Below are 131,775 nucleotides of genomic sequence, written 5' to 3' on the forward strand. Positions count from 1 at the left end.
TCTAAGCAATAAAAAAAACATAAATGCGTTGAATTTCACAATAAGTATTTGTCTCACAAAATAATGCATGCGGGTTCCACGCGTGTAAAACACGACTAAAGACTTCTTTAAGTCTGTTACACATACAAAGGGACCTTCATCACGATCTGACATTTATACAAAGCGATGGCCGCCTACCTCGCAATTACCTCTAATACACGGACAAACTGACCACGACTCGTGACCGTTTAATAAATGACTACAGCAATATAATAACACATTTACGCGACGCACTGCTTGCTATTTACCAGTATAATTATGTCGGTCTTGTTAACAAATTAGGGAGTTTATCAGAGCTGCGCTATTAGGTACGCGCCCAGTACGCTTTTGATTCGCTTCATTTGACCTTTTTGTCACAATGGCAAACCGACCGCAGTTAGACGGTAATATAAAATTGCACATTTCGAACAATTTTATTTATTTATAGCTTAGATGTGTGGACGACCTCACAGCCCACCTGTGTTAAGTAATTACTGGAGCCCATAGACCTCTACAGCGTAAATGGACCACCCATCTTCAGATATGAGGTCTAAGGTCTCAGTATCGTTACAACGGTTGCCCCACCCTTCAAACCGAAACGCACGCTGCTTCACGGCAGAAATAGGCAGGGCGGTGGTACCTACCCGTGCAGACTCACAAGAGGTCCTACTACCAGTAAAGTTCTTAAATCGAATTAATATAATTAATTTGAAATTTAAAATTGATTAATTTTAAAATGGAACATTTAAAAAACCTAATATACTAATTGTTGTAAGAAAATAATTTATCAAAACCAAAAAATTAAATATTCAACTAATTACTAGAACATCGTGGAAATCATGCACATCCGACCTTAAACCTCTAATATCAAGACTTGTTGTATACAAGAGTAGATGACATAATTGACTCTAATTATTGTTATTATTTTTAGTTTTTCATCTGCAATTCATTTCAAAGACCCGATAAAATATACATACCGATATTCTGATGCACACGATATTAAATGAGGATAGCTTTGTAATGCGAGCTTGGCTCTTTTTGTTTTAACATTGCATATCTGCGTATGTTTAGGTAAATGTTTGATCATCAACCCCCATACAAACCTTACCAACCGAAACCTTACAACAAAACTACTTAGCGAAACGAGTTTATCTGTGAGTCAAAACACAAGTATTGACCCCTAATGCAGTAATACAGAAATGGAATTTAATATCGTTTAAAATGACGCAAACAAAATACTTGGATATATATATATACTTATTATATTCATTTATTGTGAAATTAATCGTAAGAGGTGGACTGTGAATGTGTGCGTCAGCTCAGTGTATGCACAATGATACCAACTTTGGAAAATATAATTGATTTTAAAGATTCACGTAGAGTTTAGAAAATTTTAAATCTTGAATGAATAATAAAAGAAATGATATTAGAGTTAAAAAAGTTCGCAATTTAGAAATATCTTTTTACTGGTGGTAGGACCTCTTGTGAGTCCGCGCGGGTAGCTACCACCATCCTGCCTATTTCTGCCGTGAAGCAGTAATGCGTTTCGGTTTGAAGGGTAGGGCAGCCGTTGTAACTATACTTGAACCTATATCTCAAGGTGGGTGGCGCATTTACGTTGTAGATGTCTATGGGCTCCAGTAACCACTTAACACCAGGTGGGCTGTGAGCTGGTCCACCCATATAAGATATAAAAAAAAAATTTTTACTTTTTAAAGTATAGTAGAACTTGCGATCCACCAGCTATTGAACATTTACTATAGGTGATACAGCGAGAGTGCGGTGTCAATTTGGAGATATTAGGCCTGTCTCAGTTGGAGGCGTTGTATTGGAGATATAGCTCTTCCGCCCTTACAAAGATACAAGTTACAAAGTACGGTAATCTCGAAGCATAATAATACACGACGATTGTATCCAATGGCAGAAAATCATAATACGCTCTACCAGTGCAGGTCTTCAAGATAGGAATTTGACGTAGAAGAAATCAGTTGAGAAATTACTGCGATGATAATGTAGCGTAAGCGAAATAGCTTAAAGGACAAAGGTTTTTTATTTGTATTTTTTATTGCATAGTTTTGTTGAACGAGCTCACAGCTGGGCGACTTTATAAGGTCATCGGAGTTCATCCGCAATAGAATATCAACGCCCCACTCACCTCAAACATAAGGTCGAAATTTTAATATAATTGTTTAACCGCTCTCGCACCCATCAAACCAGATGTATCATTACTTCACGGCATAAAGGTGGCAATGTGAAGAAAGTATAATAATAACTACACATGCAGACTTACAATATGCTCTACCTCTATGACTATTTTTTATAAAAGAACTTACAAAAATCTTGTAAAATTCGATTTCGATAAAGGCAACACCACCACTTAAAACCGGACGGTCCGCTACGCGCTCATTGCCTAAGCGAGTTCGCGAGCGGGTACCACACATGATCCACGCACTGTTCGTCATAATGTATTAAGAGCAGTACCGTTAAACTAATGTGAACACAAACAGAGGGCAGGTGAAATATTGTGAATTGGTTAGTCGGTGAGTAGAGAAGTCTTTTCATTATTACATAATACATACATAAATAGATAACATATATTTTTTTTAGCTTTTGATTAATTTATATAATCAGAATCATCTTTAGGTTATTATTATGTTATATGTTTTATAAAAGAAGTTGCCTGATGTACAATCGCAAACCATCATCAAATTTGCGGGTGTCACCAACCAACTAACTCGTTGCTCGCAAATGCAGAGTGTAAATGTATAGACGTATTCTGAAGATGAGTCGTTTCCTATTATTCAGGGGACCAGATTATTCAATAATTACAAAGGTTGCTTATCAAGTATTCTTGACTGAATATCAAAGTGATACAAATGAGTATTTCTGGACGCGGGCAACTCAGCGTAGGTCGTTGTGACGAGTCTTAGGAGAGACCTGTCCAGCAGTGAACATCGCTCTGCAGACGATGATTCATATAACTGTAATTTTTAAATCGGTTATAATTTCTTTTGAACATTTGTTACCCAATAATTTAAATTATCCCTTACATAAAATTGCTTTCAAAATCAATAATATCGATTTTCCAAAATACGCCAATTCATTGACGACAAATATGACGACAGAAAAAAGAAACTTATTAGATTAGATTTTTTAAAAATCTTATCACTCAACGGATATAGATCTACACAATAATCATCGTAGGTACTGTAAAATTTCGAAAATCAAATCATTGTCGTGAATGGTGAAAATAAATTTTAAATCATAATTAAATTTTACTGTTCTAAGTAATTATTTCATAAATAGTTTCCATCAATTGTTATTCCTCAATCTACTTCAGTCGCCCTCCCTATCACCCATCCATAAGGACAACAACCTCACCAAGTACATTTTCTTATATTGTCTGATATAGAGGACATTTAAAGTATCAAAGGTAAAGTATCTAAAGTAAGGCTTTTATGTCGCTATTTCTACGAGCCTGGTGAGACGTTAGGTCTTCTGTTAATATTATTATAATAAAAAAGAATCAAAACTTCTGGCGGTATGGAGTCAGTCTAGAATAACACCACTCCATCTCTTCCCATGGGTGTCGTAAAAGACAGCAAACAGGTTCATACGAGAATGAGCAACAGCGTTCTCTAAGTATAATATTAGATACTAATATTATTAGCGTACCGCGGTCTGCCATGACCTGATACTGTAAGGCACGCAACTGCCTATTTCTGTCGCGATGTTCCAATTTAAAGGGGTTACTGGGGAAGGGAGGACCTACTACTACATAATTGAAACATTGGTCTCATGTCTCAAGGCAGGTAGCGTTATTCACATTGTGAATTTATAACCTCAATAATTCATACCAGATGAGTCGTGATTTCGTTCACCTATCTGAAGAATAAATAAATAAATAAAATAAGACTAGTTGATTCATTTTATTTAAATTCATTTTTCTTTTGCCTTCGTACCTACATCCAGTAGAAATTACGACTTTATGTTTGTAGTATTAAGAAGTTTAATTTTGTTTATTGTATTTACAGAAGCTAACCCTGGCACCCAAAACCAAGCAAGTCGGTCCCACTGGAAAGAGTGGGACCGGGCTGGGGAAAAATTCTGGAGGAAAATCGAGTATTCTGGACACGAGCGGCAAATCCTCAGGAGCCGGATATTCAAGAAAGAGCTCTACGTTGAGTTCCAAGCCACAAAGCAGTAACACCAGCTCGTACACAAAACCTAGTCTACCATCCACTTCGTTTGGAAAGAGCTACGTTCCAGCTTCGTTCAACAAGCCGAAGACCAAGCCCTCAACCTCCTTTAGTGTACTATGGATTCCAACAAAAAAACGCAACAAGAAAAAAGATATCGTTTGGAATTCACACTCTTACGAAAGAACTCCAACAATGTATAATTTGTAAGTATAATTTACAATACAGCTGTTACGTTATTTAGATTCGGTTAGTCAAAACTTCAAAAGAGAAAATTTACACCGAACCTTATTAAGTGAAATGGCGCTGTTTCTTCTCATAATATTAGTTTCTCTGTAAATTGTATACATTTCGTTTAAGAAATAATTAAAAGAGTGTATCTTTTAACTAAGTGTATCTGTAATTTACGAGCATTTCGATTTGATTTGTTTGTAAGCTCGTTCCAGAGCCATTTCTACCTCGCTCATACTTATTTATCTTCCACAAAGTAAGATTAGTATACAAAGCGCGACTATATTTTTATTCTTCTAAATAAAATAGCCGCTTATTAAATAAATCAAGTATCAACTTCTTTATTTTCAATGAAAAGCAAAAATATACTGACATTTTGTAGTAATTATCGTGCGAACTCGCCACGAACGTTGGTAAAACGATATTCAACCAAAAAAATGATTAAAATAAGAAAAAAATGATTAAAACTCGCTTCAACACAAGGGCGGATCCAGCTTTGGCGCCAGGAGGGGGTCACATAGTCAAATTTAGATGCGTTCGTTCCCAAACGTTTGCTATTATACAAAGTTATTATATTATATTAAATTAATTAAATATTGAAGGTATGTAGTTACATAAAAACTGTATGGTGACAAAATATATAAATAAAATCATTATATTCAATTAGTGGTCCACCTAAGTCCTGGACCCAGCGCAGGGGGAGGGTCATGGGAGTCATGGATCCGCCATTGCTTCAACAGCAAGCTGAATAAATTATTAAGATCCTGCCGTACATTAGGAAACAATGATACAATTATTGTAATTTCCACGATCCTTGATACGTGTGCAAATTTTCAAGTAAATCTGCCTTCTTGCATTAGGTGAAAATTACATTCAAATGTTGCATAGTTAAACAGATATCAGGTGCAGATAGGTAAAACTAATGTTAGCAAATTCTCTCAGCCCGTGAGCTCACCTACCCGCTCGTACGAGCTGGAATAGCCTCTTAGGCTACAAGCGATTAGGTAAGGCACAAAAAAGCCTATTTTAATAAAAGTCAGTTAGAACATTGTTTTTTTTTCTCTATTTCATTTGTTTTTATTTATTGCTATGCATTCTTTCAAACAGCAAAATCTTTTATCTATACTAATATATAAATCTACAGTGGTTTTTACGGATGCTCCGTTATAACCACTGAACCATGCATCCGATTGATTTGAAACTTGGTATCCATGTAGAAAATACATGTACTTAATGGACAAGCTAATATTTATATGAGTGTTGGACTTCCTAGTCAACTATAAAATTTTAATTTACATTTAGATTTTTGTCTTGACTATTTTGTTTGTGTGGTATTCAGTGTGTGTTACTGGCAATAAACTGACAATCTAAACTGTTTGGACTGCTACCATAATTTTAAACTGACAGACAACTCGGCAGATAAACAAATCAGTCAGTATACAAGAGCTTCAGGAGAGATGTGGATAGAACAATGTGGCCAGAGATGACCGGTTCATCCTTATTAGTGCTCTAAGAAACGGCACGGCAACGGAAAACTTTATCGCGCTTTAACTTTTTCGAAGGTCAAATGGACGAAACTTCGAGAATTATGAGAGGATATATTAAACACAAAAACTGTAAGAAAAATATTGAAATTAGCCAGAGTAAACTTGTTCAAAGGTTGTGAAAACTGTCAGAGATCCCCTTCTTGCCAATTGCTATCGAGTAACTCGGATTAATTTTGCTCGCAATCACGAAAACTAGAAAAACGACATTTCGAGTCATGCTTTATTCTTAGGCAAGGCCAGATTTTTCCAGAAGTCAAATGATGGAAGGATTAAATTTTGGAGACACCCTGAAAGAAATTACCCTCAATAAAATAAGGTTTGAAAAGAAGCATATGGTGGAGAGTAAGTGGTATCGACACTTTTAGAACTCCACTTAATTGATAATAGATTAACTGAAATTTTGAAAGAAATTTAATGACATTTGTCACTTTTAGTTCATTGCAATTTGCCCCCATGGATTTGTTTTCATGCTTGATAATTTACGCCACTTTATTGGGGTGGATGTCGAATATTCGTGCCTTCATAACGTTATAATAATTGTTTTGGGGTAGCCAGTGTTCTCGCCCAACATAAGCCTTATAGAGCAAAAATGCTTGGAAGAGAAAATAAGGTAAAATATCCCGCCCCATCAATTGGTGATGACTTAAATAAACATCCAGAAAGAATGAAACGTAATTTCACAAGAATACACCTTTTGTTTGTGGGCTGAGGGGCTAAACCGAAAAAAGTACATATAAAAACCAAAATAAATACAGATCTTTTTGCTGTGATTTTTGAGGCATTTCCCGATAACCTAGGAAACTGAAACTTTTTCTATCGATTCAGCTTGCTGTGAATTTTAAGAATAAGAAAAAATATGTTATATATTTATTTGTTATATATAAATTCCAATAACAAAATAGTGTTAATGTATCGTTAATATTCCAGAAATTTATCTGCAATAACAACTTTATTCTCATTTAATTATTCACTTAATTATTTTATACAGGCTTTTCGTTTTTTCTTTCATAATTACAGTATAAACACCAAAAAGAAGTTTATAAAAGAACTCCGTTCCAACCTAGTCCATATTATGATGAAACGTCGCTCTCTTTTTGGCAATTTTATTCCCGTGATTGATATGTCAAGTAGTAATTCGAAAAGCTATAGGAGATAACAATTATTACTTTGCCACATTCCGAATAATTTATGAGTAAAAAATCTTTATTTCCTTTAATTAGTAATTTGTTATTTTACAATTTGGTTTTTTTTTGTCATTCAACTGTGTTATTTTTGACGTTTCTAATTTTAAATTAGAGAGTAATAAGACTAAACCTAAATGTCCGGCTAAATATGTCTATGACTGTACTTTACATTACGTTTATTTAATTAACATTTTAATCGTTTTTCTTCAGTAGTATAATTAGGCTTCAACTAACGTTAGGTACTGTTCAAGTTTACTGTTCATAATGAAGTATTTAGTTGTGTGCTGTTCTGGTTTTTACCGTAAATTTATTTTTTTGACAATTGGCTTAAATTTTATTTCCTTTTTAATACATAAAACATATTAATGCATAAAGATACAATTGTGAGCGAAACGAACACCTGTTTGCGTTCTAAGAACTTTATCGGACGCAGGAGGAATATTAAGAAGAGACATTTATTGTATGACTAGGTTGAAATGTATTCACCAGCGATATGACTACTCCAAAGCAACAAATATTTTTAATTTTCTCATTGTATGACAGAGCAACACGATTTATACTTAAGCCAGTAGATAAATTCAGTAAGCAACAATTTTAGGATTGTTTTGGGTATCACGGCATTAGGTGTAAAGGGAAGTTTTCTAGTATAATCACATCGAACAGAGAATTTTAAAACCTGCCTGTTCTCGACTAACTGAGAAACATAACAGTAGAAAAGAGTATCACTCCGTATCTTGAGGCGAGGTCGAAGTCAGGAAATGTGTGGCTATAAATTGATAGTGACATGTGGCTATAAATTTTCCAAGAGTTCATTGCAATATCGAAAGGTATAATATGCCAAAATAAGTACCTACCTACCAACGCATGTACGCTAGAGCTGTCCATAAAACGGTACAATATAGACTAAAGAAAACGGAATGGTCGTTACGACATACGGTTTATTGAAAACAATGGCTATGCTGATGAGTGCGACAAGCTATGGCATTATCCAATGCTGCAAATTATTCTTTTATTTTGAAATCATTTGCAAAGAGGGCCATCAAACAAGTTTAGAAAAAAAACTGTAAAGTTGTTCTAAATTTCACGCACGCAATTTAAACTACGTTACAAAGACGGCTGTTGGCACTGGCAATATGATATTATCAAAACGGACTTTCACGGAGCAAATCCAAAAAGCCCCTTGAAGTCTCGCTGAACAACCACCATTTTACTGTGACATTATCTCATTTCGTTTGATACGCTGTTTTTTCCTCCAAAGACTGTACAATAGAGATGTAATATAGAGCATCTACGCAGGTATTTACTCTGAATCGAAGACAAACTTTCATCTGAAAGTAAATGTCATAAAAAGTACATTAAAAGCAAATTGTTAAAAGACACTAAGCATTTCTATTACGGATCTAATCTATGAAATGCACTGAAGTAAAGGTCTATGATAAAATGTCAATGAACGACAGTTTTAAAATCAAAAGTAGTGACTTGATTTGTGTACCTACCAAAAGAATAAAGAATAGCTATTTAGAATAGAGACCCGGAGAATTTAAAAAAATTATAATATTTGAAGTGAAACTTCCTTATCGGCGTTGGAAAAAAATTTACCGTCACATTTTTCGGTTACGCGTCACTTTTTTCCGTTACGCGCCATCTGTTTTGTATTCATGTCTATGATAATAAAATCCTTTTGTTTAAACTTTATCTAATTTAACTTTTTTGTATTCATGTCTATGATAATAAAATCCTTTTGTTTAAACTTTATCTAATTTAACTTTATTTAACCAATTTCTAGAAAGTTGCATGTAGATCATTTTTCGAAAAATAAGGCCATAAACAAGTTTCACTTCTTACGTGTGTACACTAGTACACGCACACATTTTTTTCTATAATGTTTAACCAAAATATTTCGTCTATATGGTAAGTTTTAGAACATAACTTGTACATGTGTAGTTTTTAGCTAGTAATATTATGGTCATAGATTATACACTTATGATTATGGTATCATTAAAATGAAAAGAGCATGCCACAGAGTAGATATTTTCTCAAAATATATGGTGAACTGGCAAGTGGCAAGCGAGGACAAATGCATAGATTATACAATAACCATAGAGTTACTATTCTAACTGGAGTGCTTACTTCGTTTGACATAAAAACTAAAAATATACTTTATGTCTATGGCTTAAAGTTTATTTTTAAATAGCAAAAGATGTAAGGAAAAACGGTCTGAAAAGAGAATGATTATTAAGTGGTGGTGTCCCTCTCGCACATTTTACAAACAAAAAGCAGTGTTGCTAGCTTAGCGGATTTTCCATAAAATCTCGGAATTTGGACCCCCGTCTTAGTTATCAAAAATGGCTTTTAGTGGTTAGTGGATTTTTTAGTAGCTTGGGCGTTGTTGAAAATTATCGAAAAGGTTAAAATCAATCCACTTTACAGGATTTTAAACATTTTATGACAATAATATATCTAAATACATATTATTTAAACGATGTGACTTAAACTTAACTAGAAAATGTTGCGAGAATTTAGAATTTCCATCAACGTCAAAAATTAAATTGGTTCAAAATAAACGTACAAAGTTATGGTGAAATTAGTTTCGGATGATGACAATTTATTAAAATAAATTATATAAGAAGTATTGATTATATGATATATATTGATTTTTAATAGAACATCATATATTAATAAAACTTATTAACAAAAAAATTATTGTTCTATATTAATAAGAACTCTGTTTAATGGAAAATTTAATGGTAGGTACGTAGATTTCTGATGGTTTTCATGTTGAATTTGGTGGGAAGCCAGATTAATTGTTGGCATCACCGAAAAAGAGCTATGAATGGATTAAAAGAAAAATGGCGTCTATTTACGTTTGTAGTGCGAAGTTAAAATGGCACTGATACAGCTTGTGGCTTGTTTTTTTTCGAAAATCGTGAAAGTTTCCGTGTAATCATGGTGAACACTTTTAATGTAAGTGGTTTTAAGCGAGAATCCTCTCCAGTTTGTGGAATATCCTTCCATATGTCAGATTCATTGATAAATTTTTACTAGTGTGAGCATATATTTTTAAAATGTGAGATATTTTGTCTCATTATAATATTTAATACCATTTGTCTTGTAAATTGTACTTAATCTATGTCATATACTAAATTTGAAAAAACAATCGTGAAAACTATAATTTTGCAATGTATTTTTCATATTATAAGAGCCATCACGTGGTATTTTTTGAACTTTTTTTATTGTATTGAATAGCGTCGCACGCAAGCATGTATATCATTTGCCTGACGTTAAGCGAACGAGGAGGATCTTCTAGTAAATATGACGTTGGAATTTCTGGAAAATGTCCTATATAAAGGTCAAACAAGAAGAATCAAGTACTCAAACGCAAGAAATAAAAAATACCCCGAGAAAAGCAAAATTACGACAAGATGTTAAGGTATTGAAACAAAAACTTAAAAGTCGCGAAATAGTGATTGTAAATATAAAGTCGATTTTAGATTTATTAGAGAAAAATGGCGATTTTTAATTGAATTGAAATTTAAATTGCGAAATTTTAATGATACTGATGGTCCACTTAGATATTGATTAAAATAAATTATGTATTTCGTTGAAAAAAAAGAATTTACTTAAAATAGAGGAAATGTTATATTATAAGACTACAGAAAATTAACTGAACTTAATAATAATAATATGTATAACCAATATTTTGTAAATAGAGATCAAGTACTATGTGTATCGTGTTATGTGTATTGACTTGTCATTTAAGAGTTATTTAATTGTCTACATATAACAAATAAATGAATTTCAGTTCATTTCATTTTATTACCCATTGTGTTTTATTTCCTAAAATGTAACTAGTAGACCTAATATACACGTGTCATGAAAATAGCACAGAAGTAAAAATACAAGCAATTTTAAATCAATTAAAGATGTGAATGTAGGAAAAGAGCACCCGATATGCGCAGACCATGTCTGTTCAGTGTCTCACTCAGTGTGTCAAATATTAATTTGCACGGCCCACTTAGCCAGTACATTAAAGTAGGAATTGCGTAATTAAGTTCAACATAATATATTATTTAAGTCGCGGTTGAGTATTCGGACGTTAAACATGAGTTTGTGGAAGTTTAAGTAATAGAACTGAGGTAATGATGTTTATAATAAAACTCAGTGCTAGATTTTCGACAACGCAGCAATTTCCAAAAAAAACCGTCGAAAAAAATCACCATGACGACGAAGCAATGTTTAGAATTGAATTTACATAAATAAAAGGTTGCAAGCACGTGTTTTGTATTTACATAGGGTTACACAGAATTACTTAAGGTAAATTCAAAACTGATGCATGTGTATAATTTTGTCCTATAATTAAATTATATATGGTCACCACATTAGACAAGGACACCGCGACCAAAAAGTATTCTCTTTCGAGACCGATTTCTCGGCATTAGACAGCACTCCAGTTGTAGGTACATATTAACTCCATGACAATAACAAAATGGTCTTGAATGTAAACAACGTTCAGAGGTGTCATGGTCGTTTTTTTTCTCCCAATTTATCTTGTAATTGTTGTTATGCTACTTTATACTTTACGATACCTTTCACTATAATAAACTTATGTTCATTGGGAAATACAAGTACAAAAAATAAAATAATACGAAAGTTTTCATTCAACAAAACAAAACAATAAAGCCGATTTCGTTCTATTTTACAAAATGCAAGAAAATAACAATTTCGAAACAATTATAACTACATGGCGTCGTTTATCTGGCGAACAAGTGGAAACAGCGAGCGTAAGGTGAATTTTAGTCGATCCTCCTTGTATAAAACCAATTTAAATGTCATTAAAACAAACATTATTTAGGCTATGTAGACACTGCAGATTCGGCTAATAAATTTTCACATAGTACTTGTGAAATCAGTTACCATTTTAAATAATGTAGGTAACAATTTAAATAGTATGTTTTAAATCCAATATTTTACTTGTTTTACATAGCATGTCTGGAGATTCGGAACCTTACAAAAAAAGGGAGCAAGAGGTGGGTTTATTGTTACCAGAGCGTTCAAAGGGACCTGCACCTGTGACATCTAGTACAAGTGTTGCTGTAGCTGATGCCGCTTTAGATACCAAGGATCTTGAGAACATTGATGAGAATCAGGAATTTATCAAATCTGATAAAGATGCTAAAGTAAGTTTTTTGTTCTTGTTTAACTTACACTAACATTGATCATTCTACAATATTATCGAGTTTATAAATAATTTTCATATATGTATTTATCATTGACATTGCTCTTTGAAAATATTGGATAAAACAGTAAGACAGAGGAGTGAAATAATCCTAATTTTTTTTATCTTAGGCTTAATTTTATTGGAAAAAATTTAAATGAGGAAGTCGTTTACTGCAACTCATTTAATAGTGTTGTGAACAGAATAAGAAATAATTGATCATCAGAACTGGTAACTGTTCATAGTGAATTCTGTTGCCACATCTTGAGGCTTTGGCTAGTCAGAGAGAATTTTTACCCTATGAATCAAAATAAATGAATATAAATAGACTTCTGCCAAATAGTAAATAGACTTCTTCTGTAAATAGACTTCTACAAAATACAATTTTTCACCCATAATCCAATTTCATATTTTTATTGCCTCAAAAGTATGAGGTCATAGTTTAAAAAGTAGTAACTTGTATTATTATAATTTCTGGGTTGATTTAGCAAAGAATCATGAACTTTGTATTAAAAAAATTGCTTTAAAATATAATGTAATGATAAATTGTTAATTAATATTATTAACTATGCATTTTTTATAAGGATGGCAGAGGAGATGCAAACGAAAAATACTCTGAAAACAGTGATGATTACCTTGAAAACAAAGAATTACACAATAAATCTCCAGAAGCCAAGTATGAAAAAGAATCAGGTGATAAAGTCGATAGTGTTTATCTTCGACCATCACAACAAAAAACTCTATCACCACCAATAGAAGAAGAAGAAGATTGCGGAATCAAATGTCTTTATTACACTCTACAATGCTGTGACTGTGTTTTGATGTGATCAATAAAATATTTACATCCAAGCATTGAAATCCAATCTGCATTTACCTTTTTGTCATATTTATTATATTATAGTGTAATGATAATCTTACACAATACTCATTATTATAATGTTACTTATATTGGCAGTTAAATTTCATTGTATTGTTTAAATTCAGTAGCAAAGTGTTAATAAAATCAACCTGGTTAGTCTTTCAACCACCATTTCATAATTAAATTTGTAATGAAATTTGACATTGAATTAAACTAAAATGTTTGTTATTGAACCCTGGTGGAATTCTCTGGTATGTATTATGTTATGCTTTGAATGTTATTTCAGCTGATACTTTAAGGACAAACATATACACAATGTATATTTCTTGGAATATATTTATAACCATTTTGTGCCAAAATTAATGTAAAGTAACAGAGCCTTTAAACTGTTATTATATGCTATAATTTACAATACGAATTTAAGAGACATTAACAATACTATATTTTTTGAAAAACATATACAAAATATATTTTTGCATTCCATGACGATGAGTCAATCCATGTGATAATGAGATATTATATTTTTGTATAACTTTACTTACAATATTAGATATTAGAAGATAGCTATGGATTAGACTTAGATTAAGAAATATTATAGCTTGATCTGAATTGTATTAAACAGTGAATAGTGAGAAGCTTTTTATGAAGTTCTCAAGTTTAGATTAGCATGTTTGGAGTATGAGGGACGAAATTTTTTCTCAACAGTATTGAAATGATTTTTTGTTTAGTTCACTATACTTAGTATAACGCATGAATGCAAAGTTTTTTTAAAAGTATATACATATTTTTAAATGTTGAATACATGTTATACCTAATGTTAAGTTCACCTGTTAACATTCATACTAGTTTATATAATATTTTACTACATTTGTGTAAACCTCATTAGCTTTATTTTCTTTAATATTCAAATTAGTATTTTTCTTTTTGTTAGTAGTCTGTATTATTAAGACAAAGGACTATACTACGTGTTTTGTAGAATGTAGTTTAAATATTTCTATTTTTACATTTAAGGACTGAAATTAAAGAAGTCAGATAACCATATGCTTGTTTTCTTTATTTTCCATTTAAATCCATAGTCGAAATATTTTATAACTAAACTACTTAATAAATGAAGTGGTAGTTTATATTAGAGATAAAAGCGATTATATAAAAAACCAAACAATGAAATAGTATACTAAGTTATAGTTACAACTAATAGTTTGTGATAATATTATTGCTATTATGGTTACAGTATTAAATCTTCTAAGAAATACTGGAAGGAGCGTAGAATGCTTTTAACATAATAAATAAAAATATAAACAATCCAACAAAAAATTATTTAAACTTACGAACAACAAATAAATGCGAATTTTAATGATCGACTAAAATTTAATTACAAAGTATACGATTTGCGTATGTAAGTTAATAGTCATTAATAAAATTAAAAAAGTCTACAAACGCTCTTCGTATTTTCACTATGTTTAATTTTTATTGCAAAATAAAGTTTAATGGTTTTAGATTATTGTCCTATAAATAAATTCACTCAATATATTCTAATAAAAATACAACAGGCATCTAAGTCATTTGATAAACATTTACAATGCAAATACAATAATATGCGGTATAAATTGAAGAAACAAACTTGAGAAAATGTAAAGGTCAATTTTGGATTGACTTAAAATTATAATACAGACAAATAACAACTAAAATTAAAATAATACTCTACATATATTGAATCTTTACTAAATACAAATGTATACGAAATTAATTATATTAAAATATATATATTATGTTAAACTATCAACGAATTGCGTAAATGCACCGCATTTAACACAAGCGCACACTAGTTCATGGTAACTAATAAATTTTCTAATAACCATTACAATAAAATCTACACTACTTAACTCGCACACAATAATATATTCCCAATTAGTGCTCATAATAAATATATTTTTGTGACACTACCGACCAATTAATGAATTTGATAAATTTTTTGGTATACGTTATAATATATTACATACAAATTGTGTAAATGTTCACTGTGAATATTAAATACTTAATATCTAAAGGAGACTTAGTAGTTACTACGTTACAAGAAAAATGACTAAGAGATGAAAATATAATATCATTACTTTAAAATATTTATTTACATTTATAATCAAGGGTTGTTTTGCAGTAACCTTTTCAGATTAATGTTTTTATACGCAGTAATGATAATTGCAAATAATTCCATCAAAAATTATTAAAGTAGATATTAGTCATGTAAAAATACTTTTTTCTGTTACATCTACCTACAGTATAAATGCTAACATGTGTCTTTGTATCTTTAAATTTGCAACAAGTGATATAAAATTGTATTATCAAATTGCTACTGTGTGCGTTGTATGCTACATTACTTGAATTTCTAGCGAATCTTATTCTGTTTAATTACAATAGAAAAAATATAACAATTTTCATAATCATCAAAAGTGCACTACGCGATACTATTTTCAAAGAATTTGCACAATTCATTCAGTCGATTATATTCTGCGAATTTAATTTTAAACACTCATAATATTATGTACTTGTAAGGCAACCAGTTTGAAATACTTAACTTGATTATATCTCACTTAATGCAAATAAACATATACTGTTTCTTTTATCTGCATAAGAAACTTAAGTTTTGCATTTTAACTCCTAACTAATATTTCAGCATTTCATGAAATAGGCATTATTTGTGTTTATAAACACATCAGTCTGTTTATTCTAATTTTTAATATTTTGGGCTACTCTTGTAACAATAAAAGTAGTGAGCTGCTGAAAAGGCAAAAGTTTAAATATAAATCACTTGAACAAGTTTTATTTAATTATTTTTTTAAATACTCGAATGGTTCTCGATTGTACAATGACTTATTTTGCTGAACAAATCCAAAATTCCGCAATAGGAATTCGCCAAACTTGCAACTGCAATTGCAAAACTCGCACGTTCTACATTAAGAAAAACTACTTTAACGTTTTCAGCATATAACTACATAAATGCAATGTATGAGATAATCATACTCGAATACATTCCAGTCCAAGTCCCGCTTTTATTGGGATCCATCGTGTTATCAAGCTATTACATATTTTTCAATCGCCTCTATAATTCGTCAACAATGTAATAGAGAAATAAATTTATTATTATGATTATTATTATTGAATTGATACAATACTTTTATTCAACAAGTCAATAAAATCGAACATCTATAATGTGTAAAGCTAAATGTAAATATTAATAGAAAAGTCTCACTATCAACAATGCTAGCACTTATTTGTGCAGAGAGATCGTTCATTTGATGTGTAAATAATTATACATGTTACCACTACACGATGAGTCTTCTAATGGACTTGGCCTTCATTTGAGTGATACTAAATTTAAATTTTACAGGCCGGATCATTCAGAATAACCGTGTTCAGTTAAATTTTTAAATATTTATTCATCTCTATGTCTCTATAATTTTGTATCTTATTAAGTAAATCTTTATATAATTTAAAAGTTGAATTTTTATACACAACAAATGAACGTCTATTTTAAGTATAGGTAAATTTCTTAATACCTAAATAAATTACTAGCACGAATAACACTAAACATTTAAATTATTTTATTAAAGTACAATATAATTCGCTTATGTGTTTGAAAAGTTTTATGGATGGAATTTGAATAAATTGTGAAAGAATATAATTTCAACGACACAGACTAAAGCACCTCATTCTGATGATGTATGTGGAACCCATGGACAATATTAAAAATTATTCAAAACGTATATTTAAAAAGAACGAGTCTCCCCATAAAATACTGTAATACTTTTGTGCATTGCTGTACTCTGTAAATAAAATTGTTCCAATTTATGTAATGTGATATATGTTATTCAGTTACAGCAACTGTGGCACAAATTCGATTTGACGAATAAAACGGTACGTCCTATTTTTCATCTAGTGGCATTCGCTAGCAAACTAGCTTAAATTTAATTAGAAAAATCTCACTGGTTTTATATCACGAAAAACAGCATGTTTTTTCTAGCTTTCTTAATATTTTTACGAAATTTTTTGGCGCGTAACCATGGACTTTTCGACTTAATCTTTACGATATTGCTTGAAATTATCATGTATCGGTTTTCTTATAATATAATTACAAACAACATATGCATATGCAACAAATACATTCACGAATCGAGTCAAAATAAGTACTATACTTACGTATTTCATTTAATTTCATTATTACATAATAAATAATATTCTTTAATATAATATTAAATCTAATAAGTACATAATAAATTGCTTTTAGAAGAGAATTCAATGAACACAAACATTCGTGATACGGATGTGCAATCACGAAGCTTTTTTAAACTACCGCCACACAAACCCTAAACAATACAATTAAATATATAATAATTTGACGGTAAAACTGTTTATTGAAAAATCAGAAGTATGTTTTTAAGGAGAAATCGAAGGGAGTTAGTTCGTTGTGCGTAAAACTGTTTAACTGTCAAATTTTATGGAAAGACAATTTTAATATGTCAAAATTGTAAATTGTACCTACTGTTAAAATAAAACATTAACGCACCCGTCACGCATTAATAATAATTTGACTAATTCCGCTCAAACTAACATCCAGTGATAACTTTAGCTCGCTCTCCCTCCCTTAACGTATAAGGCATTTAAGTAACAGGCACGTCAGAATATAAATACTGATTGTAATTCGCGTATGATCACAGCTTTAAATTCTAAATGTTTAGTGAGGAGTCCGTCAACAAATTCAACTTTACTGAAAACTACTGAATCCTGCAGTTATTACTCGAATGACGAATGAATTTTAAGTATGATAGTGCTCATTTTAAAATAAATATACTGACATATTAGTTGAGAAAAAAAAGTGCGGCATATTTAGCTAATTGCGACTTATTCTACTAAATCATGCGAATACGTCTTATGTTAAATAAACATTAACGTATTATTATTACTTTAAATCTCACTAATTTTTATGTATAGGTAAAGGGTGCGCTTCCGAATTGACGACATACTTATTCAAATCGATGAGAAAGCGATCGTCACTCAATAATAAGTACAAGTACTTAAGTGTTTCTGACAAAAAGAAAGATTCCATCATGTCACGTGGTATTGGATTTTCAGATTTCACGTTTGTTAGAGACGAATAGCCGTTTGGCACTTTGGCATATTTTTCGAAGCCCTGAAAATTTATTAGACATCATTAATTTTATTTTATTTTATTGCTTAAATGCATGGACGAGCTCACAGTCCACCTGATTTTAAGTGGTTACTGGAGCCCATAGACATCTACAACGTAAATGCGCCACCCATCTTGAGATATAAGTTCTAAGGTCTCAGTATAGTTACAACGGCTACCCCACCCTTCGAACCGAAACGCATTACTGCTTCACGGCGGAAATAGGCGGGGTGATGGTACCTACCCGTGCGGACTCCCAAGAGGTCCTACCACCAGTGATTACGCAAATTATAATTTTGTGGGTTTGATTTTTATTACACGATGTTATTCCTTCACCGTGGAAAACAATCGTGAACATTTGTTGAGTACGTATTTCATTAGAAAAATTAGTAGCCGCCTGCGGGATTCGAACACCGGTGCATCACTACATACGAATGCACCGGACGTTTTATTTATCCTTTATGCCACGACGACTTAAAAGCACTTTGACGACCATAAAATAAGCACTCAAATTTTAATGTTAATATAATTATAATCGGTGTTATAAATGATGATTAAATATAAATTAATTTAAAAAACTCAGTTTATGAATACAATTATGCCCTGATTTGATTTTCGGTGAAGTTTCCAGTACATACTACAACAAACCTACTTTAATTGTTTGTGTGACCATTTAAAAAAGTGAACTATGGTTATCTGCTAGTGTAGGTTTATAAAATAAATTACCTGGAATATCTGCCAGCCCCATTCTTGATAGGTAGTATTGCCAGTTATTTGATACATATACCATAAACTCTCAATAAATTCCGGTCGCAATAAGCTGTGAGCATCGGCCGATTTCGTATACATATCATCTGTTGTGCTCGCCTGTAATGAGAAAAAGAAACATCGTTATTTAAGGCCTCAGAAAGATAAGAAATGTATTAAAATTAAACAAAAATACTAACGAGATTGAAATGTGTTATTTCTGGAGCTAAAAACGTTGGATGTGCAGCATAAGTTAAATAGCAAGTGTAGAGAAGTTCCTCGGCCATTGTCATGTGCCAGTCGGGGAGGCCATTCAAATGACCTAAGGCCAATGTTCCAGGCAAGAAACAGGTCAAATGATCCATTTTCGGATTGAAAGCCTGTAAAATAATCACAAAGTAAATTTAATACCAAGATAACATAGACCTTATAAATAAAAACTTTACCTTTAAAGACGTTATTTAATATAATAAATTTACATTTACCTCTGAACCAGCAGACAACTCTCCGATGAACAATCGTTTATTAGGTGATGAACGTTTTGCCAAAAATTCACGTACACCTTCTATGCCGGTTAAATAATCATCCAGTAAACTAGGTAAAAAGAAACAATACTTTTATCAAATAACAAATCCTTCCAATACATTTTGAATATTTTAATGTTCCGAAATATTAATTGCACTGAATGACATCGTCCGTATTTAGCAAAGTTTGTCAAGTTGTCATTTTAGCACCTACTTAAGAACCTTGATTCAAATCCATTATTTTGGAAACATAATATTTTTTCTTGGTGCTTAAAAATATTAATTTTAAGTGCTTTTTGAAAATAGGTCCCGTTTTCTATAACTATGATAATAAAATTAAGATTTAGTTTAATGTTAAAAAATCCCAAGACATTCAGTAAATTTGAAAATAAACATATTTCATTACCTCGCATTGACCAGAATACGTAAATTCATAAAAGATGTATATACGAAATAACAATAACAGCATAAAAAATGTTATCCCAAACTAAATTATACATTATTTCGAATACATAGCTATTAATATTTATATCGGCTATTAATTTACAATGAAAAATGAAATACGTGTTGTAGTCCTTGAACGATGCTCACATAAATAATATTTTTATCATGGCTTAGAATGTGACAATTAACCTTACTGCCATTTAAATTGAAACAATTAGAGGAATCAACTGATGTATTCATAGCTTGAGTTTTAGATTTATTTGACATCTGTAGCACTTAACTTTTATTTTATTTAATACGATGTTTATTTCAGTGTTATTAAGTTTTGAAATTTTTACAAACCTTCTAATCACTGTACAATTCAAGTATTGTGAATTTATTTTTGTTAGCTAGAAGATTTTAATGATTTTCATACGAAAAACTTTGAAACAGGTAATGGTTATATACATCAAAATTAAAAACATCGCCTTTGTCCGCTATTGCAAGTCACGCAATTTGTTAAGTCCTAATCGCATTAGCTTAATATGAAAATGGACTTACTAGTTGATTGTTTTCCCAGTCTGGAGCCATTGTTTTAGCAGGTATTCATAATAACTATCCCCTCTTGCTCCGAGAGTGATGGTGGCGTGAGGCAGAAAATGTCCTGTATTCGGATTAATAAATATTGGAACAAGTCCATGTTTTTTTGGTAGCTGATGAATCTTCTCGGAAACGGCTGCTGCTGCCTCCTGTAATGTTCAATATTATAAGCTATATAAATTAATTTAGCTTATCTCACAGTAATGATGATTTTAAGATAAAACAAATTTCTTTTTAATATCAAGGAATTGTCACCTCGAATATAGGGTTGCCACTAGCTCTGGACAGTTGCCTAAACTCCAACTGCACAGTAGTAACTTCAGCTGTGGTGCTGTAGTGTGACCATTCAGGAGCATGAGCAGTTCTAGCTCCCAAGTTCACATCAGAGTATGGGATGCCAGATGGTGACGAAAATGCTGCCATGAGACGGTCTCCGAGGTCAATCTGAAATAAGTTTAAAATTTAGCCCAATATATAAAGCTACTCTGCCTGAAACAATCATTGGGTCATTTTACAAATTTTTTATTTTAGGTCCTTAATATCAATCTACCATTACTGTCATTATACAAAAACTTTTACTTACAGCTTTATCAAGAAATAGCTGGTCTTGAGTGAAATAATGATTTGTTAACAAGCCACCTAGTATTCTAATGGTGACTTCAAAGAAATTAACATCTTTATTTTTTGTGAATATTAGTTCTTCTTTGATCCATTGCTTGCCTTCCTCAAATACTACATGAAAAATCAAAATACAAATTAAATGGAATATGTAAAATATAATATAATAAATAATATCTTAAAAGTTCTACTATTTTTTTAAGACAGTACCATCAGTTAGTCCCATTATGTAAGCTGTATCCAAACTGTCAACAATTGTAAGTCCAAGAGAGAACCAGTCAGAAGCCATACCAGAGACTGGTTTTAGATTGTCATGGCCCCAAGCATGCTCTTTATACCCTCTCCATGCATGTCTAAAACTTTCCACCAATGCCCGTTGCCGATCATTTTTTGGTCCTAAAATAATGTTTAAAAATTTAATTTCATACCATAAGTTTGAGTAAATAAATGTTATATAGACAATTATTGAAATACATCCAAATCCAAAAGCTCACCTGTAAAAACAGGCCTCTCATACACTGTAGGATCATATTTTATTTGAACTGTGTTGTCCAATGCAGGTTTGGCATTTAGAGATGTGTTTCTTAATTTTTCCTGAGAAAAGGTATGGGTTAAGCAAGCAAACAAGCAAGAAATTCCACATCATTACTTTAAAAAAATTTTTTTAAGAAAATTAAATCTATTTCATGAGTGCTGACAATAATTATTAACAAATATTTTTTATTTATTAAATCCTAGATCAATATTTAATTGTGTTCAGATATGTATCATTATTCACTATAAAATAATGCATAGAAAAGTAAATAGGCAAATTTAATACAGATACAGAATATTAGATACCATTAATTAATTATTATTTTATACCATTATCTTTGTTAATTTGATCAGCAGCAGTAGTAGTCCTACCAATAGATCCCGTTTCATTAATCATAATCAGAAGCTTATCTGTTCGTAATCAATACTTTCAACCATTCCAGCCAGTGATTTCAGAAAATAATTAATTACGTTATCATATTTTTTGGGTCTGGTTACATTATTCTGTTTCCACATTAATTTCAATGTGTGGTAATAAAATTAGTAAGTATCATGTAAATCAAATAAGCCTAACATACTCAATATAAAACTAAACTTTTATAATGACAAAAGTAAAACATTCTCAAGACTGTACTATTATTTGGTCTTCGTTAATATAAGAATGACCTTAAATTAATATATTACTACCATCTTCACTTTAAATGATTAATTATTTAAGTTATACCTGAACTGAATCTTCATTGCCTCGCTCAATGATGACAATACCAGTTTTAGAAAAATACAGCAACAAAAGAGCTGTTGCAGTCACAACTAGCACAGCATACACTATGGATCTCTGAAGACGTGATAGACGATTCCATTTCTAGAATACAAAAATTTTGATTTTTTTTAAATACTATGACTTCATTTTTAACATAAGAGTAAAATGTGCACGCTATTGTGTTGCAAATAATAAAGATAATAAGTAGAAAGTTGAGTAGTAAGTAATAGGAAATTTTCTTAAAGATAATTTCCAGCATAGCTAATTTAATTTTTTTGATGTTTTAGCCATTTATAGAATATTTAACTGTAGGTTTCTTACCCTTATAATTTTAGTATGTGATATTGCTGGATCATTAAGTAATATTGCTGTCTCTCCATTGGTGACCCATTTTCTATCATTAACATTATTTGTATGATTATTTATATTAAAATTTAGATGTGTCTCTAAGTTTTGCTGTCTCATATTGAAAGTTCAGTTATTTAAGGTTTCAGTATATTCACCATCATTTTGATCTGTGAGTTAAAAAATAGAGCTGTTACTTTGTTTTCAATAGACTTTAAAATTAATGGACCTTCATTTCTCTAGGTCAAATATGTTAACTAAATGTATCTACTGGAATTATATTCATTCATCATCAGCCCAGAGATGGCATAGGCCTTCTTCAAAGTACAGGTCGCTGTATCTAGCTTCTTCTGAATTGAGACATTTGTAGTTTACATACAGGATGAAAACTATTTGTAGTATTTAGATCTTAAACACATTTGTAAAATTGAATATGCCTAATCAAGGAATGGCAGAATTTGTTTTTTATGACATTTTGCTGTGGATTTGCATGCATGTATTTTCCTCACAAAGTCTATTTTTAACTTTTTAGTGATGGAGCTATATTGAGGATTGATTATGACATCGCTAGTGTTAAATAGTTACTAGACCCCTTATACATCACACTGAACATATCAACCCACCATGAAAAAAGTTCCGAGTCTCGATTATATTGGTGGGAGTCCCACCATTGAAATTGGAACCAGTGAATTATGTGAATATATACCTATACATTCATAAACATATTCATTAGCAAATGATTTAAAAAATTCAAAATGATTTACCCAGATTTGGTACTTTAAAAAATGCACAAAAGTGATGAAGAACTGAGCTTTACTTTTTATTAATTATACGCTTATGATGTTGAAATGTAAACGTACTAAAGCAAACAGATGATTAGTTTCAAAAAATGTCATCCGCCTTAGTTCTGTATAAGTTCCACGTCCGCAGAAATGTAGTGGCATATACATTGATCGGCCAAATTTGTCTCAGAAAATCGACATGTCGACAATAATAAACTGCTATACTCACCCAGAAATGTATTTTTGGATTTTTAATTAGAGCTATAAATGTATTTATGTATATAGGTATACATCTAATATATTTAAATATTTTTAATATATCCCTATAAATGTATTCATATATAAAAATAAAATTTAATACAATTATGTTTAGGAAAGAAATACCAAAGTGCCAAACGCGTGAATTAGAAGTAGATTTAGGTAGGTATGTCTTGCAGTCAGTGACACTGACAGTAGCCTCGACAGCCGTACCTATGTCAAAATGGGGATTCTGAAGAGTGCACTAAAAAATTCGCACAAAAATTTCGTTGCACACAGATTTCTTTTGAAGTCGGTAGGTAACCGATAATGTACCTACTAAAAATTGAATTTCAATTTTACAATGTAAGCTTTATGCTCTTTAATTCTAACTTCACTTTACTTCAGTCTATGCTTTTATTCACGTTAAAACATGATCTGCAAGAGGAGTAACCTGTCAATTATTTTATCAGATTCTACAACTGTTGTTTGATAAATTTATTTGATTGTAATTAAAAAAAGTAGTTTTGGACGCGCTCAGGCTCGGCGGAGTGACGATCCATGCAGGGTAGCTGGCAAGAGCTGGATGAAAAAGGCCGAGGATCGTGCTGAGCAGCGTGCAATTGAAGAGGCCTATGTTCAACAACTGTGGACTGCTATCGGCCGATGATGGTGACGATGATGATGATGTTTATGATGATAATCTTAATGAAATTTATTTTGTTACGAAAACCTAACACAGTTTTAAAACATAATTTAATGAGTATGAGAAAGAAAACTTAGACAGAAATAAAAAGAAAAAGAGAGAAGAGTCATAAGGACATCCGGCTGTAACGCAGTTCCTTGTGCTATGTCGGTTTTATTTAATTTCTCTATGATTTTGTGATAATGATTAAAATTAACGAATTTTTTAAAGGAATTTTATGACCTCGTAACTAAGACTTTTAAGTCAAGTCATAATTGAATTTTTATTTTTATAAAAAATAATAATTTTAAATGAAATGAGATGAGATATATGGTATGAAATATAATGTCAGTAAAATAGTGGTCATTTACTGAGGCTTTTTCAGTGGATATTTTGGAGGATCCCGAGAAGTTACGTTCAGCGACGTTTGATTTTCCCGCATTTGTGCACTTTTACAGATACTAAACTGTCAATAAACCACCGTTATTACACATTTAAATCTGAAGAAACACTAAGTAGACAAAATAAAACAAATCACACAACTTCACTCCTCGCGTTCACGCCAAAAAGTCAATAAAAGAATCACATATAGTATGTCTGTAACATAGATATAACATTTATTTAGTATGCATTCAATTTGCATTACATGAACGTACTTAATGGATGCTTTGGTAGATTGGGTACATACATTGGTTCAATCAGGCTGTATAATGTGACATAAAATAAAATTTCCCTGTACTTACTTTAAATTATCTTTAACTTCTTTAAATTACTTTTGTAACTAATTTTTTATTGACATTAATTACAAATATTTTATTTGCTGAATAACTGCAAGCTGAATAACTAGAAAAAAGTGTTAGATTCTAATGTGAAAAAAATCACTGCAAAAAGATATCGGTTTTGGGTGTTGATTTCCATTGCTACACTTTTTTCGGTCTAGCCCCTCAGTCCGCAAACAAATCTCAACGATAACGTGTAATATGAACGTTGAGGAGGAGGAGGGGGGGGGGCATTTTTCTACGGAACTTTATCTTAGATCCGTGTGGCGCCTGTGTGCAGTTATTACCATAGCGCCCTCTAGTAAGCCCACGGTCAAAATGGAGTAGGTACTAATGCAATAGGTTAATTGAAAGTGCCGAGGCCGGCGCCCCCAACACTGCTACTCCCGTGTATAAAGTACACCCTGCACAAAGGGTAAAGCCGCCTCTGCATTTACCTTGTTCTTGTCTATGATAACACTAAGTAGGCCATGAGCTCCTACAAGCTTATAAGTAAAAAAAAATCCAAGGGTAGTTTTTGCTCACTCCCCCGGTGAAGGCCAAGGGGTGACCAGGGCGTCGAGGTCGCGCGCCGCTCTACCAGCACTCTAGTGCGCTGCCAAGGAGTATATCTTCGAGCTAAAAAAAAGCAGCCGGTTGGCGGTGTATCGCGTCCCGACCCGGCGGGTTAGTTTTGCAGGGTATTCTGGGACACCAGCGGCACCATCTGTGCTTCCCGATGGGCTACCGTACCAAGACGGCCGACGTTTCAGAGCCTTCGACTCGCCTCGAAGGCTCCGTCAGCTGGGCGTCCTTGGGGTGAACTGCGCCATCTGGTTTTAGTGTTGACCGCGGTAACCCCTCATCCGGGTTGTATCCTCGGAGGGGATCGGATGCTTGGGCGAAGAGTGCAGGGGCGTCGTTTAGTGGGTAGGGTCCTGAAAACATCTTTGGGCCCGTGGTTTCACTGTCGCAGATCAGTCCTACATAACCCACGCGCCCCTCAGGCGCGAGGACCTCGTAGGAGGTTCGGCCCCCAGGCCGAAAAAAAAAGTTTTCGCCCATTCTGCCCACATCCGTATAAACTCCCTCCAAATTTTATAATCTCCCTTGAGCTAGCCTTCGAGGAGATCGACGAGAGGATCTAAATCTGGCATCAGTCCGTAAGTATATGAAAATAGCGTTAGATCGCTGCGATGTAAAACCATAGTCCCATTATTGTGGCCGCTACTAACTTAATTCAGCTCACGCACCAACCAACCACCGTTCACGCCCTAGACACGTTCTAGTGGATCCTAGTCCTAGTGGTCATTAAGAGGGCAAAGCCAAGTTGGCGTCCAAAATGCTGGGAGTCCTCAACAGAGCGAAGCGATACTTCACGTCTGGAAAGACTTTTGTTTTATAAATTACAAGTCCGGTCTCGCTTGGAGTACTGCTCCCATCTCTGGGCTGGGGCTCCCAAATACCAGCTACCTCCATTTGACTCCATACAGAAGAGGGTCGTTCAGATTGTCGATCATCCCATTCTCGCGGATCGCTTGAAACCTTTGGGTCTGCGGAGGGATTCGCTTCTCTTCGGATTTTGTACCGTATATTTCATGGGGAGTGCTCTGTGGAATTGTTTGAGATGATGACATCATCTTGTTTTTACCATGGCACCACCCGCTAGAGTAGAGTTCATCTATACTACCTGGAGCCACTGCGTTCATCCACAGTACGTTTCCAAAGATCTTTTTTGTACGTACCATCCGGCTTAGGAATGAGCTCCCCTCCACGGTGTTTCCCGAGCGCTATGACATGTTCTTCTTCAAACGAGGCTTGTGGAGAGTATTAAGCGGTAGGCAGCGGCTTGGCTCTGCCCCTGGCATTGCTGAAGTTCATGGGCGACGGTAACCACTCACCATCAGGTGGGCCGTATGCTCGTGTGCATACAAGGGCAATAAAAAATATAAAAAAACTTGATGCACTCCCCGTGAAGCTGAACGCTACTAGTTCTAACGCAAGCAACAGTCAGAGCATAGATAACCGTATTCGTCAAACTCTTCGAAGAGTTTTAAATTACCCTTAACGCATAGTATCAGCCCGCCGAATTTCTCACAGAATCTTTCAGCGGGTTGCGAATCCGATCTTATAGCAGATGCATTCACCAAGCAGTTGCCCTTAAGCAGTTGTGTCCTTTAATGGAACACTTACAGTTGTTAGAAACAACCCTCTATATCCTCTCTTCGCCGGCTGACCCTCGAACCGCTTCGCCCACCAGACCTGTTGAAGGTAGAAAGTTTTCCGAGCTACAAATTCTAGGCTAATAATTCGTAAATAGATGTGATATAATAATAATATCTGGATAATCTACTTGAACATTTTAGACCGTACTAATAAAATTACGGTAATCTTTAAATTTTAGAAGATGAAGAATTTTAAAAGTCACTTCTTATCATAATTTACGATTAATTGTTTCGTTTGTACTTTTCATTCGGTATTTATCTAGCTCAACCATTACCTCTGAACTAGTCTGACTAGATTTTTTTACTAGCAAAACCTAATAGTCTTATTTTGTAGAAATATTTAAATTATCTTGATGCAAGAAGTTTAACGCCATTATAACATTGAAAAGAAGTTTTTTTTTAATTTATTTAAATGGAAAATAGAGTTGCGGCTATTTTAGTGTATTATCGTGGTTCAAACTTCTGTAATATTTGTATGTACTTGTTAGATCACAATAACAAAAGGCACAACCTGTTAAGCATTGTTTTCACTTCGTAATATTGTAAGCAAATTTTTTTAGAACCTTCTGAATTAACAACAAACATTTTACTAACACCAATTTCAACTTTATTAACTTTGACAATTTAGTTTATTAACAGATGACGTTATAGACCTTTCATATAATGCAGTCTTTCTCAAAGTGGGTGATAACGCTCCCTTGGGGGCATTTGAAAGCTAGAGGGAGGCGTTAAGGGGCCCAGAAAAAATGGGGGGCGTTGATGGGGTTTATGGGGGCGATGTATAATTTGTAATTTCATTTACTTTTTATAGTATTTTAAATTTCACTAAAATTAAAACCCACATACTACACAATACCGAATAGTTAGTTTATATTTCTACCCTGTACGATGTTATAAAAACTTAAAATACTTAATATAGATTTCGTAGGATAGCCCGCACACCGTACGCAATCAAGTTGTAACAAGTTTATGCGGATAAAGGAACATGATCGATGAAGTTAAAAAATTAGAGCAATTTTATCTAAATTACATTGCCCCCAGAAGTTATTTTAAGTATTAGGAAAAAATATTATACATACGTAAACTAATAAACTAAAATAAATTGAAGTTTTCTTTACTTTCTTTCTTGTTTTCAACATAAGGGCATTTTACAGCATTTTCCTAGCATTTTATAAGAAATTACTGATGTAAGAATCATAAATTTTATATTAAATGGAAATACGTATAAAATTATTGTTCAAAAAGTTGTGTTAGAATTTTTTTTACAATTAACCCATTACCGTCCAGTGTCAAATAGTATAATAAGCCTAAACAGTTCACTTATTGTAAACGTCGTTTACTATTTCTATATATTATAAATATTAAATATTACAAATAATAAAAACGCTGGCTTAGGCGGTGATTTTTATTTGAACCAGTTCTAAAATATGGACTAAAATTCTATGAAAAATTACCCATATTTATCTATAATGCAAAATGATACTAATTTATTTTCCGTAGTTAAATAAGTTATTATTGTTAGTAGTAGTATTTACTGGTCGAAATTTTAAAATTTTAATTATCCTATGATGAGAATCTTATCTTATATTATTGAGAAAGACATTCAACAAAAATAGTTTCGTTCTAATAAATTAATACAATAATAGTACAGTAAAATAGTAATGTATATTGGTAATTCTGAATTTAAACGAACATATTTATGAGATGAATTCATTTTTACTTTGCAAATTTGTAAATACACGCTCTGTAGCAATGTTCGTACATATATGAAGAAACAATAATAGCACCTACAAATACATTTTATGTACTATGCGGTACTACATTTACTAAAATGAATACAACATTTATTAATTAAATCAATACAATTGTAGTTTTTAAGTTTTAGGGGTGTATAAAAAAAATGGGGCGCGCTGAAAAATAATTGATTTTCAAAGGGGCGGTAAAAGAAATAAGTTTGATAATCACTGATATAATGTATCTAATAAAACGATGCATATTTAAATGGTGTCTTTTATTTTATATCTCAATAAGTTTTTGCACAAGTCTTTACTTAAAGTTTTTCTTCATCCTTCTTTTTGGCAATGTAATCTGTCATTCCTCCTTTTCTTTTTCGACTTCCTCTAAATGGGTCGAAGTCTTCCTACCTAGATGTTGTGTTGCCTTTTTAGTTCGTTCGCCACAACGTCCCAGATATCAATAGATAAAAAAAGTATATACTATTTGTTAAAACTTTACAAAACAATAACGCGCAGGCCTTTTTAAATTACTACTTATATAATATGAAAATTTCTGCTAAAGTAATTTAAAGAGATTTTTTAAGCGTTTTTATTTTCACTTAGCCGTTGAAAGAAATAAATAAATAAACATGGCTGGTTTTAGCTTAGACTGCGTCGTTGACAAACGCATTGCACCGTGTACAAATTAATAAGTTTTTTAAAATGGGCAACATTACTGCCTTCTATGAAATAACACGTATTCATGATTGAGCAATTCTGAAAATGATACGTAAGCATCTCTTCAACTTTCTGGAACCTTTGCCACGATAGCGTCTCAATTGCTCAGTGTCGTTCATCTACTCCTGACTGATTGTTATTTATTTTTGCCCTATTTTATGTAGATTAAAAGTAATATATACTTTGTTTTTTCAAGATAGTGAACTCCTACGAGACGTTGCGGCCAAATAAGCGGTGAGGGTAAGTAAAATTCTATCTAAGGACCCATTAAACGACTCCCTTGCACTATTCGTCCAAGCGTCCGACCCCGCCCAGGACAGAACCAGCGGAAGTACGACTGTCGTCAATAGCCTCTTCCTAGACAGAAGTCTGGATCACTGACGGTGGCCGCCTCTTACAGGCGCTAGAGCTGAACTTAGCCTCTCCTTATGACTCCAACTCAAAAGGGGTAGACCTATGCAGAGATAGAACAGGTTTTCTTTTCTTCCTCCACCGTGAATTTGCAGAACCCAAGAATCGCCTACCAGCACGTGTTGCTACCAACACGTGGTGCTACCAACACGTGGTGCTACCAACACGTGGTGCTACCAACACGTGGTGCTACCATTGTAACCATTACGGTCGATACTGACAAGTTTGATTCTATTTGAGTGACATAGGCACGCTGATCTCCTCCCTGGCAGAGTGAGCTTCAAGTGTAAGTTTCATCGTGTCCTCGTCGCTATCGGTAGCATCGAAGCAGCTAGACCCGTGACCATTAACATCAATCAGAAGGTGAGGCATCCTCTGCGAGAGCCGGGCGAACTACCCCGGCAAAAAATTATTGCAGATATGTAGGTACTTAGGCAGGTAGGATATTACGTAGACATTTTGAGAAAATATCAAAGGCGCTTTCTGTCGTTGCCGATTGTTCTGTAAAATGTACTAATAAATGCATGATTAAGCCGTAAAAGGGTTTTAGGTCACTTTATGAACCTCTTTACGTAAAACTTACCAACCTATTTGTTGTAAATAAATGAAAGTAGTTGTTGTTTGTTGCATATAAAAGAGAATTTAATCACGACCATTTCAATTATTTCATGACGCTGTCAAGCACTATATATGTTAATTTTATACTGAGATTATTTTCGATATAGAAATTTGTTACACGTGAAAGCATTGTTCACAACTCGGAAGTCTAAAACATTTCATTTTAATGACTCAAATTTGGCCATACTCAAGTATTCAATCTGAAGATGTCGAAATCACCGGAGGATCCATTTTATTGGTGAAGTTCTTCTAAGAATCTTGCAGTTGCATTAACGCTCGAGCTTCTCAGTATTCTATATTGTTTATGTTATCGAAAGTATCGATTACAGTAACACAATCTATTCGTTGTATTTTCTGAGTTATTAAATGCATCTATATTTGATTTTAAAACATTGTAATGGATAACATTAAAATAATGTGGTAATAACGCGTACTTTAGGAGACATCTGAATTTGTTATTTACCTAACTTATGATGTTAGCTGTTATAGACATTAAAAGAAACGACCTCATATTTAAATTGCACGAATCGCAGGATTTACTGGTGGTAGGACCTCTTGTGAGTCCGCACGGGTAGGTAGGTATCACCGCCCTGCCTATTTCTGCCGTGAAGAAGTAATGCGTTTCGGTTTGAAGGGTGGGGCAGCCGTTGTGACTATACTGAGACCTTAGTACTTATATCTCAAGGTGTGTGGCGCATTTACGTTGTAGATGTCTATGGGCTCCAGACACCACTTAACATCAGATGGGCTGTGAGCTCGTCCACACACCTAAGCAATAAAAAAGAAAAATATAATTAAGGGGGTATTAACTTTAAAATAATTATATTGCGAAACAAACGAATTCTTTCTTTAAGCAAAAACAATTGGGGGATATGGAAGGCGAAGTAAAAGAAATCCAGATGGAAATAGCCGCTATAAAACGTGACCGATTAGATGTGATGACGAAGAAACAGATGAATGTTTTTACGCCGGTACGTAAAATCGGGACAAGGTAATACATATAATTGCAGTAGTTTTCAACTTTATTATACCTCATACATCATTTATTATCCGAAAACGTTGTTTTTAAATCATGTTTTATCGTGTATCGCAATTTGGTTCTCGAGTTCCGCGACCACTTTAAATAGATAAGGATCTTAAATCTTAGAAAGCTTCGTAGACGGGCAGACAGGCTCACGATCATTCCAATAACTTAATTATCGCTGTCCATGTATAACGTGAACGCCACTACTCCTTTAAAGAAGGTAGTCTGTGAAAATTTCATATTGAAATAATGGGCATTCTACCCTTCCAAGTTTTGTAATATTTGAGTACTAATATAAATTAATTACTATATTCTTTTGTAATACACACGATTTGTCGTCACAGCTCCAGAAGTGAAAGCGTAAATTTTGTGTCCGCATATTTATTGGAGCTTTATTTTAAGGAATCGGAATATCTTGAAAGTACAGACAGTGGCTTTGGTGAATCTGTAAATAAAGCATCGGAAGAGAGGTCTTGTAATTTAACACAGGTACTTTGGTTTTATTGTCAGAAACAAGTTAAACGTAAAGTTTGTACGGTCGTTTATTTGTTGATTTAAGATAACGAAACTTCGAGAAGAATTAATTAGAGCCAAAACCCTGGCTGAAGAAGAAAGAACTCGGCGTGAAAAATATGAGACGAAGTTGAAAGATTTGGAATTGAAACTCAGCGAAATATGTCATAAAGAAATTCCTGGACATAAAGTACGTAGATACTATGTGTAAATCGTAGTTACAATTATTTTTAATTTTTTAATTCAACACGTACCTATCCTTATATGCATATGTGCCTAAGTATTTTATTATCATGTACCTAGTGTTAGTTATGGAAGCGCCACTACATGAATTTTTCGCATCAGAATATGTTTAGTTTTGATTAAATGAACTAGGCAAATCGTTCGAGTTTACTAATTTGGTAGGCTAAATAATACATCAAGTCGCACAAACTCGCCACCACGTTTAGAAAATAAAACCCATAAGTCTAAAAATAACAAAAAATGGAACCTTTATTTTTTAATACACTACAAGTAGGGTAGGCAGAGATAGAATCCATTTCCGGTTTGAACCTCAAGAGTTCACCTATACGCTAGGGTAAAGCTGAAATAGCCTCCCAAGGCTATCAGCATAGGTAGGAGAAAAAAAAATAGAAGCCACCTTGCTAGGGAATGTTTACTTGTCGCCTATGAATAGCATAACGTGAATGCCTCTACCCTACGACGTGACGTCAAAGTCGCAATTGTATTGTATACAACGAATTAAAAAAAGTTGAACGTTTATGAATTGATTCATTGAAAAAGCTATTGTTTAGTACTGAATGATTGCGTTTAATCATTGTAACAATAGGAATATCGGAAATATACCGAAAAAGAGGTGGCGGCTTTGAAAACGCAAATCAGAGAATTGAAAGAGGAATTGGAGGAAACGAAAATGACTCTGAGAGAGAAAAATGAACAACAACAAGAATACAGATTGAAGGTAAGTAATTTTATTGTATTTTCCGTTAAATCTTTGATTGTTGTAATGTAATTAGAAATTAGTCATTATGCACGATTGCTCTATCGCAGTATCTACAAGCACAGCAAGAAGTCGAAGAATTGAAAAGACAATTGGATGTTATAGAATTTGACAACAAGCAAGTTTCTGATCAAATTCAGATAGAGATTCAAAAAGTGAAGGTAAGCAAAATGCCGCATAGTATTGTCGTTATACTAACATCTGTATACAAATAAACAACACAATTAGTGGATTGCCCGTATGTCCAGAGATAAGTAGGGGCGAGCATTGACACACGCGTAGTAAAAAGTTCCAAGATAAATACCCAATATTTTTAATGTAATTAATACACGAAAAAAGAGGGATTATTCTATTTTATCATACGTTATAATTTTTAAAAATATGTAAATTAAATACACATTTTTAAAAAACGCAATTAATTGCTTCATTTTTATTCTTTCTGGTGAGTCCGCGCGGGTGGGTACCACCACCCTACCTATTTCTGCCGTGAAGCAGTAATGCGTTTCGTTTTGAAGGGTAGGGCAGCCGTTGTAACTATAATGGAGACCTTAGAACTTATCTCTCAAGGTGGGTGGCGCATTTACATTGTAGATGTCTATGGGCTCCAGTAACCACTTAACACCAGGTGGGCTGTGAGTTCGTCCACTCATCTAAGCAATAAAAAAAAATTAATAATAATAAAACATTTGAATATTCATCCTCGTTAATGTCGATATTAAAATTATAATACTTAAATTATCTTCAATATCAGTTTAACTGGCCGAATCAGAATCATCTCGTAAATTACATTAAAATGTATAAATTGCATTAAAAATATAACTTCATCGATAAAATCTTCGTATTTGACGTTAGAAATTTCAAATTAATTAAATTTGGCGCGCATTAGTTCCCTTGTAAACTCCTGTTCGCAAATACTCACTAAACTCGATACCGATTATAGATTGTATCGATGTTAAATATGAGTTATTTATTATTACTGATGGTAGGATATTTTGTGAGTCCGCACAGGTAGGTACCACCACCCCGCGTAATGCGTTTCGGTTTGAATGCTGGGGCAGCCGCTGTAACTATACTTTAGACCTTGGAACTTATATCTCAAGGTGGGTGGCGCATTTATGTCGTAGATGTCTGTGGACTCCAGTAACCACTTAACACCAGGTGGGCTGTGAGGTCGTCCACCCAACTAAGCAATAAAAAATAAAGATTTCTGTGGACACAACACTGACCTTCGCTGGCTGTAAATACATATTTCATGAACTTTATAATATTTTACCATGTAGCTATGGAAGAAAATTGCATGTCTGTGCAGCACGGGTCTAATTTTTTTATATTTCTTAGTTTCTTTATTTGTTTATTATTTACATTTGTAGTCGTATCATTTTAAACAGTACAATGCCGCATGCCCTGATATTCATAAGAAGAAGCAGTGATTTGTTTTCTTCAAACATTCAATATTATTTTAATACTTTAATTTTTATTATAGACTTACGTTTTAATAGTTTTACAGTATTAAAGGCTAACATTTAATGTTAGCCTGCTAGTTACAGTTCTTACTTTTTAGAAAACGTGCGCTCATTCTGTTGTTCAAATAAAATATAAAAATTTAAATTTTACCAAACTGATTGCAGCCTGAAATAGTTAATGAATGAATCGCTAGATGTCCTAAAACATTTTACGCAGAGGTAGCTAACAGATGGCGCTATTTCAATTGCCCATTGCGAGCTTGTATCAAAATTTCGTTTTTTCGTTTAAAAAATACTGATTCATCAAAGCTCAGACTAAAAAGCTCAACTTATTTCAAAAGCATAATATTCTCATAATTAAATATTCTAAAAATCGACTTCAATGGTTCGCTGATGAATGAGGTATTTATCGTTTTATTTGATTCGTTGACTGTCTGCCCGATGGAGGGCTGTACTGGGAGATCTCTAGAAGCTTCGATAATTGATCCGTCCGTCGGGATCTTACAAGTGTAAAAGGGTTAATAACGTTTGTATTGCGCAAATATTTGTTCATACACGGCAACAAGATTTTTGAACATGAAAAAAAAAATTGTAGTATTTGGATGCCACCCAGGCAGAGAGCAATGTACCTATTAGCAAATAAATGTATGTATGTTTCGTTGTTTTTAAGATTATAATCGCCGGCAACAGAAAATTAATATTTAATTCGTACTCAACGATCGTACACGGTATGGGATATCTAAAAGCGATTTTCAAGTGGCTGTTACTGAAAATGTAATCGAAACTTTCGTTAATGTCATACAGATGCAATTCCAAGAGAAACTTCAGGAGCTGGCTCCTTTGCCGGATCTCTTGAAAGGAGCGCAGATACAATTGCAAGAGGCCAAACAGTTGCAGAGACTGGCTGAAGATAATTCGAGACAAATCTCTGCAGAACTTCATAGAGTCAAAGAAAAAGTAACAACAATTCAATAATTTCGCTTTTAGCCTAAGTTCAACTAAACGAGCTCTTGCAGGAAGACAATTCACAATTTTGATAGTTTTTTATTTGGTCCATCGTATCTTACTTACGTGCATTTATTTCTTAACTCACTTAAATTTCAGAATAATAATGTCGATTCCTATTTAAAAAAAATCCCAATTAGACAAAAATTTACGATTCTATTCTATAGGAGAATAAACACATAAGTCATAACAATTTTTTTTAACTCAAAATTTTTCTTGTAAGCCCATTATTATGACTCAAAACAGTACTAAAAAGATAAAAATTTCAACTTTTCAGCTCATTATAACGGCCAACAGCCTTGAACAGGAAAAAGCGATTAGAAGTGATTTATCAGAAGAAAATAAACTTTTGAAAAATATGATTTCTGAAAAGGGAAAAGAAATTGATGAAATATCTAAATCTCTAGATGATCATAAGTAAGAGTATTTTAATGCCAGTTTAATTATTTTTTTTAAATTTTTGCTATATTCTCGTTGATTAAAATGTTTTCTGTACTTTTAATAAATAATGTTTCGTTTAATACATGATTACTTAAGGAGTGTTGTAAGCTCACACGGGTGGGTTCCGCTATCTGGACATTTTTTGCTACGAAGCAGTCAGGCGTTCCTGTAAGAAGGGTAGGATATGACTGTTTGAGATTTTCAAGTTCAAAGTTCGTGGCGGAATTTGTTGTTATGTATTTAAAGTTATGTCTAGGGGGTTTTAACTTAACAGCAGGTGAGCTGTGCGCTTTTCTGCCCACCTAGAGTAATAAAATACGATCATCCGATATGTAATAGATGAAAATGACCAACATAAAGTTTTTGTTGTTTATGTCTGTTGTATACGTTCACCTTTCGTTACTCAAGTTAAGTTGATGCTTTATATGTAAGTTAAAGTTGGCATGTTAGAGAGGAATTTTGGCTCAAGACTAAGAGAAGTAAAAGAGAGAGATAGCAAAGAGCCTACGAAAAACCAATAACGATTAAAGATAGTTAAAAATATATTATACTAGCGACCCGCCCGTGCTTCGCCTCGGGAACTGTCATTTATTATTGATTTTATTGAATTTTTTATCTTCATCTTTCATGATATCGCGCATTCGGTTGCTTATAATCTATTCAAAAATATTAGTCCAAATGATATATTGTAAAAGACAATGTTTGTATACTTTAATTACCAGATGCGATAAAAGTATTTATTTTCATATATAAGGTTCAATTTGTGACTACCGAATGTGCGTTTATAAATTATCAATTTTTATTGCATTCTTGGTTTACTATTTTGGCGATAATGGCTTACACTTTTAACAGAGATATATTCTGTCGCGGGCTTTTTTTTGTAGAACCATTTAAGATAAATATTTACACGATACATTAATTATATACGTCTAACTCCAACGGAGCTCGCAGTTGGTAGATTTATTTCCTACTTACTTGACACTTGGTTGGTTATGTTTTGGGTAATTCACACTATTTCTTTATAAATTATATGTGTTATTCTGATGTGTAAGCTATATTATTGTAAAGTTCAGTTAGTAGTTTAGTTTAAAGAAAGAGTAACCAGCATACAGATGTAGTGAGAAATTATTTTCCTTCCTTATAAATATAATTCCTTGGACTGGATTTTTTAACCGTTTTCGAGGTTTCGGCATGGCTATACAACCTTTTTATAAGTAATCTGAAAATATGATTAAAAATAATACGAACTTTACCGAAAAATTACGAAGGAAAGTCTTTTCTCACTATATCTGTACATCTATACATTCTTAGACACTTTCACATTTATAATATTAGTAGGATGAAAAATGCTATTTCTGTAATATCAAATGAGAGAAGAAAATGAAATTATTCAATTTATTGTCAATCTATGGGGCTTAATCGACTTCAACAAAAGAAAGATGTTCTCAATTCGAATGCCTTTTCTGTGTTGCCTCATAACTTTTCCGAGGTGAAACAATTTGGATGATTTTTTTTATTTTTAAGATTGTGCTTTTCATGTGGTTCTATTTTAAATTTGGTTAAAGTATTAAGATCTGACTAGTAGTTTTTATTTTATCCTTAATTATTTATATGTATTTAATTATTGACTACATCGATGATATTCTCAATTTTTATTGAAATTATTTATGTATCAAATATATGCATATAATTACCTATTTTACGGATATATGTATGTATTTATATGATTCCCTCGGTTGTGCAGTAATTAGCGCTCCTGAGTGTTGCGCCGAGGGTCGTGGGTTCCCACATCAGGTAAGCATTTGTGTGATGAATAGGTTTGTTTGCTCTTTATTTGGGTGTTTATGTATATATTTAAACATATATAAGTATGAATGTATATCTGATACCCATAACACAGAGAATCCTAATTTGGGCCGAATGACTGCGTGGTATGTTCCCAGTTCTGTCTTTACTTATTTATTATCTATATAACGAGTTTGGCCATAAATATGCTTACATAAAAACTTTTCTTTTTTTCATTTTTTTAATTGTTTTGAATTTGAAACACGTGTATTATTTTAAAAACTTCTTTCAATTCGAATTTTTGGCGCCAATTCACATTTTTTCATGTTCATTATCAAATTACGATGAAGAATGGGGTCTTAAATAGGATAGAATTGGGACTTTTTCATTTAATTTCATTTCATATCATCATTTTTCATAAAAATAAGAATATAAATTAAAATAAGACATGACTTAAAGGTCTTAGTTACCAGGTCATATAATCCCTTAAAAAAAAAGAATAGAATTGCAGTGATCGCCTTGCACACATTGGGTATGGAGCCATAGGCCATATTCCAAACACTCAAAAGCTTAGTATCAGCCGTATGTTCGTATATCGTACTATCAATACATACAACAATACTTCGTCTGTCGAAGATCAGAAAATTACGGGGCGGTCACAGAAATATCCTCTTTTCCGACGAAAAAATTTTCACGATTGAAGAACAACTACATCAAGCAAAATGATAAAGTGTACGCTCACAGTTCTAAAGAAGAAGTGGTTGGAAAAGTACAACGTGGTCATGATCCTGCGTCAGTGATGGTTTGGTGGGGCGTGTCTTATCAAGGAGTCACAAAGCTACATTTTTGTGAAAAAGGAGTGAAAACTAAAGCCAAAGTCTATCACGATACAGTCTTGGATCATGTTGTGAAAACTCTCAGCAATACACTTTTAAAAAAATACCGTGGAATTTCCAGCAAGTTTCTGCCCCTGGTCACACGGCACGAACTGCCCAAGCCTGGCTTGAAACCAACGTTCCGGACTTTATAAGAACTGAAGACTGGGCCTCATGTAGCCCAGACCTCAACCCTTTAGACTTCAAATTATAGTCTATTTTAGAGGACATGGCCTGCTCTAAACGACACGGCGAAATTGAGTCTCTTAAAAAATCTTTGAAGCAAACAGTGGTGAAATTTCCCTTGGAAACAGTGCGTAAATCCGTAGATTCGTGGCTAAAGAGATTAAAGGCCTGTATAAAAGCCAAAGGTCGCCATTATGAATGGGTTTTTTTTTGCTGAGATTTTAATAAATAATTATGTAGGTATACATTTTAATAATATTACATTGCTTCATTAAAACAATAATGCATTTTCATTTTTAACAGAACTTAGGCTGGACTAGGTATAGTTAAATTCAAAATTAATAATAATTTGCGGAGCTCATTTGCAGATCCAAAGTTTTACGTCTCGAAGAGAAACTGACACAGCAAGAAACGAGATTCACAGAAAAAGCTAATGAATGTTCGCAGCTACTTAAAGATTTGGATGATCTGCGACAGGAAAGTCAAAGGTCAACAAATCGAAATAAAGAACGCTCGGACTCGATGAGGAGATATATGCAAACGCAGATTACTGAACTCGAGAGGCAGTTGATACAGAGTCGGGCGCAGTGCAGAGCCTGTCAGAAGGAGCGGGATGAGGTATGAATTCGAGTGCAAATTGATAGAGTGACACAGCTATTTCGCTTAGCGTTTCTGTTAGTAACGAACAGCAATTTTAATTTAGACTGAGAGATCTCTTCATTCTAATACAGATATATAAGCGCCCATTATTTCTTTAGCAGTTTCGAAACTAATTTCTATATTTCATCGGCTCATTACTATTTTTCATCGGCGGCAAAATATGAAATGAAAAAACTCTTTTTGAATAATTAAGGTTTGAATGATTATAGTGTATTTTTCGGTTTTCGCTGTGACAACCCTGTGGGTGCTTACTTGTTTGGTGTCCTTGACTCACCGATTGTTTTGGCTCGATTATTGTTTTGCCAGTATTGTCAAAATGGGCGATATTGTCTGATTGGGTTTCGAAGAGCTTGCCGGTTAAGAGGAATGACGGTTGAAATGCCGGTGACAGATGCCCGGGCGTCACGTGAGGCGAGCTAGCGTAACGTCAAACTTGTATAGTAACGCGCTATCTCGTTCCATCCGTCCAGCACTAGAGATCTTATGCAGATTCGGGTTAATGACCATTTATTTCTTTATTTTCCTTAAATATTGTTGTGTGTATTCGACCGCGATGCATTTGCAGACAGTGGTCTCGTTGAGAATTGGAAGCGTAGTTGCGAGCAAGGAGGTTTTATTTCGAGTGCGCCTAAATTGTTATCCACTGTCTCCCGGCTGCCTCGTAGGTGTAAGGGTGACCTTCGGAAATTCTTGTCTCGCCTACTTGTACAGGAATAAAAACGTTTAATGTGTCTAAATGTAAAAAAACGCGTGTAGATACAATGGAAAGAAAAACACATTTCCAACAAACAAAGTTAAGTCATCCATTGTTTTTTTTTTCGAATACGATGGCAATTAGGTTATTTAACCTGTTCCACACAACTCGTTATAAGTCACACGATGTAGGTTAATTATGATTATTTTTAAGATTCAATTTTATGTTTTCCGTGATCGTTAGAAAAAAAAAAAAAACAATAGACCTACTCAAAGTACCATGTTAGTTTAATTGACTATGGCAAGTTTTTGTATGGAAATTTTAAATTTGGAGCCATTGATTTTAAATTACTTACAATAGCAGTACGAGATTACTTTAAAGTAAACAACGCTCAATACGCAGCCAAGAGTTATAAATCAATTGGTAATTTAAACTACTTCACGAGTCCTTTCACGAACCGAATGGAGTCTTGCAAGGATATTAAATGAACAAATGTTTTAGATCCGACAACGTATGCAGATTCAAATCAATAGCCTTCAAGAGAACTTCGAGCTAGTTGAGATCAGACTTCGTGCTCTTCAAAACCAGGTCACGTCACTAAAGAATAGTTACTCTGTCATTCTCGCCGACGAAGAGGATGGTAATGAATACAACAAAATCGCTACTGTTTAAAGTTTTTGATGTTTTTTTTTTTTCGTAATGTAAATGATTGTTTCTTTTAATGATTAAAAACGTTTTGAGCACAATTGCAGTGATGTTTTTCTTCTAGAACTTTTTTACCAATTGTAAAAACTGTTTAAAAGATTGTCTCAAAGTTCAGTGTCCTGTACTAACGATTGACCAAAAATCTTAAAACAAGAATACTAAGTAATCTAAGGGCTCAGTTTTTTACAGTACAACTGCTGTCCCGCCCTTCGAACCGAAATGCATTACTGCTTCACAGAAATAGGCAGGTTGGTGGTTCCTACCCGTATGAACTCACAAGACGTCCTACCACGAGCAATTACGCAAATTATAATTTTGGAGGTTTGATTTTTATTAACCGATATGGAAGTCGATCGTGAACATTTAATTTTGTTAAGTACGTATTTCATTAGAAAAATTGGTACTTGCTTGCGGAATTTAAACACTATTGCATCGCTAAATACGAATACACCGGCCGGCTTATCCTTTAGGCCACGACGACTTCAATGGTTTGTTTGGCCTCGGTTTGCTGCATAGTTGATCAGTCAACGTTTGACCCTAGTTTCTATCTATTTGATCAGGCCAGAGTTTGACCTTGGTTTGCTACGTATTTGATCAGGCCAGTGTTTGTTCCTGATTTGCTACAAATGTGATCAGGCCAGAGTTGGACCCTGGATTTCTACCTTTTGATCAGGCCATCGTTTGACCCTGGTTCGCTACCCATTTGATCAGGCCAGTGTTTATTTATGGATTCTCTTCCTCTTCGATTTTGTTGAAACATTAAATATAAGTAGTATAGTAAGTAGTAATAAGTCTTTCAATCTTAATTCCTATAATGTTGATAGTCTTTCGACGATATAGGCTAGAAATATCGGACTTAGGGATGACTTATGGATGATTAGTGTTCACCGTCGATCATGGAATGCAATGCTCGCATCATTAAAAAATACTGAATTCATAAAAGTCGTAATAATATTAATAACGTAAAAATACACGAACACAACAACATAATAAATCATTTAGAGCGTTCCACACAGAAAGCTCTTTAATTTTTACAAGTAAATAAAATATTAAAAAAATTGCCAAAGGACGCAGCTGATGCTCTATGTAATAATGTATGTTTGTAATGACAATAAATTCTAGAACAAAAAACCTGTATATTAAGTGTACGTAAACTAGTGCATTGAGTTGTGAGATACAACTCAGTACCTATTCCTTTGTATGTGCTTGTGTATTGTGCTCGTGATAATAACGTAATAACCGACAACGTCTAAATACGCCTTCGACCATTGGATTAAACATTACGTCTATAAATAGACAAAGATAATATAGCTCAGTACCTTTTGCTTTGTTTATCAGTAGATTTGTACCATAACTAATAATAAACTTTAATGTTGTCTATATTTTTGATTTTGGAAACGGCTTTTACCATTAACATAATTCTTGAGGTGCCAGTGATTATGTTCGGAGTTAAGCCATTGGGTGAACACAAGCTTTATGGAATTAGGACTTATCAATCTACTGTCTATCACAATGTGTCGCCAATCTGTGTAAAGCAATCTTATCCGTCGGTTTGAAGAAAAGGATCGCTGTTATTCTTGTGGAATGAGGGATTTGATTTTATACTCCAAGCTGGACCGTCATGTCACATTGTGTCAAATTTCCTCAAAGCAAAAATAGGCGGGGTAACATGTACGGGTTCATAAGGTGCCCTAAGTAATGACGCAAATATTTTTTGTTAGCTTTGATTGTTGACAAGAGTAGATCCCTCAGCATGATCAACAGAAATTCATCTGAAACTCCTATGTGGTTGATTTAAGTGTATTCTCAATATATGTACATGTGCTCTTTTTTATCAACACACTTTTTTTTTGTTCACAGTGTACAGCTTAATTAATGAATAAAATCTAAGTTAAACAAACTGGTGGTTTAATAACAACTAAAAAAAACTCGCATAAATAGCAAACCGAACTAACAATTAAATTTATATAATTTTCTTTAACCCCATTGATACCATTCAAGATATTAGAGCGATGTTATATGTAATAATAAAAACGTGCAACTACTACCGCGTGTCTTTTTCACACGGTGCAACAATGCGATGCAGGCCATGATGAGTTTCAACATTCTAAAGATAAGCGAAAACTTTTAACAAACTGTTTAATAAATAAAGCTATCGCTTAGAATCACGTGTTAGCTATTTAATACCAATTATTAAGTTGGGAATAAAATTTATTAGAGGCTTAGATTTCAGTACGCTTGCGGACAGAATCGCGTTGCAAGCGCGGCTCATTCGAATGGAGGCAGCGCCCTTGCGGCTTGCTCGACTTGAGGTCGTACCTCTCGACTGATCTTTTTTTTTTTTTATGATTGAAAGTTTACTGGTGGCCCGAAGGCCTTTCCAGTTTCACCAGGACAGGTGGGCGAGCAAAGGCTCAGCCAAGAGGGGAGGGATTTGCTAACAACTGCCCGAGCGCCTCCGAAGGAGACCTAACAACTCAAGAGCAATTGTTTCGCGAATGAATCTACTACCGGATCGGAATCGCGACCCGCTGAGAAGATCCGGCGAGAAACTCAGCGGGCTGATGCATGGGTTAGGTTGCACGTCGACCTCTTTGTCGAGTTCGACGAGTACGGTTACCGGGGTCCCTAAGCCTGCCCCTAGTATTAGAGCTGAAGGCATCTAATGCAAAGGTTATTGGATCTGATGGATCCGTAAGGACGTGTCTAGGGCGTCGACGGTGACTGGCTCCTGCATGATCAGGATTCGGGGAGTAGTCAGCGGCGGCAACGATAAGGCGATTATCATGACGCATAGCCTTATCGAAGTATCGTTCCGACGCTGACTTCATGTATTTCCGAATTGATTCGAGGCCCAGGTCGTCGTGTAGGTCAACGTTCCTCACGAACCACGGAGCCCCGACAGCTAACCTGCAAAAGCGGGATTGTAGGGATTGGAGGGTGTCTATGTGTGTGCGGGCCGCGTGAGCGAACACCACACTCGCGTAAGTCATGACGGGCCTTATGCAAGTTTTGTAAAGTGTCACCTTGTTCCGAAGGGACATTTTACTCCGCTTACAGATCATGGGGTAGAGTCTACCGAGAATAAACGCGGCACGGTCACGGACTGATTTTATATGCGGGCGGAATGTCATCGATGCATCCAGGGTAACGCCCAGGTACTTGACCTTCCTGGCCCAGGGTATGGGTTGTCTAAAGAGAGTAATCGGGGGTGTGAGATTCCTCCTCCTAATCCGGGAGGAAATCCGTGTGGAGTTTCCCCTTTGAAATAGCACCGCAGTACTTTTCGCTGGGTTGATGTCTATGCGCCATTTTCGGAACCACTGTCCTAGGGCTAGGGCTGCGCTCTGAAGCTTCTTCGCGATTAGGGACTTATTTCTACTAGAATAGTAAACAGTCGTGTCGTCGGCGAATAAAGCTAAATGGGTCGGCGGCGACCGGGGAATATCGTTGACGAATAAGCTAAATAGGAGGGGTGAGAGGACAGAGCCTTGCGGGACTCCAGCTGTGAGAGGTCGTGGGGAGGAGCGGTTCCCTCGACTCGATATCGAAAAGAGCGGTTCGACAAGAAGTCCCGTATGATGAGCACGAGACTATCCGGCACGCCCATGTTGAATAGTTTGAAAATCAAACCATTGTGCCAGACTTTGTCGAACGCTTTTGCGACGTCGAAGAAGAGAGCTCCCGTGTATAACGGTTTTGGTCGATTAAGCCCCACAAGAATGTGCTCCGTGAGGCGGTGCACCTGTTGAACGCATGAGTGATTTGTACGGAATCCGAATTGTTCATCGATAAGAATGCCCTTGGATGAGACGAAGTCTCTGAGGCGTTTGTAGAGCAGACGCTCATACAGTTTGCCTAGAGACATGAGGAGGCTAATCGGGCGGTAGCTCGTCGGATGATTTTTTGGTTTACCGGGTTTATGTATGCCGATAACGTCCGCTTCTTTCCACACCGCGGGAAAGATACAGTTCGCCATAGCGGCATTGAAAATAGATGCCAACATCACGATGAGTTGGACGGGAAGAAGTTTAATAACGCGGTTGGATATACCGTCGGAACCGGGAGCCTTGCGAGGACGTAGGTCTTTGATCAAGTCTTTAACTTCCATCGGGGTGACGGGTGGTAACGCATCAGAGGGTGGCAAGGAGGCTCTGCGTTCTACCTCACTGTCTACTAATTCTACATGAACAGGGTCCACGGATTGAGTGCTGGGCGTGCACTGGGTTTGCAATGTATCGGCCAGCAGCTCTGCTTTTTCGTCATCATCGAACGCCGCGAGTCGGCCTGAGGGGCCTACGAGGGGGGGCATAGTTACTACCGTATCCGATTTGAGAGTACGAGCTAAGCGGTAGTAAGACCTTTGAGAGGGCGCGAGTCCTTCTAAGAAATCAGACCATCTGGCATCTCGGACTTCGGTGATGCGAGACTTTACGTCGCGTTGTAGGGCACGCATTCGAATACGATTTTCCGCGGTAGGATACCTATCGTACGCACGGATCGAGGCGTTCTTAGCTCTAAGGAGTTCCCTAATATCGTCGGGCAATTTGAAGCGGTGAAGGAAGTCCTCCGCTACAACTTGCTTCGATGACCTATCTAATGTCGAGGTGATGTGTGACGTTACGATGTCTATGGCTTCAGCGGTATCCTGAGGAGACGGGATAGAGTCCGGACTAAACGGAAGCGATGGTGGATCAGATTCAGCCAGGCTGATGCCCAGCGTGTGCCAATCCACCACAGTCCTCGTGACGGGAACGGAATCGGGAGCGCGACCGAGCTTCATAACGACGGGACGGTGGTCTGAATCTAACTCTGAAACTACTTCGATCGAGTGTAAGCGCAGAGTTACGTTTTTTAATAACGCTATGTCGAGTATATCCGGGCGATGCGCGATATTTAGCGGGTAGTGAGTCGGGGTTAGCGGAGCGACGATATCGAAGGCGAGATCATCGACTAACGCGTCAAGCCGCCTGCCATTCGGGGTTGTGGTGTGTGAGTTCCACCTGATGTGTTTACAATTTAGGTCGCCCGCCAGAATGACAGAGCTCCCCATACCGAGCAGCGCCTCGATATCACTGCTTAGAACGATCTTATCCGGTGGAAGATAAACGGACGCGATAACGATCGGCGCGTGTCCCGTCAGTGAGATTCGGCACACTGATGCTTCGATATTAGCGAGCGCGGGAGGATCGAGCGGGACGCAATGCAGGGCTCTTCTATAGTAAATGACGGTACCACCACCACGGGCAGAGAGCCTGTCGTTCCTGACCATGTTATAGTTCGCGATTTTAGGGTCACGGCGCGCGGGCTTAAGTAGGGTCTCCTGCACTAAAAAGATATCAATTTGGTGGTCACGCAAAAAGTCAGAAACCTGATCACGTTGATTTGCGAGACCGTAAGCGTTAAAAAATCCTATCGTTACGGATAGGGGCTTTATTCTACTTATATACGCCATTGATTACCGGCGGAGTGAGGGGAGGACGTACGTATTTAATGACGCGTATACGTCGGCGTATTCCTGCACAACGGCGATAAAGTGTTGTGCAGTGGAGGCAGCGCGAATGGCGTCGCCCAAAGCGTTAACGCGCTCAAAGTTGATCGACTGAAAGAAGTCGATCGCTAAAGCGAGATTTTCGGACGCGGTCGGAGGGCAAGTCGCGGGAGAGGGACGAGTCGCGGGGGCGGGACGAATCGCGGAGGAGGGAGTTGTAGCCGTGTTCGTGTACGGCAGCGGTTTTGCCCAGGCCGAGACACTGGGCACCGCCGCCGGAACGAACGCTGGCTTAGCCTGCGACGCAGAGGGTGCCGAGGCTTTGATGTCTGGGCCGGAAGCTCGGAGGCGGTTTTGGCGGGCGACGCGGCGATTTATTTTAGGGGCTCGGGGGCAACCACGGTAATTCGCGGGGTGACCCTGTGTTCGACACAGGACGCAGCTAGGCGGTTCCGTCGCGGTTTTTTGGTCGCGAGCGCAGAGGGCCGTGGCGTGATCGCCCAAACACTTAACACATCGGGGGCGCGCGTGACAGTTACGGGAAGAGTGCCCGTACAATTGACAGTTATGGCACTGGCTAGGAGTGCCTTTTTTATGGGGGGCTTCGACAGCGATACCAGAGAGCCTACAGACGGTCTGTGTGTTAAAGATTTTCTTACCCTCGGGGGTAGGCTGGAGAGCGACTAGAACCATATTATATGGCTCCCTACCGCGACCGGTGTGCATACGGTGCACAGAATTCACTGGTAGGCCTTGTTCTAACAGGTCGGCTTTTACGAGCTCTACATCTAACTCTTTAGGGATTCCGCGTATTACAACGCGGAGTTCGCGCTCCTCCTGGAGCGTATACGTATGGAAACTTATACGCTCCTTACGGAGGTAAGAAGAGAGGGCCCTATGGTCGTCGGGTGTTTGAACCTTAATTTGAATGCCGTTCGCGAGGTTACGGGCATTCGTGAAATTTATATTTTTGGCCTTAAGGGCCAGGCAAACTCGATCCCAAGCTGCCTTCTCCTGAAGGATAACCGGGGGAGGGGTCTGGGTTTTATTAATGTCAACGCACAACGCCGACCTTTTAATTAAAAATAAAACGTTTTATTTTTATTCGTTTGCGCGTTTTCCTCGGCTTGCTACGGTTTCACTTTCGAACCCGGCGCGACAGGTTCTTCTTGTTTCATTTAGATATTGTGATCTTTGAAGAACAAATACTTGGCTTCGATAGCCACTATTCAGTTTGCTGTCCAACAATGCATTTTGTTTTGTTTTGTATTACTATACTTTGGATTTATTGGTCTTGTTTGTATACCCACTAAACGAGCGCTCAAATTGAACAACTGGCGATAAAATAATTCTTTTCATCTTCCTAAATATTGTCTTACTCCACACAGAAGCTGTTATATCCGTTTATATGATTTCAATATTAGATTAAATCCATCGGGAAAGATTTTACAAAAGTATAGTCCTGGTATTTCTTCTCTTGGAACTCGGATTTTTTTCTTATGTACGTTTTATTGTAGATTAATGTATGATATATAGAGCGTGTATGTTGCATACATAGCACTAGTAGAATTGATTAATCATAGAAAAAATAGGATCTAAAAGGCCTGTGCATAGGCACAGGCAAATTGTTCATGCGAACTGCCTCCTAGTAATTTATCATGGACCAGGTAGTTGATAACGTATAAAATCCGTTATGATCTTTTCAGCGGGTCGCGATTTCGATCCGGTAGTAGTTTCATTCGCGAAACAGCTACGCTTGAGTTGTTAGGTCTCCTTTTAAGGCGCTCGGGTAGCTGTTAGCAAATTCCTTCCTAAGTGAGCCCTTGCTCGCCCATCTGGCCTGATAAAACTGGAATGGCCTCGGGGGCCACCAGTAATCTCTCAAACATAATAAAAAAACATATAAAACCCAATTTTGCCTCACATAAAAAACGGTTGTAAGATATAAAACAGTTTGTCCTTTCTATTAGCTTGCTTTAATTGCTTATATTCATCATCATAGTCGGTTGCTCTTGACAGAGCAGTCGTGGTCATGTAGAGCTCTTGTTTATTAAAGCCTTGGCAGATGTTTTCCATAGTTTCCGAACTGAGGCTTGGCGCACGCACTCGTTAAGTGGGGTTTCAGTAAGGTCTTTCACCTGATCAGTCCCGCGCATGGGGATTCGTCCACGAGATCTCTTACTTATTATGATATGATAAGATACTATTATTATGATTTTGAGCTCATCCACCCATCTAAGTAATAAAAAAAAAGATACATAATAAGATACTCTTATATTATTAAGATAAAATAAAGCCTTGCTAGATATCATAAATATTAAAAAAGTTATGTATATAGATCAATTATGCAAATAAACACGATAATAACAAAATAGGAAATGTTTATTTAAGACTCATTAATACTATAACAATTTATACAAAAGGAAGTTGAACAGGTTCTGTGCAAAATTGCTGTAATTGCTTTGTTTCAATGTCGGCATTGTTGCTGTTTTTTTTTTTAAGTTTTGCTTAATTCCTACCCCGGTTTTGATAAATTGGAATATCCATGTTCAAGTTACCTATCACATAAGGTTAGAAGATAAGATGTATCTAAAGAACCCTCTTCGCTGGGACCCTCGCAAATTTTATTATCGGCACGGATTCAACGGGAGGTGACGAAGAAGACGGTCCACGTTTCTCGTTTAAATTCCACTTGTTTTTCATTTGTAAAGTAATTGAGTTTAAAAAACATCAAGAAATGATACTAATTGATATAATGTATGAATATCAATCAAGAATATTTTTTAATTTTTTTAATTTGAATCCATTGTTAATGGGTCATCTTCATATAAGAAGGAACAAAGAAAACAACAAAATCCACTCAAACTCATATATTCCGTTTGATTTTTTAACTTTTTGGTGCTCCATTTTTTATCTTTGTGTATTTAAGTTATAAATTAATACTAATATAATAGTAAAGGAGTCTCGCAATGTACACTTTCTCCGTAAATGGGCAATCGGAAAATCTGTGTACTTTCCGAGACCCAGGCAATGAGCTGGGCAAAATAAATACTACAATAAGGTACAAAAAAAGAATTCAACGAAGTACCATCGGATGGTTATCACACTTGTTCACACACGTTCCACGCACGCCAACAACAGTCTTACACCTATAATATCACTAGCTATACAGAATGCGGCAAGGCCGCGTGCACTGAACCACTGTTGTGTACTGTAAAGGTAAGGAGATCACTCGAAGTGTGAGCCCTTGAGCTTCTTAACGGCGTTGGTGAGATGCAACATCTCGGTGTTGAGCTGCCAGATGAGAGTTTCCAGCTTATCAACGGAGTCGAGCACCTCTACGCGCTCTGTGTGAGGGTTGAAGCGCACTTCGAACGGTCGCGACATGGTTGACACCCAGCGTCTAGAAACGGAAATTATATTAAAGACTATTCATAAAAGAAGCTGATATCTGTTGACTAGTGCCAGAGCAAACTGTACGCCACAATGGCATGGAATGCCTACTAAGAAAATGTAAGAAGACCTCAAAAATGTAACAGAAAAAGCTATCGATTATTTCACAAACTGTAAATCTAAATTATAACCACGCAGTGTAAACGAATGCCATACGATAAATAAGTAAAGTATTGACTGTTAGCTGCTTTTACCTGAATTTGTCTTTGGCATCTTCGAAGGTCTCAGCTACGTAATAGATGGGCTGGTACTCCTGGTCTTGGTAGGGTTGCACGGATGTGGATGCAGGCTCGAACGGTCTCAGCTCAGGCTTGTCACTAAGAGCATGAAGCAGTTCTCCGATCGAAGACAAAAGAGCTGCACCATAAGCTTTCAGTTGCTGGTTCTCTTTGCACAGTCCGAACTCAACCGTAAACCAGTAGACCTGTTAAACAGCAAGACGTTCAGAATACTTTAACACCAATTGGCTGCTTACTAATCACAAAATTCGCTAATGTTTGGGCCCAAAATCAGAATTAACGAAAGATGCGCAAGAGCATTACTGTCAAAGAAAAAATGTTAAACTTATTAAAATGTTAAACTTACAGTAGATAGTTTTTCGATTTCAGAATCCGAAGCGCCGAGGGATGCAAGGCCAATTTCTTGCGAAAATTGGGCGAAGCTGGGGTCAGCCAATAATGGTATATGACCAAGAAGCTCGTGAATACAGTCACTAAAAAAAAGATATCATTATAACACACGATTTATTAATCAATATAAGATTCAAATTGATCTATTTCCTAGTTTCTTTTTCCATATGATTTTAGAGATCTTGAATACAGTAGACTGTATGAAAACTAAAGAAATAAGAAAATATTTTAATGAACCAATTCGTTGGGTCTCATTTTTAGATAGCGCCAATGGAGAAAAGCTAAGCGAAAGTGTTAAATAATGAAATAACGAGATTCTCTGACTGTACTCAATTCACACAGTATCTAGTAATGACGGCAATGCAGAATATAACTTAATTTAAAGAGCTGCACTTGAACTATTATATTTTTATATTGTCATCTTTGATACGGCTTTCTCATCAAATTTCCTGTTATTAAGAAATAAATTAAATAATATAATTTCTTAGACAGCTTAAAATTAAATTTACTGGCACTAAATATTATAAGGTTCACTGTTCACATAAATATCTACATTGTAATTGGCCCAAATCTTTAATCTATTTACGGAACTGATTCTGTAGTAATAACGTCCACAAAAAAATTCAAGGTATTTCTTGTTTAATCTCGGAACTTAATTTTAATCAAGTTTGTCTTAGAAATTGATTGAATGGCAAGTTAGGATTCGGACAACAAATTGTTTTTTTTTTTAAATAAAATTAAATGTAAAACTCACGGTTCAGGTGTGTGGAAAGGCGAATTGTTGTGGCGTACGTATTGTGTCGATTGGAATACGCGGAAGGCAAGCGAGGCGAGGAAGTCACGTGCCGTCAGAAGACCAGCAGCCGGTCGCAGGGTAAAGCCAGTGTGCTTACGCAAGAAGCTACTGACATCTTCCAGTTGTGGAATACGATGAGGTACGAATATGTCTGCTGCCTGTAGTTTCTCGAACGCAGCCTTGTACTCTCTGCACGCGTGTTTGGGCATCAAATCAAGCACGGTGTTGAACACTCGTTGCCAAGTGCCATTCTCGATTTCAGTGTATGCGATAGACGGAATCGGGTCACCGTATTTGTAAGCGAAAGCGATTTCCGCAATCTGTTTTCTGCGTTCCCTGTAATCTTTGTCCGCGAAACCAGGATGGTTCATGTCTAATTCGGGTTCGTACTTGGTCATGAGATGGTTACAGTTATCGAGATCAGAAGCGTGGCGCGGGAACCAAGGTGTCTTGCTCGAGATGTTATTTTCGGTCAGAAGGTTAACACCAGCAAACGCGGTTGACTGACGCAAGGATCTAATTAGCTGGATAAGATTAATACGAGTCATGCTGACTTTAACTAGAGCATCGAATTGGACTCCAGTGACTTGGGAAGGGCGAGTCTCAAGGTGCTGAACGCATCCTTTATAATTGTCGATGGTTTTCAGAATGCGTGCGAGGGATCCCATTCCATCGCGCATATGCAATAAAAGGGCAGCTTGTTGGAGAGCTTGTTCCGCTTCAGAAGATTCACTAGCAGCATTTTGCAAGATCACTTCTTCTTCGGTCAGCGTATAATCTACAAATTGAAAAGTTATTTTAAAAAAAAACTGCTCCTATTAAACCCATAAAAAGTGCGAAAAGTCATTTATTAGAAATACTGACCCTCGTCACCCTTCGCATCGTCATCGCCTATATCAGCATCAGCTACAAATAATAAAAACAAAAACAAATGAAAAACCAAAACAAAAACAAATAAAAAACAAAATAATTAAATTGAATCTAATAGAAAACAAAATGAGAAATTAAATAAAGCATTTACCGAGGTGACCATTTTTCGTTTCATCTTGCTGGGTCCCATCTTCAACGGTTGGAGAATTATCACCGTTACCAATATGCACTCCATCTTGGATGAAATCAGATTCCAAGCCAGAGTCTAAGCGAAATAAAAAATAAAATAAAATAAAAACAAATAAAATAAATTAAATAAATAAAAGAATAAACTCCTTAAGATCGTTATAGATTGTATAATTTTTTTTAAATAAGTCTTCGATCGTATGGAAGCACGTATTTTTTCACGGAAAACATCCATTTGTCATAGATTATATAACATTGATTGTTAGTCAATGCCGATTGGTGGTGCCAAAGTCCTACTTATTTTTACAGTAAAATAACAATGCATTTCGATTTGTATTCCCTGTGCAGTATCTGTGACTTCAGATCTCCACTTCGGGTTTGAAGATGTACAATGCATTTATTATTTAATTTTAATCTCACCATTGGCTCGGGCGCGAGCCTCTTCAAGTACGCTCTGCTTGGTTTGTTTGACTACCAGTGTTTCGAAGCGGGCGTCATCAACCAAGGAACGACGGCGAGATGGGTAACCGTTCTGTAAAACATATTAAGTGTTAGATTGTATTTAAATAATACACTAATCTAAATTGTTAAATAACAGCATCTGTCATAATTGAGTTCAATATTTATTATTATTTATTTATTTATTTATGAAAGTCACCCAATTAAAGTAATGGAAACAATTAGTATTATTTTAATTTAAAAGTCTGATCAATTTCGGATTGAAATAAAGTAGGGTAATATTATTCGTACGTTTTGATTTTAAATTTATCATTACTGAATACACAATATGTATTTTTTGAACCGAAATTGTTATCTGTTGAAATTTTATGTAATATGACGGAGAACCCTTCTCTGATCTGTAATCAAACCATCTGTATGACGGTGACAAATACCGAGTTTTTTTTTTTAAATTAACTACTAGCATGAACGAGACCGCTGCAAGCTCTTAGGACACAAAAAGGTCCTCGCAAAAATAACGTTGATCCTTCACGTCCTTATAAATATGAAACAGTCACATTCCGTTATATTTCATGTGCGAGCAGGAATTGCTTTTACGAAGTTTCTAAGCTTATTTCCTGAGCGTGGCCGGGCGTAAAGTGCTTCCATTATATCCCTCACCCCATGCCGGATGCCGAGCTCCGCGACTGAGATCTTACAAAGAAGCTAGAGTTTCTAGATCATTGCTTCTGAATGAAGTGAAGTTATTTGTTACAATTGCGTTGAGACGACGCAACGTCGAGACAACTGTGCACGGATCGAACTTCGAGCCGCATTCGCGTTAAAGTCTTTACTTCTGCTGTTCTATTTCATTTAACATTTAAATATGTTTTTTTTTTTATATTTAGGATAAAAAGACTTAGGTCATAACAATGACAATGTTTTAATTGAGTGCTCTGATATATAGTATATATTTCTAGTGCATAAATGTCAAAATCCCTTTGTATTAAGTACACAAGGAATGAATGGTCGATAAGAACCGATTTCTCATCTTAACGATTCCTCAATCAATCAAGTGAAGACTCAGTTAATTTGATTTTCAATATTGACTGAAAGGGCAATTTTGCACTGGCCTATATTTTCGTGGTTACAATTCCGCGGTGAGACGTTTCTCTAATTTTATTGATGTGCATGATGCATCTCGTAAAACATCAGATGTAGTGCAAATAGAGAAGGTTTATTTAGGCATCGGATTGTAAAATTTGTAGTACAGTAAATAATTAGATCGAATTATTAGGGTTGTAACAGCTTCGCTTCCAGCTATTGCAGTTTTAATTACTCAGGATTTTAAAATGTGATCACGGAACGGAGTACCTGACGGTTTTTTATTATTTATCTTTAATCTGATTTTTTAAATTTTAATCACAGTACTCCGTAAGATAAATTTACGATAATGAATAGTTGTTGAACGACATACCAACGAGCACTAATCTGATCTAAATACTTTCAACTGTGTATATCAAGTATTCAAATTATCTTTCACTCGAGTTCTAATACTGGGAAACCCTATATGTAAACATGTAGGTTTTAACGCAATGAGGTTTCATCCATTTTTCCTCTTCGAGTTTATCCGCTAACTTTGACACAGAGATGTGAATGACAGCATAATTTCCGTCACGTAACGCAAAGAAGCAGGGGGCCGGTGCGCGGGCGGAGTAGTTTCCACTAGAGTGGCCCTGCACACCTATGTATGTCAAGGGTTGCGCTAATCACTCACTATTAAAACCCTACTCCTGAAATTGTCGAATACTAAATTGTAATTACAGATTTATCAAATCAGTTGTTCGCATAAATCGATATCACGGAAACGGTATTACTTATCGAAAAGGTCCGCGTAACTGGAGCAGGATTCGAAATCCGGTTGTTTTAGCCTTGGTACGCCACTTCACCATTCCAATCGGTCGGTGAGTAATTATGTCAAACTGGAGAGTTTGTCCCGACCTGCGTCCACCCCGAGGTTTGATTGATGGACTTTATTGTTTATATGTTGATTCGGGCTTTATTTTATTCTTCGGATGTCTCGAGTAAAACGCTCTATACGATCGATGTTTCATCTTCTAAAGTTTTATTAATATTTCTAGAGAAACTAGTTTTTTAAAGCAAAATTCTTATTCAGTCGGAGGACGTCAACAAGTTACTTTATATTCATATTAAAAGAGAAAAAAAAAACTTAAAATTGCTGTGAGCAAGCTAAAAATGATAAATAATGATCAAGTCGAACCTCAAATGGTCAAGGGCGGAACAGAGTGACCTCGAATTGATTATGAACAGCTATCTTACAATTGTTTGCGTGACTTTAATTAATAATTTTAATGTCAATAATTAAGGCTTTCTCAGAATAAAATCCTAAATAGGTCATCGATATTGAGTGAGTTAGATCGATGTAGCGTGTCTAACATCACAGTTGACCGACAGACGGCTAGCTCGTGACATGACTGAATTTAAAGATCGGTACCAGCTGCTTCGGACCGGTGAACGTTGCCTTGCATTCCGACCTTCGATGGTCAAGGAAATCCAATCGTTCAGACGCCAATTATAAAATACACGCTAATTATGACACGTTAGTTACAGACCTAGTTATCGCAAAGCGCATTATGACTAAGTAAACAAAAAAATAACAATGAAATAGTCGCATCGCTGTTGATTATTAGTATCTATTCTCTTTCATGATTTCGTTCAGATATTTGTGGTTGTGACTTGTGAAAAAATATTATTAGTGTGATCGGTAAGCAAATGATATTTCGCATGAGCCGTCTTGGTTGGTACAAACATGGGGAGTGCAAAGGAAAATGACTGCTTAGAACTTAGATCGTGCCGTAATTGCTACAAAATTGTTGACATGAAGTAACGATTAAAACTCAGTAGTACCTTGAATATTGACAATGGTAATTAATCTCGATGTAGACAATGATGAGACTCATTGCTGGCGGAATATTTTACTGCAACGGTAATGCGTTGAGCGAAATATCCGGCGCGTGTTCACGGACGACGTATTTACACTTGAGTTTTTACGCGGCCGTGTAACTTGCGAACAATGAAATATTTAATTTTAAGATTATTGTTTGGGGAATATTGCGCAATTTGTCACACGAAATTGTCGTGAAAGTGCATACTTCGACTTAATTACGCTTCGAAATAATAAGATTACGCGGTCTCGAGCCGCCTCGATGTCGCGTAATGACGCTCATTGAACTCGCGAGCTTTTGCACAATTAAACATATCTTTTCACGAGTGAAAACATAATGTATCGTTGTCAATACAACTGGATTCATCTCCTGCTTTCACACGATTTCTTTACTGACAATTGTTGATGTTTCTCGAATGTTTTGTCTTGCTGTTGTAAAACAAAGCGATATGAATGATACCTACCTAATTATAATAAAATTGTTTCTGTTCAGTGACTTGTTGATCTTCAGTTTACAAATTAGGTAATTTGTTTGTTTTGATTCTTTTTTACAAATATGATCCGACGAACGTTGATTTTAAATTGTTTTGTATGAAATTCTATGACAATTAATTATTTTTTATTTTATTTCTAACGTAGGAAATCTTTGAAGATATTTGTAACAGGCATTTTTATTTTTACTTTAAATTTTGCCTATCTACAAATGTCTTGTAAAATTGTACTATCACTTATTCTTATTTTAGAAATATAAATTTACGCAATATTTTATTTATTACACAATATACTAATAATAAAAAAAAACTCCTATACTTATTATGAATATCAATTTTTACATAAAAAGTTGTTTCCATTAACTTTAAGTGGGTAAATATTAAGTTTAGTATACTTAACGAAACTTTAAAAATGCAATTTTGAAACCGGTATTGTATGGTCACATAAAATATTACACAAAACTAAACAACATTATAAAAGCTAATTTTCTTATAAAAAGACAGGACGAGGATCCAAAATACCGATCACAAAATAGTGCATTTGATGATTTTATTTTGTTAATAGACAGGCAACGGGAAGGACCAAGCTAACGGCCAGGTTAGCCGGAGACGAGCTGCTCACCTCGATACTGTAGGATTTCTTGATGGCGAACATTTCGCGGTTCTTCTGGGCTGCTGCGACTGCCATTGTACTCTTTATCTTCTTCTAAGGACACACCACTGGGATCTGAAGGGCCTGAACGTGAGGTTCACTGCGCGTTTAGCTAGTTTATGTCTGCGAGAGCTTTTGGTCTCGACCACGGGCTTGTGCCTGTCTGTCTGCGACTCGAGCTGTCGTATTACTATAGCTAACTAAACTTTGGATTGCAAACAGACCAATGCATGATGACCGTTCGTAAGAACAGTTTAAATAGTGTTAGGCGCGCGCCTCCCACCCCGCGTCGCCTTTCGTCGCGCATGCGTCATTGTCTTGAACCGCGCGTCCCTCCTGCCCCCGCAACGTTCTGCGCTCGACCACCAGCAACCCTCAACCCTTACCACTTACCATTGTACCACTTCACATTATAATCCCCTATGAAGAGGTCCTTAGCACTACAAATTTTTTTTACATAATTCAGTCTTAAAATTACTTTATATTTCGATAATTTGAAACCTAAAGAAATGATTTCACCAATTTTATTAAAAAACAAAATTCGTTATATTTTTTAAGGATGATTTTTTGTTGTTTTAGCCTTTTATTTAGTTGATTCTATCCATTGCAGTTACTTTTTTTAGAAATTGGATATAAGTCAATAAAAAAAGACTTAATTTAAAAACGATCTTGTAAATGAAAATTCTAAAATTAATCTTTAATCATGACTGTAGCTTTGTTCTTGCAATATAGATATAGTAGGAAGATTATTTAGCGTAAGATTATGAAATGTTATTACTATTTGAGTCGGTTCAAAGAACAAATGATAAACATAATTAAGAGCGGACCAAAAAAAAAGAAAACATGGAAAAATTTAGCCACTTATTTCAGTGGATTGTTTTTTTAGAAATACAATATTATACAGTTAAATGGATTATATACTACATTTATTTTGTATGAACTTTTCGCACTATGAATTAAGTGAAATGTACCTAAATTGTTTCAAATTGTTCTTGAACAACTTGGGAATTAAAATTAACATATACCCATGAAACTACAGAGAAAACAGCTTATCTATATTGATGACAAAATTAAGGCAATATACGAAAACTTTCATTAGTAAATTAACTAAATGACACAATGCGATATTGCACTGTGCCGGAACAAATCTTCATTCATTAATTTTCGATTGTTATATTATATTTAGTCGCAATAAATTATCTATTTGTTTGATACGGTCCATAATTTATTAGTATACTAATCTCTAAATGGTATTATTTTATAAAATTTTATAATAATATTCTACGATACAACTAAATTAGAATTCAATTAATTACATATCAATTATACATCGCGATTATGGAATGTAACGGTCTCAAATGCGTCATTTATTTGGATTTACCGTTTTTTCTTCATTTGAAGGCCGCATTATAAAACGCATTTTAAATATAGGTAATATACTCGTCACAAATATTCCAAGAGTTTCGGGGAAATCGTATGTAATTGAATACCAAAAAAACAAACATCCAACCTGTTTCAGAACAGCACAGAAATTTAGTACCTTACTAAAGTGGAATTCGTCATACAATTCTCGTTTGATTTTCATTCCGATGAGGTAAAATACATGTAAATTAAAGTTTTCCAGTTTTCGTTGACACGTGCTCGTGTGCAATGCAAACACTTGACTCGACGTTCAGTATAAAGAAGCACTTACTGTTTGAAGTGATTTCGGTTCAGCCATAAACATCATTGAAAACTTTTATTATAGAGTATCCCGGATTTCAAAGCGTGGTATTTAATAATGCTATGTAAATGTTTAGATATAAATGTATATAAATAAAAAGCTATTAATTAATCTTGATACCTGAATAAAATATCAAAGTACAATAAAATGAATGAGTAAAATACAATGATAAAATACATATCGCGAAAATGAACGCTTTTGGCCATTCTATGTAATATTTAATTGTAAATGTGACAACACCTATTTCGATGCAGGTAAGAGGGTTTTACTTATCTAGTTCTGGGTAAATATTAATAACCATAACGTCATTAGCAATCAGGAAGTATGTCTCTTGGTTTTTTTAATTGCATTATAACAAGTTTTATCTAACAATTTAGAGGAAATCAAAATACGTGTAGTTGGTCATTTGAGAATACCCACAAGAAGTTAGTCTCGCGTTTGGGCAAAAGTAAAATAAATTATGAACAGGTTTAAACATTCACGCGGTAAATGTGTTCGGGTTAACCCACGTCACCATTCATGTGTTTATTGATAAGTATCCTCATTCTGTCTGTATTGTACAACAGGTATACAATTTATCACACTGCCAATAAAATTTACTTCTTCATCGAAATTCATAATATGTGATAAAATGGAAGCTGATTTTTGTCGCATATAATTGTATTTTTTTTTGTCTAAATACTATAAGTTTTAAAAATGAGAAACGATAATCGAAATTCTAGTAATTGCCATTTTTTGCAGGTTGCTTTAGGTACACGGACAGTTTTTTGTTTAATTTTTTTTAATTGACTGTCGTTAACAATCATTAAAGAAACCTTCAAGAATTGTGACACTTTTAGATTATACACGCTAGTAAAGGACTCCGTATTAAGACTAATCATAAAAAGAGTGAGATTGCTCTAAGCATAACACGAGAACGATATATTGGAAAAATGATATGATTTTTTGTGGGTAAAGAATCTATGATTAGAAGATGAAATACATCATCAGTAGATCGATGACAGTCCGTTTGTTGTGTTTGGAACTTTAATAGATTTGAAGATTTCTTGACATTATTGTTAATGCGATCACGTTTTATTTACTTTTCGATATTTACTGCCACTTACTTTTTTTTTATTGCTTAGTTGGATGGACGAGCTCACGAGCCCACGGGCAGAAATAGGCGGGGTGGTCGTGGTGATACCTACTCGTGCGTACTCACAAGAGGTCTTACCACCCGTAATTACGCGATTTATAATTTTGCGGGCTTGATTTTTATTGCACGATGTTATTCCTTCACCGTGGACGTCAATCGTGAACATTTGTTAAGTACGTATTTCATTAGAAAAATTGGTACCCGCCTGTGGGATTTGAACACCGGTGCATCGCTCGACACAAATGCACCGGACGTCTTATCCCTTAGGCCACGACGACTTAATCAGTTTTCCGGTCATCGTTCTCGTCGAACCCGTCGCTTGCGACGAAGGGCTCGACGAGTAAATTAACCTACAGACACAGCCCAGTGAGTTTCTCGCCGGATCTTCTCAGTAGGTCGCGTTTCCGATCCGGTGGTAGATTCTGCGAAGCATGGCTCTTGCTAGGGTTCGTGTTAGCAACGTCGTCAGGTTTGAGCCCCGTGAGCTCACCTACTAGTTAAGGTTACACTGAAATAGTCTCTCAAGGCCTTTTATATTTATTATATTATTATCAGCTTAAATAGGAAAAAAAAACCAGTTCTTAATGTCATAACTTTCTTTTCTTACAACATAGCTCAAAACGATTTATTTAAAATTAATTTACAATTATTTATAATTTTTTCGGACAATAATCAATATTGACATGACTTACTACATTACTTAATTCAAATCTCAAGGTCCCAAGGTTACATTTACAATAAAGAATGGTCCATAAACAGGCGTCCGCATAAACTATAATTAATATAACTATATAAATAACCCAATTTGACCAAATATTGAATTGAGCCACTTTCGCTCTCACCTCGCAACGTATTAATTTAACTCAATCGATTATTAAGATCGCTGGCTTATATTATAAAATTTAAAACTAAATTCAAAAATGTGCATTTCTGTATTGACAACGTGATACGATTAAATAAAGCAAAACGTTGAAAAACGCGAGTGCAACAATTTGTTTTTCATGTTTTAAAATAATTGATTAGGTGTTTTTCATTTTTGCAGCTTCCAATTGACAGGTTAGTAGACCTTTCGTGACAACAACATCTGTATATTACTTTTACTTTTTTTAGTGACCCGTTGATTTAAAGTAAGGTCAGATTTTCGTTCTTGTTATGTTTTTGGGGTCTGAACTACGAATAAATACTTATTATTTATATATAACTACGAATAAATACTTATTATTTATTCGTAGGGTCTGAAACCCCGCAGCGCTTGACACAGAGTGACTAAATGAAATGATAAATAATAGTTTGATTAATATCAGCGATGCTGATTTAAAAATCATATGTAAAAGATAAAAAAAACTCCCGACACAAATGTAAAACAAAATAAACAAAATTGACTAAGAAATAGTTGTTATACCACAAAACACGTCAGTGGTTAGTAACAAAATATGCTAATTAATTGTATTTCATAAGGAAAAGCAGACGTATGATTAATCCATGGGAACGTACGTATGTGTATACATTAAATCATGCAGAACCAGTTTAACATGTGATCTGAGTAAACGAAAATATTATGTCATTGGCCTCATAATTTTAACTAGAGGTCCCGCAGTAGTCGAAATTCGACTATATTTAATGGGAATTGTAAGTTTGTACACTATTATGATTGTATTTTACACTTCTATAATCACAAATTTCGCCAAGACTACACTATAAAAAATATTAACAAAGACAAACAATATTTAATCTATTCTCAATTTGACAACAGACGTCAAGAACAAAATAAATAGTATGCATGCGTGTGTGCGTCACATACATGGTATGTAGTGTGTGTAATGTTTTCTTTATTGATTTAATGTATCTTTTATGCATTATTTAAAAAAAAACATTAGCATTGTGCACTTCTTCTCTGTATTCTCTATAAGTGTGGAAAATTTCATACTCCTCCGTCCGCGCAATTTTCGTAAAAAGGGATACAAAGTTTTTGCTTCACGTATTAATATATAGATACTATCTGAGTTAAATATTAGCTAGCAGTTATAGCTAAAAACAGAGCTTTCAGTGATTTTATATAGCTTTTTTATTATTATTGCTCTAGGATCACACAGCATACCTAGCGTTAAATGATTATTGAAGGCAATAGATATATCACCATGTAGTATTTTTGCGGAGTTTCAATAGTATTATTATAAACAATTATTGTAAACATAAAATCGGAACGCATAACGCTTCTTTACAAAAACAAACAAGATGGTGGTACCCTATCGCTTAGGTCACAATACGCTCCATCAGCGGTAGTTATACGAATTTACAAGTTTTGCATGCTTAAACTTTATCGTGGAAGACGTTCGGTAAGTAATTGATTTGAAAATTTTGCATTTGGAAAATAGCTAAATGTTTAAATCAGATCGACCTTTATTGATTGCGTACATGGGAGAAAATTAGTATAAATTGATTATTGGACTCCATGGAAATCGCAACGTTTACACCTCCATGCATCTTCCTACGTGAGGTCGGAGTCTCGATCGTATTGTATAACGGTTGCCCTCCCTTCAAGCCGGAGCACATGATTGCCTCGTGTCAGAAATAGGCAGGACCCCGTCCGAGCGTAGCTGGAATAGCTTCTTTATATGTGTGCGTGTGTGCGTGTGTGTGTTTGTGTGTGTGCGTGTGTGTGGGTGTGTGTTTGTGTGTGTGTGTGTGTGTGTGTGTGTTTGTGTGTGTGTGTGTGTGTGTTTGTGTCTGTGTGTGTGTTTTTGTGTGTGTGTGTGTGTGTTTTTGGGTGTGTGTGTTTTTGTGTGTGTGTGTGTGTGTGTATGTATGAAGCCAATTTATAAGTCTGCCTGGCGTTGGTCTAGAATCGCACCACCCCGTCCCTTCCCGTGAGTAATATAAAAGGCGACTTAGGATTTCACTGGAGTATGAACAGTAGCGTTTTCTGAGTACTATTCCGGCGCATTATGATAGATTATATTATAGATTATATAATATATATCATATCTTCTATTCTATTACATTATAGACCGACGGCAGACATACTTGTAGCTTGGCTTCGTATCAATCAATACTAACTGTAATTTTACTTCAAATCAAGTTTATTTAGAAAATGTCTAGTATAAGCTTGGAGTAATAATATTTTTTATTATTATTATCTAGACTGCGATCTTCTCAATCTGCGATCGATGACCGCTGTTACCTCGCAACGATATATTGTAAACGTATGAAATAAAACAAACAGAAAGTTTTGTACGAAGAGATCTTGGGGAATTCCTTTCGAGATGGAGGTAATGACGTCAATGGTGAATCAGTTTTAGAAGGCACACAGACACTCGGACGAAAGTAATGAATTCAGACCAAGAGGAAATTTAAATTTGATGTAAATAACCATCGATAACGTCAGAGGTCCACGAATTACATGTTTTTGTTTTTTGTTTTGTTAAGCTGTATTCGGTTTTTTTCCCTCCGATACGTAAAATTTAATGACATAATAACAAAAAAAAACTGCTAACGAAACAATTAAAGTTATTACTTAATAGTAATTGTTTGTATAGGATAAATATTTTTTGCACAGTTTGTTAAGGAACTTTTGGAAGGATTACTTTAGAAGCAACTAAAAATGATATTTTGTGACTTTGTTACGCAATCATATTGAATATGTTTTCGTAATTGTTGCTACAACAGATTTTGTTGCATGCCTTACACTATACCAATCAAATATTTGTAGATTAATAACATTTCCATAATTTTTCAATAATAACATCTACAAAATACTTTATCAAGAATAAAGCATTGTTCATTTTTATTATAATTGAGTCGTCTATTATCAAAGGTGGCAATCTGTACATTTGGACAAAAAAAAATTATTGATATGTCAATACAGATTGATTTGAATATAATCGTCTCCTTCAAAGAATACGGTTCAAAACCTGCATTAAATAAAGGTTAATAGTTAACCTGTTATTTATCTAAGATGTCGTTCCGAAGAGTTTTGTGACTGCCAATGGAATACAAAGTCAATAATTCGTTTTTCTGATTTACCAATCATTGTCCAAAAGTCAGATTGCCGCCTTTCATAATAGTCGACTCAATTATGGATTACACGAAAAATTTAAAATAAACCTTTTATTTTTTTTATTATATATATACAGTCAAACCTGGATAAGCGAGAGTTCAAGGGTGCACAATCTCATTCTCGCTTATAGAGGTTTCTCACTAACCCGAGTTTCTCGCTAATGCTGCCTCATAAATTCGATTCGCGATTTTCCGCATTCAAATGCATTCACTATTTTAAGTTTATGACTTTAATGACAGTACTTTAATTTTCCGTTTTTACATGATGCAGAACAGAACTTTCCTTCGCAATTGATTAACGATAAATTGAGTAAGTCCGACAAACGGCGGTACACAGGGACACGTGTCCATTCGAAAAGAATGCGATAAAATAACAACGTTATTTAGTTCCACGAAATAGAATAGGTTCAATGTTGACGAGAAAACAATACAAAAACAATGATAAGAAGTTCCACGAAAGTTAAAAATGAGTCATAAAATAGCAGATGTTAAATTTGTAATTTGTTTTGTCATTTGTTCCTCCTAAATAATATAAATAAATAAATAAAGCTCGGCTGTCGCTTATAGAGGTATAGATAGGTAGCAGTCTCACTTACGGAGGTCCATGAGAAAAAACGACTCTCTCTTACAGAGGTTTCTGTTTCTCGCTAATAGAGGTTTTGGGAGCTTAAAATGACGGGTCCTTGCTATTACTCTCACTTATAGAGTTTTCTTACTTATCCAGTTCTCACTTACCCAGGTTTGACTGTATATATTTTATAAAATTAATATTAATACATAAAGGTGTAAAAGGGTACTGCATTGCAAGAAGCATTATACTAAGTACCTACATTACACACGTAAGTTATAATATATTTATTGAATAACCAGTGAAGTAAAGGCTCAACCGGTGTTAAGTAATTACCAGACCCTACAGACATCACAACCTGAATACCGTCACTGATCTATAGACATAAGATCTAAGTTTCAGTTGTATTAGTGCATTAGTTAGTTGGTCCAACCGAGGTGGTATGGGAATGCCTGATACTCTCGCGGGACTGAGTCGTCCACCACCATCGTCTTCCCCCACATCATGTGGGGCAATCCCTTCAGGGGATCCACCCCACTCCACTTCCGTGAACGTTCCACTCCTCCGTTGGTCCACTCCGTCTTCTGGGGAATGTACTCATTCCCTCCTCGTTCCGCAATACTCCGAAAGGGAAGACCAGTTTGGGTGAGTACCAAAAAAGTTAATGTTGCCCCCCTCTAACTTGTAGAGGTGGGGCCACTGCATAGGGTCGGTGGCAGGCTCCTTGAGCCAAAGTTGACTTTTACGTAGTTAGTAATTAGTTAGTTATAGGTAGTAAATATAAATTGGATTTAAGGGGAACAAAAAGAAGGAAAAGGACAACAGGCTGGCGCCGGTAGAAGGCTGATTCCGGGCTTCATTCCACCCAGACGACTCAATATTATTACAGTACGAGTTAGTATATATATGTATATCGATGTAGCTGATGCAGCCGTAAACTTATAACTCTCCCCACGTTCGCCTCGAGGTCCGTCCCGTGCCTTATACGGCTGCCCAACGACCCGGTTATCCGAAAAATCTATCTATCGCTGACTTTCTGTGATTTTTAGTACATCTGAGTCCCAGATTATCGTGAAAATTCCGAGTCGTGTAGTACTCTTCAAACTAGAACGCATTCGTGGTTTGCGGTGGAAGTGGTACATACAGGACGGTGATACATACTCATGCGACAATCCTACAAAACGTATGGTAAATCCACTAGATAGTCAGCAATAAAAAAATCAAATCATTCAAATTAATATTTAAATTAATTATAAAAGTTAATTATGCAGTCGTAAATTATATTTTTTATTCACACGTATATATTGATATTATTTTACATTTTAGAGTAAAATAAAGACAGAATATGGTCGAAATAAAGGCTTTACAAGCAGCCGGCTAATATTTATTATTGAGAATTCGACGGTTTTGTTAATATAATCTTTAAAAAAGATTAGTACGAGTACAATAGATGTATTATTTACTCTTTTAACATCAGTCACAATTGTTTGTCATGTCAACAGATACTTACGGTGTTTTGCTATGAATCTTTTTTTAATCTTTTTAATGTAACTATAGACATGTTCTTTATCACACAAAACAATGATAGTTATATAATGTAACATTTAATGTTACTTAATATAAAATCTGCGTGAACTACGCATTTAATTCAAGATAAAAAAAATTATGTAAAGTAGGTCTTCAAATGGCAAGAACGATATATGGGTTACCAGAAATTAATTCTAAAATAATAAATCAATAATGGACATTCACTTCAGTCAGCGATTTCAAATATTCGAACATCTGCCGCCTACGCTTCTTTATTTAATTTATTCCAATAAGACATATTTTTCAATAAAACATTTTTGTCTTATACGCATCAAATATCTTGTTCGGTTATTTATTTCGAAAACCATTCTTTCTCCAGACTTGTGGGACTTTTTTTAAATTCTCATATGAACAATATTTATTTAAAGACAAAAATAAATTTTATGTTAAGCTTTACTAAAAACGTATATAGATTAGATAATGGAGATTAAGATTCAATGCACAATAATAATATTATACAAATAGCAAAAAAGTTTTCAGAAGTTATAAGTTACCAAAAATATTGTCACACTACGTAATTAATTATTTCAGTGTATATTCAATTAATATATATTATTTTTATTTTTCTATACTATATTATTACAGTTCCTTCTTATATAGTACATGTTTTGAAGACATCGATGATAAATTATGTATGTACGAGTATTATTTTTTCTCGCTTTGGTTTCTTCATTTTGTATGCGAAAAGTTAAGCGAATAACAGTAACTGTAAATGGCGAAACTGACCGCACGAATATTGGCTAAATTATATAACTATATACATTTATAGAGCATCTCAGTTTGTGCTATAGTTTTATTAGGCTAATCTTTATTTTGATGGGACCAAAATAATACATTATCTACATATATCTATATATTAATACGTGAAGCAAAAACTTTGTATCCCTTTTTACGAAAATTGCGCGGACGGAGGAATATGAAATTTTCTACACTTATAGAGAATATAGAGAAGAAGTGCACAATGCTAATATTTTTTTAAAATTATGCATAAAAGATACATTAAATCAATAAAGAAAACATTACACACACTACATACCATGTATTTGACGAACACACGCATGCATACTATTTATTTATTGTCAAACTTTTGTTCTTGACGTCTGTTGTCAAATTGAGAATAGATTAAATATTGTCTTTGTTAATATTTTTTATAGTGTAGTCTTGGCAAAATATGTGATTATAGAAGTATAAAATACAATCTTAATAGTGTACAAACTTACAATTTCAATTAATTATAGTCGAATTTCGACTACTACGGGACCTCTAATACATAAAGAGAAACAACATTTAAAGCTATTGCTTCACCAGTACTTATGTTTTTTTTTTTTATATTTCATTATTCAAAAAATGTTTTAATATTTCTAATGTTCCTCCTTGTAATGTTTCAATATTCAAATTAGCATTTAAGTCACTTTTATAACATATTAACCTCTTTTAAAATTTATGTCATAAAACTTAAAGAGGTTACATAATAAATATTTAAGCACCGTGCCTATAGCATTTATTGCTGCTTTTGCAAATCGTGCTACTTATTTTTTTTATTACTGAATTAGTCCTTATCAGTACTTATGAAAAGTATCTTTAATATTTCGGAAATTTAGTAACGACAATTTTAGACTTAGTAACAATACGATTTTTTTTAATATGCTATATTTTAAAAAAATTATTGAAATGTTTTCTAAAACTAAGTTGAACAACTTATATATATAGTTTCTATAGGTATAACAGGCTTAGCATCAACGAAAATGACCAAGTAGACACGATCATTAAATATTGAATGATATAAAACTATAGAAATGTGTTTTTTTTAATTGGACGATTTTTAATTCCTGTTTTACAACTAAAGCGTTTTTATTGTCCATAACGTGTAATATTAGGCCACATGATATTACACGACTATATTGATTTAAAAATTATGTAAAGTGCATGCTTAGCATATTATTTAAAAATGCGCATTTTTTTAAATAATTAACGCTACGGAAATGTTTAGGCCTACGTCGTAGAACTACCTGTTTGTGCTAAATATATATTTTATTGGTTCACTTGTTGATGACATGTATTTTTTTTTTTTTCAATTAAACCTTACTAAATACCGGAACAGCGTACTACACAAGTCTGTTACATTTATTACACGAACATTATCGTTTCCGGTTCTGAGATATTATTTTATTAACTATATTCTAACCATGCGTGCAATTAAATCATGTTATAGCTCGTTTATAATGTAAGTATTGAATAGGGTTTTCTTAAATACATATTGGAGCATTTATTTTATCTTATCAATCAATGTAATCAAATCAATGTAACTGTACTGAGACCTTAGAACTTATATCTCAAGCTGGGTGGCGCATTTACGTTGTACCTACATGTCTATGTGCTCCAGTAACCACTTAACATAGGTAAGCGGACGTACTCAGCGTCCATCTAATGTTAGTGGTTGAATATAAATGATATAAAGATAAATATGTAGAATAAGATTATTTCTGAAAATAACAAAATCATTCTCTATTGCAATAGCCCGACAGAGCTGCTTTTATATGAATAATCTCATCTCTCATACTCTAATATCGAACAGTAATATAAAAAAGTAAATTAATAAGAGCATCTGCTTGTTAACTGTCTTTTAAAATATTAATTGTGTTTTGGTGTGCAATAAAGTGTAATCTCTCTCTCTCTTTTTAAATTAAAAAAGTGTTTTAATGAACCAATACGTATATGTTCCTTCTAACTAATCATTATATTGTAAAAACTGTATGAAAATTCCTTCAATAATTCCAGAAATATGCACGAACAAACAGATAGAAAATATTTCTGACTGTCTCTACTTTATGCTCTAGCATTCTTCGGTAACTAAAAGAGGGTTATTTTTTTTTTATCTACTACCAAACCGGATTCTACTATCCTCTCGACTAGTACACGTATTGACAATAATAGCCCACTGAGTTTCTCGCCGGATCTTCTCAGCGTGTCGCGTTTCGAACCGGTGTTAGATTCTGCGAAGCTGCTCTAGCTAAGGCCAGTGTTGGCAGCGCCTCCGGTCTGAGCCCCGTGAGCTCACCTACGCGCTAGGCTAACGCTGATATAGCCTCTCAAAGCTATCAGCATGGGAAGAAAGAAAAAAAAGATAATAACATTTACTTTAGGACTAATATGGAATGCTATATAATGTAACAAATGTGCATGGCATTTTATTTATGAAAATAAAGAAAATAAACGAATGCTATGAATTCGTAATACACTCAAAAAAACCTGCTTAAGACTGATTTTAAATTAGTGACTTATGTTAAATATATAAAAACGAAATGCTTAATGCTGATTCAAAGGTGTTTTTCTAGTAAATATTGCTTAGAACTACATCATAGCTAAGTCTGCATATTCTAAAGAATGAAATTGATTTTGTTTTGATCTATTTTTTTAATAAATATTATTACCATATACTTTAATTATGTACATCAGCTTTATATTGTAGATATTGTCAATGGTTCTTACATGGTCAAGAAGGCAACGTGCTGCTGCTCTAGCTGCGTCTTCCTAAAGAGCAATCGCTTTTATTTCGATTTATATAATTATAAAGACTAACAAAACATTTATTTTGAAACCACTTTTATTCTAAGTCATACTTTTTTTTTTAATTAACAGGCATACTTCTTGAATATTACCTCCTTGGTCCATTTGTAAAAGATGAAAACTTATTTACTATCAATTTATGAATTATTTAAAAAGAACTCTTTGTTTAGTTTATTTAAATAGTTAACATGTTATACAGATAAGCACTTGATATCATCCTGATATTTAATTAAAGTATTCGTGAAACCGTAATGTAGAATCTTTTTCGTGATCTGAACCTATTTGTTTTGATACAAATATAGCTATTATTTTCAACGCCTCTTGATATTTGTGCTATATTTTCAGAAACCAAATCTATTCACGTTCAATATACATACATATTGACTTTGAAATAAAATTTTCCGTACAAGGAAATCATTAATGTTTTCTTATTAATTTATTAACAACAAAAATATATAAAAAAATAGTTACATCAAATAAATAATAATCTCCGGAAATTATTCAATACCCACACTATTCAAATACACTTATACTTTTAGAATATACAAAATTAATTTATTCCAAGGAAGCTTAACAATAAAATAACAATGTGTGACAAGTTAATAACGGATAAACATCATCATATACCTAAACCCTAAATGAGGTCAACAAAATCATTAAATTCACAGCACAAGGGAAATTTACTGCAATAGACTATTTAGCTTCCTAAATTAGCTGGGTGATGTTTTTAAGAAGAGTTTAAAAAAAATTTTTAATACCCAAACGAAGCTTAAAACAAGAAAGATAGGGAAGGTTTAGAATATGCGATACGAATTCATTCGTTGGTGTCAATCGCTAGATTCAGGCATCTGTCAAATATTTTGGGTATGATAGCTGCCGACAATATTATTAAGTTAAAGTATAATAATTATTATTTTTATTGCCTAGATGTGTGGACGAGCTCACAGCCTACCTGGTGTTGAGTGGTTACTGGAACCCATAGACATCTACAACGTAAATGCGCCACACACCTTGAGATATAAGTTCTAAGGTATCTGTATAGTTACAACGGCTGCCCCACCATTCAAACCGAAACGCATTACTGCTTCACGGCAGAAATAGGCGGGGTGGTGGTACCTACCCGCGCGGACTCACAAGAGGTCCTACCACCAGTAAAATTTCAATAAGGAAAAAATACTGTGAAATTTAAGAAAATGTGAAAAAATGACAGTAAAAAGGATACGATAAGAGTTCACATCTTTCCATGAAGATTTCTAGCAGCTTTGGAAAAATAAAATACAGGCTACAGCTGCTCTTGAAGCTAATGAAATAACCGGCAGCTCCAATACTAGAAATCCAAATTTTCAATCTAGGATCAAAACCAATACTGCATTCGTGTAGGGATTTTTTGAAGAAAAAAACATGACAAGATTACATTGCATTCTACTATGTGGAAAACTATCAAAGATGTAGCAACTATAGCGGTAGAGAACAGCATGACTGTGCCTTGATATTGTTGACATCCAAAGCTCAGAACACCATCAAAGACACAAATTTTCATTCAACTTGTATTCATTGTTGTTGAAATGTGGAATAGCACAGCTATAGTTGTAAAGGTCAATGCAATAAAATTCAAATGCTTGAAAAATAAGAATTAATTCACATAACAACACTAACCGACAAGGTGCTAAGTGACTCGTTTTTTTTTTATTACAAATAATTAAGTTACCCTTCCATTAAGATCTCGAGGTGCATACATTTTGTTTCCAGAGAAAAAAATGTTTTATTAATACACTTTCGTTTCTTTGTAATTAAAATTATATAGTAACAGGTTGAAATGAAGATATCATCGAAATATTTAAATGTGTTGCAATGTACACAAGACTTTGCGTACAAACAGTACTAAATTAGCATACTTGCGTGCTTTAAAATTCTAGATCCCCAACCGGATGCCTGATACCTAGACTGAAATGGCAAGTTTGTAAATTATAATTTCGTCTACAAATACGCAGATCAGGTTCACGTCGGTGCGGCCGTGACTCTGTTGTTTCCTGATGACCTTGCTTTTGGTGCAATCTTCTAGTTAATTTCTTATCCTTGGTTGTGCATTTAGCTCTTCGTTCTGTTATGATACTCACTGTCCCGAAACTAAAGTCCAGTTCGAAAGTACCAAGTATATTTACGATAGAACTCATTGCCAAAAAGAAATATACCTGTGAAATAAGAGGATAATAACTGAAATTAACCAGGTAATTGCCATTTTGAGAAAATAAACAGGTACGGAATTCCTATTTTATCTAACACGTCCTTGAACTCGTTACGTCGTGATGGTGATTCAGGATGCTAGACAGGATTTCCTATTATGAATAAATGCTCTTATTCTATCATAATGTTAATTTATATAGAGTATTTGTTATTGGACAGTGTTATATTAAATATGTCGTAGTTTATCGGTATCTGTCGTTAATATATGTATTTTTTTTAAATTTACTATTGTTTACTTTATCCCCGCACGTAAAACTTACATTACCAAAGATAAAAATTGTGTCTGGTAATCTTTCTACGTATGTTTTTATTGTTTCATAATTCACAATTAATACTGACGTAAAGAATGAAGACATTTAATAGGACCCGAAGACAATTTAAAACACATGAATATAGACGTCAAATTTCATTATTTACCGGTGTTTTCGTTAAATAAAATGAATAAACTTTTCGGAGTCCGAACATGCTCGGACTATTGTTTTATTTGTACTACAATGTTGAGTGCAGTACATATTTTTTACAATGGTTTGATTTGGTAATCTATTCAAATAAATATAAGATTTTTCACCGAAATACTAAAATATAAAAATAAAAAATTTCAAAACACAAAGATACAGATTGATGAAAAATGTAACAAATTTGGAAAATTAGAACAGTTTTTACTATAATATTTATCATCATTAAGTAAAAACGCTTCGTTCGCCTCAACGGCATCATAAGTTGGACGTGATGCTTACGCAACACCCTGTATATATTAAAATAAACGATCGAAATTCAAACTAAAAAATATTATATATTTTTTGTATCAACTATCGTAAATCTATCTTCTTATTCTAATAACAATTAGCGCAGAGAGGCTTGGTCAAGATCTATTATAACCAATTAATAAAATTGTGTATAGTAATTTTAATGCAAATGAAATAATTTAAAATTATTTAGTATTATGAAGCAGGAACTCACTTTTACTCGCACAACATTATTTAATCCTAATACTTGATTTACAAATTATGCGTATGTCTCGGCCTTCCGAATTCAATATGGTTATCAATTTGTGTTTAATATAATAGTATAATATTATATTACTACGGACTCTGAAATTTACCAAAATATAGTACGTTTTAGTGGAAACATTTATAGACATTAATTTTTATAGTAAACAATAAAAGTGGATAAAGTATGACTACTGAAGGTCAATTGGCTCCAGAGATTTCATAAATAATTCATAATTACAGAAATATGCGTCACACAGCAGATATTTTAATTCTTAACAGTTGTTCAACACTTTATTTATGATCTGTAGGGACATAATGGTATGCTTTGTTCTTTTCTGATTGAAACTAAATCGGTAAAAAGTTAGGCTTTTCAATATTTCCTATTCCTTAGCTTTTCCCCTCTGTTGACGAACTCTTATCACTCTCAATTGGATTGTTTATGAAACAAAATTGTATTTTTTTCTATCCAATAATGGCATCGTGCTGCTTTTACAATTATACTCAGAGAGTTGAAGTCGTCGTGGCCTAAAAGGATAAGACGTCCGGTGCATTCGTATGTAGCGATGCACCGGTGTTCGAATCCCGCAGGCGGGTACCAATTTTTCTAATCAAATACGTACTCAACAAATTTAATGTTCACGATTGACTTCCACGGTGAAGGAATAACACCGTGCAATAAAAATTAAACCCGCAAAATTATAATTTGCGTAATTACTGGTGGTAGGACCTCTTGTGAGTCCGCACGGGTAGGTACCACCGCCCCGCCTATTTCTGCCGTGAAGCAGTAATGCGTTTCGGTTTGAAGGGTGGGGCAGCCGTTGTGACTATACTGAGACCATAGAACTATATCTCAAGGTGTGTGGCGCATTTACGTTGTAGATGTCTATGGGCTCCAGTAACCACTTAACACCAGGTGGGCTGTGAGCTCGTCCACACATCTAAGCAATAAAAAAAAAAAAAAAAAAAAAAAAGAGCTGATGAAGTCATTCGTTGTTCCATTTGCTTTCTTTTTTTTTTACTTTTCCTAATTTATTTGACTTAATTTTTGCTTTTCAGAATAATTCGATTGAAAATATTGAAGATTTTTGGGTACGTTTTTCGCGCTATAATGGTGTCTTTATTTTTTATTGCATAGATGGGTGAACGATATTTCATCCCACCTGGTATTAAGTAGATAACAGAAACATTACAAATCACAATCCTTTTTGGCCGTCTACTTACTTTTATGTCTATTTTTACAAGTTCACAAGGGTTCGGATAACATAAGATGAAGGCCATTTCCAGCCAACCTTAGGAATTGAAGTAGGTTAAAATCTCAATTGCACAATACTAGTAGCTTATAGGTAAATTTATCACAATTTTATAGAATATGCCCTATTTGTTTTCTTGTCTTTTATACACGATACTATACTTTTATTGTTGAGCCGTTCGTGTCTACAATACTGGTACATTTATCATTCGAAAACAATTATACATGCCACAAGATTCGAGCTTTTTTTTATGATTAAAAGATTACTGGTGGCCCGGAGGCCTTTCGCCACGACAGGTGGGCGAGCAAAGGCTCAGCCAGCCAAAAGGGGTGGGATTTGCTAATAGCTGCCTGAGCACCTCCAAAGGAGACCTAACAACTCAAGAGCAATTGCTTCGCGAATGAATCTACTACCAGATCGGAATCACGACCCGCTGAGAAGATCCGGCGAGACATTCAGCGGGCTGATGCATGGGTTAGGTTGCACGTCGACCTCTTTGTTGAGTTCGACGAGTACGGTTATCGGGGTTCCTAAGCCTGCTCCTAGTGTTAGAGCTGAAGGCATCTAATGCAAAGGTTATTAGATCTGATGGATCCGTAAGGACGTGTGGAGATTCAAGCTACCGCTTAATCGTATCCTTTAGTACGACTATACTGAGCATCTAATTTAATAGACCATGAACACTTATTGCGTCTCATAGTAACACGAATGACCGATGATTATGTGAATCATTATTTTCATAAACTCATCATTCGTAAGTTTGTTTTTTACTAAAGCGTATTTAAACGTTAATTTTATTTGTGTAATCATAATCAAGCACTAATCGTAAATCCGCGTCATTTAGTGCGGTTGATTTGTTGAAGGATTATTAAATTTTTAACGAAGTCATTGCGGTCTGCACGACATATTATATTGGGTACGTGGTTTTTTTTTTGTAGTCAACGTTTTTTTTTTTTAAATCTTGTTATTTTGAAGGACCCGAGGTATATGTACTTGAGACTTACGTACATCGAATGGCGGGACCGGTAGCGGTTTACATATTTTGTATACGTCCAATATAGCTCCCGTAATCTATAGACATCGACAATGTTCATCACGAAATATAGAAAATTGCATTCAATCATACGTATAAATCGATTTTTCTTTAATAATTACATCATTATCTAATTTAATTGTGATCAAACTTAATAGGGAATGAACAAAAATTATCAGATACAAATATTTTCAGATCTTAAATTATATGAATAAGTATGTCCTAAGTTCATAATATAAATAGACAACATAGTCAATATACAAAGTGATGTGGGTCAACAACCCAGGCGATGATATCTCAATCTGTTGGTGCGACGAGGAACTGCATTCAATGGCCGAAAGCGTGAGTAACTCTGTAATAACACAATATACCAGTTTACTTTCAAACAATAGCCTCTCGCAAACACATCGACCAATATTATTACAATGCATCTCATTAACATGATTTTCCAACGGCTTCGACCGGAAGAACGGACAACTAGAAATTGCAGTGGAAAATCATTGTGTATTCAAAAGAACAAATTCGGTATGGATGCTTTCGGGATCTTTTATTCTATACTAGCTGACCCGGCAGACTTCGTAGTACCTCAATCGATAAATAAAATACCTAAGCTTTTGTATAAAATAAACTTAAAACACACACCAAAGGAAAAACAATATTGTTATTTTTATTTAATTCGGAGCATTTTCATATTTATCTACTTTTTAAGCCTTCTCTGGACTTCCACAAACAATTCAAGACCAAAATTAGCCGAATCGATCCAGCCGTTCTCGAGTTTTAGCGAGACTAACGAACAGCAATATATTTTTATATATATATAGATATTGCGTGGACTAGTGATCGACTTCAGGGGCCATCTGGAGTTAATTGGTTACCGTAGCCTATAGATATCACAACGTTAAGGCTGACACACCCACCTTGAGACTTGAAGTCTTTGTCTCAATTACTTAGTAATTATGCAAGTAAAATAATTCGACCACTAACTAGCACAGTCGCGTCACTTGACACGAATGCACCAGGATTTTTCCTCCAGCTCGCGACACCATAAGATGGGGGTCTATTGTATAATAATATAAACATATTTTGTCGCAACGAACATGTTTTCGTTCAAAGCGTTATTCTGACCAAAAATTTCTTTATGCTCTCAGAACTCTTGAAACATTTATTTATTTCAATTGTTGCATTCATATTCATCAACAATTTGAACTCTCGAACTGTATACTGAATACTTCTCTCTCAAATTAATAACAATTTCTCAGACATTTCAGTAATTAATTCGTTGATAAAAGAAAGTTGAGAATCATACTCCAAGCAAATTGAGTGCTCCGTAAAGGTCTTAACCCTCAATATTTTTTTCCTACCTATGCTGATAGCTTTGAAAGGCTATTTCAGCGTAACCTTAACTAGTAGGTGAGCTCACAGGGCTCAAACCTGACGACGTTGCTAACACGAACCCTAGCAAGAGCCGTGCTTCGCAGAATCTACCACCGGATCGGAAACGCGACCCACTGAGAAGAACCGGCGAAAAACTCAGTGGGCTGACCCACAGCACTGAGGAACACGATGCAAGGAGAATGAAAGAAAGTAAAACACTATAATAATCTATTCTTAAACTTCACATTTAATTTAATTCATATAAACGACTTAAACATACATAATATACAGAGAAACATAATTATGTTAATTTACGGAGTACAATCAACAAAGTACTATCACATTTAGCCTACAATTAAATAAGGCAATAAAACGATTGCGAAACACAAACACGCTGCCAGCTCAGAACTTGGTTGTGCAAAGACAAAAATGTCTTTATTCGTTGGAGTTGTCCATAATTACATCTTTATTTTATTATATCTATATATTAATACGTGAAGCAAAAACTTTGTATTCCTTTTTACGAAAATTGCGCGGACGGAGGAGTATGAAATTTTTCACACTTATAGAGAATATAGAGAAGAAGTGCACAATGCTAATATTTTTTTAAAATTATGCATAAAAGATACATTAAATCAATAAAGAAAACATTACACACACTACATACCATGTATTTGACGCACACACGCATGCATACTATTTATTGTCAAACTTTTGTTCTTGACGTCTGTTGTCAAATTGAGAATAGAATATGGTTTGTCTTTGTTAATATTTTTTATAGTGTGGTCTTGGCGAAATTTGTGATTATAGAAGTATAAAATACAATCATAATGGTGTACAAACTTACAATTCCAATTAATTATAGTCGAATTTCGACTACTGCGGGACCTCTAGTTATTATTATTTATCAAATTTGGCATCGAGACTCGATGTATTCGTATCAAGCGATTCGACTATTCCCTTGTTTAATATCCTCCGCAGATATGCACCAACGCTTCCAAGGAAACACGTGCTTAGGTAGTGCACGAATGCCTTCCACCATGATTGAATAATATCTAGTAGGATGACATTTTGAACTGGCAATTTTGTTTCGAATTTGCTTTATTACTGGTAGCTCGTTGAGGTAGATACCATGATCCTGCCTGTTTTGCTGTAATTATGCTTTCTGGTTTGAAGCGTGGGGTCTAACTGTTTTACAGTGCAACTGAGATTTAAAACTCTCAAAAAAGGTGACGGCATTCACGTTGCGATACGGTTTCGGTAAGCGCCAGGCCGATCGAAGAAATAAACAAAAATAAACAAAAACAAGAAACTTTTTTTTTTTTTGTAATAATAGTTGAAAAAAATCTTGTTCGCCGGCCGTCTGCATAAATCTACCTGTTTAAACGTAAAGGTCACGCACGCCGGGTAATTATAGTCATGATTTCTAAAATAATTATTTATAATATTGAAATTTATTGACAATTATTAATTATTATTTGTGTAATGTAAAACGGTTTTCTTTGTAAAATGTCTATACCGCGTAACAATTAAAACGGATTCCGTAGGGCTATCGTGAGGATTCTTAGTTTCGCAAGGCTGCCCTATCGCTCGTCACGAACACAACTAACCATAACAATAGTCCAAGCTTGCTCATTACGTCAAGATACCCTTTTTTCGCACGACATCAAAATTCAATTTATTACGAAATCAACCTTCGCTCTTCGTAAATTAGCGCGAAGCTAAAGTCGAGACTTTTTATAGAAGAACAAAAAAAAAAAAACGGTGGTACACTTTACTAGGTTTGTCGCCGTGACGCCGTCAAATAACGTTCTAGAACGTTTTCATACATAACTATTCTTTGTTTTTGTTCAGAGGTAATTCGCGCTCTAATTTGACATAGCGAACGTTACGCTCGGACTGCGTTAAATTGAAAACACTTCTTTTGATACCGGTTAAAGATGAGAAACAGCTCAATGTCACGCTATAAATTGCCTAATTTTAAATGATCAATTGAATCTGACATAATTAAAACAATTATTTAAGACATTATAGTATGATCTCGTGAGCAATTGAACCTAACATATTATTATTCAGCGTTGCGTGATGGTACCTACGATTATTTCAGCGCTAAGTAAACAATATTATTTAAACAATGATTAATTAACGAACACTGGATTAATGAAACTGGCTCGACTGGTTTTAAATTAGGTACTAACTGTAAATGAAGTTGTTATTTGTAAATAAGCAACAAAAAGTGCTCCATATCAGTGTTTAGGTTCGGTTCCTATAATTAATTAGTTATGGGATTGAAGGCCACCAGGAAATTGTCGCGAATTTCTTCCATTAGTGATTCATGTAGTTGATATCGACTTTGTTCGTCGAACTCATTGAGTGCGGTTCGTTAAATTATTTGTTTTCCGGTGATTTCTTGTTGGTTCACGCTGTGGGCGTTTGACGTATATTTGAGCGGAATAACCCTATCGAAAACATTATCATTCCGCGAAGACATCATCATAAGTATGTTAATCAGTTCATTAGAGTCCGCAACAGCGAAAATATTCTTTACCTGAAAAATAGCTCTAATAACGGCTGATATAAAAAAAAAACCTGAGCTCGTAGAACATTTTTTATTAATTTTTTGTTCATTTACCTTACTCATTAAAAAAATAAAAAACTACGCAGTTTAGATAGTTTATAAAAGATGATTTCATTCAAATTTCATTGTTTATGTATCTACCAACATTAAGGCTGCGTGCAAATAGAACTGGGCACCATCATTCGTTTAATACGGAAATTGACATAAGGTCAGACCACACACAAAATACGCCCTTCTACTAACTCCTACTCAAGAACAGAATTAAATAATAAAATAGAAAATAAGCTAAGCCCTGCTACTAGGACAAATAGCTGTAACCCAAGGAGAGTGAAATCTCATCACTGCACTTGAGTTGTGGCCTAATAAAATATTGGTGGTAGGTAATACTGATGGTAGGACCTCTTGTGAATCCACCGCCCTTTCAATTTTTGCCGTGAAGCAGTAATGCGTTTCGGTTTGAAGGGTGGGGCAGCCGTTGTAACTATACTGAGACCTAAGAACTTATATCTCAAGATGGGTGACGCATTTACGTTATAGATGTCTATGGGTTCCAGTAACCACTTAACACCAGGTGGGCTGTGTACTCGTCCATCCATAAAAGCAATAAAAAAAAATTTAAAAATCAAAAAGGCAATACGAATAAAAACTAAAGTCGTTAATTATTGTTTTCATTTTTGTGAATTATAAACTTTGCCGTCAACGGTTAATACAATTATAATTTATCTTAATAATAAACTGGCCAGCGACAAGGTTATACGAATAAATATAATTAGAATATTATGTTGATTGAAATTTGCGAGTCTAAACTACTGCAGGCAGTTGCACACAAAAAAATTGAATTCGTTTTTGGTGCGCAGAGTAAGACAAGTTTTTAGGATTACGTATAATGATAAGATACATTTAATGATTTCCGTGCCTGCGCATTACAATAAATAAGCTTATCCAAAAAATTAGAGTATGTTTATTTAAAAAAATATACCGTCAAAGATAGGAAACGATGGCGCAATGTTGTAAGGGAGATATGTTCTTGGTAGGTTGAGACCACGACCTTCAGATATGAGGAATCCGAATCGCGTTAAGAGTATTATTAGCTCAGTGGTCCGAATTTCAGTATAATCACTAACACTTCATTATTATTGATCAGTTTTATTATTGATAGTTTTTTCGTGTAATATTGGGAAAAAAATGAGCTGTTTCCAAATTTGTTTAAGACATTGGCAACTACAAAACAAAAGAAATCTCTTGACAAACAGAAGCGAGAACGGTACTGAATTATTTTATCTTTGCCTATTTACATACTGATTCATAAGGATATTTGATAGTTTTATACAATACTAGTGGTCCCGCAGTAGTCGAAATTCGACTATAATTAATTGAATTTATAAGTTTCAACATTATTATGGTCCTATTGTTACAGATTTTGCCAAGACTATACTATAGACAAATACTCGTAATATTAAAGATAAACAATACTAACCTATTCTCAATTTGACTACAGACTTTAAGCAATAACAAAATTTTGACAATTAACAAAGAGTATATGTGCGTGTGTGTCAAATACATGGTAGTGTGCGTAATGTTTTCTTTAGTGATGTAATGTATCTTTTATCCATTATTTTAAAAAAATATTAATATTGTGCACTTCTTCTCTATATTCTCTATAAGTGTGGAAAATTTCGTACTCCTCAGTACGCGCGATTTTCGTAAAAAGGGATACAAAGTTTTTGCTTCACATATTAATATATAGATAACTGAAATACATCCTTCAAATACATCAACAAATACTATGAAATTAATTCAGAATGAGTTTGTCACGGTGACCCATTAAGTTGTTTATGTTAGAAGCAATTAAACTTAGTGCTTATAACATTGCTGTAAACGAAATATTTTTATTGCGTTCAAATCAAGTATAATTATGAGTAATATAGATTATGTGTGTATTTAGTCCGTGTACAAATGTAGATTTATGATTAGATAGAATTCTTTGATGGTTGAACCTTGGCAGAATATTAATTAAATGCAGTAGCGTGCCCATCTACTTGTATTAAGTTTAACTAATTACAATTACAACTAATTACAATTGAAGTTTAGACTTGTTGATACTAGGTTTTATTATCTGTGGACGTTTTATATTTTTTACTCTCGGCGGCATTACATTTATAAGAAACGAAACGAATTACCGCGGTATATCTTAATCTTCTGCTTAGGTTAATGCACTCATCAACATTGAAACACAGGACGACTGCGAAAATACTAATAATCACTGAAACATACACATCTATATATTAATACGTGAAGCAAATACTTTGTATCCCTTTTTACGAAAATTGCGCGGACGGAGGAGTATGAAATTTTCCACACTTATAGAGAATATAGAGAAGAAGTGCACAATGCTAATTTTTTTTTTAAATAATACATAAAAGATACATTAAATCAATAAAGAAAACATTACACACACTACATACCATGTATTTGACGCACACGCGCATGCATACTATTTATTGTCAAACTTTTGTTCTTGGCGTCTGTTGTCAAATTGAGAATAGATTAAATATTATTTGCCTTTGTTAATATTTTTTAAAGTGTAGTCTTGGCGAAATTTGTGATTATAGAAGTATAAAATACAATCATAATAATGTACAAACTTACAATTCCAATTAAGTATAGTCGAATTTCGACTACTGCGGGACCTCTAGTACGATTTTATTTGTCAATGCATGCACGAATCTAAAGTTTTCAACTTCATTCTTCTATTAACAAATGTTATGATTTTTATCCACTGACGGAGTTGGAAGCGATAAACGGAACCCTGTACATTGTTACTTACAACGGGAAAGCCTATTTTCCGTTTTGAAGACTCACGGTCTGATGACGATATAAATTGTAGACTGAGGTTTGTTCGATTGATCATGCTTAACAAACGTACACGAAGTGGAAACAGAATGCATAAATGTGGGCGATGACAGTATTGGGAATTCTTCAAGTAATAGTGACAGTACAATTTACCACGATATATAATTTCAATAATATATGAAGCGAATGAACAAGAGCGACCATATTATAAATTAAATCGCTATTCTATTTCCAAGATTTGCTCAGGTTCCCCAGGTATTCGCTACGCGTAAACAGTCAGTCGCTCTAGGTTTTTAAAACCGTAATATACTTTTTTCCTTACCTATTCACTGGTAGCCTAAGAAACTATTCCGGCTACGTCCGTAGGTGAACTCACGGGCTCCACCTGAGAAAAAATTGCTAACACTAGCCCTAGCAGGAGTAGTGTTTCGCAGAATCTACCACCGGATCGGAATCGCAAACCATTGAGAAGATCCGTCGAGAAACTCAGTGGGCTATGTCTATGGGTTAATTTACTCGAGCTCTTCGTCGCAAGCGACGGGTTCAGCGAGGTCGGAGACCGGTTGAATTTATGGATCAGCTAATAACGTTTAGTTATGACGGTTTTGTGCAATCAAAAATAGTATCTATATACTCAATGGTAAAACTGTATTTAAATTAAAAATCAGTACATATTCAGATCCTGAAAATATTTTGTTGTATAACTCGAATACAATAACGTTCCGTCTGCACTATAAATTAAAGTCGGTTCACAAGATTCACAAAGGATACAAAGCGATCTTAAGCATTTATAGTTGTGAGACCATTAAGTAATTAAAACATTATTTTATAATCATGAAGATAATTATGTGGTACCTATTTGTTTTACCCGCTACTTCTTTAGTAGAATTAACGCTCTATAGTGTGATGGTAGGTAAAAAAAAGTAAAAATCAGACAACGTTGAAATTGAGATACATATTGCGTAATTAATCTCAATACTATTAGTACAGAGTGTTTTTCCTATTAACATTTAATTAGTTATTTGGATCCACATATACTCGTACACAGTACAACTTGGGTACACCCCCGATTTTTCGATTCAATCGAGACTGTGTCTTCATCAGAAAAGCGGGTTACCTTTTAGACACAAATATACCTAGTCAGGTCATAAATTCTGTCACATGTTTAATGTAAAATAATTGAAACAAGTTTATTCATTATGTAACCATTCATATACCAAAATGAACTTAACAAAACATAGATTCTTATGACACTAAAGCTTTATTCAAAATGACCTCCGTGATTTTGAATACAGGCCTTCAATCTGCGCGGCCAGTCGTCTATCGCAGCACGAACGAGGTCCATGTCAATATCGGCGGCTGCCTTAATCAAGGATGTCTTGAGTGACTCCAAATTGGGATGAGGCTTTGAGCACGCCTTTTCCTTCAAGTGTTGCCATATCTTGTAATCTAACGGATTCAAATCTGGACTGGAAGAGGGCCAGTCTTCGTGCCGGATGAAGTCGATTTCACGCGCCGCCAGCCAGTCTTGTGTGCTCTTCGCTCTATGAGCTGGCGCCGAATCTTGTTGGAATACCCAGTGCCTGTTATTGAACATGGTATGAGAAACAGGTTCCACAAGGTTCGTCAGGACTGTATTTTGATACACAACTGCATTCGTTTTTACACCTTTCTCACAAAAATGTACCTCTGTTAAGCCCCAATAAGAAACTCCCAACCATACCATGAGCGAGGATGGAAAATGACCTCGTTGGACACGCGGAATACGGTTTCTCGCTTCTTCACTACTGTGTGCATACACCTTATCATTTTGTTTGTTGTAGCTCTCTTCTACGGTAAAATTTTTCATCCGAAAAAAGAATTTCCCGAATTTTTTTTCCGGGGAACCGCTTCAACAAAGCGCGGCATCTCTTCAATCTCAGGTCCATTAGACGAGCATTCAAACGATGTCCTGTTTTTCTTCGATATGCCCGAAGCCCTAAGTCTTCATTTAACACCCTTTTCACCGTGGTTCTGCTTAACCCCATCTGAAGGGCCAACAGTTTCTGCTTACGTTTGGGATTTTTATCACTGCTGGAGTCCTAACAGACCGAGGGCGACCACTTCTTGACCTGTCATCTACACTAGAGTCTTCATTGTATCGTTTGATGGAACGATAAACGAATCTTTTGGTTATATTCAAATTTTTCAGTATGTTAAAAATTTTTCAGTATGTTAAAAATTTGAATTGGCGCGTAACTGCAACGATGAAACGCAATAACTGCAACACGGTCTTCTTTAAGCGTCCACTCCATATTTAAAAATGAGTAAAATTCTAAAATTATACATTTTTATTTTCATGAACAATTCGAAATTCGAATTCAATAAACTTTTTTGTGGCCAGCATTCTAAAAGAAAAGTTTTTACTGTGTGACAATACTTATGACCTGACTAGTTATATACGCATATATGCACCATGTATATGCACCGTGGGTTAATTCACCCATCTAACAAATAAAAAATAAATTTCCGTTTTCTTCTTGGTAATTTTTTTATTTATTGCTTATATAGGTGGACGGGCTCACAGTCCACCTGGTGTTAAGTGGTTACCGGAGCCCATAAACATCTACAACTTAAATACCGCCACCCACCATGAAACATGATTTGTAAGATCTCAGTGTAGTTAGAACGGCTGCCTCATGCTTCAAACCGAAACGTATTACTGCTTCACGGTAGAAATAGACAAGGCAGTGGTAACTACCCATGTGGACTCAGAAGAGCCCTACCACCAGTAATTACGCAAATTATAATTTTGCGGGTTTGATTTTTATTACACGATGCTATTCCTTCACAGTGGGCGTCAATCGTGAACAATTGTTAAGTGCGTATTTCATTAGATAAAATGGTACCCGCCTGCGGGATTAAAAAACCGTTGCATCGCTAGATACGAATGCACCAGGCGTCTTATCCTTTAGGCCACGACAACTCGAAATGGGATTTTATTATATTAACAGATTTATCTACATCTACCACTGTTATATACTTTTTATTAAACGAATTATGAGGAAACATAAGTATCTACATTATAAGTTTAAAAGAAAAAAAATACTGGCAAGGTCGAAGTATCAGTTGGTACTTTTTGAAAAATATATTCGTATCTGTCCAGTTTTGAAGGTCAAAGAGTTATAAAATATCAATTAGAATTGTTTCGAATAAATAATTATTTTTAGCCGCGCCACAGCAGGCCCTTTGAGCCAATTTTTTTAAGGACGGAATGTACAAATTTATTTTAAAACCAGTTCTACAATTAACTCGGTACCAACGTTTTCTGTTAGAAGCATCCACGTGCCACTTGTCAAGGCACGAAATCTTCCTCTTTTGTTATAACCAATTAGTTTTAAGATTTTATTGTGCATCGCAATAGGTTTGATAGGCAATTGATTGAGGGTGATTTGATAAAATTTTACAAACATACTTACCGTATTATTGTAATAGATTTTCCAATGCCTCTCATTCCGTTTATGTTACATACTCCACAGAATTCTGATAACTGAAATATCTTGTAACATCTCAGGCAAAACAAACAAAAAAAATAGTAATGTGAGAACCGAATATTAGAACGGTAAGTTTTGGCTAAAACCATCATAACTTAGTAGCATTAAACACGCAGAAGTATTTTGAAGAACAAAAAAATTACTTAATCAGCACGCCAGAAAGTGTTATGTGCATTTGAACTAAATAATATAAATAAACGATACGAAAGAATACAAAAAACAAAATAAGAATAATAATTATTAAAATTATAAAATTCATATTAAGAAATAGGTTTTTTTTTACTGACAAACGATTTAGGACTGGCTCTTTCAATCGTTACCTACATTGAACAAAATCAACATAAATAAAAGAAAAATTATAAGTTACATATTTCTCTATGAATATACCAATTAATTTAATTTAGGTTCATTCTTATTATTATAAGATCGGAAAATCGACCCCAAGTAACAATCAGCAAATATTTTCGTATCATTCATGTCAATTGACATGGCAGTTGTCAAATTTAATTTCTGCACTCTATTTCCTATTTACATTTCATTTTTGAGCTTTTTCAAATAAATGTTGTTTATCTTACATACTTGCTTGAGAGCTCTACCGCTTCTTTTACCAAGTGTTAGTAAAAGTGGTTCTTGTGGATTGTACCCAATAATATGATGTAATAACGTACGTCACTTTTACTTTGTCTATTTACAGCTCAATTATTTAAAAGGTTTTTTTTTATTGCTTAAATGGGTGGACGAGCTCACAGCCCACCTGGTGTTAAGTGATTACTTGAGCCCATGGACATCCACAACGTAAATGCGCCACCCACCTTGAGATATAAGTTCTAAAGTCTCAAGTTTAGTTACAACGGCTGCCCCACCCTTCAAACCGAAACGCATTACTGCTTCACGGCAGAAATAGACAGGGTGGTGGTACCTACCCGCGCGGACTCTCAAGAGGTCCTACCACCAGTAATTACGCAAATTATAATTTTGCGGGTTTCATTTTTATTACACGATGTTATTCCTTCACCGTGGAAGTCAATCGAGAACATTTGTTTAGTACGTATTTCATTAGAAAAAGGTCCAATGATTGTGTATTTGCGCAGGATATACTAAACGTAACGCAAGTGAGTCGCACGATAATCTAAAAACAGAGCAAATTTGAGGAAATTATTATGAATTCCTGTCTTATTATCATGTATATTTTATATTGCCAACGGGCCCAAAGTATGCTGTAATTGGAAAGCAAAGATTTTATATGACAAAATTGCAACGTTTCCGAGTTCCGCTTAAGCCAAGAGTGCGGCCAGCTCAGCAGCTGTGCGGAATTGTTCGATCGTATAAATCACAACACGCAGGGTTGAATTAGCGGCAGAATTCTTAAATTTAAAGAATTTTAAATTTTAGTAGGTACAATATATAGTAGTAATAGTACAAAACAAATTAAAAGTTTAGTTGCATGATACATGTCAACCAGATCGCAACCTCTTTTGGCTTAAGATTTAAAAAAAATATTTGATTTTCATTATTTTATAATTTGTAACCGCTATATTCAATTCGAAAAATTTTAATATTAAGATTATTTGATGATTAGAAATTTGAGCGTCTTTTATTTACTTTCGTACAAGAATGAATATCAAAACAAAAATAACTTTTTATTCATTCACTAATAATACTGCTAACACTATATCTTTAACTGACGAAAACGGAATTTATTAAATCATATTCCTAAACGAAATTTGGAGTATTACAAAACGATCTTGATCCAAATATGTACACACGTATAGCCAATAGTGTCTTATTCAAAAGTAGGTCACGTATCTAGTTTAATGCACATGTACCATTAACAATCTTGTAAACAACAGTAAAGTCGTAAATCGCTGCAATGACAACCCTGCAGGCTATATACAAGTAGATATGACAGCGGTATTGGCAATAAGCCTCTCGGAGTAATAATCCCCCCGGCAACCCCACTCCGGACCTTGTAATATTGTACTTGAAGTACTTTTTAAAACGGATACTAAGTGTATCAATTTACAATCAATGAACCGGTTCGGCGAAATAAAATCCTTGACTGGCAGCAAACAAAGTCCTTGTTACGGCTTGTTATGTATCCGACCGGATATTTTAGATTGGAATTTTGACAAAAATTCTTACTTCCGACTAGGCTTAGGAAATACAACATTAACATAATTAAATAGAATTTTATTTGATTCACTTGCTATCCACATATCAAAGTTAGATCAAGTTACATTTACTTCGCTTACATACTTTTAGTATTAATTTTAATGAGTATCCGGATATTATAGCTAAAACAATGTATCTATATGATGTTTCACAAAGTATTTTATTAAAAGACAAATTTAATAAAATAATGTATGGAGATTAATGTTCATAAAACGATTATTAATGATAGGCCGGACGGATTAGTTCGGCCAGTATTCATTTAGAATCACCAGAAATTCTTAAAGAACACGCTATTTACATATTACCTACATAAATATGTATTATAAAATAAAATAAATATATATATATGTATATCTGTTAAAAATCGTCAGACAAATTATTCCACATACGTTGTCCCATTACGCCGTGATTTCACTATTAATTTAATATCGGACGTAACGTACATAGGTTGGCCGTGTGCTGTAAACTAGCTTAAGGTGGACAAGTAATCGATCTTGCGTAATTGAACAAAAGGGGATATATGGACCGAAATGCAACTAAATACAAGGTTGAATTGTAGTGACCTCTACATGTTCGCTAAAAGCGGAGTGACATGAACTACTTTGATTTAAAAATTTCAATGCAATGTATTTAGTTTGTGTTACATTAATGTGGAGATTTACGAGTAAAAGATATTCAATTATATTATTATATTATATATTATATAGCACATGATAAAAGAGTGTGCTATTTAATTTGTATTTTATGGAATGAGACACTTAAATGTTAAACTAATCACGAAAGAATAATATTAACGATACGTTATTCATGTATCCTGTTTCGCGTCATTTTTTTTAATATAATTTATATACTTTTTTTTGTTAATCAATATAATTTATGACGACCAAGACCAGCAAAACTTAGTATTTTTGTATGTTCAAATTACGTACTATACGTGAATTTAGTTAATTTCCAAGTGATTTCCCGTAATCCAGAGCATTACTTATTGGCCTCTCTCGGTAAATATGCATTTTGAATCTAAAGTAGTAAAATCTGTCTTAACTTATAAAAAAAAAACAAAAACACTGCGAATATGGTGTTCTTGCTTGCATCTTATACTTTCGGATACTGCTGATCCACTAACGGTGCTTTTGGTTACCTCAAGCACCGATCAGCGTTCTCGTCGAACCCGTCGCTTGTGACGAACGGCTCGGCGAGCAAATCAAACCACAGACACAGCCCAATGAATTTTTCGCCGGATCTTCTCAGTAGGTCGCGTGTCCGATCCGTTGGTAGATTCTGCGAAACAGTGTTCTTGCTGGGGTTAGTGTTAGCAACGCCTTCAGGCTTGAGCCCCGTGAGCTCACCTACCTAGTTAGGCTACGCTGGCATAGCCTCTCAAGTAGGAAAAGGAAAAAAATGATCTTATTTGTGCCTCCCGTCTGGTTAAGACTTGTAACTAAATGTTTATTTTTTTGTTAAACATGTATTGTAATCGTGGAATATTAACATACTAGCGACCCGCCCTCGCTTCGCTTCGGAAACTGAAATTTATTATTGATTTCTCCACTATTTAATGGATGTTATTATACATATAAACCTTCCTCTTCAATCACTCTATCTATTAAAAAAACCGCATCAAAATCCGTTGCGTAGTTTTAAAGATTTAAGCATACATAGGGATATAGAGACAGAGAAAGCGACTTTGTTTTATACTATGTAGTGATATTACGTATACCGTATAACCGTTTGCTTAAACTAACCGTAGGCTCCCGATTCTACGTTGAATGTATTCTACGGGAAAAATTCCGTGCAATGCCGACAGGTTGATATGTATTGAAATAATATAACTCTTTCTATATACTCTTACCTTCCTTCAGCATCCGGATTGTTGTCAAAGAGCTTTTGTTTGTTGCTTAGATAGGTGGACGAGTTCACAACCCACCTGGTGTTAAGTACTTACCGGTTACCACAACGTAAATACCGCCACCTACCTTGACTGTTACACTACCTACACTGTTATAATTAGAGACATTTTGATGATTTGAAATGTAAAAAAATTTGTACATGTCAACTACAAATGTTAACAATAGTTATGTATATGATTAATCAGTAAATATTGATCGTATAGTTAAAATAATCATTCAGTTATTCAGTCTTCTTTAATGATTCAGTTAATAAATAACTTGCTTCAATATTTTAGAATTGTTGTCTTCCAAAAGTGAAATCTATGAAAACAAGATGGAACTGAAGCGAAAACTTGTCTCAGAGGAAGAGAAAACTAATTTCAGGCCAATATCCGTCTTGTAACAGCGAGGCAACCCGAGATCAAAGCATCGATAAGTGGCCTAACTTGATTTCTGGCCTATACCCGGCGAAGAGGCCGTGATACTCCATTGACTTTAATTTGTCGTGAAAACTAATTTTGTAGCTTTAATAGCGTCGGGAAGTGTGTCCTAATTAGTTTTAGAATATGCCTACATGTTCTAGATTTTTTTAAATTTCGAACTCTAAAAATAGATTAGACGATCGTTAATAATATTTGTTTTTCTTATTATAGTTATGAACTTATAATAAGAAAAATAGCCGGTTCCATTACCGTTTATCCAATAATTATTTTCGTTATCTAGTCTCTTTAGTCATTAAAGTAGATAAGATTTTTCTATTAATTTATCGATAAATTAATATTTAATGAACACTTATCCTTGTATTCGTTTTGTCATGAAATTCAAATGTTATTATAAAATATTCTTTTACTGTGGTTATTTGATCATTTACCAAAAAAAGATGCAGACACTAATCGGCAGATTACCAATGTATAATCAGAGAAGTAAGAAATGTTCTAGAAATGTTTGATATAAAATTGACGATTCTCGAGACGATAATATCATTAAAATTGCAATCTAAAATGTTTATTTATGCAAATCGTTTTCATTTGGATTAAAATCCACATATGTTGTTACATGTGAAGCGTTTCTTTTCGGTAAGTAAGATGACGCTCGCCTGCATGTCTCATGTCAAGTTATCCTTATAGTTTTAAATGACAAGGAATCTTTCCCATCCGACATACAGTAAACAGGAATTCCCCAGTAACGTAGTAAATTGTCAACCTTGAAAACGCTTGTCATTTGTTTGTTTGTGTAGTTTGAGCCATTGGGTGTTTTTTACAGCATTGGTCATACCATTTTTACAAATTTAGATTCTTTCGGATTTTTTTTCTTACACAGTAGAAAAAAACCGCGATCTCCTATCTTAAAAATAAAATTGCATTAATCAAAGTATATTAAAACAAAAATTCCATTTAACTTTCTAGAAATAAACTATGATTAATCATGTAAATAATTATTTGTAGCTGATCTGTATACTTGCAGATACGATTACAAGTACATTCATAAATTTCTTTCAATTATTATAGAATGTTAACTGTAGTGTCTATTTTCATTTATATCGTCTAATCCGAGCGTCACAGAAAAAGGATCCATGGATTTATAATGCAACCGATTTCAACTTAATAAGCATTAAATATATTTTTTTGACTTATATTAATGAACATCTTATTCAGTGCTTGAGTAAATGTGCTAATTAGCTTCCGCAAACGAACAAGTAAATTGACATTTCTTACATCTTAGTATGTATATATAAGACATGTAACCAAATATAAAGAAATAAACAATCGTTGTAATGTTAAGATCGATAAACGTCGTTTTGTCCTTAGCCACATATCAATTCTAATTATTGACATGAGGAAATTAATTACAGTACCATACAAGAAAATACGCGACATGCTTTTATACCTATATCATTTTATTAAATACACACTAATGAATTAAATTATATACATACATATAAATTATATATAATTGTATGAATTAAAACAATTTTTGCTAACGTAACGTAATTAAATATGGTTTAAAGTGATACCGTATAATATAATATGAAAAATAAAATTTGCAAATTAATAGAGTTAGCAATCTTATCTTTAGCAAAACGGATTGTAGACGGATACGGAAATATTTATTTATTTACGATTTAATTAACCAGTTAAATCGTATAGGATGCATTCGTTAACAGTAATTAATGCAGTTTGATATTTATTGTGTAGGTTTCAGTCACGCCGAACATGCAGCTCATTGAAGATTTTATATACAGGGTGTTATTTATAATTAAACATATTAACTGACAGCGGCCCCCCACTCCGACCCCGCTCGGGTCTTTAACAAAAACTTCAACAATATTTGACGTTGTTTTATTTTTTTAAATAAAAGAACACTTATTGCGGCATAACTATAATAGTTAGAAATATGCTGTCGCGATGTAAATAATATTTTAGGTATTTTTTTTCACCGTGGGTTATTGGAATTTTAGTAAGGATCCCTAATTTTTTTCAAAAAAGATTATAGCCTATGTCACTCGGTAATAGTGTAGCTTCCAAACAGGGAAAGAATTTTTCAAATCGGTTTTAGTAGTTTCGGAGCCTATTCAATACAAACAAACAAACAAATCTTTCCTCTTTATAATATTAGTATAGACAAACTGTAGTACATATTAACAGATGAACAGGAGTCTGCGATTTAAAAAAAAAAACTATTTTTTACTTTTAAAGAAATTTAATGTCCAACAACGTCACTACATCTTGACATATTTACATCTGTTTTATATAGTCAGATAGTTAACCCAAGAAATATTACGTATAATTTTTAAAGAAAAGGGTGGCTTTATTTCGGTTATAATTATAAATAAGAATTTATCTTAAGCATTAATCAAATAAGGAATGGTTTTTTATTAAGGAATTTTAGTTTACAGTATTATTATACATTTAAATTAATCTATATAAACAAATCTTTTCATTAAATTTTATAATTGCGCTGTATGAGTGAGCTCATAGCACACCTGATGTTTCATCAAAGCAGTAGACATGTTTCAATAATGAGTAATGTTTTAGGAACAAAAGCTAGGGAAATCCTTTACAATGCGGTGTTACTTTAAGTCTAGCGTATTTTTTTTTAAACAGAAACATAATCTTCGGAATACTTATCACCTGTATGCAGATGACTATTTATCTACAGGCAGACTTAATATATCATTAGGTATGTATTTATGCATTGTACTGTAAGATGTTTTTTATAAGCATTCAATTATTAAAATAGATACCTACTTAGTTACTTAGTTAATAAAAATTACTAACCACTTAACACACGACGAGTCTCAAACTTTACCCATCGAGGTCAATAAAAGTTTTTATTTTATTTACTTGGGAAACTATCTGTACTATAAATTCTGATGGCACATTCAAGATAGGTAAATAAAAATCGAACAAGTTTCCACTATTAACATGACGTATGAGAAGATGCAACAGGATTCCCTCACTCCATTAATAAAAAATAATACGTTTTCCTTATCATAATGGATGGAGACACGATTGATTTTGAGACATAATTAATCAAAGCAAAAATTTAATTTCCTAATAAATTTTATTTTTGACAGTGATTATTATCATTAGACGTCATTGCTTTTTATTTCGTTCGTTTATAGTTTATCCTTGTTATACAAGGAAAAATAATTCTAATAAAATAACACAATTTATGCGAGAAAAATAAATATGAAAATTGAATATTAAATAGGTTTTTCCACGTAATGTTGTTACAGGGAAACAGAAAAGGCATATAGCATTGAAAAAAAAAAAAACGGTAATGACACTAGACACAAGTACAATTCCATTAATTGCTAAACAAGGCTGTCGAATGAATGCTCAGGCTAAACTTAGGCAAGCACAGTTTTATCTAAAATAACACTTAATATATTATATACCCATATTTGGAGTTCGTTCTATATAATTTCGCTAATCAAAGCTACATGTTTGACTCGTATTTAAACAACATACTCCCTGTTAGATTTTATTGAGACGAATTATTTGAAATATTAGAATTTTCAATCAGATCACAGATTCACTTCCTGGGAAATGACATTCAGTTTCTAAAACAATGCATACATGCGTGTGTTACTAATAAACACACCTGTTTATTAAGGATTGAAAATAAGACAATATCGTTGCGGTTCGAAATATGCTGAATTTTAAATTGTATATGCGGAGGTCAAGGTGCACCTCAAATTTATTTCGGACTATTTTTAATAAGTTACTTTTACTTAATAATAAATACAAACCTGTTCGTGCTATTTTTAAAGCACGATCTTAATGAATGACTTAACTTATTTTTAAAACTTGGAGTTCAGTTAAAAATAGCCCCTGAACTCTTTCTGAATCATTAAGTTATCTAACAACTGAATTATTATTTATGTGAGTTTATTCATTTTATCTAATTGACTTGTTTAATTGATGTCATCAGTGTCATCAATAATATCGGGTTGCGAGACGTTTACTACGAATAATGGGCTTCTATGTGCTTAATGCGAGTTTTTTAACGTTCTGGATGGCGTAAAAGTTAACTCAATTTTGTATGGAGTTGGTACGTTTGCCTACGTTGGCCTATGTTTGCCTAGGTTTGCAGGAGCGCTGTTCCCACTGCATACAAATTTGAGTTAACTTTTACGCTATCGAGAACGTCAAAGAACTCGCACTATGCACACTGGTACACCTCCCGCGTGACTAGTTAAAACCTGATGAGTCTTATTCTTTCTGCTACGATTAGCTTCTTTACTAATCAAGTTTAAAAACATAAATTTATCGAATTTCAAATAATGGTGGTAGGACGCATTGAAAGTCCGCACGGGTAGGTACCACCACCCTGCCTATTTCTGCCAAGAAGCAGTAATGCGTTTCGGTTTGAAGGGTGGGGCAGCCGTTGTACTGAACCGTACCTTAGAACTCATATCTCAATGTGAGTGGCGGCATTACGTTCTAGATGTCTATGGACTCCAGTTACCACTTAACACTAAGTGGGCCGTGAGCTCGTCCACCCATCTAAGCTATAAAGAAATAAAAAATAATAGCTGCTGAGGGAAACATTTCAAAGAAGTCAAATCAAAACATAATCTCACTTAATTGTTGTCTCGACGCACGTTAGTTCCAGGAAACCTCAGGTTTTTTTTTTAAATTTTCCTTGAAGTTTTTCGGTCGGGTAATCGCGACAAATGTTCGACTAAAAAAAAAAAAAAAACTTGTTATGTGCCATGAATCGCCTTCTTTTCTTTATTTCTTTTCTTTCGTGTCTTTGTTGTCATCGTACCACCAAGAAACCAAGAACATATTTAATTTTGACAAACCTGCGAATATCTTAGAAAGTACTTAAATGAAATGTCTCACGCAACATATTCGTGAAAACACAGACACGCTAAGCTCTTTATAGTATAAAGTTTAGGCTAGTATCCGCGGATACATTTTAAATGACCTGTCATGATTTTAGTTTATCTTTCTTTTATATTTGTCGGTCGAAATCTTCGATCAATAATGAAATACAAGCCCGTATATATGGTTCATTAGCATGTTTTTTTCTTCATAAAATCAAATGGCGTGATCGAATGGATGCTATTATTAAGTTATTATTTGCATGAATGTTATGTAACATCAATCAACAACAAAAGTTTGTTCTAAAACAAAAACCAATAATAATAGGCAGTGAGACTACGAAACAATAACTAAAGTGACTAAACATTAATTTAAATGTGTGATATTTCAAAGGATCTATATGCAACATAGGCATGCAAGACAAGTTAACGTTGTAGATAAATTAAACATGACAAAACCATAGCTTTCTATGAGCATAGTTTTGAATCAATATTTGGCGTATTTTGAAGCAAACACTGATGTGTGTTTGTTTGATCGTGCCGTGCTGATAATTTGTTTGTCATTTATTATTACAATACAAATCATTATTAATCCAAATTGTTAAGTAACAATAAATGTAATATCAAAATTATACGTGCGACAACTATTGCTCAATCAGCATCCTAATTTAATGATAATACATTTATACATTACATAATATTTTAAATAAAACTCGTAACATGTATCTAATATGTTTATTTAATTGTGTTTACAAAATCAAAACAGAACAAGGTTCATAAACTTGCGCATTTTTTTATTTCCGGCAACCGTAAACCACTTCGTGTTTCCTGTTCCAAACTGGGCTTGTTTATTTTTTTCACTTTACAGGTGTCATAATATAACGAGCCTAAAATTTAGTGTAACCTTAAAGCTTAAAACGACCGGCTGAATAATTTTTACAATAATTCTTGAAACCGCCGCACTTCGAATATCAGAACGAAGAGCAAAATGAAATTTCTATCTAATTAAGTTAATACTTCGCGATAAAATCTCTAGAGGGAAAGAATTGAAATTCAAATATCGAATTGGAATCGGAAAATCGGATTAGAGGCTTTTTGCCGGAGCGGTTTTGTACCGGTCCATTGTTGTATTGTAGATTTGTTGGCGAGCGAGAGAAGGAATAAACCGGTAAGGCGAGCGAGCGTTTCCTGGCCGCGCCGCTAGCCGCCAAGCCGCCGCTCACGGCTGCCGCTGCCCATTGCTTGGGTCAAGGCGATGCAGCGCTCAGCCGTATTGTTAAATTGCAGCAATTTATCTCATTTGCTTTTTTAGAATCGCGATTACCATTAGGTAAGGTTAAACGTAATTGTTTAAGACATTGTCTCTTCAAATGTTCGTTTATGTTACGAGTATGTATCGCAAACGATTTTTTTTTTGGAACGGAGTTCCTTATGGTACGATGTGGAGGGGTATCCGGGAAAAGACGTCCGTGACGTAAGATTTTTATTAATAATGCACACAGTGTACGACTTAGCTTTGTAATAACGTACAAAAAATAACATATTTATTATTATTATATTTTTTATAAATCATTTTGAATAAAATAAAGTTGATAACTTTGTAAAGTAGTTTTTTTTTATCAATAAAAAAACCATAATAAAAAATGTATACCCGAATAATTATTTTCTTTATACCTCGAATAGAACTTAAAATTAATATTTTTATAATAAGAAACTTCGTTCCTATCCAGTGTCCCACGACACCACACATCTTTTTTTTTTGCTTTACTAATAAATAATATAAAATTGTATTTTAATTTTAGCTGTGACTCTCTTTTAAGATTTAGTGTAGTTTTGAGTAGAACAATTTTCCGTATTCACTCATTTTATTTTAATATCTTATATTTCATACTTCGTCTATCTCAATTTCCAATGTTAATTTAGTACAAAGCTAACAAAAATTTAAAACCCTAAAAACATTCAATAAAGTATGTATCACTGTTAGCGGTCCCCCAATGATGAAATTCGGCCAAAATAATAGGCACCAATACATAGGGATTTATCATATTTTTTTATCACATTAAAACTACTCAATATGCATAATAATATAAAATAAGAAAATAAAACAGAAAATCTATGAACAAACAGAGGAGTAAACATATTTAGCTACTTCGTTTGTAACCTATTTTTTTATGTTACATGATACATGATATGATAATGTTTCATGATTTGCAACAAAAAAATTAACATTTAATTTTCACTACTCCATAGGCAGAGCGTCCATTTTGTTACATTACTAATTGGATTTTAAGGACTAGTAAAAACTTCAGAGTTTAATAATAACAGGGATCATCCACTCGTAAAAATCAATGCTTATGTCAGATTTGTGATATTTGTTTAATTGGAGTACAGTTACAATATCGGAGAAAACCAAAAAATAGCTTGAGCAGGGAACAAATAAATCTACAACATAAAAAAAAAAATAGAAGCTGCTGAGAAATCTTTGTCCAACGTGCATTGCAACTAAAAAACCTGTTTAATTATTTGTTCTGCAAACTCTAGGTCTCTATGAAGAATTATTGATAAGAACAATTACTTGTGAATGTAATAATATGATCTTTCATTAAACTATATTATGCATAGTTTTATCATAAGAATGTGCGGTCGCTTTGAAATTGTGGTCCACGCAGCACAGTCGGTGTTCAGTTCTACTCACAACTATTTTTTATATTATAACTTGATGCAAATGGTATTTTTTGAGTTACATACATACTGTTACGTGCCTATATAGAAAAAGTACAAGCACTAAGTATCTTGTCGGTTCTTCTCTGGAGTGAAACGCCATTGCGAATAGGTGTTAAACATACAATTTTAAAGTGCCTGTAAAGGTCTACCTGAATAAAAAATACTTGGATTATGACTTTTTTTACCGTCAATTAAAGTTTTAAAAACAGTACGATTCTAAGACACGCTTACTACTATTGTGATATCAGGTTTTTTTTGCTATGTTTTTTTTTGCAAGTAAAATATTAATATCACAGATTAACTAAGGACCTTGAACTCTTATTGTTTTAGCGGGCTTACTGGTGGTAAGTACAATACAGTATTGCATTAGGTCCAGACCCAGGTAGATACCAGGTAGATCATCCTAGTGACGACCAGCATTGTAAGGGCGAGACAGCAGTTTTGCAATAGAATTGAGACTTCGACATTATATCAAGGTCAGTCAGTAGCATCATCCACATTGGAGATATATGTCGGTAGTAATGAGATGGACTCATCTACTTCTTGTTGACGAAAAACAATGGACACGAACCCAGTTTCTAGAGTCAAACGGAAATGAATTCGCATTGCGAGTTCGTGACCGGAAGGTTCTAGGGTCCTTGCTTTAGCCACGAACCTAACTTAAACCGACCCACACTCGAGTGTCACAATATACGATTACTAAAGTCATTTCCTTTATTGATGCAAGCCCATTATTTTATTAAATACGTTTTTATATTGTCTTATCGCAAATCGATAGTACCAGATTTATTTCAAACTTCCTTCCTGTTTATATAAATGATTAAATCAAAGGCAAAACAAAACGTTCAATTCGAAGTTATTCAGTATTCGTTTGGATAGCTAATATTTTGAGTAAACTGTTATTAAATTTGGGTTTTTTTTTCATCTTCATTTTTTACTGCATAGTTGTATGGAGAAGCAAATTACCGACTTGGTGTTAAGTGTTGGGGAAAAAAGTTATAAAAATGAATGTGAATGCCCACCATCACCATTGACATTGAGGCTGTCTCGCCCTTCAATCTAGAAAGCATAACTACCTCGCGGCAGAAAGAAAAGACAGGATGGTGCGGTAGGCTGGCGAATTGTATGTACACATATTACATCACGCCATACCTGCGTAGTGACGTAATTTCCTATGAAGGCTACATTTTAAAATTAAATGAAAGAGTGCAAGTAATTTTTTTTTATTGCCTTTGTAAGCATACTAGCATACGAGTGGTTACCGTCGCCCATAGACTTCAGCCATGCCAGGGGCAGAGCCAAGCCGCTGCCTACCGCTTAATACTCTTCACAAACCTCGTTTGAAGAAGGACATGTCATAGCGCTCGGGAAACACCGTGGATGGGAGCTCATTCCGTAGCCGGATGGTACGTGGCAAAAAAGATCTCTGGAAACGCACTGTGGATGACCGCAGTGGCTCCAGGTAGTATGGATGAACTCTACTCCGGTGGCGGGCGGTGCGATGGTAAAAATCGCAGTTTTGTTATGAATTTAATACTCGTATTATAATACTAAACACACTTACACTTTAAAACACCGTATTAACAATTTTATTAAATCAATAAAACCTCACCGTATTCACTCACGGAAGCTGTTAAATTGAATTAAAAAAACTGTGAAAATAGTATATATAGTAATAAAACTTTTACTGTAAATGTTAGAATTTTTTTTTTATTGCTTAGATGTGTCGACGAGCTCACAGCCCACCTGGTGTTAAGTGGTTACTGGAGCCCATAAACATCTACAACGTAAATGCACCACCCACCTTGAGATATAAGTTCTAAGGTCTCAACTATAGTTACAACGGCTGCCCCACCCTTCAAACCGAAACGCATTACTGCTTCGCGGCAGAAATAGGCGGGGTGGTGGTGGACCCGCGCGGACTCACAAGTGGTCCTACCACCAGTAAATCAAATAAACTAATCACGAGTACTTCAAATTTTAAGACGTAGCTTGAGCATTATCTTATCTATTTAAAGCGATGACAAGACTTTCATTTTTCGGTGGTCACGGTCGGTCATGGACATTGGTCGTTAAGTTGCTCATTGCCATGAAAACTCGATAATATCTATATATTAATACGTGAAGCAAAAACTTTGTATCCCTTTTTACGAAAATTGCGCGGACGGAGGAGTATGAAATTTTCCATACTTATAGAGAATATAGAGAAGAAGTACACAATGCTAATATTTTTTTAAAATAATGCATAAAAGATACATTAAATCAATAAAGAAAACATTACACACACTACATACCATGTATTTGACGCACACACGCATGCATAGGTACTATTTATTGTCAAACTTTTGTTCTTGACGTCTGTTGTCAAATTGAGAACAGATTAAATATTGTTTGTCTTTGTTAATATTTTTATAGTGTAGTCTTGGCGAAATTTGTGATTATAGAAGTATAAAATACAATCATAATAGTGTACAAACTTACAATTCCAATTAATTATAGTCGAATTTCGACTACTGCGGGACCTCTAGTATAATATTATTACGGGTGCCAACAACAAATTATTACAAATGCATGTATTAGTTTATCTAATTATATAATTGCATAATTATAACACTATTATAAAACAGAATATAGATATGCAGATAATTCATAGATATTATATTAATATGTGACTGTAAATACCAACTTCCGTGGTTTCTAACTAATTTTGCAATCGTGCGACATTTGTTAGTTTACTTGAATTTAGATCTTGTTAAATACACTTTGGCTTATACCTGCGAATGATTCGTTCATTATTGCTGATCAATTAATTAAATTTACTCCTGCATTCTGTTACGGCACAAATAACCGATTAACATATTTAAAAAAAAAATTATTTACTAGTAACAAAAAATAATAAGGAAGGCTAAACTTCTTATGGAAGTACTACTTGTCAGATCCGCCAGAACTCAATAATTAAAACAATTTCAAACAAAACGGATGTAACAAATTACGCTAACTTTTTTAATGTACGAGTGTTGTATTAAAAAGTTTTTCATATCGGTTATTTAAAAAAAACATGTCGTCTTTCGTTATATTCAAAATTCATTATGTTTTTGAAAAAACCACATACAAAAGATAAATTCACTATAACTGCGTTTTAATTGTTACTAAAAAAAAAACATTTTTTAATTTAATATTTAAAATACAAAACTGACATAACTTCATCAATATTACTCAAATAATTTTGTTAATAAAATTATTAACGTACACGTCTATTGGAAATGATTATAAATTAACATAAATAAACTAAGCAGCCTACACTATTGTGTTGTCCTTGAATTAGGTTAATGATTAATTCATTTAAAAATATTAGGTAATGAAAAAAAAGAATGAGCGGTGCTGTCAAGCTTTCAAGTATTTTATTAGTATAATGTATAGTGGTACAATATTATAATATGTAATATAATAAGTAGGTATAGTAGTATAAAGTATTTATAAGTATGTAGTATAATACCTATAATGAATTATTGCTATTAATGTTACCAGTATTAAAAAGAAAAATATACATCATTAAAATATTGAACCAAATTACAAATATTTAATTTTTTTTTATATTATCTAAACTCTAAATTACATAGATGGTAAACAACCTCACGCCCTAATTGATGTTAAGTTACTGAAACCTATTGATATCACACAGTTTGTAAACAGATAATTTTTACATAGGATATTATACAGAATTCATTTACAAAAAATAATATATTTTGTTATAAATTACACAGTAAACAACTACAAGACTCAGTATTTAGCAAATTAAAAAGCCATATTGTTATTTTAGTACCGTCTTCCATTACTCTGTTCTGGAACAGTATTTATACTAACAGATACTTATAATATTTTTTATTGTTCCAAGAACATTACGCTAGAGGCTCTTATACCATGGATAGTTTCTACGCGTTAATTTTCGCGTTACATATTCCAATCAACCTGTTTGTTGTATAAAAGGTCAAACTGAATGGATGCTTAAATATTTCGATAGAATAAAGACGTACCTATATGTGTGTTGATAACGATAGTGAAATCTGAAGTAATGTTATGCAATCGTGACAATCCTCTTTCAAATATTTTGAATCCTGATCAATGAATTATACCGAAATCTTGAATGTTAAATGTCTATGAAGTGATAATTCGAGGTTTTTTTTAATGTATAAATTTTATTACGAGATGATGGATCCCATAGACATTAGAACGTAAATGCCGCCACCGCTTTGAGCCGAGAAGTCGAAATCTCAAATCAACTGGTATGTAGAGTGTTTCGCGGAAGAAATAGGTAGGATGGTAATATCTACCCGTGCAGGCTTATAATACGCCCTTTGATAAGTCCTTTTTGTGCCGTAACTCACATTTTGTCAGCAAATCGACGGTCTAAGCAAAACAGCAAAAAAAATTTATAGACATTCCATTTTATAAGCACTGGTTGGCAATTTATGACAAACCAACGCTTCAAGCTGCCGGTCTGGCATTATTTTCCAATCGATACCTTTGTCTAGATTTACTAACATTTATATATTTACGTATAGCAAGCTCCTAATAACTTTATGGAATTTTTATATTCTGAAATAAAAACCTATTATTGTTACGTGGCAGTGGATCATCTCTACTCTCAATCGGGCTAACCTGGCCCGAAGTAAAGCGTTTGACCCAAGACCGATGGCCATGGCGAAATCCTGACGAAGCCCTCTTGCCCTCCGTGGGGGCCTTAGGATCTTAAACAAAAAAACAATTTTATTATTATAAACTGACCAAATTGGTAAGTATTCTTAAAATTCTAGTGCTAGAATTACCCTACCCTTTGTGTGGTAATGTTTTTTCCTACCTTGGAACATAAATTAAAAAATAGTCAGGTAACACATTTTACGTAATCAAAAAGTTTTACACAAACGTGTTTGTCCTGTTTTAATGTTTCCTTTAATCAACATTCAAGAATTCACAATTTTCATTTAATCGTATTGTAAGCATGTTTTTATTATTTTTCGAAACACCCTCGTGATTATTTTTACAACAGGCTCCACAAAAATTACTCTGTTGCGTAATTGCTTTGCAAGTTAATTTGATAGTTTATCTTGTTTCCTAACACATGCTCACTGCGAACAAGAAAGATTAATTAGAGCGCATTACGCATGCGTGGAATGGACCATGGTTGACGATGCGCGCCTACCTGCGAAGGTTAAAGTCAAGGCGTCCACATCCTACCACAACATTCATTCAAATTCTTACGAAATACTTATCTTATTTGACAAAGAAACATAATTTAATTCCTTAAGATTAGTTTGTAATCTATAACTCGCTACAGTGTATTGGGGGGAATAGGGACTAGAGCAGCGATCGGGGAACCGGGGTAAATTACCCCAAATGGGGTAAAATGAAATTTTGGGGGGTAAAAATGAAACTTTTGTAAAAAGTACATATTGAAGTGAAACTTCTTTAGGATCGTTAAATTTTTAGTTATTGTTTTCTTTTCAAAATTATTATGGGGGCTATAATATGAAAGATACTAAAAAAGCGATTTCGTTTTTTTTTTGTTCTTCGCCTTGGGGTCATATCATGTTACACAAAAATATTTTGGGGTAATAATTAAAAAAGTTCCCCGACCGCTGGACTAGAGGTCTAGGTCTAGGACTAGAGGGAAAAATCTGGGATGTCACAATACTTTAGTTGGGTTGTTAGAGATTTAACTTTGTTGCGCTGAAAATGAGTTTTATTTATTTTTTAGAATATTATATAGTTTAATTTAGTCGTCAAAGTTTTGTAACTCATTAAAGGTATTAAAAAGTTAATTACCTAAAGCTAGGTACCTACCTAACAACTAAATAGTGCCAGCCCTATCGAAAAACTCAATTGTCCCCATACGTAACCTGATTAACCCCAAAGTCAAGGTGAATCGGGTCAAGCTAGTTTTTTCAGTTTTTGTGTATATTTTGTAATTAACTATGTATAAAAACGCATCGTAACGTATATAAATATTTAAGCCTACGGAACCATTACGATCTCCGTTTTGTTACTATAACTACCAAAAAAAATGATAAAAATCAATGTCAAACTTTAAAAGTGTCCCGATTCCTCCCATTTTACGGTATTTATCTTGTACAGTCTGACGTTGACTTTATTAACAATAATGTCAAACAGAAAATTTGCACAACAATAAAGACAAGCGGTATGATCTGAAAAACAGTAATATACAAAAGCAACATTCAAATATCGAAACTTCCAGAATGACTGTAACTTATAAGCCGACTTGTATAATATTGCAATTTAACGCAATTTACACCGGCCTTTAGTTGTATAACAATACGCAATGGCCAAAACAGCGCGTGGTCAGCTTTGCAGTGCTGTCGAAGGTGAAAGTCAAGGCCGCACGTAGTACTGATGTAGTGTATACCATGCGTTATTTAAATACGTTAGTCTCTTATTTATGCAAGTCTTATATGTAAATGTTCCCGTCGCTGATTTCGTAATAAAACCCTGTTTATTCGAAAATAACCATAATGAAAATGATCGAAAGAGTTTTAATCTAATAATTTAGATTAATTGTATAATGCGCGTAATTAGTTTCCAAACGATTCTTTTCCGCCTGATGGCTGTCTAGAAGAGATCGCTCTTAGCGATAAGACCGCCAATTGTACTTTTGTTGTGAAACATCTATAGCCGCACGTAAAACCGATTTCTGGCGTGGCGACGCATGCCGTCGCGACGCGTCGCCATGCGCAATCGAATGTACGATTCTCTCCCACTCGATCCGGCGTTAAGCCATCTCTCTCGCTACACTGAGCTCGGATACCTATAGTGTATATTTTATATACTCCGTAGTGTATACAGTGTTGTTTACTATAGTACATATAATCTGTGTTGTTGTATAATCTGTGTACTTGAAAACAAATTATTTTTTCGTAATATTTTATTTTATCATTATGACATATTTAGTTCCTATCACAATCTGTTCTTTTCTGCATATTACTTTTACAAAATAATGTCGATGTTTCACATCGGCCAGGCATCCCGTGACGGCTCACATTTTTGTTTTTTGTATTTAATGTTTCGCATTGTTTCTTTTGTTGGTGTACAATAAAGAATATTCTCTCTCTCTCTTTCTAATAAATTCCCCTTGGCCGTAAAAATATTATACTTTCGAAATTACAGGAAGATACAACAACATAAAGTTAATTGTTTAATAGAGCTGTTTTATTTAATTTTATTAAAATGATATTATTGTTCAAGCCAAATGGAACAAACACAAACCTGGCCAAAGAAAAAAATGACTTTATTTATATATTATAGAAATAGTGTATCTTAACTATACTATTAACAAAATGAAGCTGCTTATTTAAGAAAAATAAAACATCCACTAAAAATTACGTGTGAGGAAATTCTTCTGCAGACAATAGCGTGATTCATATTTTTTGTTTACCATCATTTAATTTTGTAGTCTCATATGTCGCTAAGCCAGATCCCGGGTAGACTTTATAATCACGTTCAAGTATGTCGTGCGTGAAAAAAGTCGTGGCTCATGATTACATCACGTAAACATTATATACTATGCAAATAGAAGCATCAACAACAAGGAATTTGCAAACCATATTATTATACATAACATGTTTTATAATTATTATTTTATAATACAAATGAATATTAATATATAACAGTTTTAGTACAATTCATATTGTATTTTATTAGATAGGTGTTTCGTGACTACCTGAAGATTTTTTAGATTATATAGTTAGAGTGACGATGTAACACTGTGGTGGTCTTGGTATGTGGCATTGGCATTGCAACTCCTGGCTTAATTTCGGCCTTGAGGTATCCGCGATCTAACGGGTAAAATTGTCTGCGAATTCGCAGATCAAGGCAGGTGACATAAGTCTGACTGGTTTGGTTGACTGGTAGAGAATTCCTTAGGCATTAAGTCCGCCAATGTAAATTTTACATGAAGTGTAATAAAAATAAAAAAGTAAAAACGTACCTACTAAATAAGTGCTCACGGATGACTATCACGAATAAAAACATCATGTTATCAAATTTATAAAAAATATATATAATATAAATAAATTTATTCATTTATGAATACATGAATTTATTTAAAGCAATAAACAAAAACAACAACAACTGAAATGTTGGAACCAGTTGTTTTTCAACGAGAGGCTTTGTCTTCGTTTATATGAACGTATCGTTTTCTAGATTATTCTCTTTGCAACCAGTAATATTGTATTAGTTCCATATCAGTTTCACGTCTGTGTCTAATCGATCAATTAACGAATTTAAACGATCATAGGGAAATATCAGATAAATCAACGATCGATTAAGCTAGCGATCGTCTAACATACTCGTAAGAATACGTTTTTAAACGTCTCTGTATCTTACCTAGTATACTCTCTAGTGTACTTTTAAATTCTTCGCAAAATTACATAGATTCGATCGCATTGGGGGTCGTGATAGAACCGAAATATCCGCATTGCAGCGACAGTTCTTGTGTAGTTTCACCACTTCGATAAAGCGGCACGACACGAGAACCCTCTCATCGTGGCCGCCGGTAACTACATTCCCGATCCTGCGGAAAGAATGGAAAGCAGTCGACGTCGTCCAAAACACGTCATCTCGGATCCTCCCGATCCACTAACGGTGCTTCTAGGTACTTCAAGCACTGGTCACCGTTCTCGTCGAACCCGTCGCTTGCGACGAAGGGCTCGACGAGTAAATTAACCCTCAGACACAGCCCACTGAGTTTCTCGCCGGATCTTCTCAGTGGGTCGCGTTTCCGATCCGGTGGTAGATTCTGCGAAGCACGACTCTTGCTAGTATTCATGTTAGCATCGTCGTCAGGTTTGTGTCCCGTGAACTCACCTACTAGTTACGGTTACGCTGGAATATCCTCTCTAGGCTACCAGCTTAGGTAGGAAAAAATGAACACACTTAGTTTTTGTGTATTTAAGTATTTGTTTTGAATAATTTGAGTCGGAGTGGTTCGTGTTAATGACCCGTTCAAATGATATGGGTAGCAATGCTGTTAAAATAGTGAATAATTAATTGATTCGGATGAATGGGAGGTTGTTTTATGCATGAACGTACTAATTGGTTGGTAAACCTAAAAACCGACCAAATCATTAGTGGTTACCGAGTGTTACGAACCTCAAAAGTGCCAGGACACAACCAAGCTGCTGACTGAATATATTCTTTATTAACTTATTAACTTAATATAATAATATTAAATATAATAAATAATATTGTGTATAATAAACATATTGCGTAGATGGGATGAGTTTGACGTTTTGCTATTATTTTATAACATATTACTTGTATAAGATGTATCTGCTTTAATATTAGAATTGCCTAAAATAATTTAGATTAGCTGATTTATTTTAAAAACCAATACTGCACAAATTGAAATTCATGCTAACTTAAAAAACAAAAACACCTAAAACTAAATACAATAATACAATACCTAAAAATAAATACAATACACATGAGGAATCAAAAATTATTTGTCATTAGTTTTTGATGTATCGATAAACAAAATTTTTATGTTGTATCTAAACAGTTTATTAAAGTAAACAAAGTGATTTTATGTACCATATACGGAACAACAGGCATAACTTAGAACAGAAATAAATAAAACTATAAGCTTTTGCGGCATGGTAACACTATAATTAATTTAAAACACGATTTGTTTTGTAAACAGTTGTAATAAATATTCACAAATATACAATATTAGATCCCATACAAGCTCACGTGTTTACATAATACATAATAATTAGTTAATAATAGTTAAGACAACGTATCCGTCTTTCTGTTTTATATACCAATATACTTTTGATCTTAAAAGTGAGAATAAAACAAAATGAAGTGAAAGGATACGATACGATAATTTTTAAAGTTAACGAGTAACTTCAATTATCTCATCAAACTTTCACCGTTTTTTTTTAATACCCATACGACCAGACTAACTCATCTTATCAAAAAATTCCATGTTTGGTTTGTCAATATTATCTAATATTAGAGTTTAAAGTATAAAATTGCCGATTTGTACTGAAAAATTGAAATTCGTTTTTTTTCCATTTAACATATTTATTTAATCAAAACGTCTACCATTATTATCTTTACATTGCTCTCATCTAATAGGAAGGTCATTTATGCCTTTGCGATAGAGCTCTTGTGATCTAGATTGTGAAAGCATTTTGTACTGCCTCCTGGGAAGAAAACTTTTTATCACGTAGAAAATTGTGCAAATCACGAAAAAAATTGTAGTTCGTTAGAGTAAAGTCTGACAAATAAGGAGGGTGACAAATGGTTTCTAATTGCAGTTCCTGTAGAGTTAAAACTGTTTCTTGTGCTGTATGAGGTCTCGCGTTATCATGGAGCAATAATGCTGAGGATCGATTCATGAATCGGGGCTGTTTCACTGCAAGTTTTTCTATCATTGTTCGGAATTCGGCACAGTAGACATCTACTGTTACTGCTTTACCAGATCGGAGAATGCTATAGCTATAACACCATGCTGCGACCACCAAACAGCTACCATTACCTTTTTATTGGTAAGCTTTGCTTTAGGACACTCTTAATCACATGTCACAATTCGATCTATTAATCCTTCATTTCTGTACCGATTATAAACATTATAATATTACACATTCTTGAAAATTCTTCGTATAAATTTTCATTATTTGGTCAAAGTCTAATGCTATATCTGCTAAGTTCAATATGTATAATTGTAATGGCATAAACTACACTTGAAAAGACTGGTTTTAACTCAATCATCTGATGACATTTGAGCCCTTTGTAAGCTTGTAAAAATATAAGTAATAGTGGTTATATCGCGTCCTCCAGGCAGGCACCACTACCTTGCCTATTACTGCAGTGAAGCAGCAATGCATTTCGGTTTGAAGGGTGGAGCACTGTAAAAACTCATGTTCAAGCGTAGCGACATTTACGTTTTTAACTTGTATGGGCTCCGGTGACCACTTAACATCATCACTTAAAGTCGTGAGCTTGTCCACGAGGTCAAGTCAGATAGCTTTCATAACGACATTAATCTTAATAGCTTTCTATATTTACTAGAGGTCCCACAGTAGTCGAAATTCGACTATAATTAATTGGAATTGTAAGTTTGTACACTATTATGATTGTATTTTTTACTTCTGTAATCACAAATTTCGCCAAAACTACATTATAAAAAATATTAACAAAGACCAACAATATTTAATCTATTCTCAATTTGACAACAGACGTCAGGAACAAAAGTTTGAAAGAAGTATGTAGTGTGTGTAGTGTTTTCTTTATTGATTTAATGTATCTTTTAAGCATTCTTTTTAAAAAATATTAGCATTGTGCACTTCTTCTCTATATTCTCTATAAGTGTGGAAAATTTCATACTCCTTCGTTCGCGCAATTTTCGTAAAAAGAGATACAAAGTTTTTGCTTCACGTATTAATATAAAAATAACACAGCATCGTAATTGACAAAATGACCGGTAAGCCAAATTTCATTTCTGGCATGAAAGCAGGAAAGGTGTTTTTTCAAAAGCCGTCTAATAACATAACATAACAATTAAATATTAATTTGTACTTTAATAATTAACCATATTGACATTGCTAGACATTAAAACAGTTAGTACATATTTACTAACTGTTTTAATGTCTAGCAATACCAATCAAAACATATAAGGTAGATTTAGAGAAATCATTAAATAAACTACTAAAATAAAAAAGCTTTCATAATAAATAAACTTGTTCGTATTATGTTTCGTGAATAAGCTGAATGAATTGTCAAAGTGTATCGTTTTACATTTTCCAATATTCATAAATTGAACAGTGTCCGTGTTTTACAATAGTACAATAAAACTCACAGACAACGCTTTGTTGTGGTTTTATAATAGTATAGATAAACGTTCTAGACTAGTTAACATGTGTGTGTGACCCTTTCAAGATCACATATTGTTCCGGCATCGCAGTCATTCTGGTTGTAATAATTCAGGGCAATGTCGAGGTCTTTAAAATTGTACATCTGTATATTATTATGATAATATAGTATTGTTGTGGTTTCATTCGGTTTTGAATGTATGTATTATACGTACAAACAAGTTACAGTTTAAAAGTTGGTATTTCATTTCTAAACAACAAGTGAAAATAGGTGATTCTGTAATATGACAATTTTTGGTGCCATGTTTTAATTTCCAGTAGAAAATTCGGAGCAAATCATTAAATATATTCATAAAATTTTGAAAGAGAAATAGTTACTAGTCATTTTTTTTTCCTACCTAGGCTGGTAGCCTTGAGAGGCTATTCCAGCGTAACCTTAACTAGTAGGTGAGCTCACGGGGCTCAAACCTGACGACGTTGCTAACACGAACCCTAGCAAGAGCCGTGCTTCGCAGAATCTACCACCGAATCGGAAACGCGACCCACCGAGAAGATCCGGCGAGAAACTCAGTGGGCTGTGTCTGAGGGATAATATGCTCGTCGAGCCCTTCGTCGCAAGCGACGTGTTCGACGAGAACGGTGACCGGTGCTTGAAGTACCTAGAAGCACCGTTAGTGGATCGGGAGGATCCGAAATGACGTGTTTTGGGCGTCGAAGGATCCATCTTTCTTGTCTAAGCTGATTAAAAAAAACAACTGAAAGTCAATAATCGAATGTTGCACCGCACCGTAACACAATTTAGGTACCGTTTCAAAAAAGTTTTACTCAAAAATCTCAGACCATGAAGGTTTTACATCAATTCGAACTACCTATTACAATAAAACGGCAATTTCATACTTTAACACCTATTATCTTAGAACAGGAATTTGATTTATTAACTTATTAAAATCTCACTTTTCATTCATATCAAAAATTTGTTAGGAATAGACTGCTGGTGTTAACCTATACGTATTTATAAATTGATTACTTATATCAGACGTAATAAAAAATTCACATTACCTACATTCAAGCATTTGGTATTATTATTGTTAAAACATTTTCATGATTTTGTGATAAACCTCATGATAAACCTAACACGACGAACCTGGACATCTATGTTTATCGTGTGCTTAACACGACAACAACTAGTACCATTAGCATTTAATCAAATAATAACGTGTTTCCTCTGTGCAACGTATATTTTTCATTATGGTGTCAATGCACAGACATCCTTTATTAATTAAATTCCGTGAACAATTATTGTATCGAAGACATGAACAAATAATTTCATAAGTTATCTAATTAAGTGGCTATAGCTCGTATGAATTAATTCAGATCGCTATCGTTTTATGAACTGAAAAGTTTAACCTTGTCCCGTTTGACTCGGTGAGGGCAAACAGATCAAGGCGAATATGTGCAAGCTGCCGACACGGACCCTCTGTCACGCAGCCAACAAACACTTCTATTATTGCCTGTAACAACAGAAATAATATCTAGGTATTTAGTTTCAGGGTAACGTGCCTAAATGATAACGATTTTCCCCGTATTTACTTTTTGTACAACATTACAATTGCTTAAGGACGTTGTTTTCGTAAGTTAAATATACATAAATACGTAACATTAGAATCGCAAAGTCGAATATCTAATATTTTAACTTTCCCGATTTACACAGCTTAGCTTTATTATTAATTGTGTGTTCGATGCGATTACAATTTACGGGTTTGTTACCATAAAAATAAAGGAATAGCACAGTTACTCAAATGAATTAAAACAATTTTTCTCACTCGATCCGAATTTAACTTATAATCGGTAAATTATGTATTTTTTTTTTTTTGCTTAGATGGGTAGACGAGCTCACAGCCCACCTGGAGTTAAGTGGTTACTGGAGCCCATAAGACACCTACCACGTAAATGCGCCACCCACCTTGAGATATAAGTTCTAAGGTATAGTTACACGTGGCTTTAATCTTTCGAATCGATTGTGATTAAAGCCAATAAGTAATTAACGTAGTAATTTTTGTATTAAGTAATCCATTTTACGTCTACGTAATCTACGTAACTATACTAATATAGCCGAGTGAAGCAACTACTGGATAAGTTTGAGAAATGTGTAGCAAAATTATGTACCAATGCGTTATTATACATTACAACAATCTTAATCCTTTGAGCGCGAACCGTCGATAGATCGACTCTCGAATGCGTATAAAGTGCGGAACGTCGGAAAACCGATATTTCCACAGTATTATTATAGGTCTTGACCTCTAAAATTATTATGTTGCGAATTTAGCATCGATTTTTAATATTTTTTTAAGTTAAACTTTTTATAAGGTACTTTTTTTCAAAAATCCTTTAGAGATTTCTGCAAAATATGTAAAAATAAGCTCGGCACTAAAAGAGTTAACATTCTTATCGACACAGGGCAATATAAAATGGGCGATTATTTCACACGAAGCGATCCATTTCAAACAAACCAACAAGATTTATAAAAGTAACAAATGTCTTGAAAATAATATTGTTAGTGTTCTGTTCTTATGGTTTATTAACGTGGATTCTGTTTTAATATTGATCCTTTAAACTTTACTTATTAATAACGTGCTGTATATAGTAAAATAGATGTACAATGTGCGGTTACCTGATGCTCATATCTCTAGGCGGGTGGCAGCATTTACGTTGTAGATGTCTATGGCCTCCGGTAACCACTTAACACCAGGTGGACGGTGAGCTCGTTCACCCATCTGTGCAATAAACAATGAAAAGATAAAAAACAATGCCAGGGAGGGGCACATCTAAGCCGCTGCCATCCACCTAATACTCTCTACTCACAAATAACTAATAGTAGATAAGAGTATGTTTCTGTTGCGGCTTGTAATAGAAACTGTAATCTAGACTTGCAATTATATTTCGAATATATTTGAATAATACTTATAAAATTTCGGCTATGAGCCTATGTTTTGTGATGATAATAAATAAAACCTAAGGTCAGACGCTGAAAGTTGTGGGTGAAGATCTAAGTGTGAACTGCTTTTCACACAGTCAACTCTGTCACACGGCTATGTAGCTCTGTCACATGTTAGCAATCCTAGCAACCTGTATGCTTTGATTCCCGATGGCTATACGTCTAATGTCGTGTATAGAGAAGCATTAGTTACTTTAAATTAGATTTCTGAATACCCAAATGACGGTGCTTGTAAACCAAAAGATATGTCCTAAAACTGCTGCCCAAAGTCGCTATGCCACGCGGACTGAGTCGCGGGCACAGCTAATTTCGAATATATATGAATACTACTTATAAAATTTCGGCTATGAATATCTGCAAATGCATAATTATGCTCTTTCTCTCGTACAACTAAATAGATATTATGAGCACATTAATATACAACATGTGTATTATTACCAAACAAATTGAAAATGTCTGCGATATGTATATAATAATATCGTATCTTAGAAACGAGTCAGTGAAAAAGTCCATATATCTTTTTTTTGCATTTAGCAACATTATAACATCCGCCACTTCGCAGGTGCCTGATAAGCGTTACGTGTGAGGTGAGTGTGACATTGTATTTTGGTTTCTAATAACCATTCGAGGATCTATTTCGTTTCCTGTTTGAACGTAACATAGCCTAGTCAGAGGTCAGTGTTTATTTCATCATTCTCGTAATCCTCTGAATAAATTCAATGTCAAGTGCGGGGGAGTCGTGCGACCCGGGGCACTGCGCTTAGGAGGACGTTGTCTAATGCTCACTGGGGCGAGGTTTGTTCGCATAAAAAATCGAGTCATGCACGTAAACATTGCGATGCACATTCAGGCTAAGGTCTTTAGCTGCGGCCTGACTAGCCGTCGTGCGCGCCATCTTGCAGCGCGACGACGAGTTTCTAGCACATCGTGATGCTCATAACAATTTATGTAAATTATTAACATTAGCCAATAGAACAATTATCTGAATTTAAATTTGTTTTATCTGATATGATTTCTGTACTTTGTCGATGTGTTCACGAAGCACCTGATGTTCATAGGTTGCCAGAACACATAAACAAGACCTTACTAATAGAATTCGAATTTGAATTTGATCTTCGATTATTTTTTTTCATACAAATACATTTTTCAATTATACATTAGAACAAAACACTATAAGTACGTAGGCGCATAATCATAGAGCATGAATAATAAGCAAAGGAGTAGTTGAACGTACACAGCAATTCTTGTTGACACATAATTTATATCATTAACTCATTATTTAATTAGAAGCATTGTTTGGCATTGTAAAAATCATGAACATTTGTAATTACGTCAAATTACATAATTCAGGCTTACTAATTACGCTCGGCCGTACACAGAGAGTCACGGTCAATTTAACTGTCCGACACTAGTGATAACCCGACATGTATGTAAATGAGAAGATGTATTTTATATTAAAATTATATTCAGAGTAAATTTACTTCAAAGTACTTCAAAGTAAACGGGCAGGATATCAAGCACAAATTTTAATATATTAAAAAATTACAAAAGAAAAGTAACTTTAATATCGTGTTTAGAGAGTCAAGTCTTGTTTTACATAAACTTTAGGTTATTTTACTTGGCCAACTCAATTTAATTTTATCATTGTTATGTAGTATCAATCTATGAACGCACAGGAACCGATCTAATTATAAGGACCCTGATTTTAACAAAAGAGTTACCTCAGCTGAGGCCTTGACTGTCCACTTCACTTTAGTTTAAATTTTAATTGATAATAAACTAATCGAGTTTTAGTGTCAGAATAATTGTTTTTATCGAGATTACTCAGTTTTTATAATGAAATTATTATTGACAATCAATTGGGTCAATGGAAATGCATAAAACCTTTTACGTTTTTATATTAACCCTTTTTTTATGGTATGTATATTACATAACGTTTTTATTTTTTCATTTTAATGAAGCTATGATATTTTTGCTACGATATTATTGTATAATTTTGAACAAACACTGAATGCGGTAGCTGTGACCTTCTTTAAAAATGTATAAATAAATTATATCAATGTAGTACATATGTAACGGATCTTTGATTAAATTTATTCAAGGTTTGACTCGAAATCTGAAAATTTACTGTAAATGAGTCAAGGGTCAGGCGATGACAAACGCGCTGCTTAATAATGAGCTTCAGGCTTCGAAGGCGTCTAAAACTATAAACATTTTACACATAAATTTCTGTACAGTAAATAATGATCTTCAAAATAATGATGAATAATGGACGAAAATTGTATTTACGGCGAGGTCATTACTTCTCAATCAGAAGACACAATTATTCAATTATAAAATAAAAACTAAATTTAATGAAAAACTAAATTAAACTAGAAAAATTAAATTAATTTTGGCAATGAATGAAGTGTACCTTAAATTATATAGTACAGTTAGTAAATTCGAAAGAAAAACCTGCAAAGTAATGTTTAGGTTAATAACACAATAACTAAAGATTTTCATAGAAGGGATGAAATTATTGTTTCTTAAAATCTGTTGAATAGCTGTTTATAGTATAGAAATCTCATTTAAGTCACATGTCGAGTCATTTGAACTAAAATGCTAAAACTGTGAATACGGAACCCCGAAAAGGAAAAAAATATACCAATCTAGGTATATTTCATTCGTATACGTACTACCTATTGAATGGCTTGTCCACGTACGAATTATTTTATTTATAACTGAATCGAATTACATCTGAGTCAGCAGCAACTGTGAAAGTAAACAAGTCGATTGCGTTATTAATAATAATAATAATAATAAAGGCGTAACGAAGTGCTCTCTCAATGGCAGTCATTTTTAAGCTCTACTTCGCACCAACTTCAAATAATTATAATAAGATTTTGATTAAAAGTTAAATTTGTTTTAATTTATTTACTTAAAGTATTATTACCTGTATTAAGCTTATATAAAACAAAATAACGAAACACTAAGCTACCCAACTGGTGGTAGGACCTCTTGTAAGTCCGCACGGGTAAGAACCACCGCCCTGCCTATTTCTGCCATGAAGCAGTAGTGCGTTTCGTTTAAAGATTGGGGCAGCCGTTGTAACTATACTGAGACCTTAGAACTTTTATCTCAAGGTGAGTGGCGCATTTACGTTGTAGATGTTGATTGTCCATGGGCTCCAGTAGCCACTTAACACTAGGTGGGCTGTGAGATCGTCCACCCATCTAAGCAATAAAAAAAGGCACCGACTGTAGTTATAGACGTAAATAATCTATGTTATTTATTTTAAAATCCAAAGTAATTAATGAGTCCCGTCCCAATTTAAAGTTAAAGTATTTAACTGACTTAAAAATCTCTCACATTGAAGATCCTCAATTTTCACGAACGAACCCAAAGTATTTTATGGATAAAAAAACAATCTCGTCATAGTTCATTTAAAATAGTTATTATTATGTACGGAGTTGGAACAGCGTCCCGAGCGGCAAACGAAGGGAAGCTGTTCTAACTCCATACAAATTTGAGTAAGCTTTTACGCGATCGAGAATAAAAAAAATTCGTACTAAGCACACAGACAGATGTACAAGAATTTAATGTTTCTTTTCATAATATCTTCTCTTCTCTATATATAAAAATGAATTGCTGTTCGTTAGTCTCGCTAAAACTCGAGAACGGTTGAACCGATTTGGCTAATTTTGGTTTTGAATTATTTGTGGAAATCCAAAGAAGATTTAAAAGGTAGATAAATATGAAAATGCTCAGAATTAAATAAAAATAACAATTTTGTTTTTCCTTTCATGTGTCCCCCGTCGGACGGATTCCTTTCGTTTGTTTTAAGTTTATTTTATAAAAAAGTTTAGGTCTTTTATTTATCGATTGAGGCACTACGATGTCTGCCGGGTCAGCTAGTTTGAAATAAAATAAATAAATAAAGAGTGATTATGCTTCTACTAAGCTTGAATATAGTAGTAGTAATACAAGCTGAGGGTACAAAGAGCCACGAAGGGCTTTCAAGGACACGATCTTTAGCAATGAAGTATTCGACTAAGAAGAAGAATACTATTACTACTTCCGATCCGTACCTCGTTAAGCTACTAAGCTACTAAGCTGAACGAGGTCAGGATAGAATTCTCGTGTCTTTAGAGTCAATATCGTGACGGGTATCAATAAAATATGGCTAATAATCTTTTAAACTAGGACTCTAACTGATTTATAAATAACGCATAGCTTAGTTAGAGGTCAAAAGATTTGAAATTTGGTAGAAGAGGTAACACTTGTACTTCGTAAGTGTCCCGTCCCATTACATCTGACCAGGCTTTGCAGGACCCTCGTGTATATTACGTTTTCAGTCAGCGCCTCGAACAAGCTGTTTCACGTAACATAGTTTAGATGAAGCCTTCAATGTCTTTTTTTTATTGCCTTTGTAGGCAGACGGGCATACGGCCCACCTGATGGTGAGTGGTTACCGTCGCCCATGGACTTCAGCAATGCCAGGGGCAGAGCCAAGCCGCTGCCTACCGCTTAATACTCTTCACAAGCCTCGTTTGAAGAAGGACATGTCATATTTAAAAAAATAAATACGTTCAATCAATCGTAACGTCACTAATACTCTTACGGTTTAAAATAAATTGGCCAAATAAACTAAATTCGCCAAAACCCGAGTATATCTTTGAAAAAAATATAAAATGGCAATCAAATAAGGACCCTGTATATAGTTTTAATTTAAATAACATAGTTGAGTTGATACACTCGCCTTTTAATATATATGATGCTTATTGAGTGGATTGATCATGTTTTATATAAAAACAAAATTTAGTTTTATAGTTTCGTAGAATATTAGATTTCGAAGAACTAAATATCAATAACATTCTGGTTTTTCATTCCTTCAAACATTGTATTATCAACTTGTGTGTATTTTACAACAAAATTATTATAATGAACAACGAAATTACTTGTTTCCTGTCTTACAAGTTTTAGCTTTTCATTTGCAATAATATTCCATGTTGTGTAAATGTGCGTATTGTTTTATATTTTATTACAAAGGATTTCGTCTGCTCAACCTGACAGATTTTTTGGATAAGAAAATCGAAACGATAATTATCATTCGCAAAGCATTTTATACGTTTGTTATTGCTCTAATTTGTAAGTATCCGCATGACACCTAATGATTTATCGATCATATATTATAACACTAAACGTTGCTCGCTTGTAATAAATAATACTTCTTGGAGATATGGGCGTTAAGGCAAAAACTTTGCTTGGATATAACCAAGTAGTTTTCATATAGGATGTTGTACACGGAATATTGTTAGCACAAAAATGTGACAACAGGAACTAAAATTAGACAACTGAGTCACTTTGTAACTAAATTTTTTACTGATATTTTTTTTTCTGATTAAAATAATATTAAAGTAACTGACTATATTATGATTATTTTAAGAACCCATTAGGAATCCAATTACACGAGACAAAACCACTCAAAAACTCTTTGTTTGCTGAACCTATACGATTATTACTTTAATAAATAACAGCGTTTAAAGGAAATAAATGCTCATTAATTGTAAAGTCAAGGCCTGAAATATGAACTCGGACGGCGTGTAACGTAGCTCGCGTTGTGATTTCTTTAATACGTTAACTTTAGAAATAATTAAGTTATCGTTCGTAGCTGTGCGAGCGAGTATCTATTTTATTGCAGTAATTAGTTTTTTTTTTTTTATAACCATTGTCGTAGATAAACAAGCGACTACGTGATCGATCGAATGTTTCCAGGAACAAGGCGGTTACTGGTTAGGTGTGACGATTGACCTTCGCGCCGAAGATCGTAGACGCAAATCAAGAGTTCCAGAGTTTGGCTTCTGGCGCAATACTCAGTATTCGTGTCGACAGATCAGGAAATAGTTGAGTTTCACCTTCAAAGAAAAAAGTTTGCAAGGCTAATTCAATGCACAGGCTTAATTTACTTTGCGCGTTACACAGATAAAAACGGATCAATTATTTATAGACTAAAGGTTATTGACGTTTCAATTGCTATGATTTAATAAAGAAGCTGATATTATATCGTTAATGATGATAGTCGTAATCTATATAATATGCTATCTACGATTCTAATGATAAGTTTTTATGCATTTTTTATTAGTTTTCGATGCGTTTAATGCGATGCGAAACAAGTAACACAAATTATCAGCTCGAAGGATATCTGCCTCGTACGTAAATAAGATCAGTTCCGATGTGCAGAAAACAAGTTCACATTATCAAGTTTTATTTCTGACAATTTTAGAGTGCGTGCGCATAAGTGCTCCTAACTATCATATTATTTTCTCGAGATATAATAAAAAACAATAATAACATTACTTCATCTGTATTATATCGTATTTATTATAAATATATTTAAATGCTTCGGAATGTCTTAAGTGCGTTATTGACGCGGTAATGTTTTTAGCCCAAAGGTTTTATGGGCTGAGTAAGGCCACGTCTTAGCCGAGTTAACGCCCACAGTCATCGCTCATATATTCCTAGAGCTACACAAAGAGGCAATTGTATCGTATACTTTACTCATATAGAAAATTAAATGTTTGTTTGTTGACTTGTGGTTTTTCTTACTATTCAATGGTGTTTTCCACGTACTCCACAACCCACTGAGTTTCTTGGTGGATCTTCTCAGTGAGTTACCGATCCGATGGTAGTTTCTGCGAAGCACTGTTCTTGCTAGTTCTAGTGTTAGCAGATACTTTCAAGTTGAACCTATGAGCTTACCGAGAGCAAATCGCATATTAAAATAATGTATTATAATAATCCTTAAACATAAAGTCTGTCCGCTACCGCACCGCGTTTATTTTCGGCAGATTTTATCCCATGATTTGTAAGTGGAATAAAATGTCCCTTCGGAACAAGGTGAAACTTTACAAAACTTGCTTAAGGCCCATCATGATATACGAGTGTGGTGTTCGCTCACGCAGTCCGCACACACATAGATACCCTCCAAACTCTATTATACCGTTTTTGCAGGTTATCCGAACCATGGTTGGAGAGAAACTTCAACCTAATAGATAACCTGGGTCTTGAATCGATCCGAAAACATCTGAAGTCAGGATAATCGCCTTATCGTTGCCGCCGCTGATTACTTACCAACCCCTGCTCATACAGAAGCCAGTCATCGTCAACGCCCTAGACACATCATTACGGATTCATCAGATCCTCTAACTCTATCATTAGACGCTTTCAGCTCAAGGACTACGAGCAGGATTAGGGACCCTGGTAACAGTGATTGTCGAACTCGGCAAAGATTTCAACCTGCAACCTAACACTTACATCAGCCCGTGAAGTTTCTCGCTGGGTCTTCTAAGTGGATTGTGATTCCGTTCCGGTAGTAGATTCATTCGCGAAGCAGCTGCCCTTGAGTTGTTATGTCTCCTCCGGAAGCACTCGGGCAGCCGTTAGCAAATCCCTTCCCTCCTGTCTGCGCCTGAGCTCGCCCACCTGTCCTGGTGGAACTGGATAGGACACCGGACCACCAGTAATCCTTCCTTCACAAAAATAAAAATAATAATAAGCCTTCAAATTAGATCAAAATACTAAATTAATAAATAACGGATTAACATTGAACAAACTTTACATAAACATGAGATATGCAATGAGTTAAATATATATGAGCGCCAGAACATCACAAATATTAATTATTAATTTATTGGTATCTAAAGTGTATTTACTTGTCAACGTACTCACAATTATCTATATATTAATACGTGAATCAAAAACTTTGTACCCCTTTTTACGAAAATTGCGCGGATGGATAAGTATGAAATTTCCCACACTTATAGAGATTATAGTGAAAGAGTGCTTAATGCTAATATTTCTTTAATTATGCATAAAAAATACATTAAATCAATAAAAAAACATTACACACACTACCATGTATTTGACACACACGCATGCATACTATTTGCTTATTGTCAAACTTTTCTTATTGCTTATAGTTTGTGGTCAAATTGAGAATAGATTAAATATTGTTTGTCTTTATTAATATTTGTTTATATTGTAGTCTTGACGAAATCTGTGATTATAGAAGTATATTAATAGTCTTTGACAGTAGAATCATAATAGCGTACAAACTTATAATTTCAATTAATTATAGTAGAATTTCGACTACCAGAGGATCACTAGTCTAAACAAAAAGCTTAGATTCGATCATACAAACATGTACGCTCCCGATTCCGTTCCCGTCACGAGGACTGTGGTGGATTGGCACACGCTGGGCGTCAGGCTGGCTGAATCTGATCCACCATCGCTCCCTATTAGCCCGGACTCTACCCCGTCTCCTCAGGATACCGCTGAAGCCATAGACATCTTAACGTCACACATCACCTCGACATTAGATAGGTCATCGAAACAAGTTGTAGCGGAGGACTTCCTTCACCGCTTCAAATTGTCCGACGATATTAGGGAGCTCCTAAGAGCTAAGAACGCCTCAATGCGCGCCTACGACAGGTATCCTACCGCGGAAAATCGTATTCGAATGCGTGCCCTACAACGCGACGTAAAGTCTCGCATCGCCGATGTCCGAGATGCCAGATGGTCTGATTTCTTAGAAGGACTCGCGCCCTCCCAAAGGTCTTACTACCGCTTAGCTCGTACTCTCAAATCGGATACGGTAGTAACTATGCCCCCCCTCGTAGGCCCCTCAGGCCGACTCGCGGCGTTCGATGATGACGAAAAAGCAGAACTGCTGGCCGATACATTGCAAACCCAGTGTACGCCCAGCACTCAATCCGTGGACCCTGTTCATGTAGAATTAGTAGACAGTGAGGTAGAACGCAGAGCCTCCTTGCCACCCTCGGATGCGTTACCACCCGTCACCCCGATGGAAGTTAAAGACTTGATCAAAGACCTACGTCCTCGCAAGGCTCCCGGTTCCGACGGTATATCCAACCGCGTTATTAAACTTCTACCCGTCCAACTCATCGTGATGTTGGCATCTATTTTCAATGCCGCTATGGCGAACTGTATCTTTCCCGCGGTGTGGAAAGAAGCGGACGTTATCGGCATACATAAACCCGGTAAACCAAAAAATCATCCGACGAGCTACCGCCCGATCAGCCTCCTCATGTCTCTAGGCAAACTGTATGAGCGTCTGCTCTACAAACGCCTCAGAGACTTCGTCTCATCCAAGGGCTTTCTCATCGATGAACAATTTGGATTCCGTACAAATCACTCATGCGTTCAACAGGTGCACCGCCTCACGGAGCACATTCTTGTGGGACTTAATAGACCAAAACCGTTATACACGGGAGCTCTCTTCTTCGACGTCGCAAAAGCGTTCGACAAAGTCTGGCACAACGGTTTGATTTTCAAACTATTCAACATGGGTGTGCCGGATAGTCTCGTGCTCATCATACGGGACTTCTTGTCGAACCGCTCTTTTCGATATCGAGTCGAGGGAACCCGCTCCTCCCCACGACCTCTCACAGCTGGAGTCCCGCAAGGCTCTGTCTTCTCACCCCTCCTATTTAGCTTATTCGTTAACGATATTCCCCGGTCGCCGCCGACCCATTTAGCTTTATTCGCCGACGACACGACTGTTTACTATTCCAGTAGAAACAAGTCCCTAATCGCGAAGAAGCTTCAGAGCGCAGCCCTAGCCCTAGGACAGTGGTTCCGAAAATGGCGCATAGACATCAACCCAGCGAAAAGTACTGCGGTGCTATTTCAGAGGGGAAGCTCCACACGGATTTCCTCCCGTATTAGGAGGAGGAATCTCACACCCCCGATTACTCTCTTTAGTCAATCCATAACCTGGGCCAGGAAGGTCAAGTACCTGGGCGTTACCCTGGATGCATCGATGACATTCCGCCCGCACATAAAATCAGTCCGTGACCGTGCCGCGTTTATTCTCAGTAGACTCTACCCCATGATCTGTAAGCGGAGTAAAATGTCCCTTCGGAACAAGGTGACACTTTACAAAACTTGCATAAGGCCCGTCATGACTTACGCGAGCGTGGTGTTCGCTCACGCGGCCCGCACACACATAGACACCCTTCAATCTCTACAATCCCGCTTTTGCAGGTTAGCCGTTGGAGCTCCGTGGTTCGTGAGGAACGTTGACCTACACGACGACCTGGGCCTCGAATCTATCCAGAAATACATGAAGTCAGCGTCGGAACGGTACTTCGATAAGGCTATGCGTCATGATAATCGCCTTATCGTTGCCGCCGCTGACTACTCCCGAATCCTGATCACGCAGGAGCCAGTCACCGTCGACGCCCTAGACACGTCCTTACGGATCCATCAGATCTAATAACCTTTGCATTAGACGCCTTCAGCTCTAACACTAGGAGTAGGCTTAGGGACCCCGGTAACCGTACTCGTCGAACTCGACAAAGAGTTCGCCGTGCAACCTAACCCATGAATCAGCTCGCTGAGTTTCTCGCCGGATCTTCTCAGCGGGTCGCGATTCCGATCCGGTAGTAGATTCATTCGCGAAGCAGCTACTCTTGAGTTGTTAGGTCTCCTTCGGAGGCGCTCGGGTAGCTGTTAGCAAATCCCACCCCTCCTGGCTGAGCCTTTGCTCGCCCACCTGTCCTGGTGAAACTGGAAAGGCCTCCGGGCCACCAGTAATCCTTCAATCATAAAAAAAAAAAAAAAAAGTTACAGATTGTTACAATAGCCACCCTTAAGATACTTCACTTCATATACACTCCATATGCATGTACATATAAATCGCGTTAACAATATTAAACTAAAGTAAGTAAAAAAGGTCGTCTCTTCCGTTGCTAATTACAGCTATGTAAATAAGTACTATATTACACTTCGTAGATATTCAAGGTTCACGAAAAAAAAATGAGCCATTTGAATTTTTAACTCACAAAACAATTATCACACTATTATTTTTAATTATAAACTTGACGTTCGACTACTTATTATATTTTATTAGGCTTCAATTTATTTGTTTACAAAAATATCAAAGTGCTTTTTTTTTTTACATTAGACGTTTAATTCTAATTTTATTTTTGAGTGAGCCGTTTTAAAAGTGTGAAATATCAACAAGTTTCTTCATTGCAGGTATGTTTATTGAGGACAGGTATATTTGATTAGCGCCGTTTTTTTAGGAGGTCAGCAATGCTGAGGGATTTATTTTCGATAAGAAGATAGGAGTGTTAAAGAAATATTGTGAAGGAAAGCTTCAACTTATGTTTTAAAGTGGTCTCTGAAAACATGATAGAGTTGGTTCCTCGAAAGCTTGTTATTTTTTTTTTTATTGCTTAAGATGGGTGGACGAGCTCACAGCCCACCTGGTGCTAAGTGGTTACTGGAGCCCATAGACATCTACGACGTAAATGCGCCACCCACCTTGAGATACAAGTTCTAAGATCTCAGTATAGTTACAACGGCTGCCCCGCCCCTCAAACCGAAACGCATTACTGCTTCACGGCAGAAATAGGCAGGGCGGTGGTACCTACCCGCGCGGACTCAAAAGAGGTCCTACCACCAGTAATGAGTTACTCGCCAGTTATGAGCGCATCTAGGATGGAATTTTAGGTCAGAGGATTTCATTTTTACTTATTTACGTCTTCTATATACTAACCTAATTTAACTTTATAAATGAACAGGAAAAATTGTACGAAAAATAATAAACTCAATATTTGTGATGATTAAGTATTTTTTGTTGTTCGCAGATTTTTATCCAAACGGTTGAGACCTTCGATGGTTTAAAGGAAGTTTGATTTTAGATAAATGTTCGCGTTAAAATTGAAGCCGTGGCTCATTAAATATTATAGTTTTAATTTTATATTATTATAATTTTATGATATATTAAATGTTTGATATTTTATATTTTATTATATATATTTTTTATTTATGTTATTATTTGTTTATTAATGAAATGCAAATTAATACTATTCCACGAATTTCCAGAACATATTATATATGTCGTATGTTCGCTTATCTTCCTAGTCCGTAGATGCAGGTGTCGGTAGGTGTACATATATGTGAAATATCTTCTATTATGTTCTTTTACATTAATAAATTACTAATAATTTAGTCTAGAAATATTAGTCCTATAAATTCGCTGTCCTAAACACATTTGTAACAGTAACTAAGTCTATTTTATCTTTTGCATTGACACAGCTTGAACACCATCTAAAGATATAATTGTTTTATTGGTAAGATGACCTCTTCTTAATATAGACTTCTTCAACATATTAAGGTTAATAAATATAATGTTATGAAATTAAGATTTTAGGTAACTTCAATAGAGTGGAAGAAGACAAAATTCAGGATAACAATTCCTATATCTATTTATCATAATGTTCTAAGGTGCTTTTTATTCATTTCCGTAATGTAGCAAATTTGCCGTCAATTCTATTCATATAATACTGGTGGTAGGACCTCTTGTGAGTCCGCGCGGGTGGGTACCACCGCCCTGCCTATTTCTGCCATGAAGCATGCGTTTCGGTTTGAAGGGTGGAGCAGCCGTTGTAACTATACTGAGACCTTAGAACTTATATCTCAAGGTGGGTGGCGCATTTACGTTGTGGATGTCTATGGGCTCCAGTAACCACTTAACACCAGGTGGGCTGTGAGCTCGTCCACCCATCTAAGCAATAAAAAAAATATATAATATCGTTCAAGATAAAAGATAATGTTAGTGAATTTTATATGATGTTACGCTTTGTTAGCCTAAGTGCGTTTCTATGTTTGCGGGAGCATCCATCCTGCGTAGATGACATTCAACGACTCGTGAACTTCAAATCTCAACAAGTTTTACGTATTTTTGTTAATGACCATACTTAATCATTTTTCGCATAAGTAAAACTACTATTACAGTTTATGTCGTGACCATGAAAACTGTAAACTATACGAAACGTAAACGAAACTAGATGATGACCGAACCTTGCTCGGTTTTTTTTAGATAGCGCCATCTTGTTGTGTCTTTAAAGCGCTTAGTTGCCCTCAATTAAGAAAAATAGTATTATAATTCGTCAATAGATGTCGGGAAGAATCGATTATTAAAAACACGAATAAAACAACATTTTCTGAAAATAAATCGTAGCTACGATCGATTTATCACCCCCGAAATCCCCTGTACAACTAAATTTTATGAAAATCGTTGGAGCCGTTTCCGAGATTCAGATTATATATATATACAAGAATTGCTCGTTTAAAGGTATAAGATAATATATAATATAATAATGAATATTAAAAAGGTTAGTTTAAACAGTTAAATCAGTTTTAATTAGATATTTTATTTATTTAGATATTTCAATAATCCTTTATTCTTAAACTCTTTATCTGATACATAGTTCCGAAATCCTACTTTTAAACGGAGAACGAATCGAACAACATTATTTACCTCCTGATTGTTTACTCTTCCAAAGCATTCGACCCACGATAAAATGATTAACAAAACCTGCAACCTTTATATGTCACCGCACATTGTAAAATAAAGTGGTAATTTGCAAAGTAAAATAACTTAAAAAATATTGGTTAAAAGGTTAAAATGTTGTTGTTGTTGTTTTAGTCCTAGGATACCCCGCTGGTACATAGGGCCTTCACAAGTTGTCTCCACTTGACCCTGCCTTGCGCTTGCTCCTTGACATCTCTCCAGATCACTTTGGCAGTCCTCATCTCACTCTCCACGGTGCTTCGCCAAGTATGTACAGGGCGACCAGGTCTTCTCCTGTCAAGCGGATGCCACTCAAACGCGATTGATGCTGCGTTGACTCCGCTACGCCGTAGAGTGTGTCCTATCCAACGCCATTTCCAATGGGCAATTTCTTGCGCGATGGGGTTTTGGTCACATTTAGTCTAAAGGTCTTTCAAAGGTCTACTATCTGTAATAAAGACCTTTGAATTATTCAGGTAGGTAACTTAAATACTCGCGGACAATCTCCAACACGATGGACAGACCTCATAAAATCTGTGAGTCACTCAAACGTAAACGACTGCTCTCACTCTGCGAAACACCGTGCCACATGGCGTCGCATCGCGAGAGCATCGGTATCGCAGGATCCGACTGATACATGACCACGACCACTCTACGAATAGGAAGAAGAAAGAACTTAAATACATGATGTGTTATGTATAAACAACAGCTGCCTGTCGAAAATAATAATAATAACTTTTGGTCCACAGAGATAATGAAGACTATTTCCCGAAAAATATTTTGTTGGACCAGAATACCGAAACGGATTATTCAATTTATGCCGAATATCGTCAGTCTTAAATGACAAATAATTAGTAGGTATTTACGTCGATGACGTAACGTTTTAATGTCGGATGGAAAAATAAACGCTACCTAATGGGTCACGGGGGCGGCCCGTTGAATTACATGGAAATGGTTACTATTATAATTAGGTACCAACTAACAATAAAATGGTAAGCGATGAGACGCAGCCTAGCTAATAGTTCTTCATTATTTTTTGGATGATTGGTCTTGTTTGTACGTTATAAATATTAATTTCTTTACTAACTAGTAACATCAGAGGCTCTGTCGCATGATGAAAAATGACATAGGTAAAAAAATAAAAATAATTATAATAGATATTAGAGTGAATTTATATTATTTTATTGGACAATATTAAAATTCTCCTCGTCCGCTTCGAGGTAATGGCGCGATTCGAGAAACTTGTACACTGCCATCTATCGAGCATCGTTATAGATCCAAACTTTTTTTAACCCAACTTTTAAATCTCGCTCGACCGCTATTATTCTATGGACGCATGGCAAAAGAAAAAGTTTTCTCCATACCTTTTCACCTCATAAGGATGTATAAATTCTTATAAACCTTTTTATATTTACTTGTTGTCAATGGTAATATCGAAATTATAATTTTAAAGGTTCAATCATAATCTATGATATATCAATCAGTCAGTAGAAGTAACTGTGCGCAGGTCAATTTGTAATTTAAATACGGGTGTTATATATCTACTATAATCTATTGTAATTAACTAATACTAAATTTCAAGAAGTTTCAACATTGAACACCGTAACAAAATTGATTTGATTTTTGTTACAGTGCTTATTTCTTAATTAAAGGTAATTAAAACAAATTTACTACCACGGTATCTACCTAATTGGTTTTAAGATCAGTACCAGAAAGATCAAATTAACTAAGAGTCGCTCCCACAGTAAAACTAGAATTGTGGCTTTATGTGACATTGTCAAACGTTAAGCACCTATTACGTAGACAAAAAAATCAAATTACTTCCTAAATTGAGAACATGCAACAGCATTCAGTAAGTAAATACACATTTCAAAAACCTTATTACACCTATTTTGACTTTTCGACGATATTCATCGTTCATTTATGTTAAGGGATTAATTATAACTTTCTTGATGATGTAGTAAAAACATAAAATCAAAAATAGAACATGACATAATTAACCAATAAATTATTATAAAGATTTCGACAGTTATGTACATATTCACAATGAGATGAACGAGGACTAATAGAAAAATCATTAGTGTTCCTTTCATTTAAATCGGTTGAAAAATAATCTCGTTTTTCGTGAAGGATATAAAGATATTGCGACTACTCCTAATTAAATGCCTTTTTACGGGACTTAGTCTATCATGGAATGACATTCTTAACATATTCGGGGCAAAGAATATCCTTTTACTATCTAAGGAACTGCGAGTTATTGTTTAGACAGCTCTCTGTCTACAGTATCGAGAGATTATAGCATGTACAAGTTTCAGCTTGGCATAAGCACGTATGCGCTTAAGAAACCCTTTAAAATTAAATAAAGTCTATAGTAAAACTCCTGTCCCATTGTGGCTAAGCGTTTCTCAGGTGCAATTCTTTCCGCTGTTGAGATGTTACGTTTAATTTACCCATAGTCCTCTTCCAGAGATATCGTTTTAATTCACTTTAAAATAGTAAACATAAAATTGCGGACACACTTATTTGTGGTATTTTATAATATGTATGCATACACTAAATTTAGACGTATTTTACCGCCATCTATATACTTATTTATTAACTAGCTCAACGTTTTTGATAGGTATAGTGATAGTTCCATATAATATGAACAGATGGCGCACATTCACATAAAAAAATTCAATAATTACCTACAGAGTGTTTTTCCTGCAAATTTTATTATTTTTAAGAAATCACAAATTAAACTTTTAGAATTGTTGAATTTACGATTTTTAATATCAGTATTTTGAATTTTACTGTTTAAATATAACAATACCAATCTTATTCAACAGATTCATTTGAATTATTTTAATTTTTAACACACTATCGCGTGAATTGGTGTGTACCAACTTTCCAAAATGTGTAATTTAGAACCAACCAGGTGGGCAGTGAGCTCGTCCACCCATCTAAGCTAAAAAAAAAAAAACAAAATAAATTTTACTGGACGTAAATCGATTATTGTGATATTCTAACCATGTTTTAGGATATCATATACAAGTTGATACTTTAGAGTTCTTACATACTTAAATCTTTTATTAAGACGAAATCATTTTTAGTGTTCTCTAGCTTTCAAAAAAAAGGTGTGTTAACACTTTTACACGTTTTTTTAAACTTCATTGAATTGTTATCTCGACATTTACTTTAACAAATCGTAACAGAGACATAAATTATATCTTAAGCATTGAACTGATTTTGCTGATTATTCGAAATTTTATGGTGAACTGTTTTTAGTGTAATTTTCTCTCATACATAAATTAGATTGCAAAGCTATAATATAGTCAAACTACACAAATATTACGAAAAAATAATTTATAAGCAATACGCGAGCTATATTTTAAGGACATTTATTAGTAACGAATTCATTAAAATAATACTGAATCAGTGATATATTTCTTCAAATGATCCAAGCTGTGTCAGACATTGTCTGCGTAAAACAATAAGTAACTGATGCAACTTACCTTAATCAACGAACAAAATCTATTTCTATTACTATTTAACGTGTGAAAAATATGTTCTTTTGATTCTAAGTCTAACACCCATTATCGTGGGAGCAAAAGAATTTCAATATTTAAAGAAACGCAGCCTAGCCTGGATCCAGCTAAAGGTGAATGACCTACAGTTCACCTATATTCCTAGAATTTGTAGATCTACAGGGCGAGTTGCGCGGTGCACCGGGTTGTCATAGCAACGAGCCCCGGATCGACGTCCACTCCTATGTCTTTTATTTACCTACGATCTCATCAATAGTTGCAACACAGCACCGCGGAACGTCGCGGCGGGTGCATCTCACATTTTAAAATAATTAGAGAGGCCATTTTTACATAGAAAGAAATTAGGGCACCAACGCACTCGTAGGTAGGTATGTTACTTTTAAAAAGTACAGTAAATTAACACAACAAATTCTCTAGTGTCGGTTTCGAATGATTGATTTCGCAATTGAATTCTACGACGAAGCGAAATTCTACCTAAGATATTATAGCAATTTATTAAATTCAAGAATTGAATATTTTACGCTCAATTAGCAAATTTAACAAAATAATGTGGGACTAAGTAAAATTGCATTTTTCTTTTTTTTTTGAAGTAAAATTAAAAGTGAAGTTTAAATTACGTATTACTCGAATGTCATATCAATTTTTTTGTATTAAACTTCAATTGTCAAAATAATCAATTGGGATTTAGTGACGAAAACATCATCCGTAAACATGACGTGAATGTCGGTGAGTAAACTTAAATTTTTCAAAATTATTTACTTTCTGAGCTGAGTACCCGTGTACCCACCCATCGTCATGCGCAGGAAAGGCAATCGCGGACTTTTGCATTGACCGAGAAGGCGCGAAACATTTTTGAAATCCCTCTAGCATTTTCTTAAAGAGCGACCACGCTTGCACCTGTTGCGTGAATATTTTCATTCATTCATTTCGGCGCCGTATATAGTTTTCATTTACCGAAAAACTAGGATGATTTCGATAGACATGACCTAATGGACACCTAATCAATAATGCAGTTTGCATCTCTCGGTGTGCGGTAACATCAAAACGATTGCAGTTCCGTCGTGGCTACTGGACGTATTGCCTGCCCTAAAATAGGGTCAGTCAGAATCATTACATCTAAGTGAGTTTATAGTTGCTTTTTTCAATCAATTTATTTATTTTTGTTATATTTGTATGTATCTACGTCACTTAATATTATTCGAACGTTTTTTTGGAACGAACTTTATCAAATTTTGATAACAAAAGATCCCGTTATAAATTAAGAAATAATACAATAATTAATACAATGATTTCTATAACTCTAGTTAGTCTAGCTTCTTGAGAGATTATAATATTTAACAAGAAGACAAATTAATTATTAAAAAAGTTCTTAAATTGGCAGCTGACGCTCGAACTAAATAATTGATAAGCTACTTCCTCAATTTAAGCATTTTTTTTTCTTTTTAGATAATTATAAAATAATGTACTTTTTTAATAAAACTAATAACGTACAATTTACTTTAATATTTTATCTTATAAAAATCGCATTTTAAGAGCATCAATTGAACTGGCGCCTTTAGCTTTATTAATAACTGATTAAATAAAACATTAGTAACATAAATACAATTTTCAAAAGGCGTTTATAAAGAAAACTCAAAACGGAAAAATATTATTTCTATGTATGCGTGTGTCTGACCGGGCTCGCTCTCTCGCTGCACCGGACATGCGTTGAATCTGTTTCAATTTGGATTTTAAACGGTTGGGCGTAGGTATCTCGGAAAGCGAAACGAATACTCGCACTGGGAATTATTGATTTATGACAGGCAGCGAGCTGTACCAGGTAACCTAGGGCGCGTCGCTAACATTTATGTGCATTCTGATGGCTTTATAATGATCTCGGCCTGAATACGGATCCCTTTTGATGACCTGCTTTAAC

General features: G+C 34.5%; 4 protein-coding genes, 1 long non-coding RNA gene and 1 other non-coding gene across 17 annotated transcripts; 2 read left to right on the top strand and 4 right to left on the bottom strand.

The window, feature by feature from the left end:
* Positions 1-357: 357 nt before the first annotated feature.
* On the top strand, positions 358-14,292 carry LOC101742576 (uncharacterized). 3 transcript variants are annotated; one of them, XM_038011524.2, is made up of 5 exons: positions 358-422; positions 2,383-2,558; positions 4,053-4,423; positions 12,164-12,356; positions 12,979-14,292. In XM_038011524.2, the coding sequence occupies exons 3-5, from the start codon at positions 4,413-4,415 to the stop codon at positions 13,219-13,221; spliced, it is 447 nt and encodes a 148-aa protein (XP_037867452.1). In that variant the 5' UTR covers positions 358-422; positions 2,383-2,558; positions 4,053-4,412; the 3' UTR covers positions 13,222-14,292. The 3 variants fall into 3 exon arrangements, with proteins under 3 accessions (XP_037867452.1, XP_062524630.1, XP_004934307.3); XM_004934250.5 differs by lacking the exons at positions 358-422; positions 2,383-2,558; positions 4,053-4,423 and adding exons at positions 9,097-10,143; positions 10,426-11,965; XM_062668646.1 differs by lacking the exons at positions 358-422; positions 2,383-2,558; positions 4,053-4,423 and adding an exon at positions 8,986-9,090.
* On the bottom strand, positions 8,101-8,792 carry LOC134198910 (uncharacterized). The gene is made up of 2 exons (XR_009973196.1): positions 8,676-8,792; positions 8,101-8,507 (listed from the first exon to the last, which is right to left on the bottom strand). It is a non-coding gene; the product is annotated as an uncharacterized LOC134198910 (long non-coding RNA).
* Positions 14,287-24,245, bottom strand: LOC101746534 (endoplasmic reticulum mannosyl-oligosaccharide 1,2-alpha-mannosidase). 3 transcript variants are annotated; one of them, XM_004929772.5, is made up of 12 exons: positions 23,998-24,245; positions 22,963-23,156; positions 22,606-22,743; positions 21,842-21,941; positions 21,558-21,743; positions 21,313-21,461; positions 20,985-21,173; positions 20,691-20,878; positions 19,668-19,776; positions 19,383-19,562; positions 19,162-19,302; positions 14,287-18,438 (listed from the first exon to the last, which is right to left on the bottom strand). In XM_004929772.5, the coding sequence occupies exons 2-12, from the start codon at positions 23,104-23,106 to the stop codon at positions 18,223-18,225; spliced, it is 1,740 nt and encodes a 579-aa protein (XP_004929829.1). In that variant the 5' UTR covers positions 23,107-23,156; positions 23,998-24,245; the 3' UTR covers positions 14,287-18,222. The 3 variants fall into 3 exon arrangements, with proteins under 3 accessions (XP_004929829.1, XP_012549050.1, XP_062524584.1); XM_012693596.4 differs by lacking the exon at positions 23,998-24,245 and adding an exon at positions 23,751-23,872; XM_062668600.1 differs by lacking the exon at positions 23,998-24,245 and adding an exon at positions 23,610-23,687.
* A 5,958-nt stretch (positions 24,246-30,203) lies between these two features.
* Positions 30,204-41,547, top strand: LOC101746670 (myosin-9). Of its 7 annotated transcripts, none has more exons than XM_021350420.3 (11): positions 30,204-30,366; positions 30,778-30,900; positions 32,010-32,126; positions 32,582-32,668; positions 32,739-32,882; positions 33,522-33,653; positions 33,743-33,853; positions 35,960-36,112; positions 36,438-36,577; positions 39,816-40,065; positions 41,303-41,547. In XM_021350420.3, the coding sequence occupies exons 3-11, from the start codon at positions 32,028-32,030 to the stop codon at positions 41,471-41,473; spliced, it is 1,287 nt and encodes a 428-aa protein (XP_021206095.1). In that variant the 5' UTR covers positions 30,204-30,366; positions 30,778-30,900; positions 32,010-32,027; the 3' UTR covers positions 41,474-41,547. The 7 variants fall into 7 exon arrangements, with proteins under 7 accessions (XP_021206095.1, XP_021206094.1, XP_021206097.1 ...); XM_021350419.3 differs by having other exon boundaries at positions 30,786-30,900; XM_021350422.3 differs by having other exon boundaries at positions 30,810-30,900.
* Mir3419 (microRNA mir-3419) lies at positions 35,164-35,288 on the bottom strand. Its single transcript, NR_107697.1, has one exon. It is a non-coding gene; the product is annotated as a microRNA mir-3419 (primary transcript).
* Positions 41,548-49,852: 8,305 nt separating the features above from the next.
* Positions 49,853-57,725, bottom strand: Th (tyrosine hydroxylase). Of its 2 annotated transcripts, NM_001145322.1 has the most exons (8): positions 57,448-57,708; positions 53,352-53,463; positions 52,897-53,010; positions 52,740-52,781; positions 51,834-52,653; positions 51,036-51,162; positions 50,645-50,874; positions 49,853-50,400 (listed from the first exon to the last, which is right to left on the bottom strand). In NM_001145322.1, exons 1-8 carry the CDS (start codon positions 57,511-57,513, stop codon positions 50,226-50,228), a joined length of 1,686 nt encoding a protein of 561 aa, NP_001138794.1. In that variant the 5' UTR covers positions 57,514-57,708; the 3' UTR covers positions 49,853-50,225. The 2 variants fall into 2 exon arrangements, with proteins under 2 accessions (NP_001138794.1, XP_062524953.1); XM_062668969.1 differs by lacking the exons at positions 52,740-52,781; positions 52,897-53,010 and having other exon boundaries at positions 57,448-57,725.
* Between the last annotated feature and the right edge of the window lie 74,050 nt (positions 57,726-131,775).

The sequence above is a fragment of the Bombyx mori genome, chromosome 1 (genome assembly GCF_030269925.1).
Source record: "Bombyx mori chromosome 1, ASM3026992v2".
Lineage (NCBI taxonomy): Eukaryota > Metazoa > Arthropoda > Insecta > Lepidoptera > Bombycidae > Bombyx > Bombyx mori.

What these genes read in the sequence shown, in the direction of transcription:
- Th (NM_001145322.1), bottom strand. Translation starts at nt 57,513, where the DNA reads ATGGCAGTCGCAGCAGCCCAGAAGAACCGCGAAATGTTCGCCATCAAG. An exon ending in AGAAATCCTACAGTATCGAG is followed by an intron (nt 53,464 to 57,447) that starts GTGAGCAGCTCG and finishes TATGTTTTACAG; the next exon opens with AACGGTTACCCATCTCGCCG. An exon ending in GATGCCAAAGACAAATTCAG is followed by an intron (nt 50,401 to 50,644) that starts GTAAAAGCAGCT and finishes TTCCGTTTCTAG; the next exon opens with ACGCTGGGTGTCAACCATGT.
- LOC101742576 (XM_004934250.5), top strand. Translation starts at nt 11,883, where the DNA reads ATGCAAGAAAATAACAATTTCGAAACAATTATAACTACATGGCGTCGT. An exon ending in GTGGAAACAGCGAGCGTAAG is followed by an intron (nt 11,966 to 12,163) that starts GTGAATTTTAGT and finishes TGTTTTACATAG; the next exon opens with CATGTCTGGAGATTCGGAAC. An exon ending in AATCTGATAAAGATGCTAAA is followed by an intron (nt 12,357 to 12,978) that starts GTAAGTTTTTTG and finishes ATTTTTTATAAG; the next exon opens with GATGGCAGAGGAGATGCAAA.
- LOC101746534 (XM_004929772.5), bottom strand. Translation starts at nt 23,106, where the DNA reads ATGAGACAGCAAAACTTAGAGACACATCTAAATTTTAATATAAATAAT. An exon ending in GTGGCAACCCTATATTCGAG is followed by an intron (nt 20,879 to 20,984) that starts GTGACAATTCCT and finishes TGAACATTACAG; the next exon opens with GAGGCAGCAGCAGCCGTTTC. An exon ending in GGGGCTGGCAGATATTCCAG is followed by an intron (nt 18,439 to 19,161) that starts GTAATTTATTTT and finishes ATAAATTTTCAG; the next exon opens with GGCTTCGAAAAATATGCCAA.
- LOC101746670 (XM_012693598.4), top strand. Translation starts at nt 31,322, where the DNA reads ATGACTCAAATTTGGCCATACTCAAGTATTCAATCTGAAGATGTCGAA. An exon ending in CCGGAGGATCCATTTTATTG is followed by an intron (nt 31,394 to 32,009) that starts GTGAAGTTCTTC and finishes TCTTTCTTTAAG; the next exon opens with CAAAAACAATTGGGGGATAT. An exon ending in AACAAGAATACAGATTGAAG is followed by an intron (nt 33,654 to 33,742) that starts GTAAGTAATTTT and finishes GCTCTATCGCAG; the next exon opens with TATCTACAAGCACAGCAAGA.